Source organism: Brassica rapa, chromosome A01, assembly GCF_000309985.2.
Source record: "Brassica rapa cultivar Chiifu-401-42 chromosome A01, CAAS_Brap_v3.01, whole genome shotgun sequence".
Taxonomy (NCBI): domain Eukaryota; kingdom Viridiplantae; phylum Streptophyta; class Magnoliopsida; order Brassicales; family Brassicaceae; genus Brassica; species Brassica rapa.
In genome coordinates this window covers 17,595,323-17,697,411 of record NC_024795.2, presented here as the reverse complement: position 1 = coordinate 17,697,411, position 102,089 = coordinate 17,595,323, and the positions used below count along the sequence as shown (strand labels likewise).

At 36.0% G+C, this 102,089-nt stretch overlaps 11 protein-coding genes and 4 long non-coding RNA genes across 20 annotated transcripts; 12 read left to right on the top strand and 3 right to left on the bottom strand.

Annotated features, from left to right (window-relative positions):
* Window positions 1–2,222: 2,222 nt before the first annotated feature.
* LOC103828941 (glutamyl-tRNA reductase 1, chloroplastic) lies at window positions 2,223–4,412 on the top strand. Its single transcript, XM_009104579.3, has 3 exons — window positions 2,223–2,584; window positions 2,674–2,915; window positions 2,989–4,412. The coding sequence occupies exons 1-3, from the start codon at window positions 2,365–2,367 to the stop codon at window positions 4,111–4,113; spliced, it is 1,587 nt and encodes a 528-aa protein (XP_009102827.1). The 5' UTR covers window positions 2,223–2,364; the 3' UTR covers window positions 4,114–4,412.
* Window positions 4,413–7,033: 2,621 nt separating this feature from the next.
* Window positions 7,034–17,873, top strand: LOC103829542 (agamous-like MADS-box protein AGL80). The gene is made up of 2 exons (XM_033278183.1): window positions 7,034–9,761; window positions 9,850–17,873. The coding sequence occupies exons 1-2, from the start codon at window positions 9,042–9,044 to the stop codon at window positions 9,964–9,966; spliced, it is 837 nt and encodes a 278-aa protein (XP_033134074.1). The 5' UTR covers window positions 7,034–9,041; the 3' UTR covers window positions 9,967–17,873.
* Window positions 10,807–11,521, top strand: LOC103829532 (agamous-like MADS-box protein AGL80). The gene is made up of 2 exons (XM_033275916.1): window positions 10,807–11,359; window positions 11,475–11,521. The coding sequence occupies exons 1-2, from the start codon at window positions 10,807–10,809 to the stop codon at window positions 11,519–11,521; spliced, it is 600 nt and encodes a 199-aa protein (XP_033131807.1).
* On the top strand, window positions 12,573–12,971 carry LOC117126795 (agamous-like MADS-box protein AGL80). Its single transcript, XM_033275909.1, has one exon. It carries the CDS (start codon window positions 12,573–12,575, stop codon window positions 12,969–12,971), a length of 399 nt encoding a protein of 132 aa, XP_033131800.1.
* A 5,539-nt stretch (window positions 17,874–23,412) lies between the features above and the next one.
* Window positions 23,413–24,675, top strand: LOC103829509. The gene has a single exon (XM_009105182.1). It carries the CDS (start codon window positions 23,413–23,415, stop codon window positions 24,673–24,675), a length of 1,263 nt encoding a protein of 420 aa, XP_009103430.1.
* A 339-nt stretch (window positions 24,676–25,014) lies between these two features.
* LOC103829502 lies at window positions 25,015–26,385 on the top strand. Its single transcript, XM_009105171.1, has one exon. The coding sequence runs from the start codon at window positions 25,015–25,017 to the stop codon at window positions 26,383–26,385; it is 1,371 nt and encodes a 456-aa protein (XP_009103419.1).
* A 3-nt stretch (window positions 26,386–26,388) lies between these two features.
* Window positions 26,389–29,005, top strand: LOC103829494. Its single transcript, XM_009105157.1, has 4 exons — window positions 26,389–27,330; window positions 27,378–28,101; window positions 28,386–28,532; window positions 28,704–29,005. The coding sequence occupies exons 1-4, from the start codon at window positions 26,389–26,391 to the stop codon at window positions 29,003–29,005; spliced, it is 2,115 nt and encodes a 704-aa protein (XP_009103405.1).
* A 125-nt stretch (window positions 29,006–29,130) lies between these two features.
* LOC103828931 (putative F-box protein At1g53550) lies at window positions 29,131–30,773 on the top strand. Its single transcript, XM_009104567.2, has one exon. The coding sequence runs from the start codon at window positions 29,368–29,370 to the stop codon at window positions 30,679–30,681; it is 1,314 nt and encodes a 437-aa protein (XP_009102815.1). The 5' UTR covers window positions 29,131–29,367; the 3' UTR covers window positions 30,682–30,773.
* A 4,941-nt stretch (window positions 30,774–35,714) lies between these two features.
* Window positions 35,715–37,898, top strand: LOC103828919 (phosphoglycerate mutase-like protein 2). 2 transcript variants are annotated; one of them, XM_009104557.2, is made up of 10 exons: window positions 35,715–35,917; window positions 36,105–36,166; window positions 36,235–36,342; window positions 36,425–36,504; window positions 36,656–36,818; window positions 36,914–36,988; window positions 37,069–37,157; window positions 37,269–37,388; window positions 37,477–37,521; window positions 37,591–37,832. In XM_009104557.2, exons 1-10 carry the CDS (start codon window positions 35,809–35,811, stop codon window positions 37,679–37,681), a joined length of 942 nt encoding a protein of 313 aa, XP_009102805.1. In that variant the 5' UTR covers window positions 35,715–35,808; the 3' UTR covers window positions 37,682–37,832. The 2 variants fall into 2 exon arrangements, with proteins under 2 accessions (XP_009102805.1, XP_033134024.1); XM_033278133.1 differs by lacking the exon at window positions 35,715–35,917 and adding an exon at window positions 35,955–35,974 and having other exon boundaries at window positions 37,591–37,898.
* Window positions 37,899–38,703: 805 nt separating this feature from the next.
* Window positions 38,704–47,844, bottom strand: LOC103828912. 2 transcript variants are annotated; one of them, XR_004450738.1, is made up of 6 exons: window positions 47,450–47,841; window positions 47,131–47,357; window positions 39,632–39,683; window positions 39,432–39,543; window positions 39,177–39,353; window positions 38,704–39,079 (listed from the first exon to the last, which is right to left on the bottom strand). It is a non-coding gene; the product is annotated as an uncharacterized LOC103828912 (long non-coding RNA). The 2 variants fall into 2 exon arrangements; XR_004450737.1 differs by having other exon boundaries at window positions 39,177–39,543; window positions 47,450–47,844.
* A 761-nt stretch (window positions 47,845–48,605) lies between these two features.
* On the top strand, window positions 48,606–49,339 carry LOC103828899. Its single transcript, XR_004450741.1, has 3 exons — window positions 48,606–48,931; window positions 49,054–49,181; window positions 49,264–49,339. It is a non-coding gene; the product is annotated as an uncharacterized LOC103828899 (long non-coding RNA).
* Window positions 49,340–49,533: 194 nt separating this feature from the next.
* On the bottom strand, window positions 49,534–61,025 carry LOC117127800. The gene is made up of 3 exons (XR_004450752.1): window positions 61,012–61,025; window positions 52,222–52,223; window positions 49,534–49,768 (listed from the first exon to the last, which is right to left on the bottom strand). It is a non-coding gene; the product is annotated as an uncharacterized LOC117127800 (long non-coding RNA).
* On the top strand, window positions 49,671–51,671 carry LOC108871381. The gene is made up of 3 exons (XR_001958119.2): window positions 49,671–49,757; window positions 49,892–50,645; window positions 50,837–51,671. It is a non-coding gene; the product is annotated as an uncharacterized LOC108871381 (long non-coding RNA).
* Window positions 61,026–62,443: 1,418 nt separating the features above from the next.
* LOC103828875 (protein SABRE) lies at window positions 62,444–76,728 on the top strand. Of its 3 annotated transcripts, none has more exons than XM_033277448.1 (23): window positions 62,444–65,140; window positions 65,289–65,400; window positions 65,675–65,941; window positions 66,054–66,316; window positions 66,479–66,698; window positions 66,840–67,010; window positions 67,092–67,169; window positions 67,570–67,821; window positions 68,003–70,108; window positions 70,231–72,034; window positions 72,176–72,273; window positions 72,526–72,882; window positions 72,974–73,092; window positions 73,348–73,594; window positions 73,814–74,038; window positions 74,233–74,372; window positions 74,672–74,756; window positions 74,917–75,018; window positions 75,116–75,265; window positions 75,350–75,649; window positions 75,722–75,889; window positions 75,975–76,323; window positions 76,427–76,728. In XM_033277448.1, exons 1-23 carry the CDS (start codon window positions 65,070–65,072, stop codon window positions 76,534–76,536), a joined length of 7,794 nt encoding a protein of 2,597 aa, XP_033133339.1. In that variant the 5' UTR covers window positions 62,444–65,069; the 3' UTR covers window positions 76,537–76,728. The 3 variants fall into 3 exon arrangements, with proteins under 3 accessions (XP_033133339.1, XP_033133332.1, XP_009102763.2); XM_033277441.1 differs by having other exon boundaries at window positions 72,170–72,273; XM_009104515.3 differs by having other exon boundaries at window positions 62,446–65,140; window positions 72,170–72,273; window positions 74,684–74,756.
* A 3,346-nt stretch (window positions 76,729–80,074) lies between these two features.
* LOC103828858 (BEACH domain-containing protein B) lies at window positions 80,075–94,126 on the bottom strand. Of its 2 annotated transcripts, XM_009104500.3 has the most exons (28): window positions 93,788–94,126; window positions 93,168–93,620; window positions 92,903–93,061; window positions 92,669–92,818; window positions 92,085–92,240; window positions 91,932–91,973; window positions 91,498–91,842; window positions 90,987–91,160; window positions 90,732–90,892; window positions 90,254–90,572; window positions 89,724–90,150; window positions 89,116–89,446; window positions 88,806–88,994; window positions 87,788–88,049; window positions 87,463–87,654; window positions 87,167–87,385; window positions 86,908–87,084; window positions 86,377–86,492; window positions 84,600–85,965; window positions 84,217–84,522; window positions 83,682–84,134; window positions 83,550–83,596; window positions 83,376–83,469; window positions 83,071–83,277; window positions 82,596–82,721; window positions 82,086–82,457; window positions 81,773–82,004; window positions 80,075–81,519 (listed from the first exon to the last, which is right to left on the bottom strand). In XM_009104500.3, exons 1-28 carry the CDS (start codon window positions 93,815–93,817, stop codon window positions 80,837–80,839), a joined length of 7,788 nt encoding a protein of 2,595 aa, XP_009102748.1. In that variant the 5' UTR covers window positions 93,818–94,126; the 3' UTR covers window positions 80,075–80,836. The 2 variants fall into 2 exon arrangements, with proteins under 2 accessions (XP_009102748.1, XP_009102750.1); XM_009104502.3 differs by lacking the exons at window positions 92,903–93,061; window positions 93,168–93,620; window positions 93,788–94,126 and having other exon boundaries at window positions 91,498–91,837; window positions 92,669–92,754.
* Window positions 94,127–102,089: the final 7,963 nt, after the last annotated feature.

The window sequence follows — 102,089 nt, the reverse complement described above, 5'->3', positions numbered from 1 at the left end:
ATGGTCTGATACCATTTCTTCAAAACGAGTTCCAACAATCCCTAGAAGAATAGAAATGACTATATACACTAGACGACTTGACATGCTTGAATTCCTAGACAAGACTCGACCAAAGGACTTTTGAGAATACAAGCGAAAAAATCCATTGCATGATGAGTTGGTAGCAATTTTCAGGCTTGTACCAGTCATTATTAATAGCTATCGGATTTACTCGGCCATGTAGTAAACATGATGTCTTGAACCACCCATGCTTTGATGTAAACCTAGACACTAACAATGGCACAACTTCGTTCTTTCAAATAACTAGATTTTCTATTGTGTTTATTTTGGATTTAAACATGTCTGGTTAATCATAAGTAAATTTAGTTGTCTCCTTGAACTTTATTGGGATCTCTAGTTATTTAGGTAGAGTTACCGCCAAACATCATCTTAATTCATAGGTTTGATCTTATGAAATATCTTGAATAAAATAATCATAGGTTGTCATCATAATAACATAATCACAAAACGGGTTTGCATAGTCTATTTGAGAACAATTGTCTAATGGTTTTGTCATCTTCTTTCAATATAAAATTAACCATTGTCACAAAACGGGTTTGCAGAGGCTAAACAATTTTTTCCTTAATTCTATAAACGTTCTGTAGTGTGATGGTTTATATAGCATTCCAAAACCCCATGATATAACTGCATAGGTTTCCAGTTTGATTGTTAGAAAGATGAAGCACCTGATCAACAAAAAAAATAATTGGCTGGAAATTACCATAAACAAAAATTGTCTAATGGAAAGGTCGATTTATATCATCGTGAATGCTTCAATTTCTGTTTTATGACAAAAAAAAACTTCCCAAAAATAATCAGATTTCATTAGTAATAATACAATTTTTTTTTCATAATTAAGATTGTATGACTGCAAACTCTATTATAGGGCGAACTGGTTAATTGTAAAGCATTTGCATAAATAAATAGATAAATATAAAATACTGATACAAGAATTTGGAAAAAAAAACGGGTTTAATGAGGTAAAAACACTCTTTTTTTTAATTCTACAAACTTTCCGTAATGTGATGGTTAACAAGGCGCTCCAAAATCCTATGATATAACTGAATATGTTTTCATCTCCAATCATTGAAGAACATAACCTGTCAATCTATTTTTCTGTTGCACTCTAAAATACAAAATAAAAACACTAGCATAACTGTTCAAAATAAGATAATTGTTTTTGTTGTTTATTTTCTATCGAATGCTTGGAGGCATTTATATAGAAAGGAGAAAATGGGGACACCATTCATACGTTTGAGACAAAACAATATGTTATGATTTCTTCTTTCAAAACCAAAACAAAACGTAAGATGGGATTATATATGATTTAAGATACATATTAATTATCATAAGGAAATATTTTATCAAAATCATTATTACTATCTTTTTGATAAAATCAAAGTTAATAATATATTTTGCAATGGGTTCACATTTTGATATTTAAACTAATATAAAAGATAACCATGAATATGATTTAAAATAAATATAAGACATAATGTCTAACTAATAAACTTAAATCCAGTTCAAACCCAAATATCCAAAGTGATATATGACACTCAATTTGAACTTTCATTTCTCATTCAAAACAATTTCAATTTTGACATGTAATTAGACATTTCATAATGTATAACCGACGAACACATTCATCCGGAAACTTACCAAAAATAGTCTAATACCATTTCGTAAAAAAAAATAATGTAACACCAACAGTAATAAAAATTTATATTCATTTTAAAAACGCAAATTAACTTTCAAAAATAAATTTATGTTAGCAGTTCCCATATACGTCCCAAACAAAAAATATTTACATATCTCTATGCATTAAAAATGTTCAAAATCTTAAGTTAATAGATGATTAAAATATACTTATTCAACTTTTATTTTAACTAAAAATACCCAAGATTTCTTTAATTTATAACTTCTTAAACTTTCATATGGTTCTCCTAAATCTGCATAGATTCTTTTCAGATATCCGGATCATTTGCATGCACACATATTTTCTTAACTTTTTTCTTCATTGAAAAAACAAAGAAAATGTTATGAGCATAGATTTCATAAGAGTCACAAGTCTAATAGGAAAATAACAAATAAATAAAATAAAAGTTGGCGTGGAAGTAGAAAGGCCACCAAAACAACAACGAGTGTGGATAAAACGTGTTCTCCATACGCCAATCAAATTTCATCAAAATCTCAAAATCTTTCCATTTCCAATTTTCTCACACATCTCTTGAACCAAACCGGACCCAAACTGTTCCAATCAACGATCTCCTCCTTCCTCTGCTCGATTCCTTACCAGGCAAAGAGAGATCTGAGATTTGGGTTTCTATGGCGGTTTCAAATGCCTTGGTGGGTTGCCCAAAGCTTGAGACTTTATTGAATCTATCGTCTACGTCTACTTTGCAAACACCATTGGGTCTCATTGGTGTTCCGAGGAACAACAACAGAACCAGACGTGGTCTCATCCATAGAGCACGTTGCGAGCTTTCTCCGTCTGATTCTGCAACCATCTCTGCTCTCGAACAACTCAAGAACTCTGCACCCGACAGTAAGCTTTCTCTCTCTCTCTCTAATAAAGTTTAAATCTTTAGTTTTGCTAGTGATTGATGTTGCAGCTCTCTTTTTTTTCTTAATCAGGATATACAAAGGAGAGAAGTAGCATTGTGGTGATTGGTCTCAGCATTCACACAGCTCCCGTTGAGATGCGTGAGAAGCTTGCTATCCCTGAAGCTGAATGGCCCCGAGCTATTGGTGAATTGTGCGGTTTGAATCACATCGAAGAGGCTGCTGTCCTCAGTACTTGCAACCGTATGGAGATTTATGTTTTGGCTCTTTCTCAGCACCGTGGAGTCAAAGAAGTCACTGAATGGATGTCTAAGGTACTACTTTACTTTCCTTAGATCATGTTTCAGTTTGTAACAAGTGTTAACATTATCATGTTTCTGTTGGCAGACAAGTGGAATCCCAGTTTCGGAGATATGTCAGCACCGTTTTCTGCTGTACAACAAGGACGCTACGCAGCACATATTCGAAGTCTCAGCTGGTCTTGACTCTCTCGTCCTGGGAGAAGGTCAGATCCTTGCACAGGTGAAACAAGTCGTGAAAGTTGGTCAAGGAGTGAATGGCTTTGGGAGGAACATCAGCGGCCTGTTCAAACACGCCATAACAGTTGGGAAGCGTGTCAGAACAGAGACAAACATCGCTGCTGGGGCTGTGTCCGTCAGCTCAGCAGCCGTCGAACTTGCCCTGATGAAGCTTCCGGAATCTTCACTCGCGTCAGCTAGGATGTTGATCATCGGGGCAGGGAAGATGGGGAAGCTTGTAATAAAGCATTTGGTAGCCAAAGGTTGCAACAAGATGGTGGTGGTCAACAGAAGCGAAGAGAGAGTTACAGCCATACGCGAGGAGATCCCTGGCGTTGAGATTACGTATCGTCCTCTCGATGAGATGCTAGCTTCTGCTGCTGAAGCGGATGTTGTTTTCACCAGCACAGCCTCTGAGTCGCCATTGTTCTTGAAGGAGCACGTGGAGACTCTCCCTCCTGCTTCTCCGGAGATCGGAGGAGTCAGGCTTTTTGTTGACATCTCTGTTCCGAGAAACGTGGGGTCTTGTGTCAATGAAGTGGAGACCGCGCGGGTTTACAATGTGGACGACCTCAAGGAAGTAGTTGCGGCCAATAAAGAAGACAGGTTGAGGAAAGCGATGGAAGCTCAGACCATAATCGCAGAGGAATCTAACCAGTTTGAAGCGTGGAGGGATTCGCTAGAGACGGTTCCTACCATCAAGAAGTTGAGAGCTTATGCAGAGAGAATCAGAATGGCGGAGCTGGAGAAGTGCATGTCCAAAATGGGAGATGACATCAACAAGAAAACGACGAGAGCTGTTGATGACTTAAGCCGAGGAATCGTGAACAGGTTCTTACATGGTCCAATGCAGCATTTGAGATGTGACGGGAGTGACAGTAGAACGCTGAGCGAGACCCTTGAGAATATGCATGCTTTGAACAGAATGTACGGTCTCGAGAAGGACATTTTGGAGGAGAAGCTCAAGGCAATGACATCGGGACAACAGAAGTGAAAGATAGGGTCTGGTCCATCTCTTTTGACAGACAAGAAATGCCTTCCCTGCAAACCCGAGTAAATTGCATATACCATTAAGCTGAGGATCTATATGATTCATTTAATTTGTGTACAAGAGACAGGTTTGTTTTGCTAACATTTTTATGTCGTTTAAAGTATTTGTGAAGCTAAGCGAGCTTTGTTGCATGTTTTTGCTTCATACACTCGAATATAACGGTACTGATCCAAGTACCGTTACTCATTTGTAATATATAAACTTTTGTTCATGTGGTATAGAGATGTTTTTCCTTTTGTTTATCTAGTAATACTAGGATCGGTTCGCCTTAGGGGTGGTATATACTTTACTTGTGATCTAAATTATTATTTTTTGTATAATTTTGTTGTTTGTGTTTTAGGATTTCATTTGCAAGAAATGTGTATGATAATAATTTTTTGTCTTTTAGAAAGTTTTAGGTCATGAGAGATTATATGTAATAAGATAAAATTTTCTTGTTTACAATACTTGTTTATGTTTTCCAAAAAAAAAAAAAATTGTCTCTATATTAAAAAGTTGTGGTATTGATATACCGTGAGTGTTTTAAATGGTATTCATGTTGTTTCATTTTACAAAAATTTGAGTTTATATTAAAGTGTACTAATGGAGGTTATATTGTTTTCTATAATTTTAAATTAAGTTTTGGTTTCATATGAATTTAAATATACCTTAAATATACAATGAACCGGTTACACAAATATATTATGGTAGGTAAATAAAATTTTTGTTTTGTTTTATTTATTATGAACGAACTAAAATTATTTGTACTAATATTATTTAATTTCCATAACTGAAAAAATTATGTTCAAGAAAGCAAACTACACGAATAAAAGTTAATTAAACTTTAGATATGATCAAAATAGTATTTTATCTTGTTCATTCAAATTTCTATGTAAAAATTAATTTAATTTACAGCTGATTTTTTTTAAATGACCTTTAGAATAATTGAATTATCGTCTGCAATCTTAAAAACAAACAAACATATAAATAGTTTTTTTGGTTTAGTGACTAAATAGATTTATCGATCTAACTATATTTACAATTTTGCAATCGACAATATATATATAATTTTTTGTTTTAATTTGATCAAACTGAAACGTGTAATGGAAAAAAGATTTTGGACAAAATGGTTGTGAGCATAAAACTATTCGTCTTTAATTTTAGAGAAATTAGGGTGTATATACACCCTTTCGACCATAATTTGCAAATTACCCGATGACACTATTGACAAATCTATAATCCAATATTGCCCCTGCCCAAACTCTCATTTCCTTCTCTCTCTTTCCCTCTCTTGTGTCCCCACATTTCTCCTGACCAAACAATCTTCTTCTTCTTTCTTTCTCTCGTTCTTCTTCCATTTCAAAATACACACCTTCCAAAGAAATATCACTTTGGGATCCATTGTTAATTTTGTACTTAAACCCTCCAGATCATGCCAATGCCAACGCTGTCACTCACGTTACTCCTACGGCGGCGATTACGCGACTTTGACCATCTCCGCCGATAAGAAATCCACCCCTGTTTCCCTGCCTCCCGAATCCGATTCAAAAGTTAGAGAGTCCGCAACCCAGAATCCGAACCATGGTGAAAGATCCAACAGTTACGACGGGATCCGGTGACAAGAAAGTCAAGATTGACAACCACCACACAGCGATTGGTGAGGAAACAGAGATGGATTTTGTAAGAACTCGGGAATCGGATCTCGGAAGTTAGTGGTTTGGTGAAGACCACGATGAAGATGATGGAGGTGCTAGTCCAGTATAGTGAGTAGGTAAATATTTGCTTAGCTGTTATAATCTTTTCTAAAGATATTTAAAATGATTAATAAGATTTTAATAAATAGCGACATTGGTTGATACATAGTTTGTTAAATGATACGAAACTGGTTACCGGTCTAAAAAGTCATATAACATTGCACGTCAAAACTTAGCAGTTACATTTTATATAATATATGATTCCATTAATTGATACATGTTTAGTTAGTTGTTATAAAACATGTTATCGTTTCTTAAGTTGTTTGCCAAGATCTTAAAAATACATATCAACACCTGATATATATTTTGTTAAATGGTACGAAATTGGTTACCGGTCTAATAAGTTATATAACATTGCACATTAAAACTTAGAAATTACATTTTATATAATATATTTCCATTAACCGATACATGTTTGGTTAGCTGTTATAAAACTTGTTATAGTTTTTTAAAATTGGTTGCCAAGATCTTAAAAATACATATCGACACTTGATATATATATATTTTTAAATGGTAAAAAATAGATTATCATGCTAACTTAGTAGTTTATATATTCTTAACAATTATTGTATTATATATAAATCAAACAATTGTATAATGTTTCAGCTTAGCATTAAATGTATATTGGTAGCATATTAATAATTTACTGTGTTTTTTTTTTCTCTTTATACATTGTGTGTTTCTCTATCTTCCGAAATAGTTAGAGATTGTGGAGTCGGTAAAATCCTTTGGAAGGTTTGGAGTTTAAGAAGAGGAAAACATGACTTATGATTAGTGCCAGAAACAAAATAAGTGCTGATTTGGAGATTTAAGAAGAAGATCTATTTATTTGAAATGAAAATGGTGAGAACATGGGGAAAGAAAAAGAAGATGATGGAAATTTCGGGCAGGGGTAAAACGGGAAAGAAGGAGACAATTGTCTACAGTAAACATGAGTTTTTAATGGTTTTGGGTAGTTAGCTAATTTTGTTCCCATTTGTGTATATCTAGCAAATTATCTCTTAATTTTATCTATATATCAAACGAATGATGGAGAAGAGTTGTCAACATTATCTTTTTAATTTCATAATTTTTTTCCTTCTTTCCAGTCTTTCTCTCTTTTCTTTTCAGATTTACTTTCTTGTGCAAAAGAGCCACCGTTAAACTCCAGTTCCACCACAAAGGCCACAAATCCTTGCATTACCACATGGTACCGGGATTGCACCAGCTTTCCGATAGGTCACCTATCCTTTGATTTCTACAGCTCAAGCACACTTAACTCTGGAGTTCTCTCTGGATGATTAACCGAAAATAAAAGTGCACTTTGAGTCATAGGTAACCAAATAAATTCTTAGAAACCCATTCCACCTAATCTACTATCACAAACCCGGGGTACTACATTCACCCCACTAGCATAGTGCAACGTTTTCGTTGCACATTTGGACCCTCATCCCCGATGGTGTGAGTCCACTCGACTCCACACTCTCATATGGTTTTGGCTCAGATACCAATTTTAAAGCCCCGACCCACCAACGTTTGTGAGCCCCCAGGTCCACTCTTGGTCCGTGAGTCTCACCCTCATTTGATATTTGGTGCATTATCGGAAAGGCTCGTAAGACTTGATAACTGACCATGGAAACACGACATGACCGTTCCACGTGCTTTGTCATTACTCAAAACGGTACAAAATTGACTAGAATGCACAAGCGCCCTGATAGGTCACCCACGTAGTACTTTGGGTTTGTGATAGTGATACACTAAAAATGAATCTTTGCTCCTGTCAAGTTAACAGTGGTAATTGTAATATTTGAGATTCAATCAGATAGTAGATTAGGTGGGAAAGGATTATAAGAATTGATTTGGCTACCTATATCACAAAGTTCACTTACCTTCTCGGTTAACCATCCGAAAAGAACTCTAGAGTTAAGCATGCTTGAGCTAGAGTAATAAAAGGATGGATGACCTATTAAGAAGCTTGTGAAATCTAGTCAATCCCGGTACCATTAGAGTGACGATAAAGCGCAGGGAACGGTCAGGTCATGTTTACAGGATCAATATATCAAATTCCGATAATGCACCAGACGTCAAATAAGGGTGAAGCTCACGGGCTGAGAGTGGACGTGGGGGGGGGGGGGGGGAGGGGTCACAGACGTTAAAGGATCGGGGCAATACAATTGGTATCATAACCAAACCCGGATGAGAGTGTGGAGTCTAGTGGATTCACACCATCGAGAGTGACAGCCTAGATGTACAAAGAAGACGTTGCACTCTACTAGTGGTGGTGAATGTAGTACTCCGGTTTTGTGGTAGTAGATTAGGTGGAAAAGGCTTCGAAGAATTTATTTGGCTACCTATGACATGGGTTAACAATCCGAAGAGAACTTCAGTGCTAAGTGTGTTTGAGCTGGAGAAATCAAATGATGTGTGACCTATCGGAAAACTGGTGAACTATGGTCAATTCCAGTACTGTGTGGTGAGGAAAAAGTACGAGGAATGGTCACTTCGTGTTTGTATGATCAGTATATCTAGTCTACCAAGCCTTTCCTATAATACACCAGACTTTGAATGAGGGCAATGCTCATATTAGCTTAATTTAAATTAATTCATAATTTAAATTAATTTGCTGATATTCTCATCTCTGATTCCACTCCACAAGGCTTGGTCAATACCAGTTGGTTTAATTGTTTTCAGTTTATGGTTTTCACTTGTTTTCAGTTGGTTTATTTTGATTGATTGGAAAATGTTTTCATTTCATTATAACCCCTCCCTCCCTCCCCCTCCCCCCCCCCCCCCCCCCACGAAAGAAAAAAAAATATTTTATTAAAAAGGTATAAAAATCTCAAAAAATAAATGAAAGATATTTGTATCATATTTAGAAAATGACATTTTTATAAATAATGTGCATATCACAGTACAAAGTGAAGATATCCTTGACAATAACCCTTGTCAACACCAATAAATTTCAAGTTATCTTGTAGCATTAATATGCATTAACTAATTAAGGAAAATTCCATTAATTAGAAACTTAGCATTGGGAGTAAAATTAGCGAGCAGAGTAACAACAAATGATTTGGAGCTTTTGACAACTATATAAAAATTCATTACGATAACAAAACATAATATAGAAAACCATAGAAAGAAAAGTATCATACAATCATCATGGGGAAGAAAAAGATGGACCTAACTTACATTACCGATGGCAGGGCAAGGGAAGCAACTTTCAACTTAAGGAAGGAAGAATTGAAGCAGAAACTCTATGAGCTCCATGTTCTTTGCGACGTTGATACATGTGCGGTCATCTACAATCAATACGACCCTAATCCAGAGGTATGGCAATCGACCTCAGAGGTTAAAAGTGTATTTGAGAAGTTTGAGATGTTGTCAGAGAAAGAGAAGACATGTAGATCGGTGAACCATGAAGAATTTCTCCATCAGATGATCGAAAAAGCCAGGAGGAAAAGACAGAAACTGAATGACCAAAACAAGGAGAAATACATGAGGGAACTCATGTTCGCGTTTCTCAGTGGGAACATGGAAGATTTGAGTTTAAACAATGATGATCATTCTGAGTTGTGTAGTTTCATTGATCAATATCTCAAGCAGCTTGTTCATCATAAGAACCAAACCTTAAACAATCCAAACTTTGAAATCGGCCAGTCTTCCTCAATGGCTCTGGACATGAACATAGCACAAACCTCTATTGCTGAAGCAGGTTCCTCTTCCTTTCTGGTCTCTAAACCCCCTAGGTCTTCTGAACTAACCAAAATGTGGAAGTCCGTAATCTTTTCATACCGTAGTGATTTACCGCATGACAATTTTGTTACAAGTATTCCCTCAACAAGTAGCAACGAAGAAGTATATATTCCGGTTATGAATCAGGTTAGAGCTTATATTATGATTAGCATCAACATACATTTTTTAAATGATAACCAATATTTAAAAAAAAAATATTATTCGATCGTTTCAGGATGAATCTTACCATCAGAATCAAAATCAAAATCTGGAACAGGGATTCGTTGAAGAAATGATGAAAATTGGTGAGCAAACAGGTTTTCCTTGGATGGAAGACAACAACCGATTTTAAAGCATATTCATCGAGGCAGATGCCAATACCAGTCATCTTATGTTTACTTTGTCTTAAATGATTTTTAGTGACAAATTTTTGGTTTGCCATCTCTTGTCTTTTTTCTTGCATCAAGTTTGAGTCTTCAAATTAATGTCTTCTCTAATATGTGAAGAAAACCAAATGGTAAATTATTAGTTTCAATTCAGATTCTAAAATCCTTTGGTATTGTTTGTCTTCTATATAGGATCTTTTTGATTCAACAAAAGTTCTATTTAAAATTTCATATTTTCTCCCTCATGCAAGAGGATCGTTAATACTTCTTTTTATCAGCAGTAAATTCTGTACAAATTAAAAAGTGTGTATAGAATATGAAAGTATGTATTAGGTTTTATAGAGATGACACAGGCGACAGCCTTATCTCAAAGGTTTCCAAGTTCATGTTTTAGAAATATTTATCCGATATTTCATTTGGATGAAACTACTACAGTTGGCATTTGTCTTAATATACTCGATTTTAAATTTCTTGGTTATATCAATTTTATATTCATTTAGAATTTAACCTTCAAGTTGATTGAATTATTTGATTAGGAAGAAACGAGTTTACGAAGAAGTGCTTAAAATTTGAACCTAGAAAATATGCTCAACAGTTTGCATATAAATTTCAAGTTATCTTGTAGCATTAATATGCATTAGCTAATTAAGGAAAATTCCATTAATTAGAAACTTAGCATTGGTAGTAAAATTAGCGAGCAGAGTAACAACAAATGATTTGGAGCTTTTGACAACTATATAAAAATTCATTACCATAACAAAACATAATATAGAAAACCATAGAAAGAAAAGTATCATACAATCATCATGGGGAAGAAAAAGATGGACCTAACTTACATTACCGATGGCAAGGCAAGGGAAGCAACTTTAAACTTAAGGAAGGAAGAATTGAAGCAGAAACTCTATGAGCTCCATGTTCTTTGCGACGTTGATACATGTGCGGTCATCTACAATCAATACGACCCTAATCCAGAGGTATGGCAATCGACCTCAGAGGTTAAAAGTGTATTTGAGAAGTTTGAGATGTTGTCAGAGAAAGAGAAGACATGTAGATCGGTGAACCATGAAGAATTTCTCCATCAGATGATCGAAAAAGCCAGGAGGAAAAGACAGAAACTGAATGACCAAAACAAGGAGAAATACATGAGGGAACTCATGTTCGCGTTTCTCAGTGGGAACATGGAAGATTTGAGTTTAAACAATGATGATCATTCTGAGTTGTGTAGTTTCATTGATCAATATCTCAAGCAGCTTGTTCATCATAAGAACCAAACCTTAAACAATCCAAACTTTGAAATCGGCCAGTCTTCCTCAATGGCTCTGGACATGAACATAGCACAAACCTCTATTGCTGAAGCAGGTTCCTCTTCCTTTCTGGTCTCTAAACCCCCTAGGTCTTCTGAACTAACCAAAATGTGGAAGTCAGTAATCTTTTCATACCGTAGTGATTTACCGCATGACAATTTTGTTACAAGTATTCCCTCAACAAGTAGCAACGAAGAAGTATATATTCCGGTTATGAATCAGGTTAGAGCTTATATTATGATTAGCATCAACATACATTTTTTAAATTATAACCAATATTTAAAAAAAAAATATTATTCGATCGGTTCAGGATGAATTTTACCATCAGAATCAAAACCAAAATCTGGAACAGGAATTCGTTGAAGAAATGATGAAAATTGGTGAGCAAACAGGTTTTCCTTGGATGGAAGACAACAACCGATTTTAAAGCATATTCATCGAGGCAGATGCCAATACCAGTCATCTTATGTTTACTTTGTCTTAAATGATTTTTAGTGACAAATTTTTGGTTTGCCATCTCTTGTCTTTTTTCTTGCATCAAGTTTGAGTCTTCAAATTAATGTCTTCTCTAATATGTGAAGAAAACCAAATGGTAAATTATTAGTTTCAATTCAGATTCTAAAATCCTTTGGTATTGTTTGTCTTCTATATAGGATCTTTTTGATTCAACAAAAGTTCTATTTAAAATTACATATTTTCTCCCTCATGCAAGAGGATCGTTAATACTTCTTTTTATCAGCAGTAAATTCTGTACAAATTAAAAAGTGTGTATAGAATATGAAAGTATGTATTAGGTTTTATAGAGATGACACAGGCGATGGCCTTATCTCAAAGGTTTCCAAGTTCATGTTTTAGAAATATTTATCCGATATTTCATTTGGATGAAACTACTACAGTTGGCATTTGTCTTAATATACTCGATTTTAAATTTCTTGGTTATATCAATTTTATATTCATTTAGAATTTAACCTTCAAGTTGATTGAATTATTTGATTAGGAAGAAACGAGTTTACGAAGAAGTGCTTAAAATTTGAACCTAGAAAATATGCTCAACAGTTTGCATATAAATTTCAAGTTATCTTGTAGCATTAATATGCATTAGCTAATTAAGGAAAATTCCATTAATTAGAAACTTAGCATTGGTAGTAAAATTAGCGAGCAGAGTAACAACAAATGATTTGGAGCTTTTGACAACTATATAAAAAATTCATTACCATAACAAAACATAATATAGAAAACCATAGAAAGAAAAGTATCATACAATCATCATGGGGAAGAAAAAGATGGACCTAACTTACATTACCGATGGCAAGGCAAGGGAAGCAACTTTAAACTTAAGGAAGGAAGAATTGAAGCAGAAACTCTATGAGCTCCATGTTCTTTGCGACGTTGATACATGTGCGGTCATCTACAATCAATACGACCCTAACCCAGAGGTATGGCAATCGACCTCAGAGGTTAAAAGTGTATTTGAGAAGTTTGAGATGTTGTCAGAGAAAGAGAAGACATGTAGATCGGTGAACCAGGAAGAATTTCTCCATCAGATGATCGAAAAAGCCAGGAAGAAAAGACAGAAACTGAATGACCAAAACAAGGAGAAATACATGAGGGAACTCATGTATCGCGTTTCTCAGTGGGAACATGGAAGATTTGAGTTTAAACAATGATGATCATTCTCAGTTGTGTAGTTTCATTGATCAATATCTCAAGCAGCTTGTTCATCATAAGAACCAAACCTTAAACAATCCAAAATTTGAAATCGGCAAGTCTTCCTCAATGGCTCTGGACATGAACATAGCACAAACCTGTATTGCTGAAGCAGGTTCCTCTTCCTTTCTGGTCTCTAAACCCCCTAGGTCTTCTGAACTAACCAAAATGTGGAAGTCCGTAATCTTTTCATACCGTAGTGATCTACCGCATGACAATTTTGTTACAAGTATTCTCTCAACAAGTAGCAACGAAGAAGTATATATTCCGGTTATGAATCATGTTAGAGCTTATATTATGATTAGCATCAACATACATTTTTTAAATGATAACTAATATTTAAAAAAAAAAAATTTATTCGATCGTTTCAGGATGAATCTTACAATCAGAATCAAAATCAAAATCTGGAACAGGGATTCGTTGAAGAAATGATGAAAATTGGTGAGCAAACAGGTTTTCCTTGGATGGAAGACAACAACCGATTTTAAAGCATATTCATCGAGGCAGATGCCAATACCAGTCATCTTATGTTTACTTTGTCTTAAATTATTTTTAGTGACAAATTTTTGATTTGCCATCTCTTGTCTTTTTTCTTTCATCAAGTTTGAGTCTTAAAATTAATGTCTTCTCTAATATGTGAAGAAAACCAAATGGTAAATTATTAGTTTCGATTCAGATTCTAAAATCTTTTGGTATTGTTTGTCTTCTATATATGATCTTTTTGATTCAACAAAAGTTCTATTTAAAATTACATATTTTCTCCCTCATGCAAGAGGATCGTTAATACTTCTTTTTATTAGCAGTAAATTCTGTACAAATTAAAAAGTGTGTATAGAATATGAAAGTATGTATTAGGTTTTATAGAGATGACACAGGTGATGGCCTTATCTCAAAGGTTTCCAAGTTCATGTTTTAGAAATATTTATCCGATATTTCATTTGGATGAAACTACTACAGTTGGCATTTGTCTTAATATACTCGATTTTAAATTTCTTGGTTATATCAATTTTATATTCATTTAAAATTTAACCTTCAAGTTGATTGAATTATTTGATTAGGAAGAAACGAGTTTACGAAAAAGTGCTTAAAATTTGAACCTAGAAAATATGCTCAACAGTTTGCATATAAGTTCCAAGAGCGAAAAGTTAAAGCATGCAAGTCTTTTAGTGATTGAATGATTGAAACCAATTTTTTCTTTTTTCCTCAAAGATACTTATATTAACCATTGATCATCAAGATAAGATACATCAGTACATCATTATGGTAACACAGACCATTCTAACATAAAAATTCTATACAAAGAACTACCAGCGCTTGTAAACCCAAAAAACCCCAAACCTGAAAGGACTACATGTTACACCATCAACACATGTTTTTTTTATAGAATCGTTGTAGCACCGTGGTAACTACATCTATATTATATCCATGGGATCAATATTCAATTCCTTGCAAGCGAAAAATTTTGAAGTTACAAAAAAAAACCACATATGTTTAAGATTTCTCATCGAAAAGAAAACCAGCCAATCAAACCAATTCATCATTGTTTTTTCTACACCTCTGACAATTTATAGACATAAAATATTTTTGATTTATTAACAGTGTTCTATTCAAACAGTCTTAGTACCCAATTTGTCGTCTTTGTTAATCTTTAATTCCTTATGACATGTGAATTCTATTAGATTGAAGCTTACTCTCATTAGAGGACTTTGTACAAGTATTTATACATGTATTGTATTTATACATGTGTTGTATTAGGGTATTGCTACTGTAAATGTACACTAATGCCTTTATACTATTGGTAACTCTATTATCCCTTTAATATGTAAGACTTTTAGTGATTCCAATCTAGATACAATCTGTTTGACACGGTATTCTAAAAAGAGTTTTGTTAGTGCATCAGCTAGTTGATCTCTAGTTGATACATGTGTAACACACAAAGCTCCTGACTGAATTTTCTCCAGTATGTAATGGTAATCGACTGCGATGTGTTTCATTCTAGTGTGGAAGACGGGGTTAGCTCACATGTAGGTTGTTCCAACATTATCACAATATATGACAGGTGCCTGCTGTAGTTGAATGCCCAAATCAGTCAGGAATGAGCAGACCCATCGTAATTTTCCTGTTGTATTTTCCACTGACCTATATTCAGATTCTATTGAGGATCGAAACACCTCTTTACTTCCGCGATGACCAAGAAATGAGTTGTCCTCCAATGTAAATGATGTATGCATTTTTTGAGACGAATTCTTCCGGTTCTCCAGCCCAATCGGCATCAAAGTACACATGTAATGTCAATGGATTTTTCTGACGCAAGAGGATCCCATGAGTAAGAGATCTTGAGAGGTACCTGAGGACTCGTTTTGCGGCGGTCCAATGCTCGGTAGTTGGTTGATGCATAAATTATCATAGGCGATTTACTACAAAGGAAATCTCGAGCCGTGTGAAAGCTCTGTAATCCTCCAACCAGCTGACGATATTGAGTCGGATTTGAAAGAGGGTCACCCGAGTGAAGCGTAAGTTTTGGTGATGTTAGTAATGGTGTAGTAACAAGTTTTGAATCCAACATGTTGAATCTGGAAAGAAAATCTCATGTATATTTCTTCTGCATTATATGAAGCCCCTAATTTTTCTCGTCATCTCGATCCCCAAGAAGTAATGTAGGTTTCCCATATTATTTCAGTGAAAACCGGACTCCCAACGATTTGGTGATGTTGTTTATTAGTGTCAATGAACTTCAAGTGACCAAAATGTCATCTACATAAACTAGAAGGTAGGTGTTGGATCCAATACCTAAAGGGATAAGTGTTGGACGCAAATCTCAAAGGGATAAGGAAGCGGCCCAAGTGACGGCTCGGGCTCCATCTTCGAGGCAGGTGTAGAAAGAACTCAACCTCGAGGGTTCAACCTAGAAAACTAAGGCCGAAGCTCACGCTCAAAATATAGTTTAAACCCAGATCCGAGTCAATAAGACAAGGACTGACGATAAGAACGAGGGAGAAAATATCCCGTAAATCTTGGATCCCACCACACATCTAAAAAAACAAGTAGATAGGGGAAATCATAAAAAGAGAAGTGCGGGAAGAAGAGATGACACGAGCGTTAAACCCTAGGAACTACATACTCGACCTCGACCTCGATCTCATTCTCTTTACACTATTTCCTTAAATCCTAGTTGTTGTTTTCATATCATCCATTGTAAGCCTTCATTTCACTCCAATCATATCTTATATATAAAGACCATTTTTATCAACCAGAATCTAATTACCTCGTTGTGTTATGAGGATATTGTTGTCCACGTTTTTTCTTCTCTAATCTTTACAAACAATCACTATCAAATACTTAGTGAGGATTTTAGGATCCATATTTTGGTGCCGCCTGTGGAGAAGAAAAACAAAAAATATCCTTGCTAAGAATCAGATCTAAAGTTCCTAAGTGCGATCATGGATTCACCACACATGTAACACCCCCGATCCGAAATAAATAAAAGTTAATTAGTTTGTCATGCACCAATCAAACAAGAACATGCACAACGAACTAAAGAACTCTAACCAGATCGAAGATACTACTACCACGTGCCCAAACATTTGATCTGAGGTTCCCATATCAGATCCGAAATCCTAAGATCATATGTCCAAGAACGGGTTTCCTAGCGATTCCAAGTTAAGGCTTTGCAATCCGAGTTTGAAACCGTTAGTTAGTTCGTCCCGGACTAGGACTAGTATCATATAGAATCCAAGCATTTCACAAACCCTTTTTTTTATTCACATATACTTTAAGTTCAACCACATCAAAATTTATACATGCTCGGCCGATGTTCAAAACCATATCTTACATATTACAAAACGTACATGTTTGCAAAAGGTAGCAAATCTACACCAACAGCTTTGTGCTCCTCCGATCCCAAATGGAACCTACTACTACGGGTTACCTGCAAAACAAAGAGTCTAATGAGCAACTATTTTGCTCAGTGAGTCGGGTTTCCTAACAATTATTTATCCCCCCATTATGCATCAAACATTAAGCAACAAGGATCAATTATATTAAGAAATATGCAATGCAAAAATAAAGCAATCATGTAAACAAGCATCCACTCTTCACGAGTAGTTAGATCATTATCGATCATCGAGGACTGCCTCTCGCCATTGGTTCCTATCTCGATACGAAGTCCATAACACATCCCTTCTTGCGCCCATTGACTCTAAACGCAAAGTCTAAAAAGCCGATGGCCCAGATAACACACTTGCCGCATCGTCATGCAGCTACACTAGCCCTATCACAAGTGTCTTCGCGTCCTGCCCGGTACAAATTTTGGTAAGGCCCCAGACAAGGCACGGGCCTCGAGTGGACACCAATGACTCTCACGACACTCCACCTGAGTGTCGGACTCTCACGGATCAAGTCCGTGGATTTACGGGTTTCTCCGTTAAGATATGATCATACATGTTATATTATCTGAGCCGAGGCCCAAACAATATAATGCAATGACATAAGTATATTCAACACAACATCAATGTATCACAATCATGTTATACCCCTCGAGCCGAAGCCCGACGATATAACTCAATATCTTTCACAAACATCAATCATTATCATATCATTATATATCTAAATGCGCAACCTAGCAATGCATCAACCAATACTCTTGTTTTGCAGGCGCTAGTCGCACACACAACAATCATAACCCATAACCGAGACTCACCTCAACACTTAGATGAAAGTTTTGAACTGGAAACGCTTCTATCTCGCGGTCGGCTTCACTTTAAACTTTTATCAAAAAACTCTAGAGCTTTAGAAATTTAAATACAGGAAGGGTAGGATAAGAAAGGCTATCCAAGTTCTAACTAAGAAAAAAAAAAGAAAAACAAAATCTAAATAAAAAGAAAGCTAAAGACAAAAACATTTTACCTTAGGGTTTCGACTTTTTCGAGCTTCTATGGTTAGGGTTCTAAGCATGAGAAATGACTAAGGGGGTGGTCTGCTATTTATAGGCTGGAGAATGAGCTCAGGAGAAGGTATAGGTCGTGGGTTACAAGCAGGAGCTGTCCTGGATGTCCCATGCAACCAATTGGAGAGATATTGGTGTGCAGCCACAAATCTATCCAATTAAAACAAGTTTTGTGGCCAGCCACCAATTCAACCAATAGGACATTAGCAAGAGCTTCTTGGAGGATTCTCTAGTAAAGGAGTAACACATGTCTAGCTGCTTAAGAAGGTAGACAAGCAGCTGCATCCTCCAGAAGCTTCCAGATATGCGTAACACATCGTAGATGGGCCCGAATGGGCCGTATTTAAATCCCGAACATGTTATAAGCTTATCCGAGCTGGCGGAAATGTTTCTCCTTGACAAAAACCTAGATTTCTTAGACCAAAACATTTCTAAAATAACTCTAAGGTCATTCCTATCTTAAGGCCTTATAATAAATTTTCGATTAATTTTCTCGTCCGACTAGGACATTCTAGGCCGAACCGCGAGCATTTTCAATCCACTAAACTTCCTGAAGAATTTATTTCTTCAGATGCAAAACTATTCTAAGACTTTCTAAATCTTTCTTATGTACCTTGGGATCAACAAACATCCACGGGAACAGATCAATCCGACTTCCATTTACTTGAGTAATTTTCTTGGCTGTTACAAGATTTTTCCTTGTCTGCGTTTTACTCTTTAAAGAGGGTTATTACAACACAAGTCCCATCCGGTCCTACCGAACCAAGAAGCATTGACGTCGACCTTCCCAGATCTGACACAAGAAACAAAATGCTAGCTACAGGGACATAAAAGACCAACCAAACCATCATAGGCGCTAAAGCACAACGAGCACCACTACCAGTTGGTTTGGAATCAATCTGGTGCAAGACGGAACATCGGCAACACGACCACTCGTGTGCATCAAGGTGATGAGGACGTTTTGACGACGGCTTAAACCATCAGCCAGTCGGTTGGATTTGCCAGAATGATGCCGAATAGAAAAGGTAAATTGTTGTAGATACGCGATCCATGAGGCATGACGAGAAGAAACCTTGGCATGGCTATAAAGATGACCCAATGCATGATTTCCAAACAAAATAAATTCGTGATGGACCAAGTAATGGTGCTAATGCTTGATAGCTTGAATGATCACATAGAATTCCATATTAAAAGTGCTATAACGCGAATGTGGACTGGCTAGTTTCTCGCTATAATAAGAAATCGGCCATCCACGTTGACTGATAACTGCATCGATTCCAAGTTTTGACGCATCACTATGAAACTCGAAGGTCTCGGAAAAGTTAGGCAAGACGAGAATATCAACAGTTGTTGGCTTTGTTTTGATGAGTTCGAATGCTGCAGTTGTTTCTGGTGTCCAATGAAATTTGCCTTCCTTTATAAAACTAGTAATAAGAGTCATAATGGAGCTAAAATGGCTAACAAACCGTCGATAAAAGGATGCCAATCTATGGTAGCTCTGGACCTCTATGACGGTCGTAGAATCAGGCCACGATCGAGCTGCTTCCATCTTTGATTAATCCATCACCGTCTGTAGTTGTGGTCATATTCCCCCAATGAAACGAGAAACTAAATGAACTTCGCTGTCATGAATCTCATTACGAGTTAATAACAATGCCAATTCTTCAGCATTTTCGTCCAAGCTGCGGCTACATTATCGCAGGTTTTGCAGCTTTGTGTACATGGTTCGTTCTTAGTTATGTGGTAGAAATGTTTGGTGAAGATGTTTCGTCAATTTTCCCAAGAGTGAATCGGTTTGTTGCCCGTACATGAACGTGTCTTCTTAAGTTGTTTCCAGCGTTGCAGCAAGGCGACAAGAGAGATACGACGATCCAGAGGTACTTGCTTAAACTCAAGGATTTTTTTTCAACTGAGACTAGCCAATCAATAAGATCGTCACCACAAAGACCTCCATGGAATTCCGGTATATCTACTCTAAAAATACCTTCCCAGCGGCTGTCATAGTTATCACGTTCCCTCAGATCCTCATGATAAATGCGACGATGAATTTAATCTTCGTCGTCTACGATTGAATTTTGACGTTGGTTCCTATGTTGATGTTGTCTGTCTTGTGGGTGGGGCGGAAGGAATTGTTGTTGACGGTCCTGTTGGTGTGGCATAGGAAGTTGATGTTGATGTCGATGTTGGTGTGGTGGTGGGTTTTGTTGTCGTATTTGATGCTGTGGAGAAAGTTGTTGCTGAGCTCGTGGTGGTGGATCATGAATAACGTGTTGGATTTGAAGGTCCAAGCGAGTCGTCAATGCTGTGGTTAAGGCGTCCAGGCGATCTGTCAAAGTGTAGCCTAGTTGTTGGATCAAAGATTGTGTTGCTGTCTACAGCACGACGAGTAGAGTATGTAACTCAGTTAGCTCGGACGTGCTTCCCTCCAGGTTCTGATCCCGGTTGTGACCATTGTGACCAACTGCGCCTCCCATTTCCTTTGTCATTGAAACGTGATTTTTTTCCCGAAACATACTGATTCTGATACCAGCTGATGGAGAGCGAAAGCTATGAAACATAAAGATCAAGGGTTCGATCTCTAAATCATTGACATGCTGGTGAAGGTAACTCAAAAACAAGAACAAGGTCGTGAATATTCTTTGCAATGCTTATCAAATCTCTTAAAAACTCAACATCTTATAAGTTCAAAAGTGTCTTTCAATAATTGATTAGGTATCTTTATATACTAGCTAAGAAAGTCTTAATCCTAAAAGGATTAGTGAGTTTCTTTTTCCTAATAGAAAAAGTCAAACGATAAAAAAGAAAATAAAATCCAACTTAATTAAAAGGAAAGTCGTATTCCAACGTGAGGAGGAGTTGTGATTGCTTTTGTTGAGCTGCATCATAAAGTCATGGGATCGCATACCGAACCATTGCCTGTCGACTGGAGCAAGCCGAGAGATAGCTCACCGCACATTGAACCAAAGCTTTCGAGCGGTCAAGAAATCGACCAGATCCAATGAACCAATCACGCTCAGGCCGCCTACCTACCCAATAACAGAGCACAACCATAAGAAAACACATCCCACATACTGATACGAGTTTTAGAAATGCTGATACGATTTGTGTTAATTTGCCGATGGAGTTTCTTTCGAGACCTGCAAACCATTCTAGGGCATGTATGGTAAGGTTTTCGGCAAAGAAAAGGCAGTAGCCAGCCTCTTTGTCATTGTCATTGAGGTGAGCTCTAGATATGGCCATTGGCAAGGCTCAAACATGGGCTTTTGGGTTGGTGTTTCCGGAATATTCTAGGAATTTGATTTTTCCCACATCATGTAGTCTTATTCTAACTATTTTTTTTGTGAAGAGAGTTTTTCGTGTCTTTTCTATCATTCCATCGATGTAAGAGTCCAAGCTCGTTGCCATGTGCATGATGGCGTGTATTTTTCGGAGCTCCGCATTGTTTCTTTCTACGTAAATCTAGAATGCTCAGAATCAATGAATTTTCTTGGGTACTATTCAAGCGTGTACGGACATACATCAACAGAATTCAAAGCCAGAATTTCACACCTAAATAAAAGATCGCTCTTGCGGCACTAAAGAACGGTCTATGGTTCTTCTCCAAGTTCAAAGAAAAAATGTAAGTTCAAGCTTTCATCTCGCTCGACGATGCACTTCATCGAACCTCATACTTCACATCACACAAAAAAAAGGCAGCTCTAAAAGAACAGTATAACACAAACAAATATACATCAGCATAAACAAAAGACCACAAGTCTCAAAGAACCAGCTATCCGAGAACAATATTTTTTCGGGACCAACAGCCCAACCCAAAGTATACCGTTCACTTTCGACCCCAGCAAGCACCTGATAACCACCTAACAAATTTATCTTTAAAACAAAGTGAATGAACAAATACGAGTTTAAAGTTTTAAATGATTTTTTTTTTAAATTGATTCTTTGAAAGAATAGTTAAATATGTATTTTAAAAGCTACGTAGCATGGAATCGTCCGTTGTCAAGCGTTTTGTGCTTCCGAAGCGGAACCGGAAACGGAATCGTTTGGAATCGCTCGGAATCGACATGGAATCGAGATTCGGTTTATGAGACGTTTGGAACCGTAATGGAAGCACGCGATTCAGAATTGGAAGCTTCGATGGATATATAGCCGGAAGCATTTTGAAGAGATGAACTCTTTAGGTTTATAGAAGCTGAAAATTGTTTTGGTGGGCTTTTTAATTTTAATTTGTTTTGTGAATACGTGACCCAATTATCCCATTGTAATAACAAAACTCTACTTAACAAATAAATAAAAAGATTTAAGTTTTTGAAATTCACTTGCGTAAGAAGTTTCTGATACTTCTCCAACCTTTGTCCAGAATTGTGAGAGAAGAGAGTAAATGTACGTAACTCTTGATTTGATAAATAATCAATTATTATATTTTGCTTGATGTGTTGTCACTTGTTTGTATATTACGTTGTTTGATCGTGAGTCACGACGTGTTTCATGTAATATTATAAAAAGAAAAATTTGTAAAAAAGTGATATATTATAAATTGCTTATTTGTATCATATTTAGTAGCTTAAGCTATTACTATTCATACAAGCTTGAACTCTATTTTTATGTTATGTTTAGTTTTTTTTTCTCTTTTCAAATTTTATCCGAATTACAATATTTTAATTATGTTTTAAATGTTTATCATTTAAAATAATTTTATTTTTTGCTTTAATATATATATATATATATATATATATACATGCTTCCAACACGTACCCGCTTCCTAAATATTTTTAAAAATGTGCTTCCACGTTTCCTTTCGCTTCCGCTTCTGCGTACCCGCTTCCGTTTCCATGCATCATAGTTTAAAAGTTTCTAACATATGGGTAAACAATCATATGAAAGATTTGAATAATCGGATAACCACTTAACAAATTCATAGCTAGCGAAAACATTTGACCAACTTCTAATTGGTTAGTCAAATACGTTAAAAATATAGTCATTAGTTATTATTTCAGGCTACAATATTATAAGATCCCGAATACATAGCTTAATTTCTCAAAATAATTTTTTAATTAAAAGTCTCAACTAAAGTACATTTTCCTATTTTATTTTTGGTAAATAATCCTAAAATTCAATTAATAATGAAAGTGTATATTTGCGCATTTATCTATTTTCCAAAATAATTAATATAGCAGAAAATAGTTAGTTAAATTGAAAATAAAAGTTAATGATTTCACTCCCTCTTTTGGGCTCCCGTTTTCTCTCTTCTCGTTAGAATATTCCACCTAAGGGAAGTAGAGCTTTTGACTAGGGTTTTTTCCTCTTTTGCACCAAAAAACACAAAATCTCTATATTTTGGGTGAGAATCTACCAAATCATTAGGTTTTTCACCGGTTTTCCTAGGGCTTTCCGCGAGCCGCCATCTTTTTCTTAAAAAAGTAAGAACAAGGGTTCTCAAACCCTACGCTAGAGAAGAGATGGGAAATGTCGATCATGCGTTTGAATCAATGTCACTGGAAGAAGATGAAGTTCCTTTCGATCTGCCTGACTTACCGCAATTCAGTGCGATAGAAAGAAACAAGATGAGTATTTTGGGACGTACTTTAAACCCTGATAATCAGAACATAGCTGATCTTATTAGGGATATGCCAAGGAAGTGGCAGGTGTATGGAAGGGTACATGGGATTGTTCTGTCAAAAACAACTTTTCAAATTGTCTTTAAGTATGAGCATGATCTGGAGGAGGTGCTAAATAAGAGGGTATGGACTTTCAACGACTGGAGCATCGTAATACACCGCTGGACAGAGACGCCAGACGAGGATTACCTTAAGTACTTATTAGTGTGGGTTCGGATTCGCAATATTCCGGTGAACCACTACACGGAGGGAGCGATAACAGCTCTGGGGGATATCATTGGGAGAGTGGATGTGGTTGCTTTCGACCCAGATAAACCGCAGACAAACGACTATGTGCGTGTGAGAGTTTTCTTTGATGTTTCAAGACCAGTGCGAAGATCAAAAGTGGTGAACCTACCTAAAGGAGGGGGATCTGTCACGATTTTGTATGATTTCGAAAGGATCCAGAAACGCTGTTATCATTGTCAGCGCTTGACTCATGAAAAGGATAAGTGCCCGATACTGATCCAGGAGCGGCAAGATAAAGCAAAGGCATGGAGAAAAAAAGTAAGCGAGGATAACCAGAAGGAAGAAGAAGGAAAGCAAACCTTTATGGTTACTATCGACAAAGATGATCCTTTGTTTGGTGTTTTAAATGAAGATCAAGTGGGTGTGGATAAAGCCACTGGGCGGAGGAAGATCAACCCGGAGGTCCTACAACAGATGAGGGAGTACATCTTGGCTGCTGAAGGAGGAGAGAAGCGTATAAGGCAGGAACGGGTTCGTAAATCTGTATCTGACTTGGATAACGATCCGCTAGGGCAAAAGAAGTTTCTGCGCCTAGAAGCGGCCCCTCTGATTATCCATGAAGTGGACAAAGGGAAAGGTTTTGTCTTTGGTTACTCTAATCAAAATGAACAAAACCACAGCAGGGAAGATGGATCACGGGGGTCTAGCTCGTGGGTGGAGAAGGAAAAGGGTCCCCTACGGTCAGGATCGGGGGTTGGTAGAGGAGACAGAGACTCAAACCCAACAGAGAAGGGGAATAATTTTTTCTTTGAATGTTCAACGGGTTTTAGTAGTGGATTCTCTACTGCTAGCTCTTCCGGGACAAAAAAAGACTAAATTGTTTGGGAGACATAGGCCTCCCAAGAAGTTCCGCAGACAAAAATCAAATCCAGTCATATCTCAGATTGATAGAGGAGAGGAAGGCGAACAGCAGGCAAATCTAGAATCAAAGAGGAAGGCGACAGAGGCAGCAGGAAATTTCTCAAAAATCGCAAGGCGTAATAAACCAGAGGTGGTCCCAAATGGGGGACTGCCAAATCAGTAATGAGTATACTGAGTTGGAATTGTCGAGGCTTGGGACGGTCTCAAGACTTGACGATTCCCCATCTCAAGGAGATACGTAAAAAATATCTTCCTGAGATAGTTTTTTTGATGGAGACAAAGCAGAGAAAGAACATGGTGGTAGATTTGCAAGTGGTTTTGGGTTATGATAGAGTGTATACGGTAGAGCCAGTCGGGTTGAGTGGTGGATTGGCATTGATGTGGTCACATAAGGTGAATCTGTGTATCAAATATGCAGATAAGAACCTCATTGACGCAGAGGTCAGTTTGGGTGGAGTGAACTTCTCTATGTCCTTTGTATACGGTGAGCCTGGATATCGGGGCAAGGAGATAGTATGGGAAAGACTGATGAGATATGGGGTGAATAGAAAAGGATGCTGGGGTTGGGTGGGGGATTTCAGTGAAATCCTACACAACGGAGAAAAGATAGGGGGTCCAAGTAGGAGTGAGGGATCTTTCGAAAGTTTCAGAGACTGTGTGAGGGTTTGTGAGATGGTGGAGCTTAGTGGTTTTGGTGATGGGTTTACGTGGTCAGGAGTGCGCAACAAGAAATACATACAAAGTAAGCTTGACCGCTGTTTTGGGAATAAAGAGTGGAGGTGTAATTTTTCCCTTGCAGTCCACGTATTTATGGAAAGATTGGGTTCAGACCATAAACCGGTTTTGGTGCGTCTGTTTGGGCATCAACCGGGACCTCGAGGATGTTTCAGGTTTGATAAGAGAATGGTTGGTAAACAGAAGGTACGGGAATGCATTGTGGAGGCATGGAACAATCAGAATGGAAATAATCCGGGATCATTGGTGGAACGCTTTGGGAATGTGCGAAGGAGTTTGGGGAGATGGAAGAGAGAAAATGGCATAAATTCAAAGGAGCGACTGTGTGTTTTGCGGAGTGATCTAGAGGCAGAATACTCATCTGGATCTCCTGACTGGGAAAAAATAAAATATCTGAAATCAGAAGTGGCAAAGGCATTTCGAGATGAAGAAGAATACTGGCGCCAAAAAAGCAAAGACAAATGGCTAGTGGCAGGAGATAACAACACCAGCTTTTTTCATGCCTCCGTGAAAGACTCAAGACAGAAGAACCAACTGTTGAAACTAGTAAATGAGACGGGGCAGGAAGCAACAAATGTCAACGCAATGGGTCAAGTGGCTGTGGAGTACTTTACTTCTTTGTTCTCTACGGGGGATGGTGGAGATCTCTCGGATATGCTCGATGGTTTCACTGCGAGGGTTACAGCGGAGATGAATGAAAGATTGACAAGGGAGGTTACTGATGTGGAGATTCGTGAGGCAGTGTTTGGTATCAAAGCGTCGAGTGCACCGGGTAAAGATGGTCTGAATGGACTTTTCTTCCAAAAGTATTGGGACATCATTGGGCCTGATATTACTAAGGAGATAAGGACTTTCTTTACAACGGGTACTTTTCCTCAGGAATGGAATGTTACTCAGCTATGTTTGATTCCGAAGGTAATAAGTCCATAGAGAATGGTTGATCTGAGACCGATCAGTTTGTGTACGGTCGTGTACAAAGTTATATCCAGGGTCCTAGTCGCTCGTCTGAAACCGTGGTTGGACAAGGTGGTGTCACCTACACAATCGGCTTTCGTTCCAGAAAGATTGATCTCTGATAACATCATTATAGCGCATGAGGTGGTTCATGGATTACGCACTCATAGAGTGATCTCAAAGGAGTTCATCGCAATCAAAACGGACATGTCGAAAGCATATGATCGTATAGAATGGAGGTATATGGAGAAACTCTTGACGGTTATGGGTTTTGAGAAAAATTTTGTGGACTGGATTATGTATTGCGTGACCTCTGTCACCTACTCGGTTTTGATTAACGGAGAGGAGAAAGGAAGCATAACTCCAAAGAGAGGTTTAAGACAGGGGGATCCTCTATCTCCCTTCCTATTCGATCTGTGCACTGAAGGCTTGTCTCATCTCCTGAATAAAGCCGAGAGTATTGGAGCCATTGAAGGGATCAAGTTTTCTGAAGAGGGTCCTGCGATTCACCATTTGCTTTTCGCGGATGACTCTCTGTTAATGGTGAAAGCGACTGATGAGCAATGTACAGAGATTCGTAAGATCTTGAGAGTGTATGAGGAGAACTCTGGACAGATGATCAGCCTTGCTAAATCGTCCATTACTTTCGGTGGAAGGATTGAGATGTCCAGGAAGGTAAAGATAAAAGAAATTCTTGGTATAGAGCCTGAAGGAGGTACTGGAAAATACTTAGGTTTACCAGAATGTTTCAGTGGCTCTAAGGTGGAGATGTTACACTACATTCAGGAGAAGATGAAATCCCGTTTTCATGGGTGGTACGGTAGGTTCCTATCTGCTGGGGGAAAAGATATTTTGCTAAAAACTGTGGCGATGGCAATGCCAGTCTTTGCAATGTCGGTGTTCAACTCCCAAAGACCACTTGTAAGAATCTAACAAGCGCGATGTCAAACTTCTGGTGGAATGCACAGGAGGGTAAGTCCAAGATTCACTGGTTGGCCTGGGAGAAGCTAGTCTTGGGGAAGGATCAAGGAGGGATGGGTTTTAGAGATATTGAAAATTTTAATCAAGCTTTGCTTGCGAAACAAGGCTGGCGGCTACTGATGCATCCTGATTCTCTATGTGCACAAGTCCTTCGTAGTAGATACTACCCAAACGGGTCTTTTATGAAGGCATCTATGGGGTCAAGGCCATCTTACGCGTGGAGGAGTATATTATTTGGCCAACAGTTGTTGGTGAAAGGGCTGAGAAGGACCATTGGCTCAGGACAGGATACTTATGTGTGGTTAGATAAACGGCTTTTCAGAGATTCTCCAGTAGCTCCCCTACGTAAGCCTATTTTGTTTGATGTGGATTTAAAGGTCTCTGATCTTATTAACCCTCAAACTAAGTTCTGGGACAGGGGAAAATTGGAGGAGAATTTTTTCCCACCTGATATTGAACTGATTTTAAAACAGAAGCCAGTTCTGGAAGAAGTTGATGACTATGAATGGGTTCATACTCATTGGGGAGGGTACACTGTAAAGTCGGGGTATTGGTTGGTTTCGCGACTAGAGTATTCTGATGTTCAAAAGGAATGTCTCGCGCAACCTTCAAACCATGGTCTGCTTGGGAAGGTTTGGAAGGTGAAAACAGCCCCAAAGATCAGGATATTTATGTGGAAATCCCTCTCAAATGCACTTGTTGTAAATGATGGTTTGTTGTCTAGGGGTTTAAAGATAGATTCCCGCTGTCAAAGATGTGGTATGGAGGGTGAATCTATCAATCACGTGCTTTTTACCTGCCCAGCGGCTCGGCGTGTATGGACTGAGTCGAATTTTCCTTTTCCCCGTCGAGGTTTTGAGCATATGACCTTGTTTGAAAATTTCAACTATCTTCTCTCCTTGCCAAGTAATCTTGATGTGCCAAGTGAAATTACTCGCACCTTCCCGTGGATTTTGTGGATTTTATGGAAGAATAGAATCTATTTCTATTTGAAGGTAAGGAGTACTCGGCGATTGATACGGTGGCAAAAGTTGTTGAGGATTCAAGTCACTGGTTTGAGGCTCAGAAAGGTAGGGATGAAGAGGTGGAATCGGAAAACAGAGAGATGAGGGCTAGAGACAGGTGGGAGGCACCAAAAGCAGGTTTTTTCAAATGTAATGTTGGCGTGCAATGGTCAAAACGAAATAAGATGACTGGAGCAGCATGGGTTTTAAGGGACAGTGGAGGAGGGACTGTACTGCATAGTAGGAGGGCTTTTGAAAATGTAGGTTCTTTTCTGGATGCGAAATTCTATTCTTTGATGTGGGCGACAGAATCCATGCGAAGTCATCATGTGGAAAAGGTTATCTTCGAAGTAGAGTCTGCGGATTTGTTTGGTGCGGTTACCAAGCCCAAGGCTTGGCCTGCTTACAGATACCAAGGGACGGAACTGAGGAAAGCTTTGGTGGGTGTTCAGGGGTGGGACTTCTCGGTCGTTAGCGCGAAGTCAAACAGATGTGCACATGCTATTGCACAAAGTGTGACGAAGGAGAAGAGGCACCAGTCCTATGTTGCGATGGGTAACCCACAATGGTTGAGGGATCTTTTTGAAGCTGACAGACAAAGGCTAGGTTAACTGCGGAGGGCCTATTGGGTTCATAAAATGTGGAGGTTTTGGTTTTCGTAAGGGTAGAGCTTCATGCTCGGTTCTTGCCATGAGGAGTGCACGGGTTTTCTATTGGTTCTGTTTGGTTTTATTTTGTTCTGGATGATGTTTCAGTTTCACATTCTCTATATCAATGTTACACAAGAGTTAAAAAAATTGAAAATAAAAGTTCAAAAGAAATGAAATTTCTTATATATTTACAGATAAATATAAAGTTATCAAAAATCAAAAATACCGATGACCAAAAAAAAGTGACTGGTTTATTTATTTAGTTGAACCGCACCATTCATATTTAACAAATTAGGTGGTGTGTAAAATTATAACACTGCCTGATGTCCTCGTGGTTGAAAGGAGTCTACAAAAGTAAAAGGAACGGAGACGCCGAAGTCCTCATGGCACAACGAAAACAATCAAATTGGTCAATGATCTCCGCCGATAACCTCTCCGGATCCAACAAACGGTCTTCAATCTCTGGGCAAGAAACCCGTTACTCCGTTTCGATTCCCGTTGATGTAATCATCAATATCTTGTCGAGACTCCCATTGAAGTCTATAGCTCAATCTCGTTGCGTGTGTAAGCTCTGGTCTTCCATTGCTCGCCGTCCTAATTACAACCTGTTGTTCCCTACCAAGTCTCCCGACGATCCACCGAGGATCCTATTCGCCTTCAAAGTCGGATCTAGCTTGTTCTTCTACTCCTCGCCCCAACATCATCAAAACAACCCTGATAACAACAACAACAGTTCAGCCATTGTAGCCACTCGTCACGACATCAATCTCGGCTCAGATTTGCAGCAGTTATGTCGGCCTGTTCGGGGTCTGGTCTGTAGTCAACACATTGGTAAGAACTGTTCCTGGGCTGTGGTTTCTAATCCCATCACGGGAGAGATTGTAACCACACCGAAACTGACAATAGAAGGGATTCACTTGAAGGAGCGTGTAAGAGGCAAAGCAGACTATTGTTTTGGGTATGATCCAATCGATAAACAGTTCAAGGTCTTGCGTATCACCAGGTTGTGTGGCAGCCCTGAACACAAAATATCTTTTTACGCAAAGTATCATGTCCTGACATTAGGGACGGGAGCTTGGAGGAAGCTCCAATGCAGCACACTTCATTACCCTCTAGATGAAAACGGGATATGCGAGAACGGGATTTGCATCAACGGTGTTTTGTTTTATCCAGCGTTGGTCAAACATAGAAAACATATGATTGTTTGCTTTGATGTTAGGTCTGAGAAGTTCGGTTTTGTCAGCGTTGATGACGTTTTAGGATTGCCCATCCATAGATATTCGGTTCTGATAAACTACAATGGTAAACTAGGTGTTAACTTTTGTGACGCTGCCTGTAAGCATTTTGAGTTGTGGGTATTGGAGGATGCCACTAAACATACATGGTCCAAGCGTGTCTACATATCGCCTCATGCGTCGCTGAACTGGGACAACTATGTGCGCCCTGCTGGAATGATTGGCAGCGGAGAAATTGTGTTATACCGAATGTATACACACAATCCTTTCAACATCTTTTACTACAATCTCGACAAGAAGATTATCAGAAGAGTAACATTTGAGGTCCCAGTATTGGAAAAGTTTGATCATTTTGGAGCTTTCACGTTTGCAAACTATGTAGAGGATGTGAAGCTTATGTAAGTGCTTTAAACAGATTAATCATTTGATCTGTCTCTGTCTCTGAAACAAATCTTGAATTAATAAAAAAAATGTGTTTTTACTTTGGAGAAAATCTTCTTTTTTGCCTCTTGTTGGCTTAAAACAGATAAGAGGTTGGTTGTAAATTTGTAATTTGATGGCTTGAATATAGCAGTCCTAGTATTTCAAAACCCTGATATTCTCTGTTTTTGGATTCCTTAGTTCATCTTCTTTCTTCGTGTATTTGGTCCATGTGTTCCTCAACCCTGTCAACAAAAACAGAGAAGAAAGATTCAAACAAAATCTCTTTCCCTTTTTTTTTTATGGTAAAAAGAAGCAATTAGTAAAAAGATGCTGACTATCTTAGTTTTCCTAACTCGCATAGGCATTAAAGAATGATTCGAGAATCACAAAAGCATAAGAATCAAGATCAGAAAATTAAACAGGAAATATGGACAAAAGTTTTTGGGAAAACGGTTTTTTTAGAGCAAAAAAATGGTAACTATGTCCCTTTAGACTAATCTATATTTTGTATCATATTTTCCTATAACACCCTTTAATATTTTTGAAAATAAATTTAATAAATAGTTTTACAAACAAAAAAATTTTGGAAAAATAGTAACTTTCGATAAAATACCTATATGAACTTAGTGATATTTTTTCCAGTTATAAAAAAGTTAAAATTATAAATTTCATATTATGTTCTAAATAAAGTAGAAATGACATTCTACGAAGTAGAAAACAAAATCCACTTTTTTCATTGAATCTACAATGTTTAGAATACGTGATCTACGTAAATAGGAGTATTCTAAAAATATTTAGAATACACATTCCGCGCTTAACCTATCGTTCTAAAATCTTTAGAAATCAAAATCTACACATTAATATAAATCTAAAACACGTAGAAACCGACTTCTACAGATTTACTATAAATCTAAAACATGTAGAAATCAAAATCTAAACATTACTATAATTCTAAAAAACTGTAGAAACCGATTTCTACATATTAGTTGTATTCTACGGATAAGAAATCAGTTCCTAAAAATATGGAAACAAAATATTTGGGAATATTCACTTTTATATTTTGAAAAAAAAATTGATATTTAAAAAAAAAAATAAAAAAAAAACGAAAAAGAACAAGAAAATAAAAAAAAAACGAAAAAAGAATAAAAATTAAAATTTTAAGGGCATTACTGTCATTTTGAAAAAAATTAGTCTAATGGGACATAAAGTAGTATAGATTAGTATAAAGGGACATAGTTACCATTTTTTTGCTCTAAAAAAACAATTTTCCCAAAAATTTTTTACTCTTTTTTTTTGTCATTCATTAGTTCAAGCCAAACAGAACAGAACCACAACAAAAGGTGCTGCTGATGGATCCGGAATATTCCGAAAAGTCTTACTCATGTAATTAGGCCTGGGCGTTCGGGCACCCGTTGGCGTTCGGGTCGGGTATTTCGGTTTTCGGTTTTTTATATATCACCTCATAGGTCCCATTCTAGTAATTTTCTAACTACGGGTCGGGATCGGATATAACACCTCGGTTTCGGGTCGGTTTTGTATCACATTTGAAAACCCATAAAGTAACCATATATTATTTGGGTTCGGATTTTTTTGGATCGGTTCGGATTATACTGAAGTAAAAAGACAAAAAAAACAATAAATCAAAAGAAACACATAACTGAATGTGTGAAACTGAATACAAAGGTTTTTAAAACAGAAAATAGCAACATCCTAAAACGCATCAACACTGAAAATAGCAACATTTAAAAGTTTTGAAGCTGAAGACTTAAAAGAAACAACAAACATAAACTGAAACACACACACGTAAATGAGAGACATTGGAACAATCTTGAGCTTAGGAGTACTTGACAATCATGATGTGGAACGTTCTACTCCTGCCAAAAGAAAAACGTAAAAGTTAAGCTAAAAAAAACTGAAACAGAAGCAAATCATTATAAACCAAAGGGTGTTTAGTGCAATACCTTAGAAACGAAGAGGCTCTTGATGTCATACAGCAAATTCTGATGCAAGACAGAACAAATCAAATCAGTAAAGAAACAAAATTTAAATCTAAAAGTTACAAGAGAGATGACATACCTCTCTCAATCTTTTCTTGTTCTTCAATGTCTTCAATGATTTCTGCATTAGTAAGCACTCTTGACTCGCAAGAAATGTCTTGCTTAAGCCATTGTTCAGTACACATCAATACCTCAATCATGAAGTGAGTAAGACAACTTCGAGATGGGCTTATGATCCTTCCACCCGTACTGAAGGCACTCTCGGATGCAACAGAAGAAACCTGCATTGCAAGGACATCCTTTGCAATCCGTGACAAAATTGGGAACTTGGTACAATTTCGCTTCCAAAACGAGAGCACATCATACTCTAAACCAGCCATCATATCTGGATTCTCAACTCCTTCTTTCAAGTATATATCCAGCTCATCCCGATTATCTTTTACTCCAATCTCATTAAGCATCTCCTTGTACCTTCGACCAATTCGCTTGTAACCTAGACCATCATCATGTAAATCCGTACCAATCATGCTCAGTTCTCGACTACAAGGAGTGGACCTACTGTTGTTAGTTTTAGCTTCATCAGATTTCCCACCGGCTTCCTTCCCATATCTTGCACTATACTCTTTAAATAAACTGCGCAAAACAGACATCACCGAATCATACATTGCTTTCCCTTCCAAACTGTCTTTCCCGTAGAGCTCATCAAAACACAAGCTTGCCAGCACCATCTTCTTTGTTGGATCAAAAACTGTTGCCACAATTAACATCTTGTTGATGTTCTTCAGCCCATCCCAGTACTTATCAAACTTTTTGAACATCTCCTCAGCCTTATCCTTCAGCTCATGATCTGTGCTTTCACTTAACGCCAAAAGGTTGGTCGCTATGTTCACAATCTCCTCGTAACACTTGTGAGCATTGAGAGATGTTGACGCAGACACAACTAGTGTAGAGTTGTAGAATATCACCAAGAAACGACCTAGTCTTTCGATTGCTTTCCAGTCAGCGTATTGAGGAGGTCCCACTCTCTTCTTCCCTTTATCCCCCACCTCCATAAAATAATCGTTGTAGAGTTTATCCTCTGTCTCCATCTTGTCAAACGCAACTCTAAACTTCAAAGCTGTACTCAACATCAGGTAAGTGGAGTTCCACCTAGTAGTAACATCTAAAGGCAAGCTTCCCCTAGTCATTCTACCAGATTCTACTTTCTGCTCAAAGGATATCAACCTATTTCCTGAACCTCTAACATAGACTACAGCATTACGGACTGCATCCACACTCTCATTAGCATCAGTCAATCCGTCCTTCACAATCAAGTTGATGATGTGTGCACTACATCTCATATGCAACCATTCTCCATCTAAAACTAGTGCATCATCAGACACTAAAGAGAACTGACCATGAAATCTTCTCAAGGCGGATGAATTAGCAGTTGCATTGTCAACAGTTACGCAAAATATTTTCTCAATTCCCCAATCAGCCAAGACATCTAAAAGAACCCGAGAGATTGTCTGACCTTTGTGATCACTGACATGTTTGAACCCTATGATAAGCTTCTTCAGTCGCCAACACTCATCAATGTAATGTGCAGTCACCACCATGTAACTTGCCCCTGTAAAAAATAATAAGCATGTCAACACGTTAGCTATAAGCACCCAAATATCAGTACATACTCATTTAGTTTAAGATTCAAAATGCTTACGGGTTATTTTAGCCTCCCAAATATCAGTAGTCAGAGATACTCTTTGCTTGTTTGCTTCAAACCACTTTTTCATAGCAGCCTTCCTCTGCAAGTACATCTTTACAATCTCTCTTGTTGAGGTCCTCCTTGACACAGATTTGTCTAATTTCATCTGCACAGATAAATAAAAAATTATATAAAAGAAGTCAAAACTAGTACAATAAACTAAAGAATTAAACAAGTAGATACCTTGTTACAGAAGTGTTTCCAAGCCACACTTTCTACCCAACATAATGGTAACTCCCCTATCACCATCATCTCATTTGTTGCTTCTTTGAAAGTTTCTTCACTGACTTTTGCAGACATCACATTCCCTTCTTCATCTATGACTTGCTGAGTTGAACTTTGGCCATCTGAATACGAGTAGAACTGTTTGCATATGCTGATATGCTTCAGCAAGTTTGAAGTTCCCGATTTTGTTTTACAACAAAACTTCTTCTTGCAGTAATGACAAATACATTTGTCACGGTTCTCCTTCGTCCTTGTGTAATGGTTCCAGATTTTGGACCTTGGAGGAAGAATCCTAGGAGCTTTATTGGCTCCATTGGCTGTAGGAGATTCTTTACGTTTGCCTCTACTATCTGGAGTAGCCAATTCTTGTTCTTCTTCGTCCTCTACGTCTTTGTTGTTGTCAAACGAAACTCGGTTTGGAGTTGATGAAGAATCCATCTGTGACAGTTTAAATGGAACCATTATCAGACAATTATCCATCTCAGACAAGTTAAATTGAAGTAATTGGAACACTAAACAATCATCACGGACACAAACTGGTTAAATAGAACCGTAAACCATCATCAACTACACGAAACCCTACATAACCCTTAAATCGCAAAACAGAACAAATGGAGACATACCTGAGATCGATTTCGAGAAATCGCAGATGGTGGAGATAGAGAGAATTCCCAATTTCGGTTTTGAAACATGAGTCCCTTCGATCAACTCTCTTTGATTTATATGGAATTAGAGTTTTCTCAAGATTAAGAAGACGAGGAATCGCCTAGCGTGAGAAAAGCAAAACTTGGAAACATAAACAATTAATGTTACGCGTGTTTTGGTTTGAAGGAGAGTATATACATATATATTACTATATGTATACAAGTCTGGTTATTTCGGGTTAACTGTTTGATTTCGGATTAACCGAACCGACCCCGATAACCGAAATATCACCAAATCAAAACCGATCGGGTATTTCCCAAAATATCAAACCGAACCGATATCCATTTTTCGGGTCGGGTTTGGGTTCGGGTTCGGGTTTCGGATATTATGCCCAGGCCTACATGTAATGACAAAAGAGAGAGTTAATAAAGGAAAAAGCTTGGACACACGGATCGACCACAGTTCCCGATATTATTTATTATTAAACTCTCACCAATGAACTCAACTCTTTCATTTCCCCACTCCATTTCCATTTCCTCTATTTCTCATCTTCCATCGCCTCGGACTCTCTCTCCTCGTTGTTGCAACTCTATTCCTTCTCAAGGTACCTCTTTCTTTCTGTTTCTCTTACAATCTCTTGTCGGAATCTGGAGTTTTGTGGGTATGTTTTATCTTTAGAGAGTTTAACGCTTAATTGTTTTTGCTTTCTATTTAAAAACGCTTCATGGGTTATATGTGAATCTAAATGATCTTTTTTTTTTCTTTTTCTGGTGGATGAATCCGACACTAAGATATGGAGGCAAAACCAAGTCAAGGCCTTTACCCACTTCATCGTTGCAAAACCATACATCTGGTTCGTGTTTCTGATCTGCCTCTGTTTTTCTCAGATTCTGATTCGAGATCTCTCTCGTGTGTGTTTAGGTGAGACATGCTCAAGGGGTTCATAACGTAGAAGGAGAGAAGAACCATGATGCTTACTTATCTGAGGATCTATTTGATGCACATCTTACACCTCTCGGATGGCAGCAGGTATCATCATGTTCTTTTATGGGTTTTGTTACTCGGATTTTGCATAGAAATATGAATGATATGTTGAATAATGCTATTGTAGGTTGATAATCTACGCAAGCATGTTAAGGCAAGTGGGATCTCTAACAAAATTGAGTTGGTTGTTGTGTCTCCCCTACTCAGGTAATGATGGGCTTATTAGTATATATGATCCTTAATGACATTTTTTTCATGGTTGGATTCTTACTTCAGACAAGTCGTTTAGAGTGAATAAGCTTTTAGTGATTTATGTTATGTTGTTTACCCTTCACCACAATACTTTCTTTTGTTTTAGGACTTTGCAAACTGCAGTTGGAACTTTTGGAGGGGAAGGTTGTATAGATGGCGTTGATGCACCTCCGCTTATGAAGGCAGGTGCAGGAGACAGCGACCGTCCTGCTATATCAAGCTTAAATCGTCCACCGTTCATTGCAGTTGAATCTTGCCGAGAACATTTGGTATGTTTTTATTTTTCACACACATTTTGTGCACTTGCAGTTGCACGAGGGTAATAGAAAACCAGTTGTAATGAATGATATTTTTTTGGTTTCAGGGTGTTCATCCTTGTGACAGAAGAAACAGTATCACCAAGTACCGCGAATTATTCCCTGCAATTGATTTTTCATTGGCAAGTCTCCCTAACCAAGTTCTTTGTGCTCTTCTCTTTTTTTTTTTTTTACTATTATCTCATATTCTGCCGATTTACAGGTAGAAACTGATGAAGATGTTTTGTGGAAGCCTGAGGTCAGAGAGGAGGACAAAGATCTCGCAGCCAGAGGCGTGAAATTCATGAACTGGTGAATATCTGCAACTCTTTTAAACATCTCTATGTACTTGATAGGTTTATTCTCACATAAGACTAGGTTAGTATGATAGTCTTGACACATGATCTTTCGATTGATCTACAGGTTGAGTACAAGGAAAGAAAAGGAAATTGCGGTTGTTACTCATAGTGGGTTCTTGTATCACACATTAAACTCATTTGGAAACGATTGTGATCCAGCTGTGAAAAGCGAGATTTCTTCACAGTAAGCTTCCTCTTCTTCTTCTCTCTTTTCGATCATTTAGTATTGTAGTATTGTTTTCTCAATACCCCCTAACTTCTAACTGTTGCAGTTTTGCTAACTGTGAGCTTCGTTCAGTAGTTCTTGTGGATAAATGGTAAGTTTATTTGATACATACACAGTTTCTATAGTCTTATTTTTGCCTGATCTGCCTGTTGAATTGCAGCATGAACGGTTCGGATCCTCCTGTGACTAACTATCCCGGAAAAATACCGTCCGGGGAAGATCTTCCGAGTGATATTGCTGATGAGAAGTAGTTGAAGAGACAGAAGTGATGATGAATTATGTTAAACCTTATTATGAATCTCAAGAGTTTTATTAATGCTTTTTAAAATAAACTAACAAAGTTGATTCCTTGACATTGACACTGAGAAGGCCTCTTTGTGATGATATTTTGGGATTCAAATATTTGTTACTAGGGTCGGTCCGGCCTACGCCCGGGTTTTTTGTTTAAATTTTAATTTTGATTATATATTTTGTATATTTATTTAATATATAAATATATATATATATATATAGTATAACCTATTATAAAAATATAAGCTATTAAATTATTTATAACTATGCATTTTTTTGTATTATGAATTGAAAAATTTTAAATCCAAATTTTAATATCCAATTTTTTATATTTTGTAATTGGAAACTTTATATAAGGTGAAGAGAAAAATTAACAAAAATTAATTAAATTTTAGTTATAGTGTTTGATTGGTTGGACTATAGATATGTTTCATTTCACTTACACCTTTTTATATCTTTTGTTTCCAATTAGTTCTAAGCAATTTAATTGACCATCCCCCTTGAAATCTACAATCTTACTTAATGTTTTTTTTTTCAAAAATCAGCGGTTAAAATGTTATAATATTTTCTACATCAAAAATTTACAATTACATCAGTAAAAATTACATACTAAATTATTTAAACAAATTTTCTGCATTTATAACTAACTAATCGGACCTATAATCTGAATATTTTTTTATCTCACTTATATAAGTTTTTCGATTACATATTGTTAAATGGACAACCCGATAAAATTTTATTTAAGTTTTAGAACCATTGAATTCATAACTTTAATAGGTGTTTGAAAATTTGTCTTTCCAATTTTGTATGTTCCGCTTCATCATGCAATATATTTTGATGTAATTGCACCATCTATGTTTATATATATATTGTTTCAAAAAAAAATCTTCTATATATATATATATATATATATATATTGGATATATATAATCAATTTTGAACAATGACCATAATCGTATAACAAATTGTCGTTACCAAAGTATAACAAATTTTGTGTTGTTGTTTTTATTTATATTATAGCAGTGATGTCACATGATAATGCACAAATATGTGGAACTCACGTTTCTCCTCTTTAAACAAAAAATATAGACTGCCAAGCTAAGCTATTAAAGTATGTATTGACCTGTGAAACTCAGGTTTTTTTCGTTTTTGGGGTTTTTGCTTGTTCCAAGCAGCAGTAAAGTAATTCACAGTTAACAAAAAAAACAGATGATACATGATAGAGCACCTCCAACAATCTTGGAGGTTTATGCTTGTAGCAACAACTATTAGATCAACACAGAAGCCTTCCAGGTGGTTGTGAAACGATACAGCTTGAGAGTTGTGAGTGGAACAAACTCAAAGTCAGAGAAACATCACTAACAATGGAAAATCAGAGAAAGATCTGTTCAGACGTTTTGTTTCTTTTCTTTAAAACATATGAAAGTGATAAGGACCACAATATGAATCAAATACCTGTCGATTTTAATTGTTGCCATAACATGACTGAGCACCTCGAACAATCTTGAGGTTTATGCTTGTTGCAACATCATCATAACTGGGAGCAGCTGGAGCCTCCGGTCATGACACGATGTTTTCCTTGTGTAGGGTCACTCACAATACTCTTCACAGCTGTGAGCTCACAGATAAGGTCTACAAAGAAATCAAGATGTCAATATCTAATCACTTTCCAATGTTGATCCTGGGATAAAGAGATATGAAGACGATTACCGGGAAGGTGTATGTTCCTGTTGGCCAGCCAAAGTACCTCACTGTGATTATGGAACTTGAAGCGTTCTTTAGGAATTGGTAGAACCGTATCTCTTCAAATTCAGTTGAAACACTGAACCGTAAAAGTAGAGGTGAGTCAGAGAGCCTGTAATTCTGATTGCAGCGAGTTATATCAAATCAGTCAAAGGAGTACATCAAACCTGCCTTAAAATGATGCCGGTAAGCCGTGAGACGGTGGCGGTATGAGGGTTGCTTGAAACATTAAAAAAATGAAAAAAATAATCAATAAGGGGATTCAACACCATCAATCAGAAAGGATTAACACTACAAGAAAACGTATCTTTACCGAGGAAGTTTAACGAGGAAAAATAATCCTCGTAAAAAAACGTTGATTTTGCGAGGAAAGTACGTTGAGAAAGAAAAGCATCGTTATTTCGTCGTAAGGTAACGACAAAAAATATTCGTCGTAAAGACGATGTAAATTGACGTGGCTTTTACGAGGAAATAGTTTTTCCTCGTAAAAGCCACGTAAATTTCGCGAGTGCTTTACGACGAAATATTTTACGTGTACTTAACGAGGAAATTTTGAATCCACCAACTTGGTAGGTGGCTCACGTTTTTTTTTTGGCCATACAATTAATTTTCGTCGTAATTTCATAGTAAAATTACAACTACCAGATTCGAAATTTTCTATAAATATGGATGTTGGAACATCATTTTAAACACACCAACAACAAAAAACGTGAAAGAAAAAAAAATGGCTGGCTCTGGGACTATTTACGAGTTGCGGAATTGGATGTATATGCATAGAGATGCTAACGGGAGAGTGACGAAAGAATACCTTGCGGGGCTGGAGACATTTATGCACCAAGCAGATTCAACACCGCTCGCCCAAGAAATGTGGTAAGATGTTCTGTCCTTGTCGGAAATGCAACAATTCGAAATTGGCAAACCGTGAAAATGTTTGGAAGCATTTAATAAATAGAGGTTTCACGCCAAATTACTATATCTGGTTTCAACATGGGGAAGGTTATAATTATGATCAGAATGAAGCTAGTAGTAGTAATAGCAATTTTCAGGAAGAACCGGTTAATCATCATTTGCATAATGAACATAGTTACCATCAGGAGGAGATGGTAGATTATGATAGGGTTCATGATATGGTAGCTGATGCATTCGTAGCTCATGATGAAGATGAAGAACCTAATATAGATGCAAAAAAGTTTTACGGAATGTTAAACGCGGCGAATCAACCACTTTACAGTGGTTGTAGAGAAGGTCTCTCTAAATTGTCGTTGGCTGCTAGAATGATGAATATTAAAACTGATCACAATCTACCTGAAAGTTGCATGAACGAATGGGCGGACTTGTTTAAAGAGTATTTGCCGGAAGACAATGTGTCTGCTGATTCTTATTATGAGATTCAGAAATTAGTTTATAGTCTTGGGTTGCCTTCGGAGATGATAGATGTCTGCATCGACAACTGCATGATCTATTGGGGAGATGATGAGAAGCTAGAAGTATGTCGATTCTGCAAGAAGCCACGATTCAAGCCGCAAGGACGGGGACGTAATAGGGTACCGTACCAAAGGATGTGGTACCTACCAATTACAGACAGATTGAAAAGATTGTATCAATCAGAGCAGACTGCTGCAAAGATGAGATGGCATGCCGAGCATACTCAGACGGATGGTGAGATGACTCATCCATCAGATGCAAGAGCCTGGAAACATTTCAACAAAGTACATCCGGATTTTGCTAGCAATAGCCGGAATGTGTATCTCGGATTATGCACAGATGGATTTAGTCCGTTCGGAATGTCAGGGAGACAATATTCATTGTGGCCAGTCTTTCTTACGCCATACAACCTGCCACCGGAGATGTGCATGCAACGGGAGTTGCTATTCTTGACGATATTGATACCTGGTCCGAACCATCCAAAAAGGTCCCTGGATGTTTTCCTACAACCACTGATAAAAGAGTTGAAGGATTTGTGGTCAACAGGGGTGAGGACGTATGACTGTTCAACGAAGACGAATTTTACGATGCGAGCTATGCTTTTGTGGACCATAAGTGACTTTCCTGCATATGGGATGTTGTCTGGATGGACTACACATGGGAGATTAGCTTGTCCATATTGTAATGGAACGACAGATGCGTTTCAACTGAAGAATGGTAGGAAGACAAGTTGGTTTGATTGTCATCGTCGATTTCTTCCCATTGGCCATCCTTACCGAAGAAACAAGAATTTGTTTAGGCACAAAAGGGTTGTGAGAGACACTTCTCCACCATATCTAACTGGAGAACAAATTGAAGCACAAATCGACTACTACGGAGCTAACGAAACAGTTCGTTGGGGTGGTAATTGGCATGTCCCTCGTAATATGCCTGATTCTTACGGTGTTCATCACAACTGGCACAAGAAGAGTATATTTTGGGAGTTGCCATATTGGAAGGATCTTCTTCTGCGCCACAACCTCGATGTGATGCATATAGAGAAGAATTTCTTTGAGAACATCATGAATACAATATTGAATGTCCCAGGGAAGATAAAAGACAACATAAGATCGAGGTTGGACTTGCCGGATATTTGCTCAAGAAGCGAGTTACATATTAAAAGCAATGGACAAGTTCCCGTTCCGATATTCAGACTGTCTTCAGAAAAAAAGTCGGTGTTGTTCAACTGGGTGGCATCAGAAGTGAAGTTCCCCGATGGGTATGTTTCAAATCTCTCTAGATGTGTTGAAAAGGGTCAAAAGTTCTCTGGGATGAAGAGTCATGATTGTCATGTCTTTATGCAACGACTACTGCCCTTTGCATTTGCGGAGCTACTTCCAACAAACGTACATGAAGCACTTGCAGGTTCGTAGTGTTTTATATCACAATAATTTTATAACGGTCTAGTTTGCAAAATAATATACGACTAACAATGTGTTTAATTTTTTTGGAATATAAAAGGCATTGGAGCATTTTTCAGGGATCTGAGCACACGCACTCTTAAAGAAGAAGTTGTAGAACAGCTTCAGGAGAACATTCCCATCTTATTGTGCAACTTGGAGAAGATATTTCCTCCTGGATTTTTTGACGTCATGGAGCATCTAGCTGTCCACCTCCCATATGAAGCATTGCTTCGTGGACCTGTACATTACGGATGGATGTATCAGTATGAGCGAGCCATGAAATATTTGAAGGGAAAAGCAAAGAACCTCGCCAAAGTTGAAGGTTCTATAATTGCTGGAAGTTTGACGGAAGAAGTTTCTCACTTCACATCGTACTACTTTGCGTCAAAAGTACGTACCCGTAGAAGAGCTCCAAGAAGATATGATGATGGTGGAGTTGCGCCAACATATGCAGTTGCTGGTGTTCCAGACATCTTTAGCCAGATTGGACGACTCGGTGGGAAGTCTAAAGAGGTTTGGTGGTCGAGTGAACAAGACGCTCATAGTGCACATACCTATATTCTACTCAATTGCGAGGATCCATTGATGCGTTATTTTGAAAGGTAACATATATGGACACTTCAAAACACATATAATTAATTATATAATTGCAAGAGATTCATTCCTATGAAATGTGATTAATTTTACAGCCTATTTGTTTCTCAAGTCGAAGAAACATTTCCTGGTATATCCACAAGTGACGTAGACAAAAGGAAAGATCAGCACTTCATTAAGTGGTTGCGGAATCAGGTATTATAACTCAAACTATTTTTTCATACATGATTTGTATTTTAATGTTCTCTTTATTTTTGCAGGTTGATTATGACGACGATGCAGATTATCCTAAGTGGTTACACGAAGTAATTCAATCTCCACTTGTAAAGGTCACCACATCACAGATGTATTTCACACGAGGCTACACTTTTCACACATATGAGTATGGTAGACAGCGGGCGACCAGTAACTATGGAATATGTGTGAAAGGGGAAACAGATTTCTACGGGATCTTGACGGAGATTATTGAAGTCGAATTTCCAGGGATACTGAAGCTGAAATGCGTCATCTTCAAATGTGAATGGTTCGACCCCGTCGTCAACAGAGGTGTTCGGTCTAACAAATTTGGTGTAGTTGATGTCAACGGTGGACGTCGGTACAACAAATTCGAGCCTTTCATCTTAGCTTCACAAGCAGACCAAGTTAGCTTCCTTCCATACCCTCGGATGAGAGATTCGGGTATAAATTGGTTAGCAGTGATCAAAGTTACACCTCGAGGACGAATCATCAGTGGAGAAGAACCACCATTGCAAGAAGAACAGATAAATGAAGTCGAGGAACCTGAACAAGAAGTTGATGACATCCTTCTCATTGATCCGCATAATCACGAATACGAAGATCTTACCGATGATGCCACAGACGAAGCTGTAGAAGACGAGTTTAATGAAAATGATGATATTTCTAGTGATGACGAGAATGTCGATGTATCCGATTGATGTATTTGATTTTGTGTAGTTTGTTTTATGAATAAGGTAATGTGAGAGTTTGTTTTATGAATAAGGTAATGTGGGAGTTTGTTTTATGAATAAGAAATTGTGGGAGTTTGTTTTATAAATAAGTAAATGTGGGAATTGTGGTTTGGAATGAAAATAAAGATGGGGTTTGGAATATATGAAGTAGAAGATAAGGAATATGGGGTTTTGGGGTTTGGGGTTTCGGATTTTAGGGATTTAAACGTACTGCTCGTTAATTCCTCGTAATCTGACGTCGAATGTACGACGTAATCCTCGTTTATTCCACGTAGGACAGAATCGTCGTAAAGACCTCGTAAGGTAAATTGACGTAAATACCACGTGAAGTAAATGACGAAGGAGGCACTCGTTTATTCCACGTAGGACAGAATCGTCGTAAAGACCTCGTAAGGTAAATTGACGTAAATACCACGTAAAGTAAATGACGAAGGAGGCACTCTTTAATTCCACGTAGGATGATTTCGTCGTAAACACCTCGTAAAGCCACGAGGACTTTACGACGAAATTAAAAAAGCGGGGCACGCTAATTCCACGTAAGCCAAAATCGTCGTAAAAGAGTCGTAAACTAACGACGATATTACGACGAAAATATTAAAAATACTAAAAAAAAGAAGAGAAGAAAGATGCTTGAATCACATTTGGCGAGACTTACGTAAGTCTCGACCACATGAGTTCCAAATATCTTCTTCTCTTCTTTTTTTTTCCAAATTTTCTAAATTGGTGAAAAGCGGGACTTGCTACTTCCTCATAGTATAAAAACTAGAAAACTAGAAAAAAAGAAAAAAAGAAGAGAAGAAAGATGCTTAAATTTTTTTCTCAGGTTCGAAAAGGTAGACTTACTGCCCATTACAGAGAGATGTTCGGTGAGCCGGGTAGTCGTTTAGACCCGTCGTCTTCTTCAGCTCCCGGTTCTTCGGGTCAGGAGACTGTCCCCGAGTCATTGGATCTCCTTCTTCTAGTGCACCATCGGTTCTTCACGTGCCTCCCCAGATGCCTCCTCCTCCTGTGCCTCCTACGATGCCGGCACCTCCGATGCCCGCGGGCGAGATTCATCCCGATTTGATGGTGCCTCCGAGTGCTCCTTACTCGCAGTACACCGTAGAGGACATTCTCCGTCTGCCAGGCAGAGAAGGTTTACCAGTCATCGACCCCGACCGACCGGACGGAACTTTATGGTATGTTTCATTATTTTTTTATTCTTTTTAAATTCTTTTATAACTTTAAAAAATAATTTATATTTTAAATTTGTATTTTTCAGGTGGGGGATTGACGGATGTCTTGCATCGGACGTAACCGATACGATAAAAGGTTACTTCTCCATGGCACATCCGAACTGGAAAATGACGCCCCACTACGTCAGAAAGACGTGGTTCAAAATTTACGCTGTAAGTTCTATTAATTAAATATATATCTTTAAATTTTTTTATTATTTATATATATTTTTTTCTGAAAAACTAATTATAAATTATTTTTTCCAACAGCAAAAATATAATTGGGCCTTGGGGATCACTGAGAGGGTGAGAAAGAAGTTTGAAGCGAAGGCGAAAGTTCGCTTGTTGGACACGGTCTCCAACTGGAAGGGTGACTGGATCGTGAAGGGGTATGAGCGTGGCAAACCCGCTGAGCTCACCACGGATGTCTGGGATGGCCTCATCCGATATTGGCGTCTTCCTGATTCCATTAGAATCGCCCAGTCTTGCTCTAACTCCCGTAACACAGTCGATGAGCACGGGAACGGGCCGATGCTTCACACTACGGGCCAAAAACCCCACGCCGGTGTCCGTTTGGAAATGGTAATTAAAAATTTAATTATATTAAATTTTTAGTATATTTTTATATATATTCTAATTAACAACTTTCTTAAATGTTTTTTAGGCCAAAGAGACGGGAGAATTCCCGTCTCTTATGCAACTTTACGAGAGGACCCACAAGAACAAGGCGGGCCGATTTATAGATGGCAAGTCCGAGCAAATCTACAACGATTTGGCTGCTCGGGTTGAAGAACGCCAGACCCAGCTGACCCAACAGTCCACCGATGGATTACCCGTCACCTTATCCACACCTGAAGTGGATAAGCTTTACGAGGAGGTAAATTTTCTAAAATTTTAATTTTTTTTAAATATTCATTTAATTTAACTTTAAATTTTTACTAACAAAATTTATTTTTTGTTTTTAAGGTTGTCCCTAAAAAAAAGGGACGGACGTTGGGGATTGGTTCCGTCAACGATGTTCCGAGAGCGACATCGTCTTATGTTCAGCGACGGGATGAGGAAGTCTCTCAGCTGCGTAGGGAGTCCGAAGAGCTGCGTAGAGAGTCTACTCAGCTGCGTATAGAGTCTACTCAGCTGCGATCTCGTATGGGTGGACTCGAGGGCTTCTTGGACGTTGTAGCGGCCACAAATCCGGAATGGGCGACTTTGTTGAGGACCATGCGACAACAAAATCCTATCCCAGGCCAGTCACCGACCGACGACTCACATGCCGAGGCGGATGTTCAGGCGAGGAGTGATGAATTCTACGAGGCGATTAATTAACGACCACCCTTAGTTCTTTTTAATTTCGGTTCTTGTATTATGAATTCAAAACTTATTTATATATAAAATATTTTGGTTTTGATTTTTTAGAATTTTAATTTTATTAATAATTTAAATAATTTAAATTATATTTATAATTATAATTTTTTATATTTCTATAAAATAATGAAACGAAGTAAATTTGTAGCTAATTTTGCGGCTTCTTTACGTGGAAGCTTAACGTGGTTTTTACGAGGAAACATTTACATGGAAATAACGTGGAAATCTATCAAGGTTTTTACGTTTTCTTTACGTGGAAAGCTGTCAAGGTATTTACGTTAATTTTACGAGTATTTATTTACGTGGGTTTTACGAGGAAAGCTTTTCGTGGTATTTACGAGGAAACTTAGCGACGTCCTTACGTGGAATCTTTACGTGGTCTTTACGACGAAATATCCTCCTTCGCTTTTACGACGAAATTATTTCCTCGCTAACTTACGACGAATTAGCGAGGATATATGCGTTACGACAAACGTATAACGACGAAACGGGTTTCCTCGCTAATTCGTCGTAACACTGCTTTTACGACGAAGTAACGAGGAAAACTGCCCTCGTAAAACTTGTGTTTTCTTGTAGTGTAATATATTGTTGAAAACATAAGCTTGATAAGATTATAAATGCTGTCCAAAACCGAGGATGATAATAAGGTTAGAAATCAGACCTTAGAGTCGAGGAGAAGCTTATCCACGCCCATCAGCTCGTCACCTCCTTTCACGTTTCTCGAGAAGTAACACCACCACAGTGGAAAAACACTGACGGCCTCCAAATCAGCGAGCATGAAAGTTTAAGCGATGAAATCGAAGAAGATGAGGTTTTGCTGATATTAGGAGCCGGGAGGATGATTTTCGTAAGGTGAAGTCTCCCCTTTTTATAAGTGAAGATCACTGCCTGTAAGGAAGATAAGAAGCATTCAATGAATCAGTCGTGGTTGGCATGGGTCCAAAGGTTAAAGAACATGTTAGGGTGATCAATCACTTAACTGCGTAACAGATCAGAGGAGGTCGAAATCAAGCGTAACGACGGGAACTATGAACGACACAAAAGTTTATGAAGATCTGACTTGAGGTTCCTTCCAGAACATCCATGCTTGTTTGACATGGTCGGATCTAGGGGAGATGACGAACCCCTAGCTTCTTCTGTCGACATTCTCGATGAAGGTGCAAGAGGAGAGACGAACTCAATTTTTGCGTAATCAAACTTAGGGTTTTCGATTACAGGCTGCCGGGCCGCAGAAGAAAATATCAGCCCAATCACGTTTCACAGTCAAAGCCCATCGGATTAAATGAAGTGATGCGTTTTGCTTGTCTGGAACACGTGTCACGCTCACATAACTCGATTTTCTGACCTGTATGCTGATATGGCATCACCAGGAGAGAGCAAACCATACTTTATATATAAAGATTCCTTGATAGATTGTTTTAAGAGAATATAATTTTAAATATAATCTTTATATTACATTACTAGTTATAGCTGGTTCTGACCGGTTTCCATAGATTCAAGCCTAATTGTGTTAGCCATTGATTTTGTTTGTGTTTTTATTTGTTGAAACGATGTAAATTTGTTTGTGAAAAGGAAGATCATTTTTGATTAGTGCTCTCCTCAACTGATACATGTGACCGTGTCGAATCACAACTTGAGAACAAGTTTCCCAAAACAATTGAACAAGCTGTAGAAAAATACTAGAACACATTCTTTTGCGAAGTTAATCATTGTATTTTTTTTTTTGGTTTTTATTTATCTATCCTATACTAAAAGGGGGATTTCATCTTCCCTTAAGCATGCCACGTCATCATAAATAATTGGCCAATCACAACATTTCATTCTCGGTTTGGGTTTCAATTTTTTATGTATGGGCTTGGAATTGGTTTTGATTTCGATTGAGCATTTCAGGTCTACCTAAACCTACGTCTACGAGACCAAGTCGTGTATCTCTCCGCCTCTTCCCCATTTCTCTTCGTCTTCTTCCTTGAAACCTCAGCGTTTCAGTTCTGATCATCCCCTTCTTCACTTTTGGATTCTTCCCAATCAATTTCGCAATCAATTTTTTCAAGAAAGCCAAACCGATTGCTGGTTCTGCCTCTCAGAAGAACATCCAGTATCTGAGCATGGAAGCTGTGATCTCAGCTCCAGGTAAATTCAATAATCGTATTAGGTTGTTCAACCATTACAGACCAAGCAAAAGCTAAAGAAATCTCCTCATGTTACTTCAGCCATGCCGTTGATGACCGTGTAATCAATCTATACAAAACCAATCACGTCCTCTTCTTGAAACATTCATCTGCTCACGATTCGGTACGACGAATCTCTCTCTGCCGTGAAGAAGACCCTCGAAGGAAAATCAGATTCGGCCAAGTGTTAAAGTCGGTGCTGATCTCTTAGTCTTCAATAAGTGCTAAAAGCTGCCGATGAGTATAGTAGGAGCTTAACATCACAATACTAGGCAGCTTTGAGAGGCTTATGAGGTAATATACTCGCAAAACTTTTTTTTTTTTTTTTCCTTTTGTTCCTTGAAGAAGTAATGTTTCTTTCAATAACTCGATTTTGTCATGAATGGAATCATGCTGATGTAATTTTATCATTGTAGAATGTTGGAAACCACAGGAAAGAGAGTATCCAGATTGAAGCTTTTGGTTAGTAGACACAGAGAAAGACGAAGAATACTTTTATGCTGATGGGAACTTTGTAGAATATGTTAGGGACAAGGAAGTCAAGGTTCGAAGTACTCATCTCTAATAGTACAACTTATACCTGACGTGCTTTTTAGGTTGTCTTACAAGGTTTGTTTTGTTTTTAGGATGCATGTCCTGACAGTATTGACATTAATCCAATGTAACTATGTCGATGTGCTGCACATGATACTGAGAAGAATGAAGATAATGGGGACAGTAAGGCCATAGGATTAACTTTCTCAAGAAGATATTGGAGTCATAAAGATGTGTATTTCTTAACCTGTAGAAAAGGCGAGTCATTTTGGAAATATTATTTTCAGATTAGCATTGTCGATTATGCATACATCACACACTTAATCTACCTCGGGTTCATTATTACAGGTTTTTCTAGCTTTAAGGAGATTGAAAGGGAACTGGAATAGGATAAGATGACATTTGAGACACAGCTTATCATTAGTTTTGCTAATTCCAGAATGGTGACTTCAGTTAAGTCTCATATTGATTTTGCTATATCAAAAGCTTTGCTAAAATAAAAATGGTGTCCAGTTAACATTAGTTTTCTTTGCATGTATTCAAGATATTTATCATGAGGAACAATAAGTTTTCCAGCGTGAAGCTGGTTAGAGCTTTCTTTTTTTTTTTCTAAGCAACAGCTGGTTAGAGATTTCTAAATCTCATGATATTTATTTACTCACAATATAAGGGAACAATGGGTTTTGCTTCACCTTTTCTTCTCTATTGTAGTTTGCATAGATAAATATGCAGCGACGGCGGTGACGAAAATATTAATCGAGCTGAAGCCTTGCAATCTGATTATGTATTTGACTAAACTTCAGGGTACGTTTATATATACCTTTATCTCTATCTCTATTGCATTGGACTACAATAAACGAGCTCAACCTTTTTCACTTGAGTTAATGACGACTGATTACCACTGCCTGGTCGATGCTCCCTTCCATTTGAACTTAATCGTTCCAAAGGAAACTCTACCACAGAGCCTTAAATTTCCCTACACACCCTTCTGCTACTAACTTATACAAGAAACAATCTCAGGTTCTTTTCTTTGTGTCTTCCATATGCACTACTGTGTTTAGCTAAGACAGTATCTCCACTTTATTACACAGCACAAGCAACAGGGATCGATAGGCATTGGCATATACATATACGGTGCTTTGACTGCTGTCCCCCTAACTAGCTTAGTTAAGGAATGATAAGTTGGCTGTTTGTTGGATATAATATGGTATCCTCTTTGATCTAATGTGCTCGAGTTGATATGGTGTACTAGGTAAATGTCCGAGAATGATCCACTTGGGATTATCCAAGAAAATCAAGAATGTGGCGCCAAAAAATGTTCTTGAGAAAGCAGAAGAGGCAATGGATTATCAGTTGGTGGATGGATCCTGGTTAATGCTGCTTCCACTTCATATAAGCCACACCATTGACTTGAGCATCCTGACATGGAATCTTTGGCAGATGACGAATGACACTCAAATTCAAACATAGATAGGTAATACCAGATTGACTATTAGCGGAATGAAATTGTTGTATGTCGTATCTTCTAATGACGATGTTGAAGAAGAAAAAAACCATAGTATAAATATCTATTTATCTTTTGTTGGTTAGTCTACCATCACAACAGAGTTAGCTCATCATTATTTTGTAAAATCATTCATTAAATTTTCTTTTTAACTGTTATAGGAGGTAAATGAAATACTGTCCCCAGAGGCAGCTGAAGCTGCATATCGCAATGGCAGGTGGACGAATCAGATTCAGATGTTTGCCAAAAATGGTTGCTCAAACGCTAGCCCTTTGTTCAGCTCTTTTGCTCAGTTGGCGAGTGGGTTGATTGCCTCATCTGCCTGTGAGGTGTGAGCTGGCAACACTGAGCAAAACACAGAATATGAAGCGCATTACATTATCCATTGAAGGCGCTTCCTTTCTCCGTGTTCTACAGCTATTGATGATAGCAATACTGGAACCAAAGAGGGAACAAAACATGAAGAACAAACATTATGAAAAAACTAAACGTTGTATTAGAGGCTTAGAGCTCCTTCGGCAAGAACATAGCCAGTGTATCAGTATGACTGAGTTGCAGCTGGATCATAATGCAGCTACTACAACCATATCCAATGTAAACCCCGGTGATCATGCCCTTGGAGTCTCTTCTGTTCCCCCTCTTTCTTTGGGAACTCAGAGGTTTCTATTGAAATTTTCTTTGTTCTAAGTGAGAAAATTCGAACTCCATCAACAGCAGGATCATGCGAGTGTGATAGGCAGAGAAGTAAGGAATTCCGCTTATAGTTCATCATCTGCAACGCTGACCTTATGTGTTGGAAGATTCATAGAACCAGTTACCTATGTGATCCCCAGAAGATATGAAAGGACGTCTGATGTGCAGTTTGAAGTTGAGGAATGTATTGATGTTGGTGCTGTTACAAGAGAATGAAATCAGTTAATTGTTAAATAATTACAGTTGTTTTACGTAAACAGTTTGATAGTTTAATTGTTTTAAATAAAAAATGATTTAAATATATATTTTGGACCGACAACTTAAAATTTATGTTGTCACATTATTAAGTTAAAGACATCAATTTATCATTTAACTATTTTATATTTGATGGACATATATAATTGTTTTAAGAATTACAGATTAATAAATATTTCATGATATTGTTTCTTCTGTATATCTGAATTACAAAAGTATTGATAAATACATTTGATGTGCGTAAGACTATTAGATAATTTAGATTGCACTGAATCATAGAAGTTTTCCAAAAATCAAAGTAGTATTTTTCTAAAATAGCTCTTACATACCAAGTACTAATTTTGTTATATATTTCCTCTATTACATAAATGTCTTATTTCAAGTTTATTTATTTAATTTCAAAAAAATGTCATCCTACAACATCACTATAACTATTTTGAATAAAATAAGAGAAGTGAACTAGCAATATAAAATTAAATACACATATGTTCGGTTATTTTTGGATATTCATTCGGGTTCATTCGTCGGGTTAGGTTATTACACGTTCGAATTTAGATATCCAATTTTTTCTAACTCAATATATGTTTAAATATTTTACTACTTCGATTTGAATTTGGTTCGATTTTTCGGATCAGAATCAGATTCAGGTATCAGGTAAATGCTCAGTCCTAATCCGAAACATCTACTTGATACGATCTCTCAAACATATTTGCTATAAAAAAATGTTATTTATATATTTTCTATAGGAGCATCCACACTCATCCATATAACATGTTTGAGTTTTTGTAGATATAATATATGCCTAAATATTATAAGTGACTTTTTGTAGATATCATGTCTTTTACCGCATTAATCCTAAAAATATATAAATTAAAACTTATATTCATTAATCATATGTGACATATATTAAAACTAATGTAAATAGTGCAGAAAAATTAGTATTCACCATAATAACATTAACACAAATTTACTTCAACAATTTCATAAACATTACTCAAAATTTTAAATGGGAATTAAAAAATACAATAAAATATAACATTATATCATGTATAAGTCAAAAGAGAATAACAAGTGAAAAAGATATATCAAACTAATTTTCCTATTTAATGTGTTAGTCATGTTATCCATTATTTTGTTTCACAACTAGAGAGTCTATTTGATAAAATTAAAACATATGTGGTACAGAGTATAAATTTTTAAACATATATCTAATTTACTAGAAAAATAAAGCAAATGTAAGAAAATTATATAGCTCATAAAGATTTATAAAAAGAAATCCATACTTAAACAAAAAAAATTATATAGTAACAAATTCAAAATGCATAAACCGCATAGCGCGGTGAGGATGTTATCCTCTAATACTAATATGTTTCTATTATAAAACTGTTCAATATGGTTTTAAAAGTCAATAATTATAAAGTTATAACAAAGTTTAAATCGGCTTTAAATTTACAATTGTTTTATAAAAAACCTAAATAATAAGACAATAACTAGGTCTAATTAACACTCACTCATCTTACTTATCAATCTATATATGATTTTCTTTAAAAATAAACAAAAAATTGTGAGTTAAATTATTTGAGATTTTTTATACACAAGGCAATGAATAAATACAAACGAATTTAAATTTCTTACCAAACTAATAGTTTAAAATCGATTGTAAATGTATAAACACTTCGTATTCAAATAATATTGTAATTTTCCGAATTTAACTAGAATTTATACGAATGTCCCGGGCGTAGCCCGGGAAAAGTCCCTAGTTTAAATAGAAGGAAGAACACAAACAAAAGTGGACCAGGGATCCTTTAATTCTATCGAAGTTTAAATTTTATCAAGAGAATTTTGGAGACTAAATCTAACTACACTAGGTGTTTTGTCCGCACAAGCAGACCTATTTTGTTTTGAATATTTATTAGTTTATGTTTTATTAATTCAAAAATCAAAATGATAATTTTTTATTTATATTTTTTTAAAAATTAAATCAAACATCAAATTATTTATATATGACAAATATTTTTATTTATACAAATGTTTTTTTATTAATATTTAATTATAAATAATTTCATATCTTAATTTTCAATTTCTATAATAGAAAAATATTATTTCAAGATAATAATACAATATATAAGAAAACAACACAATATAATAAGAATTATCTTATTCTAAAGTATATATATAAATTATCTTTTTTTTTTTAAATATATTTTTGATTTTAGATAATTCTTAGCTAGTTTTAATCACTTATAATATTAAAAAATTAAATTCGTTTTTATTTTCTACTAATTTATATATTTAATTTATTAAGAGTATAATTGATATTAACCACTCTAACTTTTACCGTGGGAGCTCCGTTGCTAAAAATTAATTTTTTTAATTATATTTTTTACAAAATTAAATCAAACATCAAATTATTTATATATGAAAAATATTTTTATTAATATTTAATTATAAATAATTTCATATCTTAATTTTCAATTTTTATAATAGAAAAATATTATTTCAAGATAACAATACAATATATAAGATAACAACACAATATAATAAGAATTATCTTATTATAATATATATAGGAATTATCTTTTTATTTTTAAATATATTTTTGATTTTGGATAATTCTTAGTTTTAATCACTTATATTATTAAAAAAATCAAATTGATTTTTAGCTTCTATTAATTTATATATTTAATTTATTAAGGGTATAATTGATATTAACCACTCTAACTTTTAACGTGTGAGCTCCGTTGCTAAAAATTACTTTTTTTCATTTATATTTTTTTTTTAAAAGTTAAATAAAACATCAAATTATTTATTTATGACAAATATTCTAATCTATACAAATGTTTTTTTATTAATATTTAATTATAAATTATTTCATATCTTAATTTTCAATTTTTATAATAGAAAAATATTATTTCAAGATAACAATACAATATATAAGATAACAACACAATATAATAAGAATTATCTTATTATAATATATATAGGAATTATCTTTTTATTTTTAAATATTTTTTTTGATTTTGGATAATTCTTAGTTTTAATCACTTATATTATTAAAAAATCATATTCGTTTTTATTTTCTATTAATTTATATATTTAATTTATTAAGGATATAATTGATATTAACCACTCTAACTTTTAACGTGGGAGCTCCGTTGCTAAAATTTACTTTTTTTATTTTTTTATTTTAAAATTAAATCAAACATCAAATTATTTATATGACAAATATTTTTATTTATACAAATGCTTTTTATTAATATTTAATTATAAATAATTTAATATCTTAATTTTCAATTTTTATAATTGAAAAATATTATTTCAAGATAACAATACAATATATAAGATAACAACACAATATAATAAGAATTATCTTATTATAATATATATATAGGAATTATCTTTTTATTTTTAAATATATTTTTGATTTTGGATAATTCTTATTTTAATCACTTATATTATTAAAACATCAAATTCGTTTTTATTGTTTATTAATTTACATATTTAATTTATTAAAGGTATAATTGATATTAACCACTCTAACTTTTAACGTGAGAGCTCCGTTGCTAAAAATTACTTTGCAAATAATAGTATAGATTTCTAATTTTACATGAGGCGTTCTTAGATATAATATAAATTCAATATACCAATATAATTTTAATTTTATCTAAGTTTAAATAAAAATAAAATTAAAAATCCTACTATATATTAATTGATAAGTCAATTAAGTGATTTTTGTTTAGGTGTCATTCAGAGGTGAAGTTTAGAATTAATTCTCTTAATTTGATTGGTTGTTAGTATTTGAATTTTTATTTATTAATTAAAATTTAAAAAAGGAAACTAATACTAGAACTACCTAGCTAATCTAATCTATATTACTATAAAAATAATTAAAAAATTTAACGTTAGAAAAATTAACATAAATCGTTTGTATAAACTATTAAATATCATAGATTACATTATAAAAACTTAAAATATACATATAAATATATATGGTATGATAGAAATAATTATATAAACGATTTTAACATATTTATATTAATAGTGGATACAATAAATTATAGATTAGAGAAAACTAATTAGCCTAAACCTAATAATATTTTTTATACTCACTATATATATATATATATTTAAATGTGTCCAATGATTGCAAAACAGTCAAATATACAACTATAAAAAACATTTAGTCATTTTTCAGTGATAAATGTTGATTGTATAGTTGGGTTATTACTTTCAGAAATGATTAAATATTTGTATATTTAAAAACAGAAAAAATTTATGGTAAGTATTTTAAAATAATATGAATTAATGAAAATATTTATTATAAAATAAAACTGAAATATTGGAACATTATACTAATACGAGACTAAAGTTAATATACTCTATTAATATAATGCTTACAGCTTTGATTATAATAAAATTATATGGTAAATTCTTTAAAATAATATTAATCAATGAAAAAGTTTATTATAATATATAAATTGAAAATCAGAAACAATATATTAATACGAGACTAGAGTTGAGACTCTATTGATATATATTGTTTTGATTATAATAAAATTGATATGCTTATTTTGTAATAGGAAAAAATAAAGGATACATATATAAAACATCAGTGAAGAATAATAAAACTGATTTGTTGTATTCTTGGTTTTATTCTTTGTTATTTTATATTTTTACGTACTTAATGTTTTATATTTTTGCCGAAATACATGTGTTTTACGTAGTACTGTAACTGTTAATTAATTATTTGTAACTATTTTACTTCTAAATAAAATAAAGTGGTAGAAAAAATAATGCAAAAATAGAATGTGTTATAAAATAACTTCTTGTTTACTAATCTTTTGTTTTTTTATTAATAAAAAATTATGTCAAAAAAAACTTTTGAAAACATTATAAAATTTATAGAATTAACACTATATCTCAATAATCTTCTAAGATTATACAATATCAAGAATTTGATTTTCAAACTATTTATAATAAAAGGATTATTTTTAATATTTATGATCATTAGTAAAAATTATAAAAATACAAACATAATATATAATTTTCATAAATATTTATACCCGCAAAATCGCGGATAATCACCTAGTAATTAAACTAAATCAAAAGAAACAACGGAGAATTATATGCACAAACCAAGAACAAAGTTGTTTCAAGAAGGAGAAACAAAGATGAATAGAACAAAAAAGACAACGACTATAATATACCGCTCTGATACAATATTAGTCAGGTAGGAATAGTAGAATTAAATCAATATCAGAAAACAGTTTCGATAGAAACCACAAAGTCTGATTAATTATGCAGCAAGATACAAGACTGCAAAGATATCATACACCTCCAAAAAAGTCTTTTTAAACACAAGGAAGATATCATACGTATTCAGAAATTTTATTCTATTTTTTTAAAGAAAAATCGCTTCCTAAAAGAAATTTTACAAAACAATTTCAAAAAAAAATTCGTAATAAAAATATCTTCAGAAATAATTAGTTAATATATCCTAAGAGTTTTTTTTATTATTTCTGATTTTTTTTTTTAATAAGTAATTTTTAAAAAATTATAAATGATGATATAGTTGGCATTTAACCATTTAGTAAAACTTATTTTGGTCACTTTGATTTTACGCACTATTTTAGAAACAAAAACTAAAAAAGTTATGTACGAGATTTACCCTATGCAGTTTTTCTACCTTCCTCTAGAGAGAATTTTCTCTCGAGTATCGCTTTTTATCAAACACACATATTTCAAAAGGGAAGGGAGAGCTTGATTTTGTTTTGTTATGTAATATATTCGATCATTAAGATCGATTTTGTCTTCGCATGGCGAGTTTGTTTGTGTGTTCTAAACGAAAAATCCGATTATGCTGTTATTATCTGCTTATGGGTATCAATCTTTACTCCCACGTGTGTGAGCCATAAGAGGCGTATGAGTAAAGTTTCCTTGATGCAAAGCAGTATGTATTTGTTGGATTGACCTCAATTGTTTTTTTGGAGATTTAGTAGAATCGATATCTCTATCTCTAGTGATGGTCCGATAAAAAATCTATCTTTGAATAAAATATGAGTTTCCCAATGTAATCAATCGGCGTTAAAGGAACCCTGGCCATAAACGACGGCTGAGGTGAAAGATTGGAGTTAGGTGAGATCGGAAAGGGATTTATGAATTTCATAAAAGGCGAGGTTCTAAAGATTTGTGTGAATCGACTACGGTGGATCTTGCGGTAAAGGAACATCAAAACGGCAAGATAGATGTCGTCTCGCATGAAGACCATGTGTTGATACACAAGTCATACAGATGCATGTGAAGTTGGCACGTGTAGACTGAAGATGAAGTTGAGTTGGTGTTAACACAAATGGGTTAAATTATATATTGTTATTGTAATGGGCCTCGTTTAATAAGTCCGATTTCTTTGTACTTTGCCCTTTGAACCTGATATTAATAAAACAGGTTTACAGAAGAAAAAAAGAGAGGATATTTACCCTATAGAAATATTCTTTGAGAAAAAAATTAAAAAGTTTTAGGTGCATATCTTTAATTAATTAATTTTCTAGACATATATTTACAAATTTATTTACTATTTTTCCAACTAAAGGAATACTAATAAAGTTTTGGGTGATTATTTAATTTAGAAATGGGCAAGATACATACTCCATCTGTTTCAAAATAGATGATGTTTTAGAATTTTTTTTGTTATTTTAAAATAGATGAGGTTTTGATATTTTATATTATTTTTAATTTTACTCAAAACTTTGTAACCAATTAGATGATGCAAGTCATCTATGTAATTGGTTGATTTAAATTATATTTTTTAAACTAATTTTTTGAGAAAAGTAAAAATTTTAATATTTGTGCATTACAGTAAAACATCAATGTATTGTGAAATGGAAGGTGTATTAATTAATTAATTTACTCTTTTTCCAACTAAGGGGGTGTATTAAATTAAGGGGTTTGGGAGATTTTGGAGAGTTTTAATTTTGGTGAGATTTAGGTGTGTTTTGAAGTGATTTGAGTGATTTTAGCAAAAAATTATAAAATAAAAATAAAATTTAACTGAAAATTTTAGAATTGTTTAGGTAATTTGGCAAGATATTTACTGAAAATTTTAGAATTGTTTAGGTGATTTGAAATAATAATATTTAACTCATAATATTTGAAATAATAATATTTACCCTAGCAACACAAGGTCGATGGTGTTTCATAGATGGTTCATGGAAAGATAAGGATTCTTTTTCAGGGCAAGGTTGGTATAGTACTTTACCGGGGTTTGATGGTCTGTTAGGGGCAAGGAATGTAAGGGCATGTCTTTCACCCCTCCATTCGGAGGTAGAGGCTTTGATTTGGGCAATGGAATGTATGAAGAATTTAAGACAGTTACAGGTAACGTTTGCGACGGATTGTTCTCAATTGGTGAAGATGGTTTCGGAACCAGAAGAATGGCCAGCATTCGAAAGCTATTTGGAAGATATCAAACTTCTCAAAAGAAGTTTCCTCAACTCAGACATCATTCATGTTCCTCGGACGGCGAACCTTCGGGCGGATAGCTTAGCACGCAATGCTAGGAAACAATCGTCCTTTGTCGTTCACATGGATGCGGAGTTACCAACTTGGTTTACAGAGTCAACATGAGTCTGTAAATTCTTTGCTGTCAAAAAAAAAAAAAAAAACTCATAATATTTTCTCCAGTGTTGAGAAAATCAATTCTCAAATACGCAGATCTATGAAATAAGTACGTATAGTTCTAATCATGTGAACACATGAATTCATTTCAAAGTTCACTTTTTTCCCTTTTGATTAATCAGTGTTTCTGAAATAGTTGCTTTATGTTGTGTTTGTTTGTGGTAACCTGTCCCTAGCTTGCATCGTGGTAATGACATCTCCCTTTTCTTTCATCATCTTGCATCGTGGTAACCTGTCCCTAGCTTATCTTTCTCTTCTTGATTAATCCATGGCCTGATTAGATACTTTGTTCATGATGGTCTTATAGAGTGGGATGTCTTTCATCAATGAACCATTTCCAGCCTCAGTTATTGCAGGTGATCTAGGCTGTCTGATTTCATCCGAGAATTTGTTTTCAAGTTCCATCTCTTCAAACAGCCTGCGGTCCCTGCTTCTGTGCCAAGAGCGCTTATTCTCTGCTTTCCAATCCTCTTCTTTTCCCTAACAACTGCTTGCTCGATACTTTTAGTTCTTTACTTCATGTCCTGCAATAGCACACTTCCATTGTCTTGGTTGGTACTGCTATACCCTTTAGGTTCTTCAGATATTACTGCTTCTGGATACTCACCATCATGAAGAAATTGAAAGAGTTTAGCTACTGAAGAATATAAAGGCATATATGCAACCTGCTCATGTTTCACCAAATGGAAGGCACCAACAAGGTCCAGCAATAAAAGTTAATCGCTAGAGGTGACATGTCATTTATAATGATACGAACATGTATATTTGTCTACAACAATCTCCCTTTTCCCACTAACAATTGGTGTTGCCATCACTATGACGTATACGTACTTTCTAAATGAAACATGGTGGAAAATTTTAGTTATCTCAAGGGGAAAACACTCAAAACAAAGTTTATGTCCATAATTTTATGAAAATCAACAAAAAGACTTGTGACTGAGAGCTTACTGCCAAACCGGTGAAGAAAAACATGACCTTCCCTTTGCCAGCTATTATTTTCTTTGTGGAAACTAAAAAATTGTCATTACAAATAGTCTAGAAATAAGAAGAAAAAAAATGTTGCAATCAAGATTACATTTGTGTAGCATATGCCCACATAATTACTGCAATATTTGCTCTCCAGTTATTAGCATTCACTCTTTGTTGTTATTCAATACCCTGAAAATTTTCATCAATTGTTTTCCTCTTCGACTTCTTCATCTCTACTTTCTTCAACAATTACGTCTTCAGGAAGAAACATATCTGAACAGCATTCCTTACGAAGATAGCTGTGTAAAACAACACATGAAAGTACTAACTTTCTTGCGTCTTATACGTAAATGGTGGTGCACATTTGAAGATGAGAAATCTAGATTTAAAGATGCCAAAAATTCTCTCTATTACATTTCTCAAGCTTGAATGACGATGGTTGAACAATTCATTTTGATTTACCGGATCTTTTCCTTATCCTCTAAAATCTTGAAGATGATAACGGGTACTTCGATATGGAGCTAGAAAATTACGACGATTAGCATATCCACAATCGACCAAATAAAACTTTCCTGAAATTTTAGAATGTATACAAATATGAGAAATACGTAAATTAACATAAGATTTTTTATCATAAGAAAAATATGTACCTTCTGGAACTTTTAGCCGGTTGCTACTTCTTGTTAAAGCATCTTGTAATATTTTTGCATCATGAGCTGAGTCTTCCCATCCACTAAGAACATACATGCATTCTAAATCAAAATTACATGCAGCTAAAACATTTTGCGATAGTTGTCCTTTTCTGTTATGATAACTAGATGAATCTTTTCCAGTTATCATGGAAATAATATGTGTACCATCAATAGCTCCAATGCAATCCTAAGAAAAATATGAAGTCAGTGTTAAAATTTAATTACACCTAAAGAATACAAAAAAAACTATTTACCTTAAAGTAAGGATAAAACCTTGTGATGTCTCTTATGTTTTGAGGCACCGTAGTTCCATGTATAGCTATATAGCTTGAAGCAAGTGCATTTAATACCTTGAGAATTGTATTAAAGCTCCTACTTATTGAGAAACATGGCTTCTTGAATCTATTTTGAGCTTGAATATATCTTGAATTTTGACCAACAATAAACATAAACGTGGCCAACATTTCTTCGACTGAAACGTATCTTGTATCTTTTACTCCCATCCGTTCTCTAATAATAAATCATAGCTTCATAAATACATCAGGATACATACGATATAAATGTCGAAAATGAGCAGGATATTCAACCAATGCATTTTGTATGTATTCATGTCCAAGTCTTGTAGTTGATCTTCTAATTGGGTGTTGTATTTGCAAAATCTGCGAAGTCAAATACCGGATCTTTGCGATGATGGACAAAACCAGGATCATAATATCAACATCTGTTTTAAAATTTGCCATCTTCTTTCTTTTCTTCCTAGCTTGTACCTCTTCACTTGCATACACAACGTGATTCATTGTATATCCTCATTCATAAACTCACAAGAAAGCAAAGCGGCGGAGAGAACACTCTTCTTACTCTAGAAGGATGAGGACAAATAAATGTACATGTAACTCTCACTCCACCCGCCAAATTAAAACATAATCTTTGTTGGTTTAAGAGATCCACTTCATAAGGAAATCTCTCTTTTTTTTTGTTATTTATTTGCTAGATTCTTCGGTTGTATATGGTAACAACATAAAGATATTGGAACAAATCAAGCATAACAAAATCTAAACATCTGAATCGTTGAGAAACAAGATAGAGAAGAAATTGATAAGGTCAAATAAAATTAATAAAGGTAAAGGTAACAACCATCCCACCGCCAAATTAAAACAGTCTTTGTTGGTGTAAGTAAACCTTATAATGTATATCTATACGTTTCTTCAAGAAAAAGCATATTTGTAGGAGCAGAAAATATTTTATTGAATGATCTGAAACTAGATAAATAAATAAAAAAACTTTGAATTGTTGCTAAACCAATGAAATAACCATAGCAATTTGCTAAAAGTAATAATAAAAACTCAAAACCTAAGAAAATTGAAAAGCTCCACAAACGGAAAAACCACCCGTAACACTTCAACCCTTTGTCAATACATTGAACCTCATCAACTTTGTTTACGAAGATTTTTTTTATCCATCCACGACGATCAGCTACAGACATCTTCACGAATCCAGATTTCATGCCTAAACTGTGAACAAGAGTCATAGCTTCATACCGTAAATCATCATCCAAATCAGGAATTTCGTTGATAGCATCCCACACATTGTTAGCTTTGTCATCAGCTTCTTTCTCTTCAGCTTCTTTTTCCCATCGTTTCCGTATCATGCCAAAGATTTGGCTAGTGATTTCTGTCACCTCCTCACAAGCCTTATCTAAATAAGAATCAGTTCTGGCTTTTTTTCTTGGGGGAAGTTTTTCTCCAGTACTTTTTTCTGATGAAGAAAAAACTACGTTTTCATAACCTTGTTGGTGTATTATATCTTCTCCACTATTCATCATATGGACAAAACTTATATCATTTGCCCTCTCACTGTCTTCAATTTGGGAGTTAAAAGGATTAACATCATCATCTAACAACACATCATTATGCCATGTTGCAGTGTTTTATCCAAATGTCATTTGTAACTCCTCAAAATCTTCAAATGAATCCTCACGCAAGTATTTATTATTGGGATTAGCCTAATTAAAAAAGAAAAATATCATTACAATAAGAATCATGCATATAATCAACATCAAAATATTCATAAATTTCTAGATATAATTTATACTTTTAAATAGACTTTCCATACTTCATCATCTGCTGTGAACTTGTTTGTTTTCCCACTCAAAACCAGAATTACAACGAAGAAAATCTGTCAAATTATGGTACCTGGTTTTCAGGATCTTCATCCTATTTTTGTCGTAGCCATATGTTTTCTTCGATCCAAGTTGTTGGTGTAGAACTGATAATACTCTTGTCTCGATCGTTAGCTTATTGAATTTACCACTAGCATCACGGAAACCATTGTTGATCGCATCCACTAGTGACCGTAATAACAATCTGTTTTTAGGTCCAGACCATGAATGATATTGACCCTTACCTTTTGCATCTTGGGAATCTCCCATTGTATTGTATGGAAGCTAACTAATCACAAAGTACAACAGGGATGGTAAGAACATTATGCAAAGAAAACTATATATATTCATGAAAACATAACAAAGCATTAAAACAAACGTGGATGTAAAATAAAGTAAATAAAAATACTACTCACTATGATAGAAAAGAGGATGATCTTTGAAGTTCAATAATAATTTGGAAGCCTCTCCCTTTTAGAATATAAGATAACTACGTGATATTGAACATATATAAACACTGATATCTAACAACCTAACCCTAATAAATAACAAAGAAGCTCATGATTATATTTGTCAGAAAACAGCCCATCATGCATAAAGTCCAAGCTAATGTTTTTTTGCTCAGAAAACAACCTATAATTATATTTTGTTCGATGATGATTATGAACAGAGAAAAAAAGGAACAAACCTTGCAAGGTTGAGGACACGGTGGATGTCAAAAGAGAAGAAACAGAGCTTGATTCATGACATATAATGACGATAAGAGACAAGTTCCTTCAAGTAATTAGTGAAGGTTGGCCTCCAAGATCGATCCTTTTAATTGCGTAGCTGCGCGTGGTGGAGGATGGGGACATCATGAGTGAAGAAGAAGCCACAACGAGGCTGCATCGAGTCCATGAGAGGATGAAACCAGCCTAACGACTAGCCTCATAGAGGTGGACAAGGGATTAAGGATTAGCGAGCTGGAGATAAGAAAAGCTAAAATCCTTGACACGTCGGTGGCACGTTGAACCGAATGGAAGGGATAGAGAGGGGTAGCTTGGTTAGGAGAAGAGAAGAGCAGGTAAGGGTGGGGTGGAGAAGAGATCGGTGGCTAGGTGAGGAAGTGTGGGGTGGTACGGAGAACTAATTCATATATGCGTATGTTGTGTTCATACATATATTCAAAATGTATTAATTAATTTATTTCAAATATCTTCAAATAACATCTATAGAGATGTTATTTTACAAGACCTATTTTTAACTAAAAAAGAACGTGAAGTCTCCTAAAATCTATATCACAAATTTTTCTTGTTAAATATTGTTTTCAATTGAATAACAGGAGATTTGATATAGTTTATACAAATTGTTAATTGAATAACAGAGGATTGTAAGAGAATTGAAATCACTTTTCATAAATCACATATTGAATAACAGGAGATTTTAAAAGATTTTATAAAATGTTTGATTGAATAATAGGGGATTTTAATAAAATCCCAAAATCTCCTAAAATCTCTTAAAATCATTAAATTCAATACACCTTCCCCTAAAGGTGAGATGTAAAAGTTGTACAAAAAAAAAAAAACAACAATGACTAAAAAAGAGAACAATGGGGGACATTCTCTCTAAAAAGAGTCCTCAAAACTGGTTTCAATTCAGACACAACTGAAACCACAGACCTTACCATACACCTTACCGCACTGGATCCCAACTACCCTCTCTCAACCCGCACCAGTCCACACATGGTCAATCATCAGACCACGAAAAGAGTCTCTCTCTCTAGCGATCACACTTGACAACTTCGCTGGATCTGATCTTTAAGGAAGAAGCTCTATATACTCTCACACTCTACCAGAATTTCGATTGATTTTGAACGATTAGGGCTTTTGTTTGCTTAAAATGGTCTGTTGCTTGGAAACCGTTTGGTTCAGTGCCAGCGGCGGGTGAAACTCTCTCTCTCTCTCTCTCTCTGAGATGGCGGGTTCACCTGCTAAGTTCTTGTTCGGGTTCCTGATTCTTTCCATGGTCTTGTGGATGATCTTCGTGTGAGTTGTTAGTTCTAGTGATGATTTGCACATTCTCTAATTTCCTTCAGTAGCTGAGATTGCATGATATGATTTAGCTGCTATAGTCGGTGGTGGTGTGATTGTTTGTAGCTTCTTATTATTTATTTATTTCATTTTGACTCTCCAGACTTTGTTCAAGATTCTTTGCCTGGATTCTTAGCCGAGTGCTTGGAGCATCTGTTGTCTTCCGTTTTGGCGGTTGGAAATGCCTCAGGGATGTCGTCGTCAAGTTCAATAAGGTCAGAAGCACCCCCAAAATTCTCTAAACGGAGAAAAAATAAAACAAAAACTGCTTCTGTAGAAGATCAATTGTAGGTTTTTTACATTATCTTGCTAGTGCTATGGTAATTTTAGTTTTCTTTTGCTTTATTCCTTGTGTTTCTACTGTCTAGTTTTATTTCTTCTGTGAATTTTTACATTATCTAGCAGTATCATTTTTTTGATGATTGATTGTGTTTCTTCTACTTGGACTATATAGTTCATTTGCTTTTGGTTTGAGTGTTTTTTTCTCAGGGTGCTATTGAGTCGGTGTCTGCTGGTGAAATTAAACTAAGCTTACGACAGTCCTTGGTCAAACTCGGCGTTGGTTTTCTTTCTAGAGATCCTAAAGTGCAAGTCTTGATATGTGATCTTGAAGTTGTAATGAGGTCATCGACTTCAGCAAAAAATGTACCCAAAGCCAAAAGTCAGAAACCTCGTAATTCTGGCTGGGGAAAGTGGATGCTGGTGGCTAATATTGCCAGGTTTCTTTCAGTTTCCGTCGCTGATATGGTTGTCAAGGTTATTGGTTTGAGTTTACCATCTTTCTTCATGTTAAATACAATACGGAGATTTGATTGCTTTTAGGAGAGATCTCTGGATATAATTTTCTAACAATCTTGGTGAAATGCAGACCCGAAAGGCAGTAATGGAAGTCAAGGAACTGAAGTTGGATATATCGAAAGATGGTGGGACAAAGCCAAATCTATATGTAGAGCTGCATGTATTACCGATTCTGGTTCACTTATGTGAGTCACGCATGACGTCTGATCAGTCGTCTAGCTCAAGCTTTGAAAGGTCTACTGCTTCCCAAACGACCTCTGCCACAACAGACAGATCCTCTGCTGCTTTGTTTTGTGATGAGCTCTCTCTTTCTACTGAGTTTGGACATGACAGGTACCTGCTTTACTAGATTACATCTATAGACTGTTTTGGGAAACTTGCACTCTCTAGATTGCTCTCTGACCTTTTAAGATGCTTCTGCCCTTATTTGTCAGAAGATAAATCTTTACTCAATCAGTGGTTTGCTCAGTTTTTGTTGTTTGTTTTTTAACATAGGGCTGTAGGTATTTTTTTACGAAATGTGGAAGTTATATCTGGAGATGTAACACTGACTTTTGATGAGGATTCATTTCCAAAGAGCAAACAGTCATCATCTACTCTTCATTCAGATGAAGTTGTAACGTCAACTAGTGCTGATTCATCTGCCAAGAAATCTCCTAAAGAGCATCAACTGGTGGCAGCTCTCGCAAAATATTCTTCATCTTTTCCTGAAATGGTTAGTTGGCATATGAAAATTGACTTGGCCAGTGATTTTACGTGTCTTCAGTGAGTCTGCGTTACATAGATTAATCTTATATAGAAAGTAAAGTCATTATTTTCATCTAAGCTCTACTGATGCTTTGGTCTTGCTGACCAGATCTCATTCAAACTACCCAAACTGGATGTGAGATGTGTCAATCGAGAACATGATCTGGCTGCTGAGAATAACATCACAGGAATTCAACTTAGGAGTGTTAAATCAAAATCTTTTGAAGACACAGGAGAGAGTACACGTCTCGATGTTCAGATGGAACTCAGTGAAATTCATGTATGATTGTGTAAGGTCTTTCAGATATATGATTTCCAAATCTCTTATTTACTAATTCTATGCTCTTGTGTTTCCTTGCAGCTTTTTAGAGAAGCTGAGTCCTCTGTTGTGGAGATTATGAAAGTTGATGTGGTCTCTTTTATCTACATCCCAATTCAGGTTCGAAATCTCATGACATTATACTTTTTCACTTTCTATTTCTCAAAGCTCTTTGCATTTGACTCAACACTCTGACTTGGGAAAGCTGTGCCTACTTTCTTGTTTCCTTACAACTGACATAGGTTTCTGTTTGTGGTTTTACTCCTCAATTTTCCCATTAGATCATGGGCTCTTTTAGTTCTTGCTTGACATTGGTAACATCATTTCGATCTCCAAAATATTGGTTGATCTAATAAATGGACAATCTACTTCATATCACCATAAAGGAAATGCACTTTATTATTGTATCACATGAATTTATGCAGAACGAAGAGTATCTTATGTTGGTATGCATCAGTTTGAGTTATACTCTTTAAACCATGAAAAGTTTATGTTGCTACATATTATCTTTTTTTTTCAGCCGGTTCTGCCTATTAGAGCTGAAGTTGATATAAAGCTGGGAGGTACACGATGCAACCTATTCATCTCTAGGCTACAGCCATGGTTGCGTCTTCATTTCTTGAAAAAGAAAAAACTGGTGCTACAAGGTCCCACTCACACACTCGGTAAATCAAAAGCTGCTGATACGAAAGCCATTATGTGGACAGGCACAGTTTCAGCCCCTGAGATGACTGTTATGCTATATGGTATTGATGGTTCGCCTATGTATCATGTAAGTAACTCAAGTATATCTCTCTGACACAGTTTTGATTAAATTTAGACTGTAGTCGTAAGATAGGGCCACACAAGCCTTTTCACCTGATTGATTATTTTTGTTGTTCGTTTGTTGCGCACATATGAATTTGCTTTACTATATGCTAAACAGTAAAATGTTCTTGGTGTCTTATATGCAGTTTTGTTCGCAGTCGTCGCATGTGTTTGCAAATAACATTTCGAGTACGGGCACAGCAGTTCATGTTGAACTTGGTGAATTGAATCTGCATCTGGCAGATGAGTACCAGGAATGCTTTAAAGAAAACCTTTTCGGAATAGAGCCGAACTCTGGTTCGTTAATGCATATAGCAAAGCTTAGCTTGGATTGGGGAAGAAGTGACAGGGCATCATCTGACGAAGTTGGTTGCAGAAGTAAATTGGTACTCTCAGTAGACGTGACTGGAATGGGTATTTACTTTTCTTTCAAGCGTGTTGAATCCCTCATAACAAATGCTATGTCCTTCAAAGCTCTCTTCAAGACATTATCTGTTTCCGGAAAAAAGATGAATCAAACGGGAGGAGTGCAACCATCCAAAGGATCTGGGAAAGGAACTAGGCTTGTGAACCTGAATCTTGAACGTTGCTGTGTGAATTTCTGTGACGATACAGGATTGGACAACACACTTATTGACGATCCTAAAACCGTCAATTATGGATCACAAGGTGGCCGAGTTACGTTTAGTTCATTGGCTGATGGCAGACTACGCACAGCGAGCATTCAGTCTACTGCTTCTAAAGAGTGTAAAAGACTGAAGTACTCGGTCTCTCTGGAAATATCACATTTTAGACTTTGTCTCAACAAGGATAAACACTCAACGCAAATGGAACTTGGAAGAGCAATGTCTATCTACCAGGAATATTTGGAGGAGCATAAACCTTGTTCAAAGGTCAAGTTGTTTGATATGCACAACGCGAAGCTTGTACGTCGATCTGGTGGTCTCAATGAAATAGATGTCTGTTCTCTTTTCAGTGCTACTGATATTTCACTGGGTTGGGAACCTGACGTCCATCTGTCTTTCTATGAACTGTTTTTGCGGTTGAAATCCCTGGTTTTTGCACAAAGGCTTAAAGAACATGAAAGGGAATGCATCTCTAGTGTGAAAGATGGTGGCACGGGTGAAGAAATAAATCTGTCCAATTCTGTTGACAAGCAGAAGAAAAAGGAATCTATGTTTGCTATCGATGTGGAAACGTTGACAATATCAGCTGAGGTAGGAGATGGGGTAGAGGTTAAATTGGAGGCACAATCAATATTTTCTGAGAATGCCTGTATAGGAGTGCTTCTTGAGGGGCTTATGCTTGCTTTTAATGGATCTCGAGTGTTTAAAACTACAAGAATGCAAATATCAAGAGTTCCTTCTGCCTCGTCGAGTTTATCTGATGCAGTCCCTGTAATAACAGGTGGTCCTTGGGACTGGGTAGTACAAGGGCTTGATGTGCATATTTGCATGCCACACAAACTGCAGTTGCGTGCCATAGATGATTCGATTGAAGACATGTTGCGAGCCTTGAGACTTATAACTGTAGCGAAAGGTAAAAACATTTTTCCAGGAAAGAGAGAAACCTCGAAGCCTAAGAGTAAGAAATCTAGTCCAAAATTTGGCCGCATAAGATTTTGCATACGCAGGCTTACCGCAGATATTGAGGAAGAACCAATTCAGGGTTGGCTTGATGAACACTATCATCTGGTTAAGAAGGAAGCTTGCGAGTTGGCTGTCAGATTGAAATTTCTTGAAGATTTTATTCACAAAACTACTCAGTCTTCTAAAGGTGCTGAAACAAGTGATCCTTCAGATGAAAGAAAGATGCTTTTTGATGGGGTTGAAATTGATGTCAAGGATCCTTTAGCTATTAACAAAGTCAAGGATGAGATTCATAAACGGTCTTTTCAATCGTATTATCAAGCATGTCAGGGTTTAGCTCCCTCAGAGGGTTCCGGTGCCTGTAGGGAAGGGTTTCAGGCAGGTTTTAAGCCAAGTGCTGCTAGAACCTCTCTTCTCTCTGTTTGTGCCACAGATTTTGATTTAAGCTTGACGGCAGTTCATGGTGGTGATGTTGGTTTGATGGAAGTCTTAAAGAAGCTTGATCCTATTTGTCAAGAAAATGACGTACCCTTTTCTCGGTTATATGGAAGCAACGTTGACTTGAAAACTGGAAGCTTGGTAGTTCAGCTAAGAAATTACACACTCCCTCTTCTCTCTGGCACTTCTGGCAAATGTGAAGGTCGTATTGTACTTGCTCAGCAGGTTTGATTATTTCTTGCCATCTGTATATTTATGATTAATTTTTGTTCTCTGACTCACCGGTTTCTGGTAATGGCCTCAACTGACTAATTATATGACTGCTTGTGATTGTTCTTTTATATTAGGCAACGTGTTTTCAACCACAAATTTCGCAAGACGTATATGTAGGAAGATGGAGAAAAGTGCGAATGTTCCGGTCAGCAACTGGCACAACTCCGCCGATGAAGACCTACTCAGATCTGCGCATACACTTTCAACAAGGACAAGTTTCCTTTGGAGTTGGATATGAACCGGCGTTTGCAGACATTAGCTATGCTTTCACAGTGGCTCTTCGTAGGGCTAATCTGAGTTATAGGAGTCCAAGTGTTCCACTTCCCGTTAAAAAAGAACGAAGCTTACCTTGGTGGGATGATATGAGAAACTATGTTCATGGCAATATCACTTTATCTTTTTCTGAATCAAAGTGGGATATTCTTGCTACAACAAATCCGTATGAGAGTCTTGATAAACTTCAAATAGTGACTGCTCCTATTGAACTTCGGCAGTCAGATGGTCGTGTGTTTGTCAATGCTAAAGACTTTAAGATAAAACTGAGCAGTCTGGAGAGTTTGATTAGCCGACACTCTTTAAAAGTTCCAGTCGGCACCTCTAGAGCTGCATTTATTGAAGCCCCTTTGTTTAATCTCGAAGTTACAATGGACTGGGAATGCGAGTCTGGGGATTCTTTGAATCATTACCTATATGCATTTCCAACTGAAGGAAAGCCTCGTGAAAAGGTTTTTGATCCGTTCAGATCAACATCACTCTCGCTTCGGTGGAATTTCTCCCTTAGACCGGAGAAACTTCACCAGTCTTCCTCAGGTACAGAGCAGTCAACAGACACTGGAACTGTCTATAGCTCGCAAGACAAGCCTGAGACACCCACAATGAATCTTGGAGCTCATGATTTGGCATGGATACTTAAGTTCTGGGGTTTGATGTACTATCCTCCTCACAAGTTACGTTCTTTCTCCAGATGGCCTAGGTTTGGTGTCGCCAGAGTTGCAAGATCAGGAAACTTATCTCTAGATAAGGTTATGACGGAATTTATGCTCCGTGTAGATGCCACTCCTTCCCTGATCAATTACATGCCTTGGGACTCTGATGATCCTGCCAGAGGATTGACGTTTAACATGGCAAAGCTAAAATACGAATTATGCTATAGTCGTGGGAAGCAGAACTATACATTTGAATGCAAGCGAGATGTGCTTGACCTTGTATATCAAGGTCTTGATCTTCACGTGCCTAAGGCTTTTATTAACAAAGATGTGCATCCTTGCATTGCTTTGAGGAAAAGCACTCAAAGTGCTTTGATAGACAGAATACCCTGTGGAAAGAATCGCAAGAGGGATGAGAAGCATCGCGATGAAGGTTTTCTATTGTCGTGTGATTATTTTACAATCAGAAGGCAGGCCCCAAAAGCTGATCCGGAAAGGCTATTAGCTTGGCAAGAGGCTGGAAGAAGAAATCTTGAGATGACATATGTGCGGTCTGAATTTGAAAACGGAAGCGAGAGTGATGAACACATACGATCAGACCCTAGTGATGATGATGGATACAATGTTGTCATTGCTGACAATTGTCAACGGGTCTTTGTTTATGGCCTGAAACTCCTGTGGACCATTGCGAACAGAGATGCTGTTTGGTCTTTTGTTGGTGCAATATCGAAAGCATTTGAGCCTGCCAAACCTTCTCCGTCGCGTCAGTATACACAGAGGAAGATTACTGAAGAAAGCCAAAAAGAATCTTGTCAAGAAACGCATCAAGGGGAAACGATGAAGTCTTCTGCTAGTCCTGGAAGAAATATCCCTTCACAGCCTATGGAGATGGCAGGACCTCTTTCATCACCGTCACACTCGGTGAAAATTGAGAAATCATATGACAGAGCTGGTATGTCTTGATTTTATGATCAACGTCAGTTTTGTTCTTTTTTTATCTTAATCAACCTTTCTTTAAGCACTGGAATTTCTAAGAGAACTTACTGCTTTATTCGCGATACATCATACTTACGTATATTTGACCTAGATCTAGGTAAAGTTGAGAACAGTGAATCTGAGGAAGAAGGCACTCGTCATTTCATGGTGAATGTCATCGAGCCACAGTTTAATCTTCACTCTGAAGAAGCTAATGTAAGTAATCATTGTCTTAGAAGAATGGACATTCGACACCATTACCTATTTTAGGGTCTTGTCTGTTTAATTCTACTTAGTTGGCCTTCAAACCTCTGGACGCATATATTAGAGTCTCGTGTTGGCAAATGTATACTATTTGGTTGGACAAGCTGCATGATGAATGTAGTACCCACTAAAATTGACATGTTATTGTTTTATGTAATAAAAATCGAATTTTCTTACTGGTTGATTAATGTCTATGGATACCAGGGACGCTTTCTGCTTGCTGCTGTTAGTGGCCGTGTTCTAGCACGATCGTTTAATTCCATCATGCGTGTTGGTGTAGAAGTGATTGAACAGGCTCTAGGCACTGGAAGTGTCCAGATTCCAGAATGTAATCCTGAAATGACATGGACACGGATGGAAATTTCTGTAATGTTAAAGCATGTGCAGGCTCATGTTGCTCCGACTGATGTTGACCCGGGTGCTGGATTGCAGTGGCTCCCAAAAATTCGTAAAAACTCGCCAAAGGTGAAACGTACTGGGGCTTTACTTGAAAGAGTCTTCATGCCTTGTGACATGTACCTTAGGTATACAAGACACAAAGGTGGAAATCCTGATTTAAAGGTAACGCCATTTCTAATAGTTAAGATTTCTTTATATTGTTTGAACTTCCGTTTCAGAATCTTTTCAGAACCAAATTCCTGTTACCTCGCAGGTGAAACCACTAAAAGAACTCACTTTCAATTCACACAATATAACCGCTACGATGACTTCTCGGCAATTCCAGGTTATGCTGGATGTTCTGACTAATCTTCTCTTTGCAAGGCTTCCAAAGTGAGTATTGAAACCTGAATAAAAATTAAAGGCGATACCTATAGATTTGTTTACTGCAGTAACTAGCTTGAATAAAAATGAAACCTGAATAAAAATTCTTGTTTACTGCAGTAACTAGCTTGAAATAAACATAAGTGCTTTTCAGAATCCATACCACTTCAGTTCACCAATGACTAGAGCTACTTAATTACCTAAAGTATCTGTTTAGTTTTTGAAGTTTTCTAGCATTAAGAAGGATCTCCTTTACTGATTCAGGCCTCGGAAAAGTAGTCTCCAATGTCCCACTGAAGATGAAGATGTTGAAGAGGAGGCTGATGAAGTAGTTCCATATGGAGTTGAAGAAGTAGAGCTTGCAAAAATTAACCTTGAAGAAAAAGAGCGAGCACGAAAGTTGCTTCTTGATGATATTAGAAAATTGTCTCATTGTTCCGACAGTATGGCTGACACACATATGGAAAGGGAAGGTGAATTGTGGATGATTAGTACCAGAAAATCCACACTGGTAAGATATTACTGAGGGAAGTATGTTTAGATGCTATATTATGATGATAGTGTGAAGTAACCTCCGCTTTAGAGATTAATCTTTCACTGTTTTTTTACGGTATGCAACTATTCAGCTAAGAACTTTATGTTTTTCCCAAGTGTCATCCTTCTGTTTGTCTCCTGTGAAATTAGATCGTTATGACAATATAAAGCTGATGTTGCATTTGGTTTGGTTTAGGTGAAAGGATTAAAGAAAGAGCTCTTACATGCACAGAAGTCTAGAAAGGTGGCTTCTGCATCTCTAAGAATGGCGCTACAGAAGGCTGCACAGCTGCGACTGATGGAGAAAGAAAAGAACAAAAGTCCATCATATGCTATGTGTATTTCCTTGCAATTCAATAAGGTTGTTTGGAGCATGATTGTAGACGGTAAATCCTTTGCTGAAGCAGAGATAAATGACATGGTAAGTTTATGCATATGCATATCATGTTTTGTTATTCACCATCACTCTTTAGAATGTGAAATGATGAGAGTTTACTTGATGAGCAGCTTGTTTAGAATCTGTCCTCAATCTACTTTTAGCTCATTTCGGACTTGACATAGTCTATTGCAACAAATTAAGAATCAGTACATATTTAACTGGATTTATACATGCAGATTTATGACTTTTATCGGGATTACAAAGACATTGGCGTTGCTCGATTCACCACCAAGTCCTTTGTTGTGAGGAACTGTTTGCCTCTTGCAAAGTCGGATATGCTTTTATCAGCGTGGAATCCTCCAAGCGAGTGGGGAAAGTACGTTCTCTCTTTGTTTGCTTATCATATCACATGCTTTGCAATGCATTTTAATCCTGAATGATGGTTCTTAGATGCACTGGTGAAGGTTTTAATGTGTTGAGATAAATTAATGGAATCATAGGTATATAGAGCTTAGCACCGTAAACTCAAACTTCAATAATTACTAATTTGACACTAGTTCTGACTTTGAAAGTGTGCTTCCTCTATCTTACCACATATGTTGGAAGAGACTAAAAGCATTCAAACTTTGTATCAGTTCTCATCTGCTAAGTGAAATTCATTAGAAGTGACGTTAGTTTTATTTGCAGGAATTTTATGCTACATGTTGATGCAAAGCAAGGAGCACCAAAAGATGGACACTATCCTCTTGAGCTTTTCCATGTATGTATCTTTTTCTCTTTCCATGATTAGTTACTTACTGGATTTGAAAATAGTGACCCAACGTAACCATTCTAATTAACAGTCTACATCTTTAACCGAACTATGTTTGATCACCGTGTGAATTTTAAAATTTGTACGATAATACCTGAAAATCTTGTAGGTTGCGATTTACCCCCTGAGGATTCATTTAACAGAAACAATGTACAGAATGATGTGGGAGTATTTCTTCCCAGAGGAAGAGCAAGATTCCCAAAGGCGACAGGTCAAAAATACATCACAATTCAGCATTTTTTAATGAAAATCTGATAATTGTTGGAAGTTTGTAGTGAATGTTTTTTGGTTAACTTTCTCTGCCGCAGGAAGTTTGGAAAATTTCGACAACAGCTGGTTCGAAACGTGTGAAGAAAGGGTTAGTAAGTCATGAATCTTCTACAACTAGTCACTCCAATGTTGAAGCATCTCGGGGGAGTTCTGTAGGGCTGTCACAAAGCAATGCTGACTCTGTTCAAGTAACCTATCACCTTAGCCTGCACTTGTAGTTTGAAAGAACTTTCACCATTCTTTTTCTGATTTAACTTACATTCTATTGGCAGAAATCAAATACTCTCAGCCTCAGGTCTAGCACGGGTGGTTTTGGTCAGGAGTTGAGAAGAACATCTTCTTTTGATAGGACCTGGGAAGAAAATGTAGCACAATCCGTAGCCAATGAACTCGTTCTACAAGCTCACTCTTGCACCGTGTCATCTTCCGTTGAACAACAGGAGGATTCCTCTAAACAGAAGATCAAAGAGACAAAACCTGTCAAGCCTGGCCGCTCTTCTCATGAAGAAAAGAAAGCTGGAAAATCTAGGCCTAGAAAGATGATGGAGTTTCACAACATCAAAATAAGCCAGGTAACTTGGCTAGTAGTCTCTACAACATCAAAATTGATTTGGTTTAATCGGTTTACAACATTTCATCTTCAGGTGGAGCTTCAAGTGACCTATGAGGGCTCAAGATTTGTTGTAAATGACCTCAAGTTGCTGATGGATACATTTGACCATGTTGAGTTCACTGGGACTTGGAGAAGACTGTTTTCTCGTGTTAAAAAACACATCATCTGGGGAGTACTGAAGTCTGTTACAGGAATGCAGGTCAGAAATTTGAATCATAGATAGGTTGTGAGGTTTTAAGGTTTAAAGATAAGTAAAGCTAATAACAATCAAAAAAAAAATTCAGGGGAAGAAATTCAAAGACAAATCACAGATTAACCGTGGGATTACTGAGAATGACCTTAATCTAAGTGACAATGATCACACGGGGAAACCAGTGACGTTGTTTAAGCGTCAAAGTGATGGAGCAGGGGAGGGATTTGTTACTTCTGTTAAAGGACTATTCAACACGCAAAGGCGCAAAGCCAAAGCATTTGTGTTGAGAACTATGAGAGGTGAAGCAGAGAATGATTTCCACGGGGAGTGGAGTGACAGTGATGTAGAATTCTCTCCTTTTGCTCGGCAATTAACTATAACGAAAACTAAGAAGCTCATCAGACGTCACACTAAGAAACTACGTCCAAGATCTCAAAGAGGTTAGCACATCCTGATGTAACATTTTGTCAGAATGGACATGTCATTAGAACTTGTTCTTTATTCGCTGGACTCAGCACTTTAACTTGTTTACTTTCCCCTTAGGTTCGACTTCTCAGCAAAGAGAATCACTTCCATCATCATCAAGAGAGGTTACTGCATTTGAAAGTGATTGTTCAAGTGGATCTTCACCGTACGAAGATTTTGAAGATTAAAATCATTCTTCTTGGCTGAGGTAGGAAGGGAAGGATAGACTTCTCAGCTTTTGACAAGACTTGTAAATTTTGTTTTTTTTCCCGGCTGTAATAGGAGAACGAACAATATTGAGAGAGAGAGAGATCAACAATATTGTACAGACGTTGGTATATTGGAAAAGAAATTAGAAACCACAGGTCACTTCATCAGTCTTTACCGTCTCCAAAACAGCAAGTGTTGCTTGTCAGCTTAAATTGCATATAAGCTTCGTTCAATTACAAATGGCTTATAGTTACGTGTTGATGTTGTCCGCATAATCATGAAGAAGGTCAACAAAAGAAAAAAGAACTAACATTGTCAAAATTTAAGGAATATGCTTACTCCTTCTCGATTTGAACTTAAGCTTTTGTCTTCGTATTTAAACGATTGATGTTATAGAGTTTAATTAATGTTTTTAAACCATACAAATAAAATAAAAATGAAAATAAAAATAAAAAAAATAAATATGAGTGGTTGAACTTATTAGAAAACAAATAAAAACTTTTAATATATCAAAAATAAAAATTTTAATAGATAATAAATAATACATTTAATTTTTATTAGTATACGTGAAATATACAAAATATCAAATATTTTAAATATGGGAGAGGTATTTTTTCAAAAATTTAGATCACTTTTTGGTTAAGAATTACGAAAATGTTCATTTAAAAGTATGCTTCACTGGTTGGATCATCATAGATAGAAGGCTATACTATACAGATTAACAGTGATAAGCGAGCCGAAGTGACAAATGGATTGTCCACGCTTAAATTGGCTTGCACAAGTTGATATTTTGAATATTGATTGTACAAATCCAAATATAACCAAATTCAAACATGACCACTGGATTGTCCACAAGGTCGAAGTAATAAACTAGGGCTAGGAATGGGGTGCAGAACAAACATAGATAAAATGCAGATCTTTAGTTTGCAGATAAAACTGCATTTTCTTGTCTATTCGTGATTGTAAATGCAGAACTAAAAAAATAGAAAAAATAATGACTGAACTGCTTGCAGATCATCTTTGGTCTTTAAAATGAGGTGTCCCGTAAATGCAAGAGAAAGGGTGGGGGAGGGAGTAAAGGCCCAATAAATGCTTTGATTAGTTTTTTATACAGTTTTCTTCTTTTTTTTCTTTCTGACAATGTTTTGTTTTCTTTTAAAATTTATTTGCAATAAATACTCTTATGTCATCTGACTTTATTAATTCAAACATCTTTCGAAACTAAAGTTAGTACTTTTTTATTTTTGTAACAGTTTTAGATGATTTTTTATATTTTTATACAGTAGTATTTATCTTTTATAAATCATAATCATTCTTAAATATATATATATTATAATACATTCATGTATTTTTAATATTGTGTTTAACTGATTTTTCATATTTTTCAGGTTATCTCATATATCTACATCTAATAAAATCAGTTAAAATAATTAAGGTACATAATAAATATTTTCAAACAATTTATTTTATGTACTATAACACATTATAACACATGCATGTATTTTTTAAAAAATAATAAAAACTATTGATAAGAATTTTTATTTTTTTGTTTTAGATATTTAACTTAAAAATTATTGTTTAAGATTTTGTCAAATATGTTAACACGATAAATTATTTTAATCAGTTTGATCTGCATTTGTTCTGCATGATCTGCATTTGTTCTGCTTGATCTGCATTTTGTGTTTGATCTGCGTTCCATTCGAAGCCTAGATGTGTCTAAGGAATTGGTCATGTTAAGTGAACATTTTCTTTATTTAAATACTGATAATTTTTCGTCAAATCGATTTGATTTAAGTTTATAATTTATTTGGATAATATATATATTTGGATCATCCACTAACTGACCGGTTCAACCCACTTTTCGTCTTAAGAAAAAAGGGTTGTCCCATTTCATTCACTTTCCATATTAATTTGTCTCTGACCGGTTTATTATATTTTAGACATGAACCACCCATATACAATCGAGTTCAGATTGTCCGCACCAGCTTTAAACCCAACGTTTGTAATGGTAGTTGATAACTTTTATATGATTATTCGGGGTTGACATCAAAATATATTTACAAGTTTATGAGTAATAGTAGTTTGTAGAGATGGCAAAGTCACCTTGATCCAGACGTGGCTCGCAAAGGTTTGTAGCGAGACGGTACTAGACCAGAGTTTTCTAGACCCGCAAATTGACCAGGTTTTTCGAGATTATAAGGACTGGGTTTTTTCGGGATTGGCTGAAACGGATCATGCGGGATTATTAGGACCCATATTTTTCTTTCTTCATTTCTTGTTTCACCTGAAAAAAACGAGAGGGAAGTGAGAAGAAAACGATACCTTGTGACTTCGACCCGAGAGATAGATGAATTCCAGCGACGATGTGATGTGCTGCAGTCCACGGATAATTACATGGAACCAGCTCAGCATAGAGTTTAGGACGTTCTGAACATTTCAATCGAGGTTCATGTTTTTCACCATGCCAGACTTGAGAAAAATCATGCCAGACTTGAAAATGATTATGCCAAACTTGAGAAAGATCATGCCAGACTTGACAAGGATCATGCCAGACTTGACTTGGGTCGAGCCAGACTTAGCTTGGGTCGTGAAGAAACCGAAGACGGACATGCATTCTCATCCGGCGGACCATCCGGACAGTCCCGCAAGCGTCCTTATCTTTACCCCATGCATCCATGTGGTTCGGATGAACCTGGACATTATCTGAAGAGACATCTTTGACCAATCTGCATGGAAGACTGAGTTTTTGACTCATTAGTTCAGATCTGGTCAAATTTGTATTTTCTATGCATTATTTTCCGTGTCATTTATTTATTAGTCTTTGACTACAAACATTATAAATATGTAGTCTCATTCTATGAATAAAGGCAGTCTAAGTTTGAGTTTATTTTTATTTCTTCTCTCAGTGAGATAGAGAGTTTTTTTAACTAGTTCATTGGTGTGAACCAGCTTGTTTATGTGGTGGTCAGCCAATTCATCTTTGTGTGTTGTTTGGTGGTTAGCCAACACATTCATTCTTTCTTTGGTGGTTAGCCTTAGATCGTGGGTATATCAAGAGTCATTGCGCATCTCTTGACGATCCTTTCAATCCATCTCAGTTCCAGAAGTGTTGTTTGCCTTCTCGGTTCATATCCAACATCCGGCTAAAGTGATCCTCCCGTTTTAGGGTCCTTCACGATGATTCGAGCTCCAACGGTGTTTCGGTTTTCACATTGTCAGAAGTTCTGTAGTAGAGGAGTTTCACGGAAAGAACCCATGGAAAAGGTGCTGGCGACTTCCACCGACAGAATCTTCCTCTCTTCTCTTTCTTTGATCTACTTGCATGCAACAAAATCATGTACAAATCTCATGTTCTTTCTTTACTTTTCAGTAGATCTACTTTTAATTGCATGTTCACTCATTTAAGAAAAAGGATTGAAATTTACTTTTAATTGGAAGAGTCGGCCTTATTGCCTTGTTCTGGAGACAGGTTCGGTTTGTTCATTGTCTTATTGCATGTTATGTTTGCGTATTGATAATTCATTGTGTAATATGTGATTGTGATTGTCTTATGTTGTTTGCTATGTGTTCTATGTCATTGTATTGTTCTAATGTTTGTCTTATGTTAATTATTGTTGATTGATCATGATTCGAATGATCATATAGTAAGGATGGTGCAGGCAACAGTATATTGGACGTTCCGCGGACTGACCCGCAAAGGCATACTAGTATTGCAGTACGTGATTGGGTTAGTCATTCCGAGACTACAGCCCGTGCGGGTCAGATCTGCTTGAAGAAGAATCCGCTGCGGTATGGGACAGATAAACCTGTTTGCCATCTTTAGTAATTTGGATGATTTATTATGTTATTGAAAAGCTTCGGAGGGTTTTTGTAATATAAGACGATAAAGAGTTTGAAATGCCGAAAACAATTGACGGATGTTTGAAGGATGAAAGACCATACAAATCTAGGGTGATTACATAAAGACAGTTTTCAACGCAATGGCAATGGGAAAGAGGTATAGATTCTTACTTTAATCCCCGAGCATGCATGCAAATCGTATTACCTCTTTAAACGCACCAAAGGCATATATGGTACTGTTACATCAATCAACACCTCTCTATTGTCTATGCATCTTTAATCTATTAAAATGAGATATATGGCACATTTACAAGGCTGTAAAAAGTTTGTAAAGTCCCTCTGCGGTCTACAAGATAAGCCACGAATCGAGAACCAATGGAATCATGGGACACAGATTTACACACGGAACATATCATTGCCGTGCGATCAAGTTCTTCTTCAGGATTTTATGCTCCAGATTGGGTTTGGTTTCCGATGCTGAGGATTCTCGATTGAATAAACAAGAAGGGCTCCATCTTTTGTCCCTGCTAAGAAACACTCTTCTTGAGTTACAGTCAAAGAGGTGATTATTTTCCCGGCTCCGCTATACCTTCTTACTACTTCAAGGGTGTTCATAGACCGAACAACTATTTGTCCTTGGTCTCCGGCAGTAACCAAAAACTCTCCACACTTACTAAGTTCAAGACAATTGATACGTCCATTTGACTCGGAGCTGGCGAGATGTTTTCCGTTAATGGAGTAGAGGTGCAGACTAAGATCATCGTCACCGTACAGAACAATCCGTCCATGGTGCGATGCAGCAAGCTTCGAAACTGCGCTGCCTGAAGGATGTTTTAAGGATCTTATGTATCTTCCTTCTCGCAATGTGTGGAAAACACAGGTTCCATCTTTTGACCCACTGATGACTATGTCAAGATCAGTGCTGACATATAAGCATGTTATTATATCGTCATGACCACAAAGAATATGAGAAGGAGCATCCGCGAGGACGATATCTCTCCGCAGTGCTTCTGCGTGCATATTTTTCACCCTCTTTTCAGGTGTTTTCATGCGGAGAATGTCCCACACCATCACAGTCGTATCATAGCTACCAGTTGCAAGAATGCTTGAATCAGCAGTCACTGCAGTATTAATGATATAACCAGTAAGGCATGAGTAGCTTTAGCAAAAAATGAAATGCTAGACGTCGCCAACGAAAACTATATTTGAATGAAGCACCTAGCTTGTGGGATTGAGTGATTTTCCGAGTCAAAATAATGTTGTTATTCTTTGCCATAATTCCAGATTGGAATACTTTCTCGAACATTAAGGAAAACCTATCCTAGAGCCTCATATCATTAACCAGGCAAAGGAAGCAGAGGACAAATAGCATACCTGCAACACAGCTTACGACGTCTTTATGATGTCGGATGCTCTGGACTACCCGTCCATCAGTCAAGGATATGACATGAAAACTGTTCTCCCAGTTCCCACATGAAACCAGAAAGTTTTCCTGTGGGGTTTGCATTGTGGCAAAGCATTGTGATCCAAGTTCAACATTGTCTGCAAGGGGACTTCCAATGTTGCGGGGAGAGAGAACATCAGAACCAACTCCGAAGTATGGATCCTGCAGTAAAAGAGGCCTCAGCTAATGTCGTACAATGTAATATTGAATTAATGGAATCCAAAAAGATAATGGACAACATACCTGAGAGCTAGAGAAAGTAAAATTTCCGCCAGAATGTAGTTGAGTTGTCAACCAAATCTTGACTGACAAAGTGAGACCCTGGTTGACAAGAACTATATTTGAATCTAGAACACCGACATATAGAACTGATGATGGGGGGTTAGTCGTAGCGGGAAGAATGGAAGTCAAATTGATGGACGCAGGAGCAAAGTACAACGGATGTGCAATTGGAATAGGCGGCCCTCTTCTCGGATGTTTCTTCCGGAAGATCTGGATTGGAGTTTGACCAAAATTAGCAATCTGATCTTCAACTGCTGATATTTGCAGTTCGTCTTCCATATTTTCTACGTCAACGGCACCTTCATATGTAAGGTAATAAAAGATATTTGCTGCCTGCAGTTAAGGAGTATTTAATTTTTAATAAGAACCGAATAAGAGGCTACAACAGAGAATACGCGAGCTTATGAAATATGAAGTACCACCAGTACCGAGCAATAAATAAAGCTAGTCTGAGAAAATTAATCGGGGTACCTCCACAGCTGGTTTGCCACGCTGTTTGTGTCCAAATATCAAATCAATCCATTCATGGAGATGTGAGCTAACATACTCGCTCTCTAAGGCTTCTCTATTGCGAGCAATAAACATCTCTGGAGAACCCTGCATATATAATTGGCTATGAAGTTCTCAAGGAGATTAAACAACTGTACATTCGGGATGTCTAGAAAACAAATCAAAACAAACTGTCAATACAATCCTTAGCGCCCCCACACTACCAAAAGAAAGTTTCAAGTTTAGTTTGTTACTACTCCGCGCTAATCTCCACATAATCATAGTTCTATAGGTGGTCTTCTTCAATAAGGACCAAACACACCTCATGAACATGTTTTCCATACCACAACAGTACTCTTAATATATATACAACATACTCAGTTGTCCCACCAAACTCCACAAACTAATTCAGCGCCCCATTAGATTACCCTGTATATAATGCGTGTGAGAAGCATACCTTAGCCCAAGGAGGTAGACAAATATCTCCGAGAGGTTCACCGTCTTGTTTCACTCCAAGGTGGTAGGAGTTAGAATTCACCAGAAATTCAGGCATGTAGAAGAACTCAGGGATCAATTCTTTTACATCGCTTGTATTTGACAGGCAATTTCGATATGTCCCCTCAATACTTTGAAAAAGACGATCTGCGTGATCAAATTTACCACCCTGGCCACAAACAGAACTGTTATGTGATATGTCCGTATACAGCATTTTTCATTATACACTCCAGAAATCTGCTAATTGTTAAAGTTGGACGCAAGTACCTGCAGACTACGATGGAGGGATGTAAATGGCTCTAACCTCAAAAGATAATACAACACACTTCCCATACTTGAATAATGGGACCCGTAATAGAAACTGCATTAAGTCATTAACAAAATTACTAAGGTGCAAGGGAAAAAGTCTCTTTAGTAGAGAAAACATTCTTCACTGTATACCTAGGTATATCAGGATCAGAGAAGCTGTGGTATCTGTCCTCAAAAACCTGGCACAACAATAAATCATTTTGCATTATTAAATTCATGCCATTAATATCAGAAACTAAATACATGTCAGTGCTTTATACTAACCTCAAATCTTCTTGAATCTAAAGCTCCAACCGGTTTAGAAAGATCACGAAAGGTAGATGCTTTACTAAAATCAAGAGTCTCAGATGAATAGTCAGCCACCACCCAAGGGAAAACAGGATACTGAGTCAAATCATTATAGGATCTGCCTGCAAGGGTGTTGAGAATCATCAAGTATTCAAAGTTTGTAATCTCTCTCCTTCTCCATCTGTCTCTGGCTGCTTCTGCCATCTCCATAGCTACACGTCTGTCAACAAAGGAAATCACTGCTGTCCTGTCCCTAGGAACACTCTTCGGAAACAGAAATTCATTCCTGGTAGAAACTATCAACATTCCGACCTCCTTTGCATTCTTTGGCGATGCAAAATTAAGAAAAACTGGGGGCACCGATTCCTGGAAGAAAATTACCACAGCTGTGTATTGAAGCAAATATCTCGTCCAATGAACACTTTTCACCTATCAACAGACATCCATGAAAACACTATCAAATACGCGGACACTGATGCACGAAATGGCAAATTAGTTTGATGTTTGTTACCTTCCCTATTTTCCATCTTCTATGACGCTTAAACTTTTTTAGCGGTTTCTGATTATTTTTTTCAGATTCTAAATCTAAGGATGTCTCCCTCTCATAAGGTGAAGACCATTTAACAAGGTTCTGTTTACTGTCAGTTTTTGTTACATCACCACCCTTTGCAGTGCTAAAGTTCTTGAAGACAGATGATCCACCAGTTCCTTCCACCAAAAACTCCCCAGAGAAATGCAAAACATTTTTCATAACTGCCAAACAACCAGCCAGTTTCCTCTTGGGAGTTATAAGAACACAAGGAACTGATGTCAAAACCTGAGAAAAATATAAAACGAAAAGCATGTTATATATAGACACTGTATTGTCTACTCCAAAATCTGCGAAATATGCACCTCGCTGGTTTCAACTTCTAAAGAAGAGGCATCTACTTTCTCTTGTACAACATCCTTGAGATCACTACTGCTTCTCACAAGCTCAGAGAACTGGATTTCTGCAGACGTATCCAATAAATTTTGCTCACTTTGACTATTGTCGTTCTCACAAGATTCTGAGCCACCCTCATCGGTTATCCTGCGAATGCCTTTCAGCAAAAATCTCTTCATCTGTTCAGGTAAATGTATCACACCAGACTTGCTTTCATTGATAACGTTTGTGGTCTCATTTTCGGTGGCAGTGGAAGTAGAAGGTGGATGGCACAGCCTTTCATCAAAATGATAATTCCTTCTCAACTTTGGTCTACGCCTCCAAGAATCTTCTGTCCTGTCGAGTTTCCAGTGATTTACAATGTTATTAGGAAAAGGAGTTGCAGACCAAGGACCTCTTTCATCCATCAAAGATCGCAGCATGTGAATCCATTTCTCAGTAACGTTTTGCTGTTGCTCTTCATGGCTTAATTGCACTGCAACTCGTCTATTTTCATCCCATGTAAGAACAGTTTTTAAACCGCTTTGCAGCTCATCATCAAAAGGTTTCTTGCTGTTGGATTCCAAAGATGATGCTTCATTATTCCTTTCACCGAGGGCTTTCACTTTACGAGTACGATCAGATAGTAATGTTTTCATGTATGTCGTTTCATCAGTGACTGCAGCAAGCACACGGTCTTTGTGGATAAGATTCTGGATAGAACCCACTTCTTTGAAGATTCCACCAGATTCAGAACTGTCATCCTTACTCATACCACTGGTGGCCAGGATGGACTTTCCACAACTTACAGTTTCACGTATCAGGTGCGATATTACATGAAAACGAGCACCATCATCTAGCTTTCCATATTGAGATCTTACATAAAGTAAACAGCCAATAAAGAGATGCAATCTGCTCTTGCTTTGTTCATCATCGGCAGATAAAAAGGAAGGCAAGAGTGAGGTCACCTGCTGCACACATCTAGTGGCTTTTTCCAGCGACGACATGCACAGATAAAGGGTGACAAGCCTAAACACGATTCGTGGGCATTTCTCACTTCGTAGGAGCATAGCTTTATCAACGTTTTTGTTAATTTTTCCACTTAATGCATTGCCTATTCCTCCTGAAACAACAACTGCGGCCATTTCAGCAGCTGGAACATTTAATGACTCTACTAATCCTCTCGCTCTTTGACCAATAGAAGGACCAGTAGCTAAAGATTTGGGGGACATCTTCATCGGACCCCTTCCATTAATATCACATATTATTCTCCACAAATTGTCATACAGATTCCACCATCTTTCATTGGTCATTAGTTCAGTTATTGTGGTGCAAGAGTGCTGACTTTCTGTGTTTCTGGAAAATGAACGAGGAAAATAACATCATCACCAAAGATGGCAAGCAAGAGAGCAAATACTAGGGATCAGTCACTGAAAAGCTTTTAAAACAGCTTCACATATAATGAAAAAACAAATATTAGAAAATGAAGAAAAAAAACTACTAAGAGCAGTGAAGAGAGAATTTAAGTAATAGGCTTTCTTTTAAATAGTAAATCACTATCCTGATTTACCCAAACTCCCATGTTAATATGTTATTGTTTTGATCGGAAGGCAGTTATGTTTCTCTACAACAAAATCATGGGCTAAAAGTTACGCTACAACTACATGTATCCTATAATTGGTTTCAGTGGGTGTAAAGTTAGCAACATAGGAATTGAAGGCATATCTTGTCACCAATTTATACATTTGAAATCCAGAAAGAACATACCTAGAGGTTTCTTCCGTCAACAGTCGTTGGAAATTCTCATCTAAACCCAAACTGTGGTCCTCACGGTTTGCAAGTTGTAATAAATCCTCTGAAAAATCAGCACTATTTGCCGGAAACTGCAAGGAATACATTTGACATTAAAGTTCCTATAGATAAAGTAAAGCACAGATACGCTTTTAACAGGAACAGAAAACTGGATCAAACCATTTGTTAATTTGATTTTGACCTTAAATAATGAAGTTATTTGGGTTTAAAAAGATTCAAGTGAGCTTAATTTAATCCAAGATGTGTCACTGAATTTAACTAAATACCTTCACTACCCTGGCTTATTATTCATCGCGGGTAAGGTAATGAATGAATGAAAGGATCGTTACTATAGATAATCTAATGTTCATCAAAAGATCTAAAGCACAACCTGGTCTAACAATACGGGAGAACGTGAAAATACCGACCAAGACATGATTTAGTAACACTTAGTTCAAAAATCAACTGCATGATAGGAATGAAAAACCAAAAGTAGGTTGGTCATACCAGGAGCCTACTGCCAAATTCACGAACAAGCATCTCATCAACGAGCCGCAAGAGGTACAGCACATTGTCGCGACATGGGTGCGAAAGGAAAATATTATCTTCAGATGAGAGTTCCACCAACCGCTGAATCAAGTCTTCATAGAGGTCACGGAGAAAAGACCGGTATGGTGCATCATTCTGTGACGAAATAGAATAAGCAAAGATCAACAACAATCTTTTTCTAAGGTATAAGAAAGAAAATCAGTTTTGATTAACCTACATGCTCACAATGCAAGAGTATGAAATTCACAGTTTCCTCCAACTGCTGCCAGCCTCCCTTCACAGATAAGATATAGTGGCAGAGAACGACACAAAAGAGACCCCTGACAAAGTGTTGCTCATTTAATGCCAAGTCATCGTGATTTAGCAGCTCAGATCTGTAGTCCTTTATCACATCAAGTGTCACGGACGCTGATAGCCATGCACTCCATCCAAATTCCTACACATACCGTTTTGTATTTTTAGTGGCGTTTTAACACTTGCATATCTGAAATTTTCAGTCATTGGTGTATATACCATCAAAGCTTCAACATTCATAGGATTTGAATCAAGAAGATCCAGAATGTCACTGATTATTTTTATTCGCGCTGATCCATCCTTGCAGCCGGACAGGAATTTGAAAATAAAAACAAAAATTTGTGGAAGAAAGAAGTGAGAGTTGCTTGCTTTGCTTCTCTGCTTATCAACTTGGTTGTATTTCTGTAGAACCTACAAGGAAAAAAAAAAATCTCCCAATGATTTCCATCAAAATACATAAGAAAGTTTGTAGAACACAAAATTGAGTAGGAAAAATGATTAAAATCAGCACTCATGATTAAAATTAGCACTCTTGAACTGATACCTGTTTGGGGCTGGCACCACCAAGAAGAACATCGAACAAGGTTGCACGCAAGTTATCTGTCTGAGGATATTGGAACAGTCTATCTGACATGGCAACAAATATTGGTTGCGTTCTACCACCAATTTTCTTATGCCCTTGTGAAAGAAATTTAGTTCTTCCAACGGGAAGAGTGAAAAACCTTGGTCCTTTTTTCTCTGAAGGTACATCATAGAGAAGCCTTCCAAGGAACTGCAAGCTGAGTAACCTTATAGGCTCGTAATCCCTGCCAAACCCCAAATGTGGAGATAGATGAGCAAGATTTTGTATGCCTCAATAAATAGAGGAAAATTTTCTCCCTGATCTAGTCTAAAGCCAAAATTATTAGTTATGCTCAGCGCAGACCATGGACAAACATTGCTTTAGCTACGAAAGTCTACTGATTTTTCTATGCAACTATTGACTCAATACCATTGGTTTAATTTACAAGAAGGCATGCAACTGTCAAATCAGTACCACATGTTTCCTTTACAAGAAAGACGCAGATGCAAACAGAAAAACTTATCTTTATCCAAGACTCCAGCAGAAACAGACCACCTCAATAAATTTAAGGAGGATCTTTTGTTATGAAAGGGTTTTAGGGCTTACAGTAGTCTACACTTTAATTCACCATCCCCCATAATTTCAACAATACTTTGACGGTTAGCAAGTACGTGTTCAAAACAAAACAGAAACATGAACAGATGATGTTTGAGCCTTTGCTCTATCAAATGATTGAGGTTCTTGTCAGTTTTACAATCTGTTAACATGCATAACAGAGGAGCATCTATCGCTGCAAATAAACTATATATTTCAACTGAATCAGTCCATTGATGTCCAACAAAGCCCCTTAAAAGTTCGGTAGCATGAAAACAACGACGGCTTTGCAGAAAACAGCAGACCCACCCATATTTTCAAGATTCATGTATATTTGGAAATTGAAATCACATGTACTAACCAACCACGACATATATGAAAACCGATAGGATAAAAAAAAACTTACCTCTGAAGAAGATTGACGAAAATGTGGCATCCACCAATAAGATTGACTTGTTCAAGAAAAGAAGCAAGGACTGATGTTTGAGAAATTGCACGGATAACCATATGCAGAACATCTTCGATGCATGCTACATCCTGACATGTCTCAAAAAATGCTATCAAAGCTTTTACATCCCCTGATGTGATGTTCTGCCTGAAATACGGATGAAAAGTCGGAATAAAACTGAGAGCAAAGACTTATAGTTTCAAAAGTTTTTCATATCATGTATTTTATAGATGACTGAAAAAAGTGAAATTTATAGTGGATGACATGCCTTAGGCTCATTTCACCTAGGCTCAGTAAAAGGAGACGAATTTTATGAATTTCGTCCCTACTTGGTCTTTCTGCAATAGTTCTTGCTGGTTGCAAAAGAGGCTTGCTTCCTTTAGCAGAACGGTATCTCTCAGATTCCCAGTAAAAGTTCCATACTATGTCAATAACTCTTGGGAGTCGACAAAGGCTTCCCAGAAGTCGCGGATCATTATCCAGCTGTTGAATGAGAAACATGTAAAGTTCACGCTGCACATTATAGGTTGCACGGATCCAAATGTGAGGATTAAGGAAAATGCTTGATATGGCATCCTCCACAAGCTGCTCAGCAAACCCTGGATAGAGATAGAAAAATATAACTAGAAGTTTAAAATTGACCAGCCCCTGATTTATAAACAACTTTAATACTGAATTAGCGAAAAGGTAAGAATCTGACTAAAGGTGCAAGATTCAGAGAACAGTATGTGAAGAATAGCCATTAGAATGTCAGAAAAATCCCAAACATAATTAGAAATATATTTCTACTTCATGTAAAAACAACTGCAATATATAGTATCAGAAGTGATGCAAACTAGCTGCAGAAAATCAAAATGATGCACTCACAACACGTACCAGAGCTTGAAATAACATTGAATAGGTGTTTCATGGATGAAAGTGTTTCCAGATTGAGTTGCTTCGGTTGAATAGACTGTAACAAAAATCCTAGTATTGGGAATCCAGAGAGAAGATGCATCTGTTGCTGATTTCCTGGATTTTCATCCAAGACAGAAGCAATAAGTTCAATAACTTCTGCTGTCATACGCTCTTCTGGAGCAGGCATTGATGAAGCTTCCTCTTGAAGTGCTTCACTTTCACATCTATCAGTTTGTGTAATCAAAGGGAAAAAAACAGATATCCCTCCGACACAGTAAATTATCTGCTGGAGCAAGCGTCGCGAACATAGCTGAGTGCCAACCATAATATCAGCCTCAAATACGAGCCTATCTTGCAAATGATCTGACACCCGAGAGACATTAAACAATCTCCTACCATCACTCGCCTAGAAGTAGAGAATGAAAGTTTTTTATTACATTGGAAATAGAAATTTCTTATTAAAATTGGCATAATTGGATAGAAAAGAAGTACTTGAAGAGGTGTATGACCTGTGCATTGAGTCCAAAGGAAACCTTAGGTGCAAGCCCATCTTTTCCATCCAGGATAGCACTAGGAAATGGATTATCAGAAAAGGGACCAGTCATCTCATTCTCTAAGAATGCATACATATAGCTTGGTCCTAGCGAATAGATGGCCTGAACTTGATCCGAAGACAAGGCATCATTAAACAAGTAAATGGGACCGATCTGGCCAAAAAATGGGAACACGTCTCGGATGGATTCCAGGCCTTCGTTATCTTGGATATGTGGCAACGTGATACTTGTACCAATGAAGCAACTGGTAAGTACATCGGTAACTTTTGGATAGCTGAAACAAAGATGACGAAATCAAGAACTGTACAAATAAAAATAGAGCACCCCAAACATACTCAATGTGACTGGTCAATATTTCTAACGATGTTAAAACGAGCCTTTAATCAAATTGGTACCAAAAAAAAAATATATATATATATATATCTTGAATCACCTGCATCTTTCAGATGACACGAGCTCCCCATCAACATAACACCTCAGGAGGCTACCACCCCAGAAAGCTCTTCCAATACTGTGGGAAACACAAATAAAATGCCACTTCTTACTGACCAAATTGGTGTGCACATTTACACATTGCCGTTTCAGATTCAGTGACTGAAAAGGAAGAAGAAACTTGTATTAGGGCGAGTCATAAGAAATTAGAAATAGTGAAGAAAAAGAAACAGAAAAGTCATGTCATTTGTCTTACAACATAAGACAATCCATCGTTCCCAACAGCGGCAAAGCAGCCCTTCCCATTTTTTGACATAAAACTGAAGATACCCATTTTTCCATCTCCACGAAAGCTTTCTACCCTAAGCCAACAGCAAAAGGAAAACCCCTTATTGACAGGCCACTGAACAGGTGTTTTGATCACAATGCCCTGCAGACGGAAATAATTTACAAAAACGGTAAGACGTAAGAATAAGAAATAGCAAGAGTTTGTCTACTCACCAACAAAATTGCAATACTTAAAAATGAATATTCCGACAGATTATCACCACTTCTTGGTTTCAAATTCAAAATCTTTCAACTTCACATAGCCCCCACGATGTCTAAACTTTAACCAATTAAACTTGCGGTATGTTCAAATACTGTTATAGCACCGTTCACTAAACACTGAAAACAGATTGCACCGAGAAAAGCTAAAATAAATTGTAGCAGTACGAAAACACGCAGATTTTATGCATATAAACTTTCGCAGAGGGAAAAGCACTTACAGAATCAACCCCATTCATGTCAAAAAAGCCTGTTGGTCCTTTCTCATTCAGCATTGACAACAAACAAGCCAATAACAGTGAGCGGTATTTCTGTTGGTTACCCACTCTTTCACTCCGGAGAAGGGCAAAGATCTTACGAATATCCTTCCCAGAAATACTGTGGCCACCAATTGTCCGAGTTAGCTGTGTTATTTTCAAGATAACACTCTCAGCATCTTCCAGAGAGAACCAATCGAGAAGAAGGTTGAGCATTCCTGCCCGAACACATGAAGCACGATTTGATATGGAATCCCTAAGGAGTTGTTGAAACAAATTTAGCCCATAACACTGCAAAGACTCGCTGCTCTGCCAAATTATAAACATCCACAGTAAAGATATATCCCACAACCAGAATTTAGGAGAAGAAAAATCCAAGTAACATGAATAGCACCAACCTTCTGAAGTACATTTAAGTAAAGTATGATAACATCTTCATTCTGAATAGGGAAAAAAATTGGAAACAGGGCAGTAGAGTTAGCCGCCATTAATTAGGAGTGAATTAAAAAGAGACCATTTAAGTAGCAAAGTAATAATAACTGCATCATCACCTTTATAAGAGCACTGCCTTTATCATCAAATTTGCCATCAACAAGCATGTCAAGTAGAGCATCTAGGAGTCTTTGGGTAGGTTGCCATTGGAAGAAATCCAACAATAAGCTTTGCAGTGTCTGATAACCCTTGCCAGCAAGGGCTTTGAAAGCAAACTGAAGGCAACAACAGGAAGCAGTGCCAAAAACAAATTATACTAGTGCAAGACTGCAAGTAATCTTTGGGTCCAACTTAACTCAGAAAGATTTCCTAAACGGTAGAATACCCATCTGGTCTTTTGTTCTACTATATTACTAGTTTAGATCCAAGTTTTCTTGGATTTCTTTCACCACTACTCGAGTCCCAAATCAAGTTAAGCTAAATTCACATGTCATCCAGAGAAAAGCCTTATCTACAAAGAGGTCCGATGTTTGTAATTTGCTAACATGAAAATGAGGAAGTCTTACAGAATAAACATTTTAATGTTGCTAAATATGCTAGAAAAATCAACCCATGTTATTTTTCGCATCCTAAGGTGATAAGTGAAGAAGCGTTTTTTAAATGACCCTTATTGTAGTGAAAAGAAAAAGAGCAGAAGAGTCACCTTTGAGGCGTCGTTATTTGCAAGCAGAGAAGTTAGAGTTTGGAGGACATTTAACACCAACTTCTCTCCATTTGCTTCATCGAAATTACCATTTAACAGAGACACGATGTGTAAGAAACACTCCCCGTCACGAAATAGGGCTTGGTAATACTGAAGGGAGAAACAATAGAAGACAAAATAAAGATGATGTCCAACAAACGTTACAAGCACTAAGTAAAAAACTTAGGGTCATACCCTCGAGTCAGTTTGAATCAAGTCCCTCATACCGGCCAATAGATCAACAGATAAGTCAACAAAATCATTTTCTCTTTCCTTCACTTGAGTGAATGTTTCTAGATATTTGGAACACACTTGTAATTTTGCTGTTTTGTCTTCGTCGCACAAAGGCGTGATCTGAAAATTTGGAAAAGAAAATCTTTCTTTATGCTTCTTAAGAGGCTAAAAGATCAATAGAAGTATAGTAAAGAGTTACAAGTAGTAGTTTGAAAAGAAATACTACCTTCATGAGATCAATAATGTGCTTCATCACATTGTTCCTAACGGCCTTCTCCCAAAAGAGCTCAAAAAGGCAATCAACACAAACAGAGCTCCGCAAAACATATACTTTTGCATCATCTGTTGAGGAGAAAAACTCTGAGAAAATCCCAATGCATGTTTCCACGCATTCAAACGAACAATCCTCTGAATGAGACTTGTTATGAGGTGAATCAACTAGAACTCCACTGTCGTCACTACTTTCTAGTAAAGGGTCAACACACAGAGACTTCCTACTTTCCCTGGCTTGGGTGCAAGCCAACCTGAGCACACGACAGGGTCCATTCAAGGCCTTGAAAGAGAGTTTATTCTCATTTGAAAGCTGCAACGAGCGTAACAGACGCTGTGAAAGACCATTTGCAATACTGGGCGTAGATACAGACTGCTCAAGAGCATCTAAGAGAACAGATACACTCGGCTGCAATCACAACACAACAAAAATATTACTTCATCAAAGAGAATAATCAACACTCCAGCGTTGGGGGAGGATATACAACTTTCAAACAATACTCCAACTAAACCCACATTCTTATCGATTCTCAAGCAATCAACAACGACAAGCATCGGAGAAATTGAAATGCGTACCGAATGAGACGCAGTTGCAGGCGATTCCATTAGGGCGGGCGCAAAATCGGTTTCGTGTCAATGATTTGATTTGAGATCTATATAGCCTACGTACGGTTCGATCCAACGAGAAATTATCCGAAGCTCTCACATAACCCTTCTTCTTGGATCGGTGCCAAGGAGAGAAGAATAAACCCTTCTTCAAGTCTAATGAAGCATTTACCCCCACATTCTGGAAAGAAAAAGAGTGTGTAGAATTTACAAAAGCAGGTCCTTCCTTTTACTAAATGTTTATGTAATTTTCTCCATCTATTATATGTATCTCAATTTAACCCCATTTTCTTGAGGAAGGTTTTCTACCCAAACCGTCCAAATTTCATTGGTTTAAGTAAGAGACTGAAGTAATCTTTTTTTATAAGCTACTAGAAGCTCACACAATAAAAAAATGTAATTCAAGAAATGCAAAGCTTCTACAGAAAGGTGGAGAGGATATTTAAGCAAACACGGCTAAGAAGTTTTTGTAATACAAAGAGACGAAAAGATTTCTGAGGTATATCAGTACGAGCTATAAGATCTTTTATTTTTATCGTCTCGACACAGACCGCTTAACAAAGGAAGAAATTTAAAAACTCAATTTGCGATGCCAAGTAATAAGTCCACATGACATGATGTGGATTTGTAAGGCTGCTTGGTCAATCATAGAAAAAATTTTGCGAATGTGATTTAGTTCTAAAAGGCTTTTTCCAAATATATGAAATTCAACAATATTGTTTATAATTCTGAAGATAGACAACGAATAAGAGAAGAAATATCATTGTATTATATTTATGTGCAATGTGAGTTACAAAGTTATCTCGGAAATCTTGGCAATTCTCCAAATTTCCTAAAGATGTTGTTGCGAAGGTTCATTTGACAAATTTTGTATAAGGAGCTTGCGAAGGATTTCCACAAAGAAATGTTTCCTCACAATGCGTCATGAAGATCGATATGTCTAAAGCATTCGACGGTCCAATTAATTTTCATGTTAAACACATTATCAACTCTGAATTTTAGGTTGAGGTTATATATTGGATCAATCTTTTCATATCAATGACTTCATTTTCGGTAGTAGTAAAGGGTAAATTAACTTCAGAGTCAGAGGAATGTTTGCTTTCACCATATTTATTTGTAATATGTTGAATTTGTTCTCTAGACTGATCAATAAGCAGCGCCAGCAGAAAGAAGAATAAGATTCCACCCTTAGTGTAAGCAAATTCAACTGACCCATTTGTGATTTGCCAATAATCTAATAATATTTGCTGATGGGAAGAAGATATCTAAAGCAAGCTACATTCCTTTGACATAAATAATTTGATCTAACATGGGTTTTTTGACAAATCAATTCCTCTCATATGCAGGAGACTTCAACTTCTAAACTCATTAATCACCAGCATATTGGATTAATGAATTTCAGCTTATAGACTTCTCAATAGTTGTGTGGATGAGATAAACAAACTCTGGTCTATTTTCTTATGGTTGGATTTGGAGCTAAACCCAAGGAATGACAAAATAGTATGTATAGATCTATGTGTTCCAAAATTTGGCAGAGGCCTTGAGATAAAATTGGTAAACAAACCAAACAAAGTATATTTGGAGACTCATCTCCTCTCAATCAGTTTTATGGATTAAATGGATTATAGAATTCAAGTAGAGGATCAAGGATGTGGACAAAACTCATGTAATTCAGAGAAACTACATAATATTTCTATCGACTTCATATTCACAATGTTGTTTGGACCTATTAGTTAGACTAACACCACATAATTCAGCCTATTTTTAAGCCAAAGTAATATTCCATACATCAACTCATAATTTTCTTAATGTACAAAAAGAGATATTGTAACTAACAACGATATTTTACGTAAAGATTTTATTATTATTTTCTTAATACAGAAAATAACTTAAGGAAATAGTCATAACAAACGGATCAATATTAATGTACATATTTTTGGACCCTACATATAGATTATCGAACATATGATGCATACCTTTGTATTACAAACTTAACAATATTCATTGCACTTTTTAAGTGATATGTTATTCATGTATTTCTTGACTCTTTTTATGAAATGTTATCACAAATTTAATATCTGAAATTGAAAACTATATCAATAATTAAAATAATTGGTTTTATAATAATGTAAATTGATAGTTGTAACTATGATATAAATATATGCGAGGAAAATTCATTTTTAATTTAAAATTGATAGCTTGTGGTTAATGACAATGTTTTGAAAACCGAACGGGACACTGATTCAACATTGCACCTGGATCAATGGTCGGACCGGTTTAACCGCTTAATTTTAAATTAAGTAACTATATATATGTAAGTATAACTATAGATTAATTTTGATATCAATGTTATATTTTAAAACTGAAATGGAAAATTAAAATGAAAAAATCAAAAATTAAAACTAATTTATTTATATATGTAGCAGAAAACAATATTAAATTTTGATGAAATCTTATTAAAATTGCAATTTTTTTAACTTGAATTTGCAAAAACTGGGTTGTAATATTGAACTAGGTCCGATTTAACTCGAATCGATTTTTAGCACAACTCAGAACCAGTTAGAAGAGCGAGTCAGGATCCGACTGGTTCGATCATACGGTCCGATCAGATTTTCAAAACATTAGTTAATACAGTTCAATAATTAAAATATATATTTTTAATAATGAATATTTTTACTACTAAAAACATACATATCATCTTTAAATCTATTTCAAAAAATCTCACACTATAAAAAATAATGAATAATAAAAACATTAAAATCAATAGTTATAATGTGAAACAAAAAAAATTATACTAGATTTAAAATTTATTAAAGATTAAAAACCTCAAACCCGCGCTTCTTAAGCGCGGGTCAAAATATAATTCTTTCTTATATTTTGATCACTAGTCATATATGGGAAGACTGCATGAGATAACAAGTCCTAGAGGATTATATTGATATGTGTATGTCTGTTCACAGAACGGTTGGCATGGTGTGAGACGCCTACATCAGCAAAACACATGTCAACAACCCTAAATGAAACAGAGATTGAGAAGTTGAAATGTATGGAACAAGTCGAGGATGTGGTCCTATGAAACAATGCATCAAACAAATTTTCAAGGAAGTTGGATTCAAAACGGACTTGGGAACTTCTGAGAGATGAAAAGCTGAGAACTAAATGGTACAAATGGGTATGGTTTAAACACGCAAATCAGGTATACTTGTTCGAAGTAAGTCTTTGCACTTGGTTTATATACATTATTTCTAGATTAACACAAAGTGTCCAATAGATTGAAAAAAGTTTCCTCTTGGATTTACATGCGGAAATGGATGGACTGTTATCATGTCTAAGAGAGCTACAGATCCTCGTGGTTCGTTTTAAGATTAACTGTGGTAATTTGGACCATTTGGTAGACATGATCGGCAACCCGGTTGACTGACCGGTATTTACTTTAGAGCTAGCTTATATTTGTTTTTAGCATATCAGCTTTGAAAGTTTCAGTATTATCGTGGGGGCGGTTTTGTGGGAGGTCGGTGCTGTCTGGTTCGTCGCTGCAGCTTCCTCCGGTGAGTCAGCAGTACCAAAGTGGTGGAAAGGAGTGGGATTGGATCGGCGTCAACCCAATCTCTCGCTTGCTTCATTCGCCGGAACGGGGTTTCAGTTTTTGGTCGAGCTAGGGTCTGACCTGAGCGCGTGACGGTGCGTAGAGTTCAGATAAGGTATGTTCTCCTTGGATCTGTTGTGGCGTTGCTTTGGTGTAGCCTGCTGTGGTCTGTCGCTCCGGCGTGGGATTAGTATCTCGTTTCTTGGTTATTATGGTGGTTGTGGTGGCTCTGGTAGCCAAGTTGTTCATGTTCTTTGTGGATTCTGCGGCTGGTTCTCAGCAGTGGAGGCGTGAAAGGAGTTCTATTTCTCAGAGTTGTCAACCGAGTGAGGTAGGTTCTTGTGGCAGCATGTCGTGAACCGTGAGACTGCATCCGCGTCTCATTGACGGTTCTGTCTACCTAGGATAGTTTCTGAGCTTTGGCAGCGGGCTCGTCTGTCTCTCCCCCCAATAAATGCTTAGTTTGGTTATACGGGTGTGTGTGGCTGCTGCTGTTGCTGTTTGTTCGTATGGGCAGGTGCTTTGAAGCTCTCGGCGAGCTGTTTGCAAGTGGGCCATTATTTTTAAGAGCGGATTATCGGGGAGGCCAGAATTACCGGGTTCCGACTCTCAGTTGAACTTGGTTTATCTTTTTGCGGCAAGTGGATGGTGCGAACTTGGTTGAGCCTTGGGACTGCGGTGGTAGTTGTTGTGTTTGCCTTACCTGTTGTAACCAGATCGAATTTATGTTTAGATTTTTCTTTTCTTTTTTGTTTCTTGTTAATTTTGTGCTTCTGTCAAAAACAAAAAGTTGGTAATAATATCTTAACATTTTTACCAAAAAAAAAAAAGTTATCTATATATATAAAGTCTATCTATCTATATATATATATATATATATATATATCTATAATAATAAAACAGGATTTTCTCTTTATATATATATATATATATAAAGGAGAGTTTTCTCTCACATCCTGCTGCCACATGAGCATGGAATAAAGGGCAAATGAGGACACGTGGCATACTTTTTTTTATTCGTTTAACGTGTTTTATGATTGTTGTCTCGGTAAATTTGTTTAATGGGCCAGATTTTGTTTCTCAAAAATTTACTGGGTTTTTACTGTTTTACAAACAGGTCCATGGGCTTTCATGATCACATCAATACTATTAAAACAGGAATATGCCCCATTGATATTAGTTAAGTCCAATTTTAAAAAAATAATTTTTATATAACTGCATCAAATATAACTGCATCAGTTGATATATTCATAATTATGTAGATAATTGAGTAACTAGATCTAAAATTAACTAAAAGGGACGTAGGAAGCAGTTACGTAGAAGAGTTGATCAATTATATTAGAAATAATCAAGACCCACTTTACTGAATTATCTGACCCACTAAATAATATATATCTTCTTTTATCAAATAGTTAATCTGGTCATAGATTATAAATCAATACTATTAAAACAGGAACATGCCCCATTGATATTAGTTGAGTCCAATTTAAAAAAAACTGATTTTTATATAACTGCATCTAATTATATTAAAACACTAACTATGTTGTAATTTATAACTTCTTCTACCTCTAGCAGAAGCAGTTATCAGGTTCTCTTTAAAAGCGCTTTTTATGATCATCGATTAATTACTCAGTAACAAACAAATACAGAACTCAGACACAAATTCAGAGTACACAAATTATATTATCTATCCATTTGTGGTTTCTGAATTCACTTTCTAGCTGATTTCCTTCGCTCCACTTACTGGTCGAAGACTACAAAAATTAAGACAAAGGGCCATGTTCGAAAATGTTCGAGATATAGAGCTATGCTTGGGCGTGGTGATTTCGTCATAAGCGGCGAGCAAATCGAAGGTCGCGATTTTTTTCTTTTTTGAGTTTTGAATGTTTAAAACTGATTTTTTACGACAGATCTATGTATTTGAGACTACTGATACGTAATCACACAACAATTTGATAATTTACAAGGAAATAGTTGATGGCCGCATGAAAATAGATTTACAGTGTCAAAACCCTAAAAAAAAATCTGGAAAAGATGATGAAAATTACAATTATGCCACTTATTAAAAAAAAAAAATAAAAATGCACAACAAGCTTTTGTCGTATAGAATTAGGAAACTGCCGACAAAAAAAAATTAGGAAACTAATTCCAAGCAACTGAACCAACAATTGCCACCAGGCCACTGAAATTTAATATTATTGATCCCAAATTTATTAATTACAAAACTCGGTTTAACCAATTCCAAGCATAATCAAATAAGTTTGATTCTTAATACTTACCATAAATGAAATTTCTTGATCAATTCCTGATTTTAGTCGTTTGTAATAGGAAACCAAAATCATTCTTTTCCTTACACACAGTTATTTTATTTTCATTACACACTTGCTATATTTTCTTTAGCATTTATAAAAATAATTTTACATAAATATTTTTGGTCATTTATATTATTAAGTGGACATTATACCCGCGGGTAAAGATCTAGAACAAACAAATATGATTTTAAAAAAACGGATATACGGACATATAATTACAAAGATTGAGTGTATGCCAAATCAATCTTTACATTACTATTATTTTATAAAATAGATTTTGATTAAGATTTACATATATATGACTACAAAGAAAAACGTAAATATGATTACATAGAAAAACACAAATATGAAAATTAAATTTCTGAAAAAAATTAAAACAAAAAATATAGTTAAAACAAAAAATATACCCGTCCTCACTATTAAAACAGGAACATGCCCCATTGATATTAGTTGAGTCCAATTTAAAAAAAAATGATTTTTATATAACTGCATCAAATATAACTGCATCAGTTGATATATTCATAATTATGTAGATAATTGAGTAACTGAATCTAAAATTAACTAAAATGGACGTAGGAAGCAGTTACGTAGAAGAGTTGATCAATTATATTAGAAATAATCAGGACCCACTTTACTGAATTATCTGACCCACTAAATAATACTCCCTCTGTTCCTTAATATTACATATTCTAGGAAAAAAATTTGTTTTAAAAAGATCTATTTTTTATATTTTCAAGATATGTTTTATTAACTAATTGCAAATTTCAAAAAACTTAATTGCACTTACTGAATTGTTATCGGTTTAAAATTATGAAACAAAGATAAACACAAAAAAATATGCAAATTTAATGTGTTTTATTAAAATGTGTTAAAAATCTAGAATATGTAATATTAAAAAACAGAGGGAGTATATATCTTCTTTTATCAAATAGTTAATCTGGTCATGGATTATAAATGGTGTATTCTGGAAGTTTTTCTTTAATTTTATTTTACTTTTTAATTTCCAGTTCATAAAATGTTCCAAAATTTGAATTATCGTAAATGTTTTGTAAAGTCTGTACATATTGTTTGTTATATGTACCGCTAAGGAAAAAAAGGTACCGATAAGGAATATTTAAATAAGTTAAAAATATATCATATATTGCTAATAGGTAAGATTAAATATAAAATTCTAATTTAATATGGATTAGATCAATTGTATATCCTAATTATAAGAGATATCATATTTATTAGATAGAATAGATATGAAGTATATGTTTTTAATATTTAGTCACAATATGTCTAATAGGTGCAAAACAAAATATAAACAAAATATGTCTAATGGATTAAAGTATATGTTTTTAGCTATTTATTCTTTAATCCTTCGAATAATGTAGTATTTTGTCAAAATCAATAGCATGCTTCAATCTGAAACTAAATATATATGAGCATATTCTAAATACAAAATTGAAGTATTTAACAAAATCATTTAAGATATAGAAAATTTAGTCCAACCAAAATCTAAAAAGTATATTTTTGGAAGTAAATTTAAGATTATTAAAACTATTTAATTAAATTGATATTATTATAGAAGTATTATTTATAAAAATATATTCAACGAGTTTTAGTTAAAGGGTTTTAAATAGGTTATTCGATTAGAAAATATATATTAAATGTGATTATAATTAAGGTTAGTGAAAATCATATTTACACATTTACATATATATATAAATATTATTTATAAAAATATATTCTATGATATTTATTTAACGAAATTTAAATAGGTTATTCGATTAAAAATATTTATTAAATGTGATTTTACTTAAAGTTACTGAAGATCATATTAACCCATTTATATATATATATATATATATATATATATATATATATATAACAGAATATATTAAAATTATTTTTTAAAACATTTTTCAAAAAACATTGTTCGGTTTTTGGTGCGGATTGAATTTGATATTAGTTTTCAGATATAACACTCTAAGAACCGTTCCAGTATATCAATCATAATCGTGTTTGAATAGAATACTAGATTTTGACCCGTGCAACTGTACGGGTGTTTGTTTTCACTTTTCTATACATAAATTATTATTTTAGAAAATAAATGGTATATATTTTTAATGTTAATCATATACTTAAATATTTATATAACTATTTCAAATACAACAATTTTATAATTTACATGTTATAATTAATTAATTTTTTAAACCTATGTATTTTACCACTTCTTATTATATATTTATCTTATTATATTTGCATTTAGTTATTAAGCAAATTAATATATTCATGAGAAAATATATTTAAAAAATATTTTGTATTTAATTTATGCTAAATTCTGACCCGTATTTCAAAACTGGATTTCTTTTTATCAATATTTTTATGC

What these genes read in the sequence shown, in the direction of transcription:
- LOC103828875 (XM_033277441.1), top strand. Translation starts at nt 65,070, where the DNA reads ATGGCGGGTTCACCTGCTAAGTTCTTGTTCGGGTTCCTGATTCTTTCC. An exon ending in GTGGAAATCCTGATTTAAAG is followed by an intron (nt 72,883 to 72,973) that starts GTAACGCCATTT and finishes GTTACCTCGCAG; the next exon opens with GTGAAACCACTAAAAGAACT. An exon ending in AAGATTCCCAAAGGCGACAG is followed by an intron (nt 75,019 to 75,115) that starts GTCAAAAATACA and finishes TCTCTGCCGCAG; the next exon opens with GAAGTTTGGAAAATTTCGAC.
- LOC103829509 (XM_009105182.1), top strand. Translation starts at nt 23,413, where the DNA reads ATGGGAAATGTCGATCATGCGTTTGAATCAATGTCACTGGAAGAAGAT.
- LOC103828941 (XM_009104579.3), top strand. Translation starts at nt 2,365, where the DNA reads ATGGCGGTTTCAAATGCCTTGGTGGGTTGCCCAAAGCTTGAGACTTTA. An exon ending in CAAGAACTCTGCACCCGACA is followed by an intron (nt 2,585 to 2,673) that starts GTAAGCTTTCTC and finishes TTTCTTAATCAG; the next exon opens with GATATACAAAGGAGAGAAGT. An exon ending in TCACTGAATGGATGTCTAAG is followed by an intron (nt 2,916 to 2,988) that starts GTACTACTTTAC and finishes TTCTGTTGGCAG; the next exon opens with ACAAGTGGAATCCCAGTTTC.
- LOC117126795 (XM_033275909.1), top strand. Translation starts at nt 12,573, where the DNA reads ATGGGGAAGAAAAAGATGGACCTAACTTACATTACCGATGGCAAGGCA.
- LOC103828919 (XM_009104557.2), top strand. Translation starts at nt 35,809, where the DNA reads ATGAACTCAACTCTTTCATTTCCCCACTCCATTTCCATTTCCTCTATT. An exon ending in CACCTCTCGGATGGCAGCAG is followed by an intron (nt 36,343 to 36,424) that starts GTATCATCATGT and finishes ATGCTATTGTAG; the next exon opens with GTTGATAATCTACGCAAGCA. An exon ending in GGCGTGAAATTCATGAACTG is followed by an intron (nt 37,158 to 37,268) that starts GTGAATATCTGC and finishes ATTGATCTACAG; the next exon opens with GTTGAGTACAAGGAAAGAAA.
- LOC103829502 (XM_009105171.1), top strand. Translation starts at nt 25,015, where the DNA reads ATGGTGGTAGATTTGCAAGTGGTTTTGGGTTATGATAGAGTGTATACG.
- LOC103828858 (XM_009104500.3), bottom strand. Translation starts at nt 93,817, where the DNA reads ATGGAATCGCCTGCAACTGCGTCTCATTCG. An exon ending in TTCGTCAATCTTCTTCAGAG is followed by an intron (nt 88,050 to 88,805) that starts GTAAGTTTTTTT and finishes GGGGTTTGGCAG; the next exon opens with GGATTACGAGCCTATAAGGT. An exon ending in TGAATGTTGAAGCTTTGATG is followed by an intron (nt 87,386 to 87,462) that starts GTATATACACCA and finishes CGGTATGTGTAG; the next exon opens with GAATTTGGATGGAGTGCATG.
- LOC103829494 (XM_009105157.1), top strand. Translation starts at nt 26,389, where the DNA reads ATGGTTGATCTGAGACCGATCAGTTTGTGTACGGTCGTGTACAAAGTT. An exon ending in TGCACTTGTTGTAAATGATG is followed by an intron (nt 28,102 to 28,385) that starts GTTTGTTGTCTA and finishes TTCTATTTGAAG; the next exon opens with GTAAGGAGTACTCGGCGATT. An exon ending in GTGGGAGGCACCAAAAGCAG is followed by an intron (nt 28,533 to 28,703) that starts GTTTTTTCAAAT and finishes TGTGGGCGACAG; the next exon opens with AATCCATGCGAAGTCATCAT.
- LOC103829542 (XM_033278183.1), top strand. Translation starts at nt 9,042, where the DNA reads ATGGGGAAGAAAAAGATGGACCTAACTTACATTACCGATGGCAGGGCA. An exon ending in ATATTCCGGTTATGAATCAG is followed by an intron (nt 9,762 to 9,849) that starts GTTAGAGCTTAT and finishes CGATCGTTTCAG; the next exon opens with GATGAATCTTACCATCAGAA.
- LOC103828931 (XM_009104567.2), top strand. Translation starts at nt 29,368, where the DNA reads ATGTCCTCGTGGTTGAAAGGAGTCTACAAAAGTAAAAGGAACGGAGAC.
- LOC103829532 (XM_033275916.1), top strand. Translation starts at nt 10,807, where the DNA reads ATGGGGAAGAAAAAGATGGACCTAACTTACATTACCGATGGCAAGGCA. An exon ending in AACCTCTATTGCTGAAGCAG is followed by an intron (nt 11,360 to 11,474) that starts GTTCCTCTTCCT and finishes TTTTGTTACAAG; the next exon opens with TATTCCCTCAACAAGTAGCA.